Source organism: Neltuma alba, unplaced genomic scaffold, assembly GCF_004799145.2.
Source record: "Neltuma alba isolate B1F8T4 unplaced genomic scaffold, ASM479914v2 tig00011506_pilon, whole genome shotgun sequence".
NCBI lineage: Eukaryota > Viridiplantae > Streptophyta > Magnoliopsida > Fabales > Fabaceae > Neltuma > Neltuma alba.
In genome coordinates this window covers 68,516-191,643 of record NW_021636174.1, presented here as the reverse complement: position 1 = coordinate 191,643, position 123,128 = coordinate 68,516, and the positions used below count along the sequence as shown (strand labels likewise).

General features: G+C 32.6%; 7 protein-coding genes and 3 long non-coding RNA genes across 11 annotated transcripts; 5 read left to right on the top strand and 5 right to left on the bottom strand.

Moving 5' to 3' along the window:
* Positions 1-1,673: 1,673 nt before the first annotated feature.
* LOC114714462 (uncharacterized) lies at positions 1,674-54,935 on the top strand. Its single transcript, XM_028899204.1, has 12 exons — positions 1,674-4,697; positions 4,961-5,599; positions 49,902-50,519; positions 50,635-51,316; positions 51,398-51,510; positions 52,169-52,258; positions 52,659-52,748; positions 53,566-53,637; positions 53,710-53,812; positions 53,894-53,980; positions 54,058-54,132; positions 54,319-54,935. The coding sequence occupies exons 1-12, from the start codon at positions 1,674-1,676 to the stop codon at positions 54,933-54,935; spliced, it is 6,210 nt and encodes a 2,069-aa protein (XP_028755037.1).
* LOC114714459 (uncharacterized) lies at positions 24,718-46,911 on the bottom strand. The gene is made up of 3 exons (XR_003737453.1): positions 46,835-46,911; positions 34,686-34,690; positions 24,718-24,728 (listed from the first exon to the last, which is right to left on the bottom strand). It is a non-coding gene; the product is annotated as an uncharacterized LOC114714459 (long non-coding RNA).
* On the top strand, positions 41,439-48,842 carry LOC114714458 (uncharacterized). Its single transcript, XR_003737452.1, has 3 exons — positions 41,439-41,507; positions 41,716-41,809; positions 48,778-48,842. It is a non-coding gene; the product is annotated as an uncharacterized LOC114714458 (long non-coding RNA).
* Positions 54,936-57,959: 3,024 nt separating the features above from the next.
* Positions 57,960-61,681, top strand: LOC114714455 (nudix hydrolase 16, mitochondrial-like). Its single transcript, XM_028899198.1, has 4 exons — positions 57,960-58,063; positions 59,821-59,932; positions 60,983-61,066; positions 61,320-61,681. The coding sequence occupies exons 1-4, from the start codon at positions 57,993-57,995 to the stop codon at positions 61,596-61,598; spliced, it is 546 nt and encodes a 181-aa protein (XP_028755031.1). The 5' UTR covers positions 57,960-57,992; the 3' UTR covers positions 61,599-61,681.
* Positions 61,682-62,857: 1,176 nt separating this feature from the next.
* LOC114714457 (E3 ubiquitin-protein ligase KEG) lies at positions 62,858-75,673 on the bottom strand. Its single transcript, XM_028899200.1, has 16 exons — positions 74,629-75,673; positions 73,674-74,039; positions 73,334-73,564; positions 73,021-73,146; positions 72,580-72,916; positions 72,337-72,494; positions 71,033-71,190; positions 68,608-68,729; positions 68,385-68,519; positions 67,529-67,653; positions 67,220-67,324; positions 66,873-67,106; positions 65,676-66,009; positions 65,399-65,587; positions 64,988-65,293; positions 62,858-64,507 (listed from the first exon to the last, which is right to left on the bottom strand). Exons 1-16 carry the CDS (start codon positions 75,372-75,374, stop codon positions 63,293-63,295), a joined length of 4,887 nt encoding a protein of 1,628 aa, XP_028755033.1. The 5' UTR covers positions 75,375-75,673; the 3' UTR covers positions 62,858-63,292.
* Positions 75,674-82,339: 6,666 nt separating this feature from the next.
* LOC114714463 (uncharacterized) lies at positions 82,340-90,934 on the top strand. 2 transcript variants are annotated; one of them, XM_028899206.1, is made up of 8 exons: positions 82,340-82,351; positions 85,966-86,427; positions 87,076-88,755; positions 88,874-89,024; positions 89,136-89,283; positions 89,369-89,614; positions 89,911-90,509; positions 90,790-90,934. In XM_028899206.1, exons 3-7 carry the CDS (start codon positions 87,093-87,095, stop codon positions 90,187-90,189), a joined length of 2,487 nt encoding a protein of 828 aa, XP_028755039.1. In that variant the 5' UTR covers positions 82,340-82,351; positions 85,966-86,427; positions 87,076-87,092; the 3' UTR covers positions 90,190-90,509; positions 90,790-90,934. The 2 variants fall into 2 exon arrangements, with proteins under 2 accessions (XP_028755039.1, XP_028755038.1); XM_028899205.1 differs by lacking the exon at positions 82,340-82,351 and having other exon boundaries at positions 85,840-86,427.
* A 3,160-nt stretch (positions 90,935-94,094) lies between these two features.
* Positions 94,095-99,407, top strand: LOC114714456 (uncharacterized). Its single transcript, XM_028899199.1, has 4 exons — positions 94,095-94,327; positions 95,479-96,466; positions 98,794-98,957; positions 99,084-99,407. The coding sequence occupies exons 1-4, from the start codon at positions 94,194-94,196 to the stop codon at positions 99,190-99,192; spliced, it is 1,395 nt and encodes a 464-aa protein (XP_028755032.1). The 5' UTR covers positions 94,095-94,193; the 3' UTR covers positions 99,193-99,407.
* A 1,047-nt stretch (positions 99,408-100,454) lies between these two features.
* Positions 100,455-102,791, bottom strand: LOC114714461 (uncharacterized). Its single transcript, XM_028899203.1, has 7 exons — positions 102,706-102,791; positions 102,465-102,532; positions 101,958-102,032; positions 101,793-101,877; positions 101,468-101,602; positions 101,299-101,373; positions 100,455-101,164 (listed from the first exon to the last, which is right to left on the bottom strand). The coding sequence occupies exons 1-7, from the start codon at positions 102,782-102,784 to the stop codon at positions 100,455-100,457; spliced, it is 1,227 nt and encodes a 408-aa protein (XP_028755036.1). The 5' UTR covers positions 102,785-102,791.
* Positions 102,792-102,821: 30 nt separating this feature from the next.
* On the bottom strand, positions 102,822-103,423 carry LOC114714453 (uncharacterized). The gene is made up of 3 exons (XR_003737451.1): positions 103,341-103,423; positions 103,165-103,242; positions 102,822-102,858 (listed from the first exon to the last, which is right to left on the bottom strand). It is a non-coding gene; the product is annotated as an uncharacterized LOC114714453 (long non-coding RNA).
* An 8,920-nt stretch (positions 103,424-112,343) lies between these two features.
* LOC114714460 (disease resistance protein SUMM2) lies at positions 112,344-118,681 on the bottom strand. The gene is made up of 6 exons (XM_028899202.1): positions 116,732-118,681; positions 115,929-116,636; positions 115,742-115,807; positions 114,643-115,233; positions 112,546-113,136; positions 112,344-112,394 (listed from the first exon to the last, which is right to left on the bottom strand). Exons 1-6 carry the CDS (start codon positions 118,679-118,681, stop codon positions 112,344-112,346), a joined length of 3,957 nt encoding a protein of 1,318 aa, XP_028755035.1.
* Positions 118,682-123,128: the final 4,447 nt, after the last annotated feature.

Genomic DNA, 123,128 nt, shown 5'->3' with positions numbered 1-123,128 from the left:
ATACACTTTTGCCCTCAAACTTTCATTATTTCATCTTTTGCCCAAAGTTTTCCTCTTCATTTTGGCTTACTTGGTATCTAAAACTTCTTGCTTTCTTCTTACATTTAATTAGACATACATATCATATTATTTTTCATTTTACTTGTTTAATCAGTATTTTAAAAAAAAATTTTGCCATCAGTATTTAAATACTGAATGTTACAATATGCATGCTCTTAATTGAAAACATATTCAATCAAGTTAAACTGGTTAATTTCAGTTGTGTTGAGGAGTTAGAAAAGTTTTTATGAAACTTTTAAGGTAGATCCAATGTCAGGCTTGTTGGATTTGAAGCAAAACTTGCACGAGTGAATAACGGGGGAATTTCAAAACTATATAATGTGGACAAAACTAATTTACCTATATATAATACGCCTACACGGAATCTGTTAGAAGTTGTTTCCGCGGAGTCTTGCATAAATCAAACATAGCTTCTTTTCACTTCAGATCCTTCATTTTTCTTTTGAAAATTCTGTTACGAACATAAGTCAAAAAGAAGAATCCATCTCAAAGGACTAAGTTATTAGGTGTGAGGGGCTATGGAACTTTAAACTACATTTCAAGTTTCCAAATGTGGGATGCATTATGGCTTTTTCCAAAAGACTATCCTACCAGGCAGGAAAGACCCTTTAACTCAAACTATATTTCACTTTATGAATCTCTCAAATGTGAGACTCATGTAACAATGTACCTTGTTCGAGAGCTGATGTCCCTTGCAATTCCACACCATAATAGCTCACTTAGCTTCTTGCGAGTCAAAATCCTCCATCGATAGCCCAGCCTCTTCGCAAGCATCAGACTCTAAATTAATGAATCAGTGTTGTTAGTGCACTAAATTAAAGGAAAAGCCCATTCCAAAACACTGGTCTATTGCGTGGGAAAGACCCTTAAACTTATATACCACACTGGACTTGTGAAGCCCACAAATTAGGTGATAGCTTATGATAAGATATATACTTTCTGATTGGGTGTTGATTATATGATCTCATGACTTTCATCAACAATATTGCTCGACTACTAAGAATTTGGAGTAGGTATATCATATTGATCATCGATTCTATTCAGGACTTGTATATGAAGGATTCTTCATGATTGAGGTTGATTCTAGCTATTGCAACATCTATGAGAAATCCTTCTTTTTTCTAGGAAAGACCATTAGATCCTAGACACGAGCTTAGTTTTCTCTAGTGACTTATTCCGTTTTGTTTCATGTCTTTTCGTTTCATTTTCTTGTGGATCCTTGTCAAGTTCAGGTCAAGTTTTAGTGGTTTTAATTCATGAAGAGAGAAGTTCTCAAGTGCATTAGTGACAAGGAAAGGAATATTGCCTTGTTTACTTATTTCTATGTTATTATTATTCTCCATGCTCTCCCCATAAATTGATACTTTAGGTCCCATGACTGGTTCTCAAAGAAAGTCACATTCACGATCGAATTCTGATATATATATATATATATATATATATAAATGACTTGTAGCATCATTTAATAATTAGTCTTCTTACCTCTTATTTGTATGCTTGTTAAGATCATAGATTATTATATTATAGTCATGACTTTAAGATTTAATCATTATTCATAAATAAAACCGTAGACTAGAAGATATTGATAGTAACCTTATATATATCCTTGTTAGATGGAGGGCATCGGTGCGGAAATTGCAAAGAATGAGGTCCAAAGTTTAGTAAATTTTGTCAAAGGCGAAGTTCGATATTTATGTTGTTTTCACAATTATGCTGCAACATTTGATAAGAAAAAGGAAGAACTAAAAGCAAAGCTCCTAGATGTAAATAGAATTATAGAAAAAGCCAGAGGTGTTTCTAGGGTTACAGATGAAGCACTACAATGGACACGGGAAGCTGGAAGTCTCATTGAGTGTGACACTAGAAAAGAGAAATGCTTTAATGATAAGTGTCTTAATTGCTGGCAACAATATCGGAAAGGCAAAGACATGGAGGAGAAGACACAACAGATTGACAGACTTTTGAAAAGATGTAACTTTAACATAGTGGCAGGGGCAGCTGATTTTCCTAGCATAAAATACCAATCTTCACAGGATTTCATGCATTTTGAGAGCAGAAAGTCACAGTTTCAAGATCTAAAAAAGGCACTAGAAGATGAAAATTGCAATATGATCGGATTGCATGGCACTGGGGGAACAGGCAAAACCTCAATGGCATTACAAGTGGCTGCTGAACTCGGAGGATCCAAATTTGACAAAGTCATCTTTCTTGTTGTCTCTCAGCTTCTAGATTTCAAAAAGATTCAACATGATTTGGCAAAAGATCTTGATTTGGAATTAAAGGAAGGAAAGGAAGAAGAACATGCAAAGAAAATATGGTCCAAAATCACTAATATGAAAGAGAGGCTTCTTATAATCCTAGATGATGTATGGGAAGAGCTTGATCTTATACAAAAGTTGGGAATCCCATCTAGTCACCAACACATGGATTGCAGTGTATTAATAACCACACGTAATCCACATGTTTGTTCATTAATGAAGTGCCAAAAATTGATTCAAGTTCAGATATTGACTGACAATGATGCATTGGATCTTTTCCTAGCACAGGCTAGCATTAATGGTTCCTCTAGTGGTTTGAGGGTTGTGGCAGAAAAAATTGTGGAGAAATGTGGAGGAGTACCAGTTGCAATTGTAGCAATAGCAAGAGCATTAAAAAATCGGCCTTTATTTGCTTGGACAGATGCTTTGAAAGCTTTGGAATCCAATGATATTAAGCAAGGTTTGACAGAGGCTTATAAATGCCTGAAATTGAGCTATGATTACTTGAAAAATGAAAAAGCCAAAGAAATATTTGTCATATCTTCTTTGTTCCCAGAAGATTTTCAAATTTCTATACAAATTTTAAGCAAATTTGCTATAGGATTAGGCCTTTTTGGAGAGGTGGACAGGTACCATTCAGTAAGAAGCAAAGTGGGTGAAGCCATACTAGAAGTGATCGATTCTTCTTTATTGTTGACTGACAATGAAGAATGCATGAAGATGCATGATTTGGTTCGTGAAGTAGCTTTATGGATAAGAGAGAAAGATACTCAATGGATCATGGATCTTAAAAAGCCTATAAAACAGAACTTGCGGTATTTGGTTTGGAAGAATGATGGTTTTCCTGGTAAATTCGATGGAAAGAACCTAGAAATTTTAATGATATTTCTAGGTGGTTCAAAGAATTTGGAAGTACCTGATACATTTTTTGTAGAGATGATGAGGCTGAAAGTTTTGTATTTAGCAAGTGATGAACAAATTTCAGTTCCAACACTAATATATTCATTTCGATCATTAAAGGATGTTCGGACTCTCAACCTATTGAATTTGAAATTAGGCGACATCTCCTTGCTAGGAAACTTACATAGGCTTGAGAGTCTTTGGTTATTTGATTGTTCAATCATTGAGCTACCAAAAGAAATTTTAAACCTAAACAAGTTGAGGTTGTTGGAGGTAGATAAATGTGAAATTGAAAAGAACAATCCTTTTGAAGTGATTGGAAAATGCTCCCAACTGGAAGAATTGAGCTTTGTAGGAAATCAGGTTGACATAAAAGAAGCATGTGTTGTTTTTGAAAATTTATCTCCTTCTACGTTACATAGATATAAAATATCTTGGTGGAATCTTGAAAGGATTCGGGGAATAGAAAAGTATGGTTTCATATCAAGATGGTTTTACCCATGTGATTGGCGGAATCTAATTTCAGAGGCAACATTCAAGCAATTTGTACGAACTGCCGAGCTTCTTATATTAGGAGGGTGTAAAGAAACAAGATGGAAGAATCTTGTCCCTGATATTGTTCCAGTGGAAGAAGGAGGCATGAATGATTTAATTGTTCTTCGTTTGTATTCTTGGCCTGACATGCAGTGCCTCATTGACAGTAAGAATCATGAAACTAATGTGACTACTTTCTCCAAGTTAGTTGAACTAAATCTCAAAGAGATGGATGTTGAAGATTTATATCGAGGTTCTTTGCCGTCTGGCTTTCTAGAGCAATTAGAGACTATGAGGTTGACGAAGTGCCAAAAATTGAGAAATATATCATTTGATGGCAAGTTGAGCCTGTGTCATCTTAAGGTCATGGAATTGAATGCTTGTCCAAAATTGACATCAATTTTTCAATCATTCACCGCTCAGAGTCTCACGCAATTGGAAACACTAAGTATTGAGAATTGTGATTCCCTAGAACACATCATAGCATATAAGAGCTCGGAAGGAGAAATAGCGGGTGGTGATAATGAAGAGAAGAGTTATGAGTCATTGTTCCCAAAATTAAGAACTCTTCAAATTAAACGATGTGGAAGATTACGAATGATCTTGCTAGTTCTTTTCGGCGGAGCTCTTGCATCCTTGGAAGAGATAACGATAAGTGACTGTGAGCAGCTGAGTTATATATTTGATAAGTTCCAAAATGGAGACCATACTATGCTGCCCTCACTAAAGAAAATGGAACTTTCTCAAGTACCAAGTTTCATCAGCATTTTTCGAGAATATCACAAATCCGTGTCTTTGTCAATGCAAAAGCCATCACCTCCAATTTTGAGAACAAAGACATCTGCATTCTCTTGGGCTCCAATGTGTTGTTTTGGGCATAAATCGAGTGAAGAGACCAACGTCGCCGTGTGTAAGGACAGAGTTCCGAACGACGCAACACAACAGGTGTGTTACTCTTATTGTTCCCTATTTTCGTTTTTCTCTGATATTTAATTGATATGTTCAATTAATAGAATAGTAATAAAACAATTCATAAAAACTAAATAAAATAAGGTAGGAGTGTTAAAAATATTTGATTCAAATATCACTGCTCTGGATTCAAAATTTACAGTATTCGTCATCGATGTGGATATAGCATTCCATTAAATATTTTAAATAGCAAACTATTATATGTGGTCTGGTATTTGAACAACGGTTTCTGTTTGTAGGGATCATCATTTACATCCAAGACATGGTTTGAAACTTCTGGAATCATTCTGAGACAACTATATTTCAATGTCGGTCATATCAAGAAGTTGAAATTGGCACAAGTGTCTTTAAATTCGGTATCATTATTTACTTTATCCATGGCCTCGTTGATATTGTGGGAAGAGCTCACAGTTAAAGGATGTGATGGATTGAAGAACTTGATAACAATGGAGGAAGATGATTATAATGATAAGATGATGATGAGTTGCCACTCTGTTTTTCCGAAGTTAGAGAAACTAGAAATCTTGGAGTGCAAGGACTTGCAATTTTTATTTCCATCTTCAATATCTATAGGACTTCAAAATTTGAAGTCATTGATGGTCCAGAATGCTCTTGAGTTAAAATATGTTGTTGGAAAATACCATCATGTGGATCATCAATCAAATCAAAATCATAACGTTGAGCTTCACTTTGATCTCCCGAATTTAGTGTCACTCTGCCTTGAAGATGTACCAATGCTTATCAGCATTTTTGCAATGAATTATAACTTGGCATGGCCTTCTCTAGAGGATGCTACTTTGGAGAATCAGAACGCTGAATCTTTTACTGATGATTTGCTGGTTTGCCTAGAAGGACAACCAAACAAGAAAACCATCAAGGTACTTAATGCTCCATTTAACTTAATATTATTTATTTTATATATTTGAGAATTGCTACTAAAAATTGAAACTTTGATTTGATTAAAAAATTATTTTTGAATCTTCAAATATGTTAAGCTTTTTAGGTTAATTGTATAACTTGACAAAGTTTATTTTGCTCTAAGAAAGAATTGGAAGAAAAAAAGAGAGAAGTAAATATAAATTTTAAGTCATCACATTAAATGAATTAGCTTTCACATACGTCAAATTTAAAAAGGTTTATTTTTTGTATTTTTTTTATCGATGAAAATTGAGGTAAAGTACATTCCAATCTAGCTATAACTTTTTATTTTGTAAATGAAGTTTTAAATGCAACAGTTTGTTCTTAAAACTATTAGAAAAATTGGAACAACTATTAATAAATTAAAGTTAATATATAATGTTAATAGTTGATTCGAGTGGTTTATCAATTATTTCATAAGGTTATTTTTCCTGTACATTAATATTTTTTTTATTGTTGTATGTAGGAACTAGATACATCTGAAAATGTGATGCCTCCTATTCGAGCAACTCAATGCCTTTCAATACAATCATTGAATAATATTAAAGAGATGACTCTCTTGAATTTTTCCAAATCAAAGACATTGTTTACTCTACCAACGGCCGCCATGATTCTATGGGAAAATTTGACAATCGAAAGATGTGAGCAACTAAAGTACATTGTGGCGGATGAGGGAGAAGTTGGACCTCTCATGAATCACAGATCCATCTTTCCAAAGTTGAAAGTGTTAAGGGTTTCAAATTGTGATGCACTGGAATATCTATTTCCAGCATATGCTTTCAGATCACCCTCACATTTGAAATCTCTAGATATTTGTAATGCTTCCGAGTTGAAATATGTGTTTGGAACAAGCCATCATGAGAATCAAAATATCCAAACTTACATTGATTTCCCTGTTCTGGAAGGGTTATATTTTCAATCCCTACCAAGGCTCGTGAGCATTTGTCCAAAAAATTGTTATTTGAGAGGCTTATCTTCTCTAGAGTCATTTTATTTGGAAGTGGCTCCAGAGTTTAATATTACATCTTTAACTGATTTCACGGTTCATGCACTTGGAGGACAACAGGATTCCACCCCTGCACAGGTATGGCTTTGTTCAACGTTTTCTTTTGGTGTTTTGTAATTTTCTTTTCAATTGATAAGTTAATTTTGATATATTAACGTTAATTGCTATTTATAATTTAAATATGATATTACAGGCAGTGCAGATGCTCTTGCAATCTATAGAAACTATTCTATTTTGTGAATCTAAAATAGAGGAGATTTTCAATTTAACACATATGGAAACAGAGGAAAAAGGGGAAGGACGTGAGCCACTGACATCAACCTTATGGCGGTTGGAGTTGGAAAGTTTAAGTGAGTTGAAGAATATATGTGTGGGCCCCAAATATATGCTTAGCCTCAACAACATTTTAGATTTGAGAATCAGAGGATGCAACAAGCTTAAAGTTATCTTCTCGAACTCTATACTGAAGAGCCTACCGAAGTTGCTGCTGCTGAAGATATCATCATGCCAGGAATTAACTCACATCATTGAGGAAAATGCTGATGATGATCATTTGTGTCATCAACCATGCTTTCCAACCCTACGTTATCTGATTGTTGAAGGTTGTGACAAGTTGAGATACTTGTTCTCTATCACAATTTCTGGTATCCTTCCAGATTTACAATATTTGGATATAAAAGAATCTTCCAAACTTGAGCACGTATTGATCAGACAAGATGAGACAAAAGAGATGGGGATGATGGAAGTGCTTCCCGAAATTACAAATCTAACCCTTGAAAAGCTTTCAAGCCTCATCAGTATCTGTAATGAAGTTGATTTTCGAAAATTGGAAAAATCTTCTAGAGTGAATGATTGTCCTCGATTTTCTTTCTACGGTATGCATTTAGAGAAGTCATTCTTCAAAATTAAATATTATTATGTTAATTTTAATATAACATTGGAAATCCGTTGTGCAGAAATCACAACTCCTCCTCAGGTTCAAGAAAAGCTTTCCTCGCATATAAATATGGGAGAAGGCAAAGAGAAACGAGGCTTGGAAGCAGAACAATCCTCAACTATGTCACCAGAGGTGAGATTATTGTTGCTTTCGAATATAGATAGATTGTTTATTACAAATTAAGCCCTCTGCATATTAATCTTTATATATATAAGTAGGATGTGTTGGTTCGGAAAAGAGTGTTGATCTGGTTTTTTTTTAAAAAAAAAAGTGTTGAAAAATAAAGAAATCAGAGCAAAATACTCCAAACCGTTAATGTGGTTAAGAATATTTTTTTTGAAAAAATACTTTTTTTATTAAAATTTATGTGGAACTACTTTTTGTTTACTGATTTACCCTTCATCCCTAAATTTTGGCCAAAACTATTTCAAAAAATTTAAGAATTTTTTCTTTAGCTTAATTTTATTTTTTTAAACAGTTATTTGTTTAATGCTTTTATCATACTGGGACACAAAATTAAGTAATTTAGTTAATATGACCATAAAAAATTGAATGGAAATTTGATTAATTATTTAAATAAATATATAATCAATCAAATGAGTTATAAATATTTGCTACAAAATTTTTGTTTAAAAAATTTAAATATTGTTGCTCTTTCTAATATAGATAGATTGTTTATTACAAATTAAACCCTTTGCTTATTAATCTTTACATATGTACGTAGGATGAGTTGGTTGAAAGAAAAATAACGAAAAATAAAGAAATAATTAAGGACCCACAACAATCAGTAGTTGCTGCACCAGACATGACAAAGGTATGTCCTAATAATTTTTTGCGTGGGTCGATCAGACACACACAAACACGAGATGAATTCAACATATATATTGCCCATAATTTTTTATTTCTACTGCTATATCACATGCATCATTATATGTAAGCGTTCTAAAGAAGCAAGGAAAAATTTTTGAGGACTAATATACCTTTTTTTTTTAATATGGGATAATTAAAATATTAGGATACCTATTAAATATTTTCCAAAAGTGAAAATATTATCATTTCAATTATGGACATACAGAAATATACAAGACATATGTCTAGGACTTAAGCATGTTTCTTATTCATATCTTTATATAGGATGAAGAATCGGTTGGCAAAGGAATGAAAAATGGAAAAACTATGATGGATCCACAACAACCCACGAATGGCACCTCAAAATCGACAAAGGTATATTTGATAGTATTTGATTGTCTGAGAATATCAGGTATTTGGCATGTTTATAAGGAAACAGCCATCTTTTGATCCAAATGTTTTTCAACAAAGATGAGTTTAAAATTCATTTGTATATGTATTCATCTGTTTACAAATTCAACATTAACTAGCTAGAATTTTTTTTTTCTTTCGGGCTTGTCTGTCAAGGTAATCAAGAAATAAGAAAGTAAGTTGTTAAAGCGCATCCTATTCGAAATACATAAAAAATGGCAACTTTATCGTCGAATTTAAAATTCCTTAGAATGCTAGTAGCAAAAATATTTCTTGAATAAAGCAATATAATTACTGATTTATCATATTGTTTTATGTAGAATCATAAAGAAGTAGGGTATCCATATATTACTGAAGATCTCAATTCAAATGCAATTGAAACAACAAATCAAATAACAGGTTTAGAACCAATAAACACCGTGCCAACAACTTATGCTTCTTTTTCACAAGATAAATCTTCAAAGATGAAACTTTAGTTCTTTCTCATACAATATATATATATATATAAATATATTGTTATGCTAGATGAGCTGACTTGCACGTCTTTCTTGTTCATCTTTGTATAGGATGAGTTGGTAGGCAAAGATGAGGAAAAGGAAACGCTCAAGATGGATCCCCAGTCACTTCCAAAAACCAGAGTTGGCATACAATCTTATAATTCAACAAATATTAAGAATTCACTGAAGATTGATTTCCTAATACTTTTGTATTATACAAAAATCCAACTTAAATATCTTTGATGGTCTGCAGATTGTAGAAGCAAGAGCTGAAGAACGTAGTTCAACAGAGACCATGGATCTAAGCTCCTTAACTTTTGAAAAGGTGGGCTTCTTGCAATCATTTAAACATGTAATGACGTTGTCATTGGTATTATAATTTATCCATCATTTCGAATAGAAGGTACCTGCTCCTATGAGTCCAAACCTCGATGTCCTTTCGGCTGGAGGCATCACCAGCAAAACTACTGAAATTTTTGAAGAGGAAGAGGAAGGTAAGATTTTTGTGTCTTGATTTCAAAATTTCCAGCCTTGATTACTTACATAAATTAGGTTTTATAGGTGGCTTGAAAGCTGCCAGAAGACAGAGAAATCGCACGATGGCAATGGGTTCTTCATTGAGAAAAGAGGACGACAATTCTCTTCATGGTATTATTCCTTTCTTTAAATGAAATATTTCAACCTTTGGTTTGCACTATATTTTTATATATTTTATTTATTATAGGTGAACCTTCTGTGCCACCCTTACCAGCAAGTCCCAAGCAAATTCATTCACCTACTCCTTCCAAGACTACTTATGGTGAGTTCCTCTGCTATCTTCTTTTGTTAACTCTTCCTCCGTGTATTTTAAAATTTTGAAGACATTTCATATTCCAACGTTGACTCATTTAGGAGCAAACATCCAAGACAATGTTGAAACCACTAAGCAACCTTCTCATGCTATGGATGCTATTCAATATTCCAGTAAGTCTTGTGCCCTTACCATATAGCATGTTTGCTTTCATAATGCTTGACTTAGTTCCTCGTTGAATCTGAGTTTGCGTTTATTATATCTCATTATTTTCCAATCTGATGGCTTTGTTAGGGATGGCTCCTTCTATTTATGACACCAACAATGTTTTGAGTGTTCCTGGGGTGAAAGAGATAGTTGATATGATGAAACTAGAGGGTGCTGAGCCTTCCATGCTAGCAGAGGCATTCAAGACTCACCCACAACTACGCCTTTCTTCAAAGCACCGAAGCATTGAGTTGTTATGCTTCTCTTATAGAGTTCTCCTAAATATATTGAACATTTTGGCCAGTAAGACCCCCTTCACTATCACTGAAGCAGACAAGAGATTGTTGGAAAAACATTTAGATGATGCTTCTGTTCTAGGCTTTGACAAAGATTGGGTTGAGTCTGTTAGAATGAAGGTTTTTAATTATGATGGATCTGAAGCTCAACGCATGCAACAAGTTCTAAAGGATTTGGGCAATAAGCTCCACACAAAAAAAAGAGAACTTGCAAATGTTCATGATCAAGAGGCAAAAGCTGCACAATCAGCAGAAATGGCTCAGAAAGAGTTAGAGACAGCTCAATCCCATTTTAACATTGCACAGCAAAAGCATGCAAATACCAGGGAACTCCATTCTCATCTTCTACAGGAATGCCAAGACATTCTAGAACAACGAGACCAATGCTGGGAAACAATTGCTGCCAAATTTAGGCCTTTTGGCTTTTGAAGATGGATGCCATGTCTGTACTCATTATTTTCAATTGTGCTCATTCTTGTACTTTTATTTGCCAAGGAAAAAAAATACCTTCACGGACTTTGTAATAATATTGTCGTACTTTATCGGTCAAATAAACATGTGACCCTTGCATTAAAAAAAAATATATTGTTGTACATCTGTTTGCTTAAGGGCCATCTTGCATGAGATTATAAACTCGTCGCCCGTTGCTAGATAAGGGTTATTTTTCTCGTTGAGATCTCATATCTGTGTGTTTGTTTTTCCAGATATGTTTATATTTACCCATCTGCCACTAATTAAATTGAATATAGTGCATCAACTGTGTCTGTGTGTGTGTCTGTGTGTGTGATTAGGCGTTAGTACCTTGCTTTGAGATATAATATTAGTGTTTTTGTCAAAGTGATGGTGCATTCCGTTTTTCCAATGCATTTAGACAACCGTAGTTGCTTTAAATTTATTAACGATTTTGACTCTTGAAATTTTTTTACATTTTACCATAAATACATCTCATTGTAGGTGTAGGAGATTAAAATTGTGTGCATCTTTAAACTTCTCTTTTAATTATATCATATCAATTATACACTAGGAATAATGAGGGGACACATTGACCGTTGACTACTAAAAAAAAGATTTTAGGCGATGACTTTCAGCGGCGACACTAAAAGTCGCCGCTCAAAGTATGACTTTTGGTGGTGACTTTTTTTATCACCACAGAAGGTCATCGTTGAAGGTTTTTTTTTTGTCATCTTCAGCGGTGACTTTTTAATGTCGTCGCTGAAGATATAATATAATAAACAAATTCAATCCAGCTCAACGGTAAGAAGATTGGATATGAAAGGAAGTGATCACGAGTTCAAATCTTGAAGACGACACATTTAAGGTAAAAATATTTGGGCGGTAACATGGCGGCAAGGAGTGACGTGGCATGGGGTTGGTGATGTGGCATTGACGTGGAGGTGGCCAGTGATAACGTGAAGGTGGCTAGTAATGACGTGCTGACTACTAGCAAGGACGTGCTTGCTAGGGGTGAGTATTCGGTTTTTAGGTTCGGTTATCGGTGATAACCGAATTAACTGAATAACCTAATAGAGTAAATTTTAAACACCGAACCGAAACCGAATAACCGAACTAATCGAAACTGAATTAACCGAAAATTTCGGTTCGGTTAACCGATTAACCGAAATATATAAATATGAAAAATAATTTTAAATTAAAAATAATAATCAAACACAATTATAACTATTAATTAATAAATATTTCATCATTCAATGTCATTTATTATAATAATATTTATTATAATCATATTTGTTGAATATAAATATATTTAAAAAGTTCACATATACCCACATATATATTTGTTATAACAATATTTATTAAATATAAATATATAATATATTTATTTCAGTTATTCGGTTATAACCGAATTTTTTTTTCTACTAACCGAACCGAACACCGAAACCGAATTGTTTAAAAAATAAAAACCGAATATATAACCGAAAACCGAATAACCGAACCGAAAAACCGAAATTAAATTTGGTTCGGTTTGGTTTTCGGTTACGGTTCAGTTTTGCTCACCCCTAGTGCTTGCCGACAGCGATGACATGGTATCAGTAAAGCCAGTTTTTTGGGACCTCGCTTTCAGCTTTGGCAGTGACCTTTTTGTCGCCGCTAAAAGTATTTCAGCCATGATAGTTACAACAACAACTTTTCAATGGCAACTAAGTATTGGGCAGAATTGGGCAAACGTACCAAATACGCGATCATGAGAAACCCATTCTATTTTAGTCTTGTGAGTTGAGAAACAAATTTTTAATTAGATATTTGAATACTCATTTAATATTATGATTAAAAACAAATTCAGGTCTTAGAGAAAATTTTACTAAATAATTTTTCATTTGATATTTTGAATCTGGGATAAAATTAGAACAAGAAAATATTAGAAATTTTCAGTTGGAAAAATTAATACAATTTAATAAGAGTTCAATTAGGTGAACTTCACTTTCATAAAAAAGAATGACGTGAACTTCACATTTTTCCAATTAATAAATTACCTACTTAATCCCAGAATTAGGTTGAGATAAACTCTGAATCAATAATTTCAAATTAAATTTTGAAAAATACAATAATATGTCTAAATCATTTAAAAATGGCTAGGGTATACTTTTAGTCCTTGAAGTTTGCACTAGGATTTATTTTAGTCCTTTGAGTTTATAAAGTGTATTTTTAATTCTTAGAACTTAATACCTTGAATATTACTAACAGAAAATGCTGACTGGGTGGATACTGTGTAATGCTAATGAAGCAATCTCAGATTTTAATTTTTTTTTACTATAATATTTTTGTATATTAGAAGACTAAAATAGGCTCTTTTATTATTATACTATAAACGGAATTACCAAGATGCTACACCGTGAAAAATAATTATCAAAATGCCATGCTAGAAATCGTTGTTAACAAGAACGATCTCAAATAATTATCAAAGCGTTTGCCTTCCGTCTGTAGTTTTTCGTATTTCTTTGTGCCAAAAAAAAACAGAGTTTTTCGTGTTTCTTTGTTTCCTTTCTGGATAGATGCAAGAGAACACCGTTTGGCATCTAACAACTTGATGCCGTTCACCCCATGATCCAACCTAAGGGTGTTCACAGGACTTTATCTCGTGTGTCCCGTCCCGTCCTGTCCTCCCGTTCCGGTTTTGTTTATGTCCCTTTGAGACTGGAATAGGATCGGGACGTCCCGTTTTTATTTTTTTTCCTTACAAAAATATTATAATTTTTTATATAAACTTTTTTATAGTATAATACTTATTTTTTATTGGACTTCTAAAGATAAAAACATTATAAAAAAATATTATTTATAAAGCTTAATTATATAGTATAAAAAATGTGTAAAAATAATACTGTGAAAAAAACCGTAAAAAAAACTATATAATGACTTTATGAATTATTTTATTAAGGAAAAAAATCACCATGAAAATTATTATTATTAATAAGTAAATTTAATAATCTAATAATAATTATTTTATAAATAATCTTTCTTGAAAAAATATCTGGGGACGGGACGGGACGGCTCGAGACGATCCCGTTCTAGTTACTGTCCTATTTCGTCCCAAAATTTTTTTGTTCAGTCTCGTCCCATCCTGAATTTACTGGGACAGGATGATTGGGATAGGACAGATTGAACACCCCTAATCCAACCTAATCAAACTTTGTTAGAGGAAGGTTTTTGGTAAAAGTATAATCTCCGGTTTGAATTTTATCTGAAAGGTTAAAAATGAGTTTTAGCTTTAACAGAAACCATAACAAGAACGGCATACACATAATAAGAATTATCAAGATATTTAGTTGTTCCCTTCAAACCACTGGTGTTACCAGATCTACGTTTGGCCTCTTGCTTTTCATTTTCAATTTTCTTCTGCAATGGCAGTTCCTGCTTGATTCTGTTTTCTCCTACCATTTCCCTTTGTTACCTCATATTAGTGTGTTAGTCGATTCACCACAAATCTCCCTTAGCCCTCCCCACTCTTCGTCCCCCTCATTCCATCCTCGTCTCCGTCTCGTCTTCCACAATTTCTGCCGACCATCAAGAATCAATCATCGTCTGGTCTATCAATTTCTGAAAAACCTCCTCTTAGATTTCTGCTTTTCACATAGGGCCTTTGCAATTTGCAGTTTTGATAAAATCAATGATTTTTTTGCTGTAACTTGCAGTTAGTTTCAGGTTTCGATTGTTGATTTGAATTTTTGCCACAATTTTCATAAAACCCTTCTAACTGTTCAAAGTCGATGGTGATGACCGACTGGGTGTTGATATGATTTTTGACAAAATACCTTTCATAGCCACATAATCTTCGCCCTCCAACTTTACCTCCAGCTATTTCCTCAACCCATTGAGTTTGGCTTGTTTGTTTGGAGTAACCAGCGTCACGGCGTTGGTGATGACGGCCGGGTGAACCATGTAGGGGGTGTGGGGAAAAAGCTGTGGACAGGGGCAAAAGGGTCATTTCACTTAATATAATTAAAAGATTAAAAATGTAAGCATGCCTTGTCAGCCATTAATTATGTAATCCTCACTTAAATTTGCTCACTCAGCGATTTTTTCCTTAGTAACATTAACAGTGTTAATAGATTTAAGGGATTCATGTAAATTTAAAAGACCAAAAACATACTTTAACCTTTAAAAATATAGACTTTTTTTTTTGTTTACTGAGTCACTACATAAGTATCAACAAATATTGAAATACCCTTTCTGCCAAAAAAATATTGAAATATCCAAAACTACATAAATGACTATCTTAACAATCGAAATATCAGGAGAGACACCTATTCGACCCATCAAATGTTCAGTGTTGTCAGGCTTTTATAACAATTTTTTTTAAACAGAAAAAACCATTTTAGAGGTACCTCTACTTTTTTTTTTAATTTTTAATTTGGTATCTATTTATTTTTTCTTCTCTTAATTAAATTTTTAACTTTGCTCTATTAATGTCGTTAACCTTTGCATGAAGACGAAAAATGCTAATAGAAAAAAGTTATAAGAACTAATGTTATTAAACAGGTAAAATTAAATGACTTAATTAAGATAAAAAAACACATAAGTACCAAATTAAAAATTGAGAGAAAGTATAAGTACCTCTAATATGATTTTCCCAGCTAATGTTGCTCTATTAATATCATTAAGCCTTGCATCGTTATCATTTTTTGTAATTACATGTTTAAATTTTAAACTCCAAACCTCTTTCCGTATCTCATCCAATTTATTCTTCAAACTATCTTCAAGTGACCAGAAATTACCCAACTTATTCATGAATTGTGTTTGAAAGTTCGACTTTAATAATATTTTAAATTGAATAATTTTATAATTATGAACCAAATTTTTTATAGATTTAAAATTTATTTTGAAAATATTATCATTTAAATCTTGTTCTTAACGTATCAATTTTTTCCCAGCATAACCTATCAATTAATTAGACAACTAGTGATTTGTATTCATATTAATAAGTTTATATATATAATAATCTATTTGCAAATGATTTCCCTTCAATTTATATTACTGTCGAAACATATTGTGATAGGTATTAAACAATATAATAAACTTTAAATTTTAATTGAATAAATAGTTTTAAATTACTTCCAGTTGATTTGTATTCATTAATTAATAATATACTATTTTTTTCCTTGGCAAGTCAATGGTTTAAAATTTTCTCTTCCTTATGGGTTGAGACTGCTTCTCACCTCAACTAACAGTTTGTTTATGACTTTTAATATTAATTTTAGAAGTGACATATAAGCTGATGATTTTGTGTTGTCCACCTTGTACATTAGATACATAAACGATGTAAAAAACTCGTACTGATAATATATTATAAAAATATTGAAAAAAAAAAATGGGAACATAAGAAGAGCGAGAGAAAAATGTAGAGATGAGGAGTAGGGAAGAATTCTTATTCATCTAGATTTTTCATGTGCATACAATCCTTTGTATTAAGCCTCTATTTATAGGTATCCTACTATTCCAAGAGTTACAATATCATAAATAGAAGAATTAACCTACATTATAGTACATACAAGGCAAATGCCATTAACCATGAGATGAAATCCTAAAAGACTATAGAGTTATGAATATCCACACAACGTAATATTTATAACAGTTTGGATTATTAAATGCCTTTTTCATAAATATTCCTCGTTAATCTCAAAAAGAAGAAGAAGAAGCAATTTTTATGGAGGGATCTCAGCCATTCAATTAGGGGCAAATCTGAAACATAATTGCTAAATTACCTTTAATTAATTTTCTCTGTATATGTTAGAAAGCTATTGTTAATTTATGTTATATTTTCCTTATTTTATAAGGAAAATTTCAATGACCAAAAATATTGTAGAATATTTGATTATGAAAATTGAGAGAAACTAGAAACGAGACTAAGGACAAGTTATATCTGCGTTGGAATATAAACAGGTTAAATAATAATTTTCTCCCTTTGATTCTAATTATAGTGAAAAAATTTTAAATAATACTAAATTAACTCATTAGATCAAGGGTCAGTAATATTGGGCTTGTTTGTCAGGGCGTTTTGGTGGGAAATTGTGCGGTGCAAATAACAAACCGTGCAATTCATGAAATTTGATTGTTTGTGTTAGCACTTACCAGTAAGGACATTAAAGCAAAAATTTCCTACTTGTGACTTTTTAATCGTGGAGAGAGAAAACAATCAGAGTTGGTGGGAGTGTTAAGAAGATGGAGAGAGAAGTTTAAAAAAAAAGGGGATTCCACCTTTAAAGAATTTATTACTCTCTAGTTTTTATTATAAACGTTAAATAATTAATTTGTGGATACTAAAAATTAGTTAAAATTAATTAAAAGTAATAAATAGGTTACAAATATGTTTTTAATTATAAATACTCTTCTGGTCTTATTTATAAGTAAAAAATATTTTTATCTTATTTATAAGTCACCTCATTAAATTTTTAGTATAAATGTATTATTTTGTCCTTTATTTATTATAATATAAATGATTATTTTTTTGAAGTGTATATATTAAATATAGATAAAGTTAAAAATTATTATATTTTAGATAAGAGTTAATGTAATTTAAGTTTTGTTTTAATTTGTGTGAAATATGTTAAAAATGCTTTATAAATAAGACGAGATGAGTATGCTTTTATAATAAATTTAAAAAGGGATAAAAGAAAATGTAGGGGGGAATGTATCTAAAGAGTATAGTAGATGTTAAGTATTTAATAAATTTTTTTATCTTTTTTGTCATTTTATAACTAAGTTTACTTTTTCAATAATAATCCAAACAATTTTCTTTTTACAAACTGACTTTTTTTACAAAAGTTAATTCAAACGTAAATCATATTACTCAATCTAACTTTTATCTAATCTAACTTTCTTAAGAGTTAAATTAAAGATAAATTACTTTTTCTATCATCAATCCAAACAGGCCCATTATATTTAATCCATGAAATTCCTTTCACTGAAATTCTAAACCAATGATTTTAATCCATAAAATTTCAAATAAATAGTTTTGGTCTCTCAAGTCTAAATGCATTTCGGTCTATCAAGAGATTTTTGGTCCTTGGAGTGGTGATTTTTGTCCTTGAAATAAAGACAAAAACCACTGGTTTAATCAAAACCCAAAAAAATTAAATTTCAATAACTAAAAATAATGGTCTTAACCTTAAATTTAATCATAACTACTCATAATATTATTTAATACTACCTTCGGTCCTAATTATAAAAGCTAGTTGACTAATTTGAGAAAATTAAGAAAATAAATTAAATTAGTTATTTGTAATAAATAGGTGTTATCTTTCCTAAAATATCCTTGCTAATAAAGTGTATTAGTTACAACTACCATTATTAGAAGGACTATCTTAGAAAAAAAATGCATAAATATGAGAGATAAAGTGGATCGGGGTCTTATATTTATGATCAAAATAAAAGTCAAATGAGGTCTTATATTAAAAGCCGGAGGTAATATAGTACAATATAAGTTACATTTTTTTGCAATAAGAATGACTATATATGTACATTACACTTTTTTTTTTTCAAGAATTTTAATTAATTCTTTTTTATTTTTCCTCCCAGTAAATATATGAATGTCCATTAATTACCACATATTTTGTGTCATTTTTATTCTCTTTCGGTTACTTTTTTCATAAATTTATTACGGCCATGATAATTATTACTACCTCCGGTCCTAATTATAAGAGCCAGTTGACTAATTTGAGGAGATTAAGGAAGTAAGTTAAGTTAGTTATTTGTCCTAAATATGTGTTGTCTTTTCTAAAATATCCCTGGTAATCAAGTGTATTAACTAGAACTATCATTGTTAGAAGGGCTACTTTGAAAATATATATATAAATATGAGAGACAAAGTAGATTGATATTTTATATTAGGACCAAAATAAAAGTCAAACAGAGTCTTATATTAAAGATTGGAGGTAGTATTTTGCACGGGGATACATAAAATTCAAGTTGAACACCTTCTTGGGGGTTCATTGTATATTGGCGGAGCAAAAAGGAAAAAAGGTGTTCTATTATGTCGCTGGTTTCCAGCCAGAACATCAATTAGAAATAGGGGGAAAAAAAGATAACTTACAATATCAATGTTTTAAAAAAAAATTAAAACAGAATGCTTTTACTTCAAACTGTAATGTTATAACGAATCTCTTTATAATAATTTAATATTTAAGATATTTCAGTATAAATATATTTAACTTGCAGTTTCAATTTATAATTCTTTTACACAGTCATATATATAATCGCGACATTATATTTTTTAAAAAATTATATTCTTTTATATATTTATTATCTGGATGTAGATAAATAAGATATTTTATCTCGTGGACACTCGTTCATATTAGATGGTTTGGAAAGTTACGTTTTTTTTAGGGAAACTGGGGAAAGTTCCCAATTGAAAAGTTTATTGATGAGAAGGACTTAATAAATATTTATACAAAAAAGTATGGGTCTATTTTGCAAATTTTGCGCCCACATGGTGCCACTGCTCTAATTTAGGTCATTTTCAAAAATAAAATTTTCAAATGGAATTTCCCCCCAATTTTTCCTTATTGAATAATTTGATGAAATGCATATGCTTTTCAGTGATGGACAAAATTAGAATCATAATCATGAATTATTTCGGTCTATAGTTTTGGCTATTCTCGAGCTTAGAATTAACAATTTTTAGATAACATATGGTTCTTCCAAATATATATGTACAACAATAATTTAAAGGAAATTAAATAGGAAGGTTCATAAATATGTACGTCGAGTAATATATGAAAGTTCAAAAAGAGAGAGTAGCTTAATTAGCTTGTTCAAAAGCACATGTTTGTTATACGTGGGGCAGGTTCGTCTCCAATGTATTCTTCCAGACGTAAAGTGCATTTGAAAATTCTAACTTAGCCTTAGAAATAAGTTCGTGACCATTACCATCATAACGCTTATTGTTACGATGAGATATGTATTACTCTTCCGGCTTTTAATCATATAATTCTGACTAATTAAATAATTCTAAATATAAGATATATTTCTCATATTCATTAATTTTTTTAAGTTACTCTTATTGATATTTTTTCAAATATAATCAAGTAGAAAGAGAACGAAGAATATTAAGAAAGATGATTATGGTAGTTCAGAAAAAATATATCATATTTTTTATAATTAACTAACTTATCTAATTTTTTTAATTTAATCAAATTAGTTAAATAGTCTTATATTAAGGACAGGAAGAGCATCTAACTACAACTTCAACTGTTCATATTTAAGACTTTAGCTAATGATCTTTAAATAATAAAATTATATTTTTGAAAAATTGATGTCTGATAGATTATCATTATTTTAAATTTTAAACTATAAAAATATTTGTTTCATAAAGAAAAACATAAATCCAGACCATTCAGATATACAAGAGAAACTCAATTCTAAATATAATAGTTAATTTCCCTTCATCTCTTACGTTGATTATTTTTAATCATAATACCCCCATTTATTGGAATATTTTTATCTCTGCACATTAAGTTCTTATAGTAAAATGGCAATGGTAATTTAGAAAAAAAGTATCACAAGTTCTATACATATTAATTATAAACAATAATTTTAACTACTTTTTCTTTTTAATATCGATATGATTTTATCACGTTTCTTCTAAGAGACCCAAGCATATCCTGCCAGGAGGACACTCTGGGATAACAATCACTAATCAAGTCATTTTCCCAGAATTATTTAAAAAATATATAAATAATAGACCAAAATATTTCTACTTAATTGAAAGGGTGAATGACAGAAAAAGATCATGAAAATTAATAAATCTCAAAGCAACAATTTTTACAGAAATATGTTATTTTTTATAAGTTAAGTGCTGTTAAAATTTTTTGTTCAAAAAAATGCTGTTAAAATATGTTAAAGTATAATGACGAATCCAAATTTAAGATTTAATAATTTTCAAGGTTTTTAAGTGTCATTTTCCCTAGTTGTGAAAGCATAAAGTTTAAAAATTGAAAGCTCAATAGTAACTACTCAAAATTCAGTGATAAATTATCTAAAATCTTGTTTCAATGTACTCGGAAAAGATAAAAGTTGGATAGCAAAATTAAATGGAACTAAAAAAACATAGTAAATAACTAAATTTTATTGGGTAAAGGTGTAAATTTATTCATAATTTTATTTTTTAGGTGCATCCAATACCTCAATATTTTTTAGTGGTGCAATTTATTCATGATTTTTTTTATGTAACTTTGTTCCTCATGGGTAAAATTACACTACAAGATTAGAAATAAAATTGCGGAAAAAGAGATTATAAGTAAAATTGCATCATAACAAATTTTATTAAAAAGATCGGGATGTTAGGTACAGAAATAAAATTAGGGGTAAATTTATTTGCTGTCCAAACTCCAAACATAGCAATGATAGGGACATTTTAATGCATTATATATATATATATATATTTTTTTTTTTAAGAGAAAAAGATCAGTAAAGGAACTGACTCCTTAAATCTTAATTGTTATTTTCCAAAATTTAAATCCGTTCTTATTTCATTTTCCCTCACGCTTTTAAGTTGGCATATTTTGTTTTCAGTTCACCCCAAATCTTTCAATTTCAACTCTTGGCATTTGCACAACTTTGTCTTTTTCTATAAACATATTCCCCGATTTCAGTCTCTTTTTATAAAATTTTTTTAACTCCTAATAATATTTCTAAATATATAAAATAAATTTTCTTTCTCTGAAATTTTCGACTTGTCTTTTTACTTTTATAAATATATGTCATTTGTTGTTTCTCTATAATAAATTTTCATTCCATATCTCATCTACTCTCTTTATAAACAAAGGTAAAATTGAACATGCATGTATCTCGCATTTTTATTATTTTTAACTAAATTTATCTAATATTTTGAACTTTATAATTTTAGTAGTTATTTCTTAAATTATAATAAGAGAAGGACTTAGTAATTTAAAAATCTCTCTTAACATGTATGATTAATAGATATAATATAAAAAATTATAAATTTAGAATACAATGAAGTTTTATATTTAATATCAAAACAAATCATATACTAGTTATTATATTTGAAATCGAAAGTAATAATTAATTATAACCAAGGTTGTTAAACTCGCGAGTTTAAACAAACTTATGATAATGATATAAACTCGGATCATAAATTCAGATCGTAAACTCGTAAGAATTTAATTTTATTAATAAACTAGTATTAAAAGTATATAATCAAATAATTAATATTTATTAAATTTAAATAATTGAAATTATATCTATCAGTGTTCATAATTTATCACATTCAACAAGGAAAATTTCTATAAAATTCATATATAAAGTCACTAAACATAATCAAATCTAAAAATTTAGCATGAGTTTAAAAGCGAGTTGATACGATTTTGTAAGGTAAAAACGTAAAAACGGTAAACTTGGTAAATAAACTCGTAAGTTTAACTGAATTTACAGTTATCACAAGTTTAAAAGTGAATTGACACGATTTTATTAGCTGAAAATGTAAAAACGTTAAATTCAGAGAGTTAACTCACGAGTTTGACAATAGTAATTATAACTAAAATTTGCAATTTTTGTAGGAGACTATGTACTAAACAACTCACATAAATCACGAACTTTCGAAGGAAATTCCAAGCAAGCATATAAAATAATGAATAGAATAGAAAAAGAATTAAATACTAAATTAACTCATTAAATTCAAGGGTTAATAATATTATATTTGATCCATGAAATTTAACGTCATTTTAGATTTAATCACTGAAATTCTAAACTAGTGATTTTGATCCTTAAAATTGATCTCATTTTGATTTTGATCCATAAAATTTCAAACCAGTAATTTTGGTCCCTAAAGTTTAAATTCATTTCGGCTTGCTGGGAGATTTGTGGTCCTTAAAGTTGGGATTTTGGTCCTTGAAATAAAGATAAAAACTAAAATGAGATAAAATTTCAGAGATCAAAATAAAAATAAAGTCCAATTTTACTATTTTAAGGATCAAAACTTTTGGTTTCAACTTTCAAGGATCAAAATCAAAATAAAATCAAATTTCAACAACTAAAAATAATTATGTTAGCCTTCAATTTAATCATAAGTACTCACAATATTATTTTAATACATAACCGTATAAATTACTTTTTTTTTTTTTTGCAATAAGAGTGACTCTATATGTAAATTACAACCTTTTTTCTAGAATTTTAATCAATTTTTTTATTTTTATTCCCATTAAATATATGAATGTACATTAATTACCACATGTTTTGTCTCATTTTTACTCTCATTCTCTTTCACTTACTTTTTTCCCCATAAATTTATTGCGGCCATGATAATTATTATTTTACACGTGGATACATGAAATTCAAATTGAACACCTTGGAGGTTCATTGTATGTTGGTAGAGCAAAAAGGTGTTCTATTATGCTGCTGGTTTCCAACCATATGGTTCTTCCAAATATATATGTATAACAATAATTTAAAGGAAATTATATAGGAAGGTTTATACGTATGTGGCGTAATATATGAAAGGTCAAAAAGAGAGAGTAGGTTAATTAGATTGTTCAAGAGCACATGTTTATTATGAGTAGGACGGATTCGTCCCCAATGTTTCACCTCATCACGTTGTAATTTATAAAGTGCATTTGAAAATTCTAACTTAGCCTTAAATATAAGTTAGTGACCATCACCATCATAGCAGCCATTGTTATAGTAAGATATGACCTATTCCTCCGGTTTTTAATATATGGCTTAATTATTGAGTTAATCTTAGTTCTAAATATAAGACATATTTTTCATATTTATTAATTTTTTTTAAATTATTTCTATTGATACTCCTTCAACCACATTAAGCAAAAAATAAGAAAGAATATTAAGAAAGATAATTATGGTGGTTCAGAAAAAACATACCATATTTCTTATAATTAACTAACTTATCTAACTTTTTAATTTAATCAAATTAGTTAAATAGATCTTATATTAAAAATCAGATAAGTATCTAACTACAATTTCAACAGTTCATATTTAAAAATTTCAACTAATGATCTTTAAATAAAAAAAATTATATTTTTGAAAAATTGACAGTCGATAGATTATCTTTATTTTAAATTTTATACTATTAAAATAATTGTTTCATAAACAAAAACATAAATCTAGACTATTCAAATTATATCTGAATAGTAAAGAGAAACTCAGTTTTAAATATAAGAGTTAATTTCTCTTCATTTCTTATGTTAATTATTTTTTTTCTCATAATACCTCTATTTATTGGAATATTTTTGTCCCTGCACATTAAGTTCTTATAATAAAATGGTAATGGTAATTAGGAAAAAAGTATCACAAGTTCCATACATATTAATTATAAACAATAATTTTAACTACTTTTTCTTTTTGATATCGATATGATTTTATCACGTGTCCTCTAAGAGACCCAAGCATGCTCAGGCAAGAGGACACTTTGGTATAACAATCAGGAATCAAGTTATTGTGCTAGAATTATTTAAAATATACATAAATAATAGACCAAAAATTATCTCAGCCATTTAACCTTATGAGGTCTCAATCCTATCAAGAAAAAGTAACAATTACAAGCTAAGAACGAAAAATCACCCAAGTAATCAAACGTCACAGGAAGGATGAAACCCATAGGAAATTATCAATCTCTTTTTCTAACTGTTATACATTCGATCTTGTGGGGGACATTTCCCTCACTACCAGTACCGGCGTAATGATGGACTCAAAAGTCTTCGGAGCATACAAAATCATCCATTAGAAGATGAATCCGCACAGGATCTTGATCTCATAAACGATTTCAGCAACAATGCATTATATAGCCAACAAATTTAATTAATCCAGCTAATTAATTGAATCGAGATTTTGCCCCAGTTAAGCAAGCATGGAAATCACAAGCCTCAAGCAAAAACCCAGTGCCAAACCCGTTACTCTAAAATCTAGGAAACAGTAGAAGAGGCAGTATAAAAAATTAAACAATAAAACCGAAAGTAATAACTGTGATAGGTTAACTTACGAATCCGAGCTATTGGATTAGCAGAAAAGAGCGGAATACAGATAAGAGGTGGAGGCAGAAGAGACAAGAAGATGAGAACTTGGCATCTAGAATCCTAGAAGAAGGTTGTAACGGATGGTCCGGGCTACACTGCAGCTTGGCAACGACGCACACTGAACAATGAACAAGAGCCACAGGGGCTGAAATCAAACCTACAACATCGACAATCGGAAAAAAGGAAAATTATATTTAAAAAAAAAGTTAAGGTGCGCTCAGTATCCTGAAGTATTTTCTCAAATATACCCAGTGTTTTAAAGTTATTTATGATGCATTTTTGCCCATGAAGTATTTAAAGTGGGGCGCCCATATCCAATACTAATAGATCCATTTTCTTTGACTGTCAACTGATGACTCGGCTTTAATTTGACCAAAATAATCCTAGCTGACATGGCCATTAAGAGGTGATGTGTATTTCTTGACAAGAATTCTTTCATTTTGTTAGAATGGTTTTAATTTTGTTTAACAAAATTTTTTAATTACTCTGAATATGCCCAAAGAGAATTTATCGAAGAGGGAAAAGAAAGTAATGGCGAAGGCGACCTTTGGGTTTCTTCTTCAGCCGTTCAAGTTCATGTACTGGTGAAGCTAGTATGGTGCAATAGATTGAGGTAAGAGTCGGTTTCTCCATTTTTTTTGTTTGTTTGCAAGTGGGTATCAGTATTGAGGGGTTTTTTAAAGTAGAACATAGGGGAAGATGCGAATCTCAGGGACGATGTGGATTGGGGGGCAACATCTGATTCAAAATTAAAACACTGGAAACACAAATAACTTTTCATATCAAAGATACCAGAAGCAGATAAATCAAAGAAATTGAAATAAATTAATGTTTCGATCCAAACCAAAAAATCGAAGATCTAGGACTCAATCGAACCAAAGATCCAAATCAAACATATATATCGAAATCAAAATGACTGTGAAGCACTTGACTAAGTTGCCTCTCAGCTTGTCTCCGTCGCAGAGAAGTAAACACTGCTTGTCTCTGTCGTTAGTAGAGATGAGTCGCCGCTGACACTGGTGGAGATGAGTCGCCACCGCCACGTTGCAAATCAAAGGACGATGAGAAGACAAAGAGCTAACGTCCATCGTCATCCTCACCAAAGTCGCTGCTGTCTTTCGTCGTCTCACCGAAGTCACCGTCATCCTCTCTGGTCCTCATCAGCGTCCTTATTGTTGAGGTATGACTCAAGAGGTAACATGGTTAGACCCTCTATTCTCAGCTGAATTTAGCAGTGCAGATGCTTAGGGCTTTAAAAAATGATCTTTGCCTGAGACCAACAAGTTTCATTAGCCACCATGGGGAAGACGACTGAACAAGCCCTTGGGATTGTGATTTTTAGATACAAAATAAAACAAATAAAAGATTTCTATTTCTATTAAAAACAAAGCCACGTCATTAGCTTATGTGTACAGCAAGGAAGGATTATTTTAGTAAAACGACAGTTGAGTCATCAGTTGATGGTAAAAAAAAACGGATCTGTTAGCAATAAATATGGCCGTATCACTTTAAATATTTAGGGGCAAAAATGTACCACAAATAACTTTAGGACACTGAATGTGCTTGAAAAAATATTTCGTGGTGCTGGACGCACCTTAACCCTACAAAAAAAGGAAAATAAAAAAAAATGGGCGTATTATGCATTGTTAGTTTATTTGGTTATTAATGATGTTGATATATATATATATATATACACATGTATATATGTATATAAATAAATGGAGTTAATTATATATCATTTTTCTTATTAAAAAAACTTGGAAAAAAGTTGGGTCCAGATTCTCGTTCTCTCTTAGAATCCTATCTGTACCTATTAAGCTTGAGCCATATATTCTTTGATTCAACAGTAAAAATGAAATTCCAAGAAGAAAAGAAAAGGGGAGATTTTGAGAGGATCTCCTACTGAAAAGGATTATATAGATTTTGGACATAAACTCTATTTAAGAGTTTAATGCGGACGGAGAGACTCTTACCCTGATTTGCATTGAAAAAAAAATTAGAAAGAAAGAAAATAGAAATAGAAAAAAAAAAGACAAGAAAAAATCAAAGAAAAAAACATTATTTCTCATTTTCTTTCCATGGATGAGATAAAACATGATAAAGAGAAAGTATTTTCGCGTTATATTAAAATATATTGTTTAAAATCAAATTATATAATATAAATATTTATAGCATAATTAAGTAATAAAATTGAATAACAAATATTTAATATTAAAGGTATTAAATATTTTAATACTGTAATACTACCTCCAATCCTTAATATAAAAGTTAGTTTGATTTTTAATTTGATCCTAAATATAATATCCCAATCTACTTTGTCTCTTATCTTATTCATTTTTTTCAAAATATAAAAATGATATTTTAGAAAAGACAATATCTACTTATTAAATAACTAAATTAAAATTTTTTTTAATCTATTCAAATTAGTTAACTAATTTTTATATTAATAACTATTGATAATATTTCACGGATATTTTTTTTGCACTGTTGTCGTACAAAGCAAGATCCGCTCCATAAGTTTCAAAGTGGACCACTACGAGATCCAATGACTAAACAAGAATGTTTATGTGTGATTGACGAATTGGTTTATTTTTAGTTTATTTTGTGTTTTATTTATTTAATTAGGTATTTTCATATCTGAAGGATTTTCAATTAAATCATTTGGAATTTTGGATTATCATTAAGTGTCATTATCCTGTAAACTCCATTGAATATATAATTTTAGATATGAGTTGCTAAATTAAGATCTCAATTATATTATATAACTGTAATGACCCAAAAATTTGAGAATTATTAAGAATAGCAATAATAATTAATTGATCAAGTAAATTTGAAACAAAAAGAGAAAACAGAAAATGAAGAAAAAACAATAATGGGCATAATTTTGATTTTAAAGTAGTAACCTCCTCTTGAAAATTAAAAAAAAAGCTCATTAAAAAAGAGAGAGGAAAAAAAGAGAGTAATTGTAATAACTTTGATAATTCAATAGTTATAATTTAATTAGCATTTTTTATTGCGAATTAAATTGTGAAATTGCCCTTTGAAAAATCTGAAGATTTAAGTTTGAATCAGATTTTTTATTTTCTGGCAAAAAAAATCAGATTTTATTTTCCTTCTCTTCCCTATCAGTTCAACCCCCTCGGGGGTTCCTCCCCTGTCCGTGCGTTCGTCGACGATGTGTGAGCTGTGGATTCGCCGGTAATGCTAATCTCTGCATTTCTTCCTTCAAGCGTTGCCATTCTGTCTCCTTCTTTGCTCTGATCGGTGCCTTAGTGGCTTGGAAAGGATTGAGCTTCATTCCCTTTTCTTCTTCCTTCTTAAACGCGGCTACTAAGGATTTAGGTAAGCATGAATCCCATTATTTTTTAAGCTTGGGTGGCGGTGCATTTGAGAGGAGTTTTCATTGTTCTTCTCCCCTGTTTTCGTTGCTGCTGTTGTCGGGAGTGAATTGGAGATAATTTGCTTCATTTCTATTTAATCAGGGTGTGTAAGGTTGTATTGGACTTATTAATTCTTTCTTTTATTGTTCAGGTTTGGCGTTGCCATGTTGGGGGGGGGGGGTTTGCATTGAACTTTGATAAGTTTTGATTTGATGGGTTTGACGAGGTCATTTGAATGTGGAGGCTGATATGTGTGCGTATATTAACAATATTTAATTATTTATGGCTGCTAACTTGTGGATTACGATGTTTGGTTGTTGAACTAAGTTGAATGCCTATAAGGTGTTTGACGAATTGTGTGAAAGAAGAAAGAGACTTGGAGATCTTGTTTAGCTTACACTTGAGAGAAAGTGTATTTGGATATGTGTTGTATTAAAAGTTTTGATAATTGCGGAAGGGGAACTATGGAATCTATTATGTGTTGTGTGAACAATGTTGAGAAATTAACTAAGGAATTTGAAGTTGCTTGGCTAATAATATAACGCCACAATGAAGGTGTTGTAACTAATCTTGGGAGCTATTTGGGTGCTTAAGAGTTATATAGTTGTTGATTGGTGAAGTGTGGTGTTTATTGTATGAGTTAAGCTAAGATATGCTTGGAATGTTTGTGCAATCTTGTAGAAGAATTTAATTTAATTAAGATTGTTGGATATTTATAAATTGGTTTGTGGAATTCAATTCCTCCGTTCCCTGGAAATCAGCACGTTTAAGTTGACTCCAACTTAATTTTTGGGGGGGAAAAATCTTACTGTTTAGGATATACAAGTTCTACTTTGGCTAAAGAAGATTTGGTTTTGATTTTTTTTCCCCTTAATGAGTTGTTGTCCCTTTTGCATTGTTGTGGTGTTAGCATATAAATGAGAACTCTTAAATTTAGAATTATTAGAACAAATTCTCTTGTTGAATGCATAGGCTTTATTCCAAACTGGAGATAACGAGTAAATTTCTCATGCTCCCAGGAAGTGGAAGTTGGTCAGTTTGATCCGTGGCTATTGGGGGGCTTAAAATCAGGTGTTTGGCCAGCTACATTGATAAATCCATATTTTATTATGCTAACATATGAGCTTACGGGGGTTTTTTTTTTGGGTGATTTTTTATGGGTTATTTTATGTGATTTTTTCTGCAGGTTTAAAGAGAAAAATCCCTAAATTCCAGTAATAACCTGAAGGGCCTGGTTCAAATAACAGCCAAGGACCAAGAGATTAATAGAATGGCAAAGAAAGACCTAGCGTTACGATGCGTTTTGAGAGAGATTCAGATTTGGTGATCATCTTCGACATCTTCAATTCATTTCACCCCTGAATACTGTCGTAGTTGTTGAACGAGGTTGATGCCATTGCGGGGGGGTTGCGGAATGCCGATACTGCTGTAACATGCAAGTCCATTTCTTTTAATAGGCCTGGGCTTCTTCCCGCCAATCCTGTCTTTTCCTATTTAACAGCAAAGGCAGGTCCTCTCGCACGGTGATTGTATTGACACGGAATGAGCAGAAACTGCCGGGGGATTGAGCGAAAAGTTCTTCGTCTTCTTCACGGTCGCAATACTCGCACCCAAATCACCCAAATTCATGCCTATTTTCTTCGCCATGCTCTTCATCATTCCAATCAGATCCTTGCTCACTTCGTCTCTGTTTGCGCTGCTCTTCATCGAATGTCTTACGCCACTCGTATCTTTTACCAAACCCGTAATCCCAATATTCTCCTCTTCAATTCCATGATCAAGGCTTTTCTTTATGTGGCCCCTTCCAGCAATCTTTCCACTTTTTCTCCATTATGAAAACCCGTGGTATTTTGCCTGATGAGTATACTTTTGCGCCTCTGCTTAAGTCCACTTCAAACCTCGGGGACTACATACTTGGCCAGTGCGTTCATGCCCAAGTTATTCGAGCTGGATTTGAAAGCCATGGTTCCCTTCGCATTGGGTTGGTGGAGTTGTATACAACTTGCGAGAGAATTGGTGATGCTGAGAAGGTGTTTGATCCAATGTTTGATACAGATGTGATTGTTTGTAATTTGATGATTCGTGGGTTTTGTAGGACTGGCTCTTTGGAAACAGGTTTTAAGCTTTTCAGACATATGAAGGAACGCAGTATTGTTACTTGGAATATCATGATTTCTTGACTAGCACAAAATAAGAAGGACCGAGAAGCCCTTGAACTTTTTCATGAAATGTTGGAACAGGGCTTTGAACCAGATGATGCAACCGTGGTCACTGTTCTGCCTGTTTGCGCTCGCCTAGGAGCTTTAGATGCTGGGAAATGGATCCTTCTTATGCCTCTTCCACAGGGTTTCAACGAGATGTCATTGCTGTGGGAAATTCACTTGTGGATTTCTATTGCAAGTCTGGAAATCTTGAAGTTGCTTGGAGCATTTTTAATGAAATGCCTCACAAAAATGTTATTTCTTGGAACGCCATGTTATCTGGGTTGGCTTATAATGGGAAGGGTGAACTGGGGGTTGACTTGTTCCAGGAGATGATAGAGAAGGGCGGTAGCCCCTCTGACTCGACTTTTACCAGCGTTTTAGCTTGTTGTGCTCATGCAGGCTTAGCAGATAGAGGGCTTGAACTCTTTGCTTCGGTGACTGCAAAATTTGAACTTCAGCCAAAACTGGAACATTATGGCTGCGTTGTAGATCTTCTTGGACGTTGTGGACGGGTATGGGAAGCTCATGATTTGATCAGAAGCATGCCCATGAAGCCTACAGCTGCCTTGTGGGGTGCATTGCTTAGTGCTTGCCGCACTTATGGTGAAAGGAAACTCACAAAAATTGCAGTAAAAGAGCTTATCAATCTCGAACCATCAAATTCCGGGAATGATGTGCTATTGTCAAATATTTATGCAGAAGAAGGAAAATGGGATGAGGTTGAAAAGGTTAGATTACTGATGCGGCAAAACAGCATCATGAAAACTCCTGGACAGAGTGCAACTGGTTAGTTGCAAGTTTGAGTTAGTTGAGGAACGGCTTTGTTTCTTGGTCTTCACGAACTGCATGAATTATCGATTTTCATGCTCAAAGATCGTGCCAAGGAAATGGAAGAGGTTGCATGAACACTGTCTCTCATTGTCTTTACCATTAGCCTCATGTGCAATAAACCAGAAAAGTGCATTCAACTTCACAATTTCCCAAGAACAATGTTTGATGAGCCAATGATGGAGACATGCTGCTTTGAAAGAGGTTGAATGAACCCTATCTCCCATCGCTTGCTAGGAAACTTTGAGGATGTTAAGGACACTTTCATGTTCGTATGGGACTAATCTCTAAGGCAGACAAGAAGGGTGTGGCAGTTAAGAAAGAAACTACCAATGTCAGGTTGAAAATGGATGTAATTATTGTGGTCGATGAGGATTATATATTTTAAGGGTTCTGAGACGGCTCTGCATGCTTATCATTCTTGGATATAATTATAGTTTAATCTGCATCATTAATTTATTCCTATTACATCTCCTTGAACAGAAGATCGGCATGTAATTTCTTCTGTAGTGGGCTGATTATTTGTTGTTAATATTACATCACACATGTAATACATTTACCAAATTTCTATATTTCCTTGCGGTTGATTCGTTATAGAATTTGCTGAGCAGTTCAGAAATGCACTTGCATAATGTAGATTTGTGTATAGAAGGTTTTTCTTCAGATTTTATCATATGAAGTACATTAGTACGAAAGCAATTAAGGCTACAAAGAACCTATCAATCAAGCCGCAAAGAGGTCAAGCAATTATCTGTTTCTTAATGCTAGTCATTGTGTCACATTGAATTAAATTAACTGCTACCTCCGCCAGGACGAAGGCGTAGATTTAATTCAAATTGGTAACTTGCAGGCAGTGCTTATTTCTCCGCCAACGTGATCTCCCTAATTGAAGTTCCCTACACAAACACATTAATATTCCCCGAGGGGTTTAATCTCTATGGTTGATCACATCCCACATACATCTGCAAATTATTCATGGCTAACCCAAGAAGAAAGCAGGATAAGAATATACTCATCTTACTCTAAATATAAGACTCATTTTATAGTGTAAATTGTACTATAAAATGGGTTTTATATTTAAGGCTAGAGAAACATTAGAGAAGAAACATTATTGATGGACAAAAATTAAAAAGACCAAACAAATCTTCAAGAGAACAGTGAAGTACACAAATATCATATGAAAACTTAGACAAAAAATGAATGGCATATATAGAATGGCAAAAGTGATAGTTAGAATATAATGATAACTTGAGTAGAAACATAAAATTACTATGGAGATTAAGGAAGCTATAAATAAACTCTTCCTTGCCAAGAACAAGTCTCCCATGATTGTGAAGGGTGGGTACAGGGAAGGTGCATGGGTACAATATGAAAGAACAACTCTAACCCATTGAGCAAGTTTCCAAGTGAAAAACTACGAGGTCTAATGACTAAACAAGAACGCTTAAAGTTTATATGTCATTGACCAATTGATTTATTTTTAGTTTATTTTGTGTTTTATTTATTTAATTAGGTATTCTGGTATTTGAAGGATTTTCAGTTAAATCATTTGGAATTTTGGATTATCCATTGTCATTCTCCCGTAAACTCCATGAATATACTATTTTAGATATATGAGTTGCAAAAATAAGATATCAATTATATTATATAGTATCTTGTTATTACATGGTAGTAACCGAAGCTGTACTTTCATTGACATGTATTATTTTTCCTTACTTTAAAACTTATCTTTCCTTACTTGTAAATTTATTTTTATTTTCAAATAATTATATAATTTTAAAAAGTTTATTCATAAGTTTTTTACAATATGTTTGTTAATGATAATTTCATGAAAAAATATAGATTAAATTATGTGATTTATATTTATACTTCAGGATCGTGTTGAAAACTCATGTAACATCGTATCTCTATATATTTATTCCCACCCCAATTTCTTTTACTTTAACACACATATATTAATTTATATATTAAAAATAAGATCAAATATTAATTTATATATTAATATAATATTTAGAATATTCTTTTTGAAAAAAATAAATATCAATATAATTAATATGATATCATTAATCTCGTATATTTTATTTCTAATTTATATTGTTTTTACAATATTCATTTGATCTTTTAATGAGTAATTTAAAATATAAAAATAGAAATTTAATATATATATAAATTATTAAAAATAAAGTAAATCATAAATTAGATTATATGTATCAAACAAGTAACATATATATGTTACTTAACAGTTTGCAACTTGTGTTTTAATTAGAGTGACTTAGATTGTCTTTTTGCCAAGCTATAGAATAATACATCAGGAAGTATATCCTTTAGGGATAACAATTGAAAGGTGATCTCATATTGAATTTGAAGTAATTTAGAGTTAAAATTTTTGTTTATTTGAAAATTAAGTTGTGTAGAATTTTTTTTTTAAGTTATGATTGAGAAACTTCTTTTAACAAGTATTTTCTCGTCACTTTGTGTAAATACTTCTAGATTACAAGAGTTTTAACTTTTAACTCACTGTGAAGTCTTTTCTCAGCTAAGATTTAGAAACAAGTTTTTTTTGGTTTTTTTTGAGTTTTAGTGGATTACATTCTGTATTTCTAGTCTCTAGATAGGTTCCCATATATCAAGAACGGTATGCAAGACTATAATGAGAGGGCTTGGAGACAATACACACATATTCACTAGCTTCTTGTGCTTCAAATTAACAAGTGTCTCTCACTAGACGAAATGCATATTCTACAAATACTTCAAGATTTCTATAAATTAAATAATTGTCAAAAATAGCAAATAATAAATAGTAGTCTTTTTTTCCCCTTTCTCTGCTGTGTATCCCTCAGATTTGGATCCTCACAGAATCCCCCCCTCCCCAGTTTCCCTCTTAGAGTCCTATCTCCCTCTTTGGATCAAAAAATAGATGATTCATATATAGTAAAGATTTTATAAAATCACTGTTATAATGTTACATAAAAAGGAAAGAGATAGTGCACATCCATTTCTTAAAATATTAAATATGAACCATCTATCTTTTGATCCAAAGGTAAAAAATGTAATTCTGGAGGAAAAAGGGGGAGAGGAATTTTGAAAGGATCTAGAACTGTGTCCCTCACCCCTTCTTATATTTTCTCCCATGGAGGTAGGCCCACAAAATCTAATTGCTTGCAAGAACATTTGTTTTGTCAAAAAATTGAAAATTATAGTTTATTTGCCGGTCACCATGGTGTTAGATCCTTTTATGACCAAGGAAAGAAGTTTCATGATTGCTTTATGCTTTCCTTGCCTTCTTCTCTCATTAGGGAAATGATAACGAAAATAAAATAATTTCAAAAAGAAACAAACAGACATACATATCACCAAAAAGCAAAGAATATATATGTGTGTGTGTGTAAGCAAAGAAGCAAGGAATACGGACGATGCTCTCGTTTTGGTTTTCTTTTTGAGCAAACAAAGACTAAAAAGAAGGAGGATAATACTTTGAGTGGGATACACTCTTAGTTATGAGATTCTTGCTCTCCTTATAATTAAGCCAAGCAAACAATCATTATTCATCGATCACTCTGAGTTCAAGAAGTTTCAAATCTTGCTGCTTTCCCCCTTCATCAACAACTCAATTGTTCCTGCTTCAATCTTTGCAAGGTCTGTGTATGGATATTAATTGTTGTTTGTTTTATGTGCGTGAGAATTATTTTCAAGGATATCAATACCATTTAATTAGCATTTTGTTGGCTCTTTCTATATCCAATATTAAGCTTGATCAAAATCTTTATGCTTTTATGATTTACTTATATGTTAGCACTTAATTGTATGTTAAAAATTAGTTATTGGCTAGTTTAATTTTAATTTGATTATAAATATAAAATTCCAATTCCCTTTATCTTTCATATTTATCCATTTTTTTCCCTAAAGTAGTCCTTGCAGTTATGATGGCTCTAGCTAATATATTTGATTAGTAAGGATATTTTAGGAAAGATAACATTTATTTATTGTAAATAATTAACTTAACTACTTAACTAATTTTTTTAATTTACTCAAATTAGTTAATCCGTTTTTATACAAAGGACCCAAGGTAGTAGCTTATATGCATATTATTAGCACTTTAGATAATAGGCTTGCATTCAGATCATTAATTTGTCTCTTGCCTTATAATTTTGCAGCGATCGATTCTTCCACCAATAAAATTTAAAACTGAAACCCTTTTTTTTTCCTCTGTCATTTGCTCGGCAGATTCTGCGTTCTTATCATCCTGTGGAAAGATTGTTCATTTTCTCTCCATTATTTTGTTCCTCGTCAAATTTTAAAAAAAAAAACAAGGAGGTTTCTTTGTTAAACAACATTGAGATCTCTACAAAAAGGTGAGGATTTATTTTTATTGCAAGTTTTTTTTTACAGTGTTATAATTTTATAGTTTTGTCTTTTATTAGATGATAGGTTTGCACTTTTAATTTAGCTAGTTCTAATCAATATCTTGCAATAATCATAATATTGACCTTTATATACAGAAACATTTTTTTGGTCAAAACTAAATAGGACGCTCTAAATTTTGGGCATTAAGAAGAGCTTTTATATGCAAATATCTAATTATATCCAAATATTTTCACAAAATTTAACATGAGAAATGTTAAAAGCTCATGATTATTGTTAAGATCCACAAATTCTTAACCTTTAAATTAATGTAGTGATGATGCCAAATGTTGTGTATAACATATATACAATATATATATATAAAATAGTTGTCATTTAATTTTTTATTAATTTTCCTTTTGCTTATGCTAATTTTGTGTGCTTACATTTGGCAGAGTTTGTGTGCTTTACTTCTGCTGTGAAGAATCTTTTCATTTTTTCTGTTTATCACTTTGGATTGCTCCACATTTAAAAAACCAAAAAAAAAAAGAAAAAGAAAAAGAAAAGGAGGTCTCTTTGTCCAACAACATTGAAATCTCACCCGAAAAAAAGGGGTAAGAATATATTAGATCATGCGTGTTCCATTTCATTTTAATGCTTATCTCATCGCCCTTTGCTATATAACTGGTTTGGACTGCTAGAAAACTATTTAAAATTTTATAATTTTATATTTTGAAGGTTATTATTTTGCATAAGATGAGATGTAAGATTTAATTTGGAGGTTGAACTTGATGCTTGGAAAAAGAACTTTGTGATTTTGCTCCAAAGTCAAAGTCAAGCATTAAATATTTTCATTATATTATATCTTTAATTCACAATTATTAACTTTTGATGACTTGTATCTTATTTAAATATGTTGGCAAAAAAACTTATTTAAATATGTGCAATCTGGCATAATAAATAATTGAACATTTTGTGAGAAATATGACAAATGTAATTAATTCATACATTGGAATCCATAAAACTATTATGGAGTGTACTCGGGTTACATTAATTTTAGACTGGCCAATTAATTCATATGATTATATATAATTTAGGGAAAAAGGCACTAAAATACCCTCAAAATTACTAAATGACAAAAGAGGGTAGGTAAATTTCAAAATCCCAATTCAGACTCCAGGTACTATTTTAGAATTTTCAAATCTTGTAAAATTACACAAATACCCTTTACTTTTTTTAAAATTTTTTTAAATACTGCCACATCAGCAATTCCAGCCGCCAAAGCTCCGACGCCAGCGACCCTGCTGGTGACCAACCACTGGAGCTCCAGCGACCGGTTACCGGAGTTCAAGTGACTGGTTGTCGGAGTTCCAATGACTACTCTTTCTTATATATTGACTACTCTTTTTTAGTTATTGAGTACATTTATTTTTAAACTCTAATGACATGTTACTAGAATTCCGGTGACTGGTCAGGGGAGCTCTAGTGACTACTCTTTCTTATGTATTGACTACTCTTTATTAGCTATTGATTACATTTATTTTTAAATTCTAATGACTACTCTTGCTAAGCTATTGACTACTCTAATAATGCAATTTACTACTCTTGTGTAGTCAATAGCTATATAAAAATATTCATTGGAACTTTGAAAATAAAAGTTGTCAATAGTTAAAATAGAGTAGTCAATAGCTATATGGAAGTAGCCACCGACAGTAAGGACAATGTTGTCATTTTACAAGATTTGAAAATTCCAAAATGGTACCTAGGGTCTGAATTGAGATTTTCAAATTTACCTACCCTAATTTGTTATTTAGTAATTTTGAGGGTATTTTACTGTCTTTTTTCCTATAATTTATCATTATTAACATTAAAATTTTCGTGTGTTTCTTTTTCTTGGCAGATTCTGTACTGTTCTGGATTTCTGGTGAGATTCACCTTTCACTTCATCATTTTGTTATTCAAATTTGTGTTATTGTCTTCTTGTTTCATTGTTTATTCTTTATCAATTTTTTAAATAAAAATAATAATAAGAATATATCTTTATCTTGTTTCATTTCATATTATGTACTTGCATATATTCGTGACGCGTCTAGGTTGGATATTTTTTATATTTTAATCCATAAAAAAGTTTTTGTGATTCTTAATATTATCAAAAATTAAAATTGAAGAAGTGCGTCGGCCAAAAAAAAAGTGGAAATGAGAAATGCAAAGTATATATATTGTGATCCCAAAAATAGAATAAATAGAAAAATTTTCTATTACAAATGCATATTGTCATCATTTTAAATAATGAACTTGAATTTAAATCATTAATTTGTCTCTTGCCCTATATGTAGTTATGTACATTTGCAATGATTCTGATATCTCGCCAAAACTAAAACTTTTTGGTCTTTTACTTAGCAGATTTTGTAATCTTGTCTTTCTGCGTGAAAATATTTCAATTTCCCTTCGTTAAATTTGTTCTTCAAAAAAAGGAGGTTTCTTTGTTGAAAAACATTGAAATCCCTGAAAAAAAAAAAGGTGAGAATTTATTATGATTGTGTTTTCTGCATCATGTTACGTTTATATGGTTGTCTTCTGTATATTAGGGTTGCACTTTTGGGTGTAAGCTTTTTAATTTTAATTAATATTTGCAATATTTTTATGATTAAAAGTAAATATGATGTTCTAATTAAATGTTATATATGATGTTCTACTCATCAAATTTTCTCAAATATTTTTTATTCCTCTCTGTGTATTAGTTCTGCAATCATTATTTTATATTATAGAAATTAAAGGATTATATAGTTTTATGAGGATGAAAAATGATCAACATATAAATTATACAATGAGAATAATATTAAATACGAGTGTGTGTGGGGTACTTATAGAATATTTTATAGAAAATATTTAGCTATTTATTAAACTTGTAAGTTTAAGCATTTCCCCCACTGTTTAAGAGCCGATTTTTTTTTTTATTAGCCGACTAGGATTCAATGCTGTACTTTGTGTGATTCTGTACACCTTCTTTCGTTATTATGTTAGAATTATTTATACTTTTAAATATACAAGAAAAATGAAGAATCGTGACCAAATAGAGAAGGGGAAAAAAATTTCTACAGAAACCTAATTGAAAAAATTAAAATAAAAGAAGATTGATCACATCTAAATATATTTACTAAATTAATTAATTTTGTGATTCCAGATGAATATTATATATTTGGCAAAAAAAAATGAATATTATATGTAATTTGTGTCAATTGTTCTTGTCACTAAATTTTGTGTTTGTATTTGACAGATTTCGTGTTCATCTGCTCTGACGGATCTTCTACTTTTCTCTTCATCACTTTGTTTTGCTCCAAATTTCAAAAAGTTTTTTTTCAAAAAAAAAAGCAAAAAGTGAAAAAAAAGGAGGTCTCTTTGTCCAGCAACATTGGAATCTCTTTAAAAAAAAAGAAGGTAAATTGATCATGTTTCTTTTCACGTTATTCTTATATACGTATCAGTGTGTATATTTGTCTTTTGCTACATAATTGGTCTGGAGTATTAGAAGATTATTTTAAATTTTAATATATAATATTTTTTAAGGGAAATTAATCTCACCTATTGATGGAAATAAGTTAGGAAAGGTTAGGCTTTAGATAAATCAGTTTAGGCCTGCAATAAATATCTAAGCGTGGGCGTGGGCCTGAGCTTGTATGTAAGCTTTTTAAGACCTGAGCCTTAGCTTTTAAAGGTTTGACAATACTTGAAACTTATTTAAAGGCCTATTTAAAATGTAAGCTTTTAAATAAGCTTAAAAATCTATGCCTCTAAGATCATATGCAATCTTTTCAAATCTATTTAAAAATATATATTATGTCTTAAAAGTCTAGAGTTTAACAAGAAAAAGAAAAGAATGCATAGTTACAGTATTTTCAGATCAAGTAGGAATAAGAAAAACCAATTATCTATCGACTAAATAGATATATTTTCTAAAATTAACTAAGCACATCAAATGACATGTAAGACCAATTTTACCTCCTTTGGTTTTACTATATAAATTGTGACTCTCTCTCTTGAGATTATAATATTTTATTTAGACATCACTAAAATAAACTTACAACAATTATTATTTTTTAGTAAACAACATAGATCAGGGAAGAGGAAGTGAGCTAATATTGTCATCTTGAGCAATTGAAAAGAAGATAGAGGCGAATGACTGATAAATGAAAGAAAGCTGATCATATGTAGCAATATTATGATGTGAAACTTAGAATCAAATCAAAGTTTATAATTTCATAAATAATTTATAAAATTAATTTATATTATATTGTATATAACACAAATAAAAAAAAAAACTAAATAAGTTAGGCCTTATGGAAATAGGCATGGAGTTTTTGCCTAGATAGACCATAAAATAGGCTAGAATATGAGCCTAGCCTATTTTGTAAATAGGCTAGCTAGACTTTATGTAAGTTAGGTTATAAGCTCTTGATAGGGGCCTAACCTATTTCCACCTCTAATCTTACCTACTTGAAATTAGGTTCTTATAGTTTTTTTGTTAAGTCTTTATAGTTTCACATGTTTTTAATCAAGTTCTTGTGGTTTCTTTTTATCAAGTATGTATAATTTTACTTGATTTTTTATCAGACCATTTAGTTTCAAATGACTGATAAAAAGTAAAAAAAAATTACAATGATCTGATTATAAATTACGCAAGACTATAATGATCTAATATATATATATATATATATGGACTTGATTAAAAATCAGGTCAAGAGAACCTATGATAGCAAATAAATTTGAGAGAAAATTATTTTTTTTTAAAGAAAATCACACATTGATCTAGAAAACATAAGATGTAAGTTCTTCATATGAGAGAGTTTTTAATCGGGCCATTTTAGTTTCAAATGATTGATAAAAAGTAAAAAAAGTACAAGGATCTGATTAAAAATCAGGTAAGACTATAATGATCTGGTAAATATATATAGACACACACGGACTTGATTAAAAATCAGGTCAAGAGAATCTATGATAGCAAATAAAGTCGAGAGAAAATTATATTATTTTATTTGAAGAAAATCACACATTGATCTAGAAAACAAAGGATGTAAGTTCTTCATATGAGAGAGTTTCTTTTGTCTGTTAGTTAGGATTTTCTTGTAGTGATTGCACAGAAGTTATGTTGCGTTGGTTTTATATAAATACTACATCCAATCCTTAATACAAGACCTCATTTAACTTTTATTTTGATCTTAAATATATGATTCCAATCAACTCTGGCTCTAATATTTATACATTTTTTCCTAAGATAGTCTTTCTAATAATGATAGTTCTAGCCAACACACTTGATTAGCAAGGATATTTTAGAAAAGACAACACCTATTTATTACAAATAACTAACTTAACTTGTTTTCTTAATCTCCTCAAATTAATCAACTAGCTTTTATAATTAGGACCGGAGGTAGTATGTGTGTGTATTTTTGATGAACAATATAATCACTTTAGTTAGATATCAATTTTCTTATATATTTTGTACTGATGCTTCGTTTGTTATAATACTAAAAATTTCAAGTGTCTTTTTGTTTGACAGGTTTGTGTTGTTGTCTATCGTTTCATTGTTTGTTCTTCTACAAATCAAAAGGGGAAGGGGGGAAAAAATTAAGGTGAGAATATATCTGGATCTTGTTTCTTTCATGTCATATAAATGTATTGTTTTTGGCCATAAGGAAATGTTCTATGCGCATATATTTGTCTTTTATTGGAAAACATATTAATTAGACGTATTTCAAAATCTCATATAATATATATTATTTATGTTTAGTACTAACCTTTTTTCAGATACTAAAATTTTTTTGCACTTATAATTAACAGGTCTCGTGATTTTGTTTTTCGAAGTGACGATTGCTCTTAGTTCTTTCAACATTGCTTGATTCTTCTTCAAGTTTATAAAAGCAAAGGAGAAAAGGTATGTAACAATATATTTGCTTATCCTTATCGTACATCATTCAGATATTATTATGTGAAATGATAAAAAGTTAAAAGCATTTTCACTCGATGCAATGTTAAGAATAATAATAGTGGTAAATTTTAACTATTAGTGACATTAAAAAAGTTGCACTAGGACTTGTTTTAAAGCCTAACATATGTACTATTTTTTTTTTGACCAAGTTTTAAAGCCTAACTTACTCCAAGATTATCAATTCTGTGGCTCATGCATAAAAGGTTCCTCCCGTCCTAAAAGTAAGACTCATTTTCTAATGTAAATTATACTACAAAATGACTTTTATATTTAGGACCAGATGAGTAATAAATAAATCTAACTAGCTAATTCCATGCATCTTAGTGGCCACGATTATTGCATGGCACTTAACTGAGGCTTAGACTAGCCCTCCTTCTCCTTATTATGGAGGTTAATTACATCTCTAATTAGAAATAACAAGAAGAAGAAGAAGAAGAATAATAATTTAGAGGTGCCTGCTTAAGAGCCTCCACCTTCAAAATTCCACCACTATAACTTGCCTTTGCCTTTAAAGGTGCTTACTCTTCTATTGGGACATGAAAAAAGTGATGAAATTTTTGAGAATCTCAGCAGAAGATCATATCTTAATACATTATATGTGCAAAGTCATAAATAAGCAAGTAATAAATACCACAACACAGAACAACACCTTAGAACTTTATAACTAGCTAGATAGTGCACATGGCAAAGGCAATGAACTCAAGCAAGGAATTTGCATGTTCTATTACTTAATTACAACAAATATGGCATAAACAAACACGCAAAAACCAACACAAATTAACACGGGAATAAGAGTTTTAGCTACCTCTAAACTCTTCTTCCAAGCTTACACTTCTTGCTTGCTACTTTTGCTCTTGCTTTCTTGTGGGACTTGGGCATAAATCAGAGCTTAACAATTATAAACATAGAGTCATATTAATACATATAATTTTTATGCACTTTCACTGCATAATTAAATTCAACCCTTAGCCCAAGTCTTAGCTCCTCAAATTTAAGCCTTAAACTTTGGTTGTTTAACTTAGATTCTTGAAGGGATTTCTCTGCTTTTACTTAAAAATCATACCTCATACTATTCCTACCGCAAAATCGAGAAATTCTAGCTCCTGACTATGTTGTGAAGAACTAAATCCTTTTCGCTTGACCTAACCTTTGATGGTTTTTCCTTTTGTTTTTTCTAAAAAGTTTCCTTCCGTTTTCTTTGGTCCAATTATTTGAGAAAAGAAGCTTTTGCACGTCCGTGCTAAATGAATTGGGTTGAATCTTAGCCCAAATTCATTTTTTGAGATTAAACGTAACGAACATACCATTTTATTTCTTTTCTATTGGAACTTAATCACTAAATAAATTTTAAAAATTAATCCTCAACACTTTATAAGAAGTTTTTGCCTTAATTATCTTCTTTACCACATAGAATAATTTTTTAGGCTAAATATTAACATTTAACTATTTTTTCTTATCTGTTTTGGAAAAATAGGCCCTTAATTACAACAAAATAGCTTTGAACTTATTTGCTTCCCTTTTTGAGAAATTTTTATTTTCAAAAAATATCTAAACTCCCAAAATAATTATTCATAATTTTTCTGAGTCTTTACATAATTTTAATAATTATGTACTCATTAATCTCCTTAAAATTTCACCTACTTTTGGCCCAATAAATTTTTGAGGAATTTTCAGTTTAAATAATTTTTCTAAGCTTCAAAAACACCTTAGAAATCTCTTTTTTATTTTTCAGGATTTTCTTAAATTTTTTCTCTAATTTCTGGAATTTTTTCATAATTACACTTATTTTTCTTATATGCACTTTTTGCCCTTAGACTTCTCATTATTTTATATTTTGCCCAACAAAGTTTTCCTCTTATTTTGGCTGACTTGGTATCTAAAACTTCTTGGTTACATTTAATTAGACATACATATCATATTATTTTTTGTTTTACTTGTTTAATGGGTATTTAGAGAACTTCATTTGCCATCGGTATTTAAAATACTAAATGTTACAATGCTTGCTCTTAATTGAAACCTTATTCAATCAAGTTAAACTGGTTATTTTGAGTTGTGTTGAGGAGTTAGAAAAGGTTTTTATGAAACTTTTAAGGTAGATCCAATGTCAGGGTTGTTGGATTTGAAGCGAAACTTGCATAAGTGAATAACGGGGGACTTTCAAAACTATATTATATGGACAAAACTAATTTACCTATATATAATACGCCTATACGAAATTTGTTAGAAGTTGTTTGCATGGGAGTCTGGCATAAATCAAAGATAGCTTTTTTTCACTTAAGATACTTCATTTTCTTTTTGAAAATTCTGTTATGAACATAAGACAAAAAAGAGAATCCATCTCAAAAGACTAAGTTATTAGATGTGAGGGGCTATTGAACTTATAAACTATATTTTAAGTTTCCTAATGTGTTAACAATGTACCTCATTCAAGAGCTGAAGTCCCTGGCAGTTCCACACCACAATAGTTCGCTTGGCTTCTTACCAGTCAGAATCCTCCGTGGATAGCCCCCTTCGTAAACATCAGACTCTCAATTAATGAATCAATGTTATTAGTGCACTAAATTAAAGGAAAAGCTCATCCCAAAACATTGGTCTATTAGGTGAAAGAGACCCTTAAAATTATATACCACACATTGGACTTGTGAAGCCCACAAATGGGTGATAGCTTACGTTAAGATATGTACTTTCTAATTGGTTGGTTAGTATATGATTTCATGACTTTCATCAACAATGTTGCTCGACTACTAAGAATTTGGAGTAGGTGTATCATATTGATCATCAATTCTATTCAGGACTTATATATGAAGGATTCTTCACGATTGAGGTTGATTCTAGCTATTGCAACGTCTATGAGAAATCCTTCTTTTTCTAGGAAGGACCATAAGATCCTAGACACGCGCTTAGTTTTCTCTAGTTACATTATTCTTTTTGGTTTCATGGCTATTCATTTCAGTTTCTTGTGAATTCTTTTCAAGTTCAAGTCAAGTTTTAGCGGTTTTAATTCATGAACAGAGAAGTTCTCAAATCTCATATATGCATTTGCGACGAGGAAAGAAATAAGGCCTTGTTCACTTATTTCGATGTTATTGTTATTCTCCATGTTCTCCCCATAAATTGGTACTTCCGAGTCCCATGACTGGTTCTCAAAGAAAGTCACATTCACATGAACAATTATCGAGTTCTAATATATGACTTGCAGCATCATTTAATAGTCTTCTCACCTCTTATTTGTATGTTCGTTAAGATTATAGATTACTCCTCCGGTCCTTAATATAAGACCCATTTAACTAATTTGATTAGATTAATGATGTTAGGTAAGTTAGTTAATTATAAGAAATGTTACATGTTTTTCCTAAAATGCCATAATCATCTTTCTTAATACCTCCTCTTCTTCTACTACTTAATTATGGTTGAGGGAGTCTCTATAGGGGTAATTTAGAGAAAATTGATAAATATGAGAAATGGATCTTATATTTAGGACCAAAACTAATTCAACAATTGGGTCCTATATTAAGGACCGGAGGAGTATTATATTATAGCCATGACTTTAAGATTTAATCATTATTCTTAAATAAAACCGTAGACTAGAAGATTTGATAATGACCTTATATATATCCTTGTTAGATGGGGGGCATCTGTGTGGAAATTGCAAAGAATGAGGCCCAAAATTTAGTGAATCTTGTGAAAGGTGAAGTTCAATATTTATGTTGTTTCAGCAGTTATGCTGCAACATTTGATAAGAAAAAGGAAGAACTCGAAGCAAAACTTCGAGATGTAAATAGAATTATAGAAAAAGCCAGAGGTGTTTCTAGTGTTACATATGAAGCACAACAATGGAGAGGGGAAGCTATAAGTCTCATTGACTATGACACTACAAAAGAGAAATGTTTTAATGATAAGTGTCTTAATTGCTGGCGACAATATCGGAAAGGCAAAGACTTGGAAGAGAAGACACAACAGATTGAAAAACTTCTGGAAAGATACAACTTTGACATAGTGGCAGGTGCAGCTGATCTTCCCAGCATAAAATACCACTCTTTACAGGATTTCATGGATTTTGAGAGCAGAAAGTCACAGTTTCAAGATCTCAAAAAGGTATTGGAAGATGAAAATTGCAATATGATTGGATTGCATGGCATTGGGGGAACAGGCAAAACCTCAATGGCATTACAAGTGGCTGATGATCTCGAAGGATCCAAATTTGACAAAGTCATCTTTCTTGTTGTCTCCCAGCCTCCGGATTTCAAAAGGATTCAACATGATTTGGCAAAACAACTTGATTTACCATTAAAGGAAGGGAAGGAAGAAGAACACTCAAAGAAAATATGGTTCAAAATCACTAATATGGAAAAGAAGCTTCTTATAATCCTAGATGATGTATGGGAAGAGCTTGATCTTATACAAAAGTTGGGGATCCCATCTAGTCACCGATACAAGAATTGTAGTGTATTAATAACCACACGTAACCCACATGTTTGTGCATTAATGAATTGCCAAAAAATTATTCAAATTCAGATATTGACTGATAAAGATGCATTGGATCTTTTCCTTGCACATACTGGCATTAAGGGTTCTTCTAGTGGTTTGAGGGTTGTGGCGGAAAAAATTGTGAAGAAATGTGGAGGAGTGCCAATTGCAATTGTAACAATAGCAAGAGCATTAAAAAATCGACCATTAATTGCTTGGGAGGATGCTCTGAAAACTTTGGAATACCATGATGTTAATCAAAGTTTGACAGAGGCTTATAAATGCCTGAAGTTAAGCTATGATAACTTGAAGAATGAAAAGGCCAAAGAAATATTTGTCATATCTTCTTTGTTCCCAGAAGATTTTCAAATTTCTATACAAATTTTAAGCAAATTTGCTATGGGATTGGGTCTTTTTGGAGAGGTGGACAGGTACCATTCAGTAAGAAGCAAAGGGCTTGAAGCTATACTGGAACTAATAGATTCTTCCTTATTGTTGATTGACAATGAAGAATGCGTGAAGATGCATGATTTGGTTCGTGAAGTAGCTTTATGGATAAGAGAGAAAGATATTCAATGGATCACTGATCTTAAAAAGCCTATAAAACAGAACTTGCGGTATTTGGTTTGGAAGAATGATGGTTTTCCTGGTGACTTCGATGGAAAGAACCTAGAAATTTTAATGATATTTCTAGGTGGTTCAAAGAATTTGGAAGTACCTGATACATTTTTTGTAGAGATGACGAGGCTGAAAGTTTTGTATTTAGCGAGTGATGAACAAATTTCAGTTCCAACACTAATATATTCATTTCAATCATTAAAGGATGTTCGGACTCTCAACCTATTGAATTTGAAATTAGGCGACATCTCCTTGCTAGGAAACTTACATAGGCTTGAGAGTCTTTGGTTATTTGATTGTTCAATCATTGAGCTACCAAAAGAAATTTTAAACCTAAACAAGTTGAGGTTGTTGGAGGTAGATGAATGTGAAATTGAAAAGAACAATCCATTTGAAGTGGTTGAAAGATGCTCGCAACTGGAAGAATTGAGCTTTGTAGGAAATCAGTTTGACATAGAAGAAGCATGTGTTGTTTTTGAAAATTTATCTCCCCCTACATTAGAGAGATATAAAATATCTCGGTGGGATCTTGAAACGAGTTCAGCAATAGAAAAGTATGGTTTCATGTCAAGGTGGTTTAACCCACGTAATTTGCAGAATCTAATTTCAGTGGCAACATTCAAGCAATTTGTACGAATGGCCGAGTTTCTTAAGTTAGGATGGTATACAGAAACAAGATGGAAAAATCTTGTCCCAGATATTGTTCCAGTGGAAGAAGGAGGCATGAATGATTTAATTGTTCTTCATTTGTCTTCTTGGCCTGACATACAGTGCCTCATAGAGAGTAAGAATCATGAAACTAATTTGATTGCTTTTTCCAAGTTAGCTGAACTAAATCTCGAACAGATGGATGTTGAAGATTTATATCGAGGTTCTTTGCCGTCTGGCTTTCTAGAGCAATTAGAGACTATGAGGTTGACGAAGTGCCAGAAATTGAGAAATATATTATTTGATGGCAAGTTGAGCCTATGTCATCTTAAGGTCATGGAATTGAATGCTTGTCCAAAATTGACATCAATTTTTCAATCATTCACCGCTCAAAGTCTCACGCAATTGGAAACACTAAGTATTGAGGATTGTGATTCCCTAGAACACATCATAGCATATAAGAGCTCGGAAGGAGAAATAGTGGGTGATGATAATGACGAGAAGAGTTATGAGTCACTGTTCCCAAAATTAAGAACTCTTCAAATTAAACGATGTGGAAGATTACAAATAATCTTGCCAGTTCTTTTTGGTGGAGCTCTTGCATCCTTGGAAGAGATAACGATAAGTAATTGTGAGCAGTTGAGATATATATCTGATAAGTTCCAAAAAGAAGACCATACTATGTTGCCCTCACTGAAGAAAATGGAACTTTCTCAAGTGCCAAGTTTCATCAGCATTTTTGGAGAATATCATAAATCCATGTCTTTGTCAATGCAAAGGCCATCACCTCTAATTTCGAGAACAAAGACATCTGCATTTTCTTGGGCTCAAATGTGTTGTTTTGAGCATAAATCAAGTGAAGAGACCAACATCGCCGTGTGTAAGGACAGAGTTCAAAATGACAGAACACAACAGGTGTGTTGCTCTTATTGTTCCCTATTTTTGTTTAACTTTCTCTGATATTTAATTGATATGTTCAATTAATATAATAGTGATAAAACAATTCATAAAAACTAAACAAAATAAGGTAGGAGTGTTAAAAATATTTGATTCAAATATCACTACTCTGGATTCAAAATTTACAATATTCATCATCGATGTGGATATAGCATTCCATTAAATATTTAAATAGCAAACTGTTATATGTGGTCTGGTATTTGAGCAACGGTTTCTATTTGTAGGGATCATCATTTGCATCCAAGACATGGTTTGAAACTTCTGGAATCATTCTAAGACAACTATATTTCAATCTTGATCATATCAAGAAGTTGAAATTGGCACAAGTGTCTTTAAATTCGGTATCATTATTTACTTTATCCATAGCCTCGTCGATATTATGGGAAGAACTGATAGTTGAAGGATGTGATGGGTTGAAACACTTGATAACAATGGAGGAAGATAATTATAATGATAAGATGATGATGAGTTGCCACTCTGTTTTTCCAAAGTTAGAGAAACTAGAGATCTTGGAGTGCAAGGACTTGCAATTTTTCTTTCCATCCTCAATATCTATAGGACTTCAAAATTTGAAGTCTTTGATAATTCTGAATGCTCCTGAGTTAAAATATGTTCTTGGAAAATACCATCATGTGGATCACCACTCAAATCAAAATCATCTTCACTTTGATCTGCCAAAGTTAGTGTTACTCTACCTTGAAGATGTACCAAAGCTCATCAGCATTTGTGCAATGAATTATAACTTGGCGTGGCCTTCTCTAAAGGATGCTACTTTGGAGAATCGTAACATTGAATCTTTTACTGATGATTTACTGGTTTACCTAGAAGGACAACCAAACAAGGAAACCATCAAGGTACTTAATGCTCCATTTAACTTAATATTATTTATTTTATATATTTGGGAATTGCTACTAAAAATTGAGACTTTGATTGATAAAAAAAATTATTTTTGAATCTTCAAATATGTTAAGCTTTTAGATTAATTGTATAACTCGACAAAGTTTATTTTGCTCTACGAAAGAATTGGAAGAAAAAAAGAGAGAAGTAAATATAAATTTTAAGTCATCACATTAAATGAAGTAGCTTTCACATACGTCAAATTTAAAAAAGTTTATTTTTTGTATTTTTTTTATCGATGAAAATTGAGGTAAAGTACATTCCAATCTAGCCATAACTTTTTATTTTGTAAATATCGTTTTAAACGCAACAGTTTTTTTCTTAAAACTATTACAAAAATTAGAACAACTATTAATAAATTAAAGTTAATATATAAAGTTAATAGTTGATTCGAGTATTCCATAAGTTATTTTTCCTGTACATTAATATTTGTTTTTATTGTTGTATGTAGGAATTAGATACATCTAAAAATGTGATGCCTCCTATTCGAGCAACTCGGTGCCTTTCAATACAATCATTGAATAATATTAAAAAGATGACTCTCTTGAATTTTTCCAACTCAAAGACATTGTTAACGCTACCAATGGCCGCCATGGTTCTGTGGGAAGATTTGACAATTGAAAGATGTGAGCAACTAAAGTACATTGTGGCGGATGAGGGAGAAGTTGGAGCTCTCATGAATCACAGATCCATCTTTCCAAAGTTGAAAGTGTTAAGGGTTTCAAATTGTGATGCACTGGAATATCTATTTCCAGCATATGCATTCAGATCACCCTCACATCTGAAATCTCTATCTATTTGGAATGCTTCTGAGTTGAAATATGTGTTTGGAACAAGCCATCATGAGAATCAAAATATCCAAACTTACATTGATTTCCCTGTTCTGAAATGGTTAAATTTTGAATCCCTACCAAGGCTCGTGAGCATTTATCCAAAAAATTATTACTTGAGAGGCCTATCTTCTCTAAAATCATTTTATTTGGAAGTGGCTCCAGAGTTTAATATTACATCTTTTACTGATTTCACGGTTCATGCACTTGGAGGACAACAGGATTCCACCCCTGCACAGGTATGGCTTTGTTCAACGTTTTCTTTTGGTGTTTTGTAATTTTCTTTTCAACTGATAAGTCAATTTTGATATATTAACGTTAATTGCTATTTATAATTTAAATATGATATTACAGGCAGCGCAGATGCTCTTGCAATCTGTAGAGATGATTGTATTTCGTGAATCTAAAATAGAGGAGATTTTCAATTTAATACATATGGACACAGGGGAAAAAGGGGAAGGACGTGAACCACTGACATCAACCTTAGATTGGTTGGTGTTGGAAAGTTTAAGTGAGTTGAAGAATATATGTGTGGGTCCCAAATATATGCTTAGCCTCAACAACATTTCAGAATTGGACATCAAAGGATGCAACAAGCTTAAAGTTATCTTCTCGAACTCTATACTGAAGAGCCTACCGAACTTGGAGGGGCTGACGATATCATCATGCAAGGAGTTAACTCACATCATTGAGGAAAATGCTGATGATGATCATTTGTGTCGTGAACCATGCTTTCCAACCCTATCTGATCTGACGGTTGAAGGTTGTGACAAGTTGAGATACTTGTTCTCAATCACAGTTTCTGGTATCCTTCCAGATTTACAAGTTTTGAGTATAAAAGAATCTTCCAACCTTGAGCATATATTGATCAGACAAGATGAGACAAAAGAGATGGGGATGATGGAAGTGCTTCCCAAAATTAAATATCTAACCCTTGAAAAGCTTCCAAGCCTCGTCAGTATCTGTAATGAAGTTGATTTTCGAAATCTGGAAGAATCCTCTGAAGTGAATGATTGTCCTCGATTTTCTTTCTACGGTATGCATTTAGAGAAGTTATTCTTCAAAATTAAATATTATTACGTTAATTTTAATATAACATTGGAAATCTCTTATGCAGAAACTACAACTCCTCCTCAGGTTCCAGAACAGCTTTCCTCGCATGTAAATATGGGAGACGTCAAAGAGAAACGAGGCTTGGAAGCAGAACAATCCCCAACTATTTCACCAGAGGTGAGATTATTGTTGCTCTCTAATATAGATAGATTGTTTATTACAAATTAAGCCCTTTGCATATTAATCTTTATATATGTAAGTAGGATGAGTTGGTTGGAAAAAAAAAGTGTTGATCTCGTAAAAAAAAAAAAGGTGTTGAAAAATAAAGAAGGGCAAAATACCCCAAACCCTTTACATTTTGTTCTAATTACACAGACATTCCTTCTAGTTTGAAAATATATACTTAACTCCAAACCGTTAATGTTGTTAAGAATATTTTTTTAAAAAAATTACTTTTTTAATTAAAATTTATGTGGAACTGCTTTTTATTTACTGATTTACCCTTCATCCCTAAATTTTGGCTAAAACTACTTCAAAAAATTTAAGAATTTTTTCTTTAGCTTAATTTTTTTTTATTTTTTAAGCAGTTATTTGTTTAATGTTTTTATCATACCGTGACACAAAATTAGGTAATTTAGTTAATATAACCGTAAAAAAAATTGAATGGAAATTTGATTAATTCTTTAAATAAATATATAATCAATCAAATAAGTTATAAATATTTGCTACAAAATTTTTGTTTAAAAAATTTAAATATTGTTGCTCTTTCTAATATAGATAGGTTGTCTACTACAAATTAAACCCTTTGCTAATTAATCTTTATATATGTACGTAGGATGAGTTGGTTGGAAGAAAATTGATGAAAAATAAAGAAATAATTAAGAATCCACAACAATCAATAGTTGGTGCACCAGACATCACAAAGGTATGTCCTAATGTTATTTTCTTGAGAATATTAGGAATTTTGTGGAAAGATAAGTGAAGGAGGAATGCATAATTTTTTGTGTGGATCTATCAGACACACAAACACGATGAATTCAACATATATAGTGCTCATCATTTTTTATTTCTACTGCCACATCACATGCATCATTATATGTAAGCGTTCTAAAGAAGCAAGGAAAAATTTTTGAAGACTAATTTACCTTTTTTTTTAATATGGGATAATAAAAAAAATTAGGTTAACTATTAAGTGTTTTCTACGGATAACATATTTGTGTAAAGCATCACCAAAAGTGAAAATATTATCATTTCCATTATGGACGTATAGAAATATACAGGACATGTCTAGAACTTAAGCATGTTTCTTATTCATCTTTATGCAGAATGAAGAATTCGTTGGCAAAGGAATGAAAAATGGAAAAACTATGATGGATCCACAACAACCCACAAATGGCACATCAAAATCGACAAAGGTATATTTGATAGTATTTGATTATATGAGAATATCAGGTATTTGGCATGTTTATAAAGAGACAGCCATCTTTTGATCCTAATGTTTTTCAGTAAAGACGAATTAAAATTCATTTGTATATGTATTCATTTATCTACAAATTCAACATTAACTAGCCAGAAATTTTTTTTTTTTTGGCGCTTTTGTCTGTCAGGGTATTCAAGAAATAAGAAAATAAGTTGGTAAAGAGCATCCTGTTCGAAATACATAAAAAATGGCAAATTCATCATCTAATTTAAAATTCCTTGGAATGCTCGTAGCAAAAATATTTCTTGAATAAAGAAATATAATTACTGATTTATCATTTTGTTTTATGTAGACTAATAAAAAAGTAGGGTATTCATATGTTACTGAAGATCTCAATCCAAATACAATTGAAACAACAAATCAAATAACAGATTTAGAACCAATAAACACGATGCCAACAACTTATGTTTCTTTTTCACGAGATGCATATTCAAAGATGAAACTTTAGTTCTTTCTCATACAAGATGTATGCACACACACACACACACACATATATATGCACACAAACACACACACACACACAGAGAGTTATGCTAGATGAGCTGATTTATATGTCTCTCTTTTTCATTTTTAGGTGGTAGGCAGGGATGAGGAAAAAGAAACGATGAAGATGGATCCCCAGTCACTTCCAAAAACCAGAGTTGGCATACGATCTTATAATTCAACAAATATTAACATTTCACTGAAGACTGATTTCCTAATACTTTCATATTATACAAAAATCCAACATAAATATATTTGATGGTGTGCAGATTGTTGAATCAAAACCTGAAGAATGTATTTCAACAGAGACCATACGTCCAAGCTCCCTAACTTCTAAAACGGTGGGGTTCTTGCAATCATTTAAACATTTAATGAATTTGTCGTTGGTATTATAATGTGTCCATCATTTTCAGCAGAAGGTACCTGTTCCTATGAGTCCAAGATTCGATGTCCTTTCGGTTGGAGGCATCACCAGCAAAAATATTGAAATTTTTGAAGAGGAAGAGGAAGAGGAAGGTAAGATCTTAGTGCCTTAATTTCAAAATTTGTAGCTCCTTTAATTTGAATATTACTTTTGTATCTTGGGTTTTTTTATAGGTGGCTTAATAGCTACCAGGAGACAGAGAAGTAGAATGAAGGCAGAGGATTCTTCGTCAAGAAAAGAGCACGAGACTTCTCTTCATGGTACCTATTCCTTTCTTTAAATGAAATATCTCAACCTTTGGTTAGCACTACATTTTAATATATTTGATTTATTTTAGGTGAACCTTCTGTGCCACCCTTACCAGCAAGTCCCAGGCAAATTCCTTCATCTACTCCTTCCATGTCCACTTATGGTGAGTTCCTATGCTATGTTCCTTTATTAACTTTCCCTTCTTGCATTTTCAAATTTTGGATAGATTTCATACTTCAAGGTATTGGCAAATATTGAAAACTGGATGTACCTGAGAAAATACTTCAAATACCGGATGCACCTTAACCCCTGCTTTTATTATATCTCATTATTTTCTAATGCTTATTAGGGATTGAACCTTCTTTTTATGACGCCAACAATGCTTTGAGTGTTCCTGGGGTGAAAGAGATAGTTGATATGATGAAACTAGAGGGTGCTGAGAGTTCCATGCTGGCAGAGGCATTCAAAAGTCACCCACACCTACACCTTTCTTCAGAGTACCGAAGCACTGAGTTGTTGTGCTTCTCTTACAGGGTTCTGCTAAATATCTTGAACATTTTGGCAACCAGGAACCCCTTCACTATCACTGAGGCAGACAACAGATTGTTGGCAAAATATCTAAATGATGCTTCTGTTCTAGGCTTTGACAAAGATTGGCTTCAGTCTGTCAGAATCAAGGTTTTCAGTTACGATGGATCTGAAGTTCAGCCCATGCAACAAGTTCTAAAGGATCTGGGCAATAAGCTCCAGAGAAAAAAGGCAGAACTTGCAAAAGTTGCACAATTAGCAGAAATGGCTCAGAAAGAGTTAGAGGCAGCTCAATCCCATTTTGACATTGCACAGCAAGAGCATGCAAATACTAGGGAACTTCATTCTCAACTTCTCCAGGAATGCCAAGAAATTCTGGAACAACGAGATCAATGTTGGGAAACAATTGCTGCAAAATATAGGCCTTTTGGATTTTAGCGTGCGCGCCCGCGCCATGTCTACTTTTGCAATTTTCTTTTTTTCAGTTGTGCTTATTCACATGCTTTTATTTCCCAAAAATTAACACTGTCATTGACTTTGTAATATCGTCATACTTTTATTTCCCAGTTCAGAAGTTTGTGTGTGTAATATTGAGAAACGTGTTTATCCATTTACTATTAAATTGAATCCAATGGAAAGAATGATGCATTGTTTAGCTGTTTGGCATATGTATGATTTTTGAAGTAATAACTGATAATTGATGATGCGTACGTTTCTCTGTTTTGTTTTGTTTTGTTTTGCTTTTTTTTCCCGGTTTGCAATGCAATAACTTCTTATGCTTTAAAATGATTTTGACTCTCCCAACATATCCTTGCATTTCATCGCCACAAATAAATGTGTGTTTCATTGTAGTGTGGGAGATTAAAACTTTCATTTTTGTGCCTTTTTTATCAACAAATTAATAAAAAGAAAACTTGTTATAATTTTTTTTTGGAAATATTTGGTGTGTTTTTGAGTTGGTTTAATTTAATGCATTATTTTCCGTGGGGGTGGATTCAAGAGCACAATTTGGACAGTTCAAATTTAACATAATTCCTTTGCTAAAAAAAATTTAATATAATTCCTTTTTTTTAATTTAGTTAAGTAAACTGCATCCAGCTTAGAAGGGGAAATGTAAACATACCCAAACCGTATGGGCTGGATCGATTCAGTGTAAAATTGTGTTAGTTGAGTTAATCCTTTCTCCAATGAATTAGTATTTTTCCAATCCAACCCAAATTATGGGTTATTTGGGCTATTTCCCAAAAAATTGTCAGCCTTAAATATAATCCATGGGTCATATGACCCATTTTTAACACATATATTGAATATTTCATTTGCTTTTATTCAGCAAATATATAAGTTTATAGTATACAAGATAAATATATAAGTTTATCTTGAGTTTATAATTGTGAGTCCTATAAAAATTTAATTTTCTCCTACAATATGATAAAGAAGTAGCATTTTTAAGCTGATTCTTCATGTCTAGACAAATAAGATTGATTTTTAAAAATACGGGTCAAATCAGTCGACTGATAATCTATATGGGTTGTTTTATTCAAGTTGTGGGTTAAGATACTGGCTAAAGAAAAAGGTTTTTTTTTTTTAGTTGCTTTTTTGGCAGTCCAACCTCACCAGAAAAGACTCGAATGAACCTAAATAAATCCATTTTAACTTATATTCTCATTTATTAAAAAAATTATATTCTCAGCTCTCGGACTTGTAAAGACAGATGAAGATAGGTTTTTTTTTTCCTGTTTTGTTTTGTCATTTGACCTTGAATAGCACATATTGAAAAAATATGATTAAAACAAAACTTTTGGTCTTCAAATTTTTATATATTATTTTTGAATTCTTTGTCAATATTATTTGCAAAACTAATTACTATGTACTCCTTTGATCTTTAATATAAGACCCCAATTATTAAGTTGGTTTTAGTCCTAAATATAAGATACATTTCTCATGTTTATCAATTTTTTCTAAATTACCCTCATGGATACTCCATCAACCATAATCAAGTAGAAGAGGGAGATGGGGTATTAAGAAAGATGATTATGATGTTTTAGGAAAAATGTGTCATATTTTTTATAATTAACTAACTTACCTAACTTCTTTAATCTAATTAAATTAGTTAAATGGGCCTTATATTAAGAACCGGAGAAGTAGTAAACTAAAATAACATTGTTTGAATTGAGTACCACATTCAAAGGCTATGATGAGTAAAAACATAATGTCTCACATTATAAACGAATTTTTTTAGACAACCATCTTATTTAGGTTCGATGATAATTGAATTTGATATGATAATTTTTTGTAAAAATACTAAGGAACAGTGTCTAATAAAATTTCCTCCAATGAAACCTGTGAACAAAAAAAAATAGAGAAATTATATATTTTGTTTTTAAATCATATTTTTGCTATATTTTTTTACTATTAAAAAAACTCATTTCCGAAAATCTCACAAAAAGAACATAAAAATACTGAATCTCAAATTAGTTGTATTTCTTACATTTTTATTTTAACTATAATAAGAAGATAACAATATACTCCTCTGGTCTTTAATATAAGACATATTTAATTAATTTGATTTGATTAGAGAAGTTAGGTAAGTTAGTTAATTGTAAGAAATATGATATATTTTTTCTAAAACACCATAATCATCTTTCTTAATATCTTCCCTCCTTCTTTTATTTGATTATGGTTAAGGGAGTATCAATAAGAATAATTTAGAAAAAAATAATAAATATGATAAATAAGTCTTATATTTAAGATTAAAATTAACTTAATAATTAGATCATATATTAAGAAACAGAAAAGTATTTTTGTGGAAATTTTTAATTTGAGATGTAATATTTTTAGGTTGTTTTGCTGTTGGATCCAAAGAAAATGAGGGCCCACAAGATCTTCTCCCATATTGCATCCCCACCCTTCCCGTACATGATAACTGAAAACCAAATACATCCACGTCAGACTCAAACCTCCTTTCTATGTCCTCTTCCTCATCAACATCACCAGCGACGACTATCAAACATCGCCGCAAACCCAACCAATCACGTTCCTTTTAAATTCAAATATGCCACGCGTCTCCACCCCATTTGTTCGTTTCTGCACATTTAGCCTCGCTTCTAACACTTTAGTACCGAACTTATGACGGCCCCACATTTCCACGTCAGCTTTGACGGACCCCACCGTCCGTTCCGTTCTGAGCGCCTCTCTCCTCCCCTTCCCTCGCTCCGTACTTCCTTTCTCGCATTCGTTTCAGTTCGCTCCTTGTCTCTCTTCTTTTTGGTCCTGTAAACTGAACGAAAACCCTAATCAACCATTCTCGAGGAGCCATTGGCTGATGCTTCGTTGCGTTCGGTTACTATCGCTGAAAAGATATGCGGCATTGTGGAATGGTTTTCTAGTGCGAACTTGAGCACTGTCGGATTCGTTTGATCGGATTGCCAATGGTGAAGAGCCCTTCGGATTCGTGAATACCAAAGACTGGGATTGGTATTGGTTTTGGTCTTTATTATGTCTGATTTGGTGGCCCGTACGGGTCGGCTTAAGCAGCGGTATGAGAACGGATATCGCCTTGTCGCCGGGTATGTTTTTTCCCACCCAATTTCTTGATATGCCATTCGTGAGCATTTAGTGGGTATTATGATGATTTTTTTTTTGTGTATATTTTCTTTTTGAAATGTTGCTTTGTTGGATGATGTACGGGAGAAATGTCATTATCAGGCCGAGGTGCTATATGTATAAACGTACCTTTCATGTTAAGAAATTAGAATCTGGCTCATCACATTGTGGTTGAGTTTTTATTTTATTAATAGTTGATTTCTACATCTTGTTTTTTGGTTTCTATTCTTCTCTTTTTTCTGAGTCTTGTGGTGTTGTTGGGTTGCAACTTGCACGGTTTATAGTAGTATATTGACTAAATTTTCTATTTTCCGGATGATTACTCTTACCTAGTATTTCAAAATTCAAATCATCCTTCCCATACAGAAGGAATAGGATTATCAAGGACCTTGGGGTTGACCGGACGCATTGAGTTATTGAATTTTCTATTTGCTCCTATGATTGTGGGTCGAGGACTGTTTTAGCCAATTAATTTCTTCATTTTTTATGAGCAGGCCTACTTAGCAGTCATGCCTTGTCGTTTCTTTGTTCTCTTTTCGTTACGTCAAAATTAATTAATGCAATTAACGTAGTTGGGATCCTCACATAATTCCAAACTGAGGCAAAAAGTGAAATTTTTCCAATGTAAATTCTCAAAACAGAGGCTTTTTTGGATTTCGGAGTTAAATTTACCTTGCTTAATCATGGTAAAATGGATGCTTTGTCTCACCATTACAGATGCAGAACTAATTAATCAGTCAACGTAAAAGTATATTTTTGGGTCTTTGAATTTTGGGGCTTGGAAGAATGTTATACGGTTTTGTCAATCTGATGTGATATTTTCCTGTTTTGAGGTTTTTGAGAACACACTTGGGCTGAACCGGTTACGTTGAATTTTGTGCTTTATTTTGTGTGTGGGTTCTTTTATTAAACAAATTAGTTTATACAGAGGTCAGGATTTGACGTAACTCTCTGCAGTTTAGTAAGTTTTTGCATGTCGGTGATACACAGAACAGAATTCTGGAAATTGTTAGCATGCACTTCGCCCTGTGTAGTGCATGGTAGTTTAATTTATCAACAATTCTGCAAAAGCACTCTAGTGTTCAATTGTAATTTTTGAATTTTGCTTCTCTTGAATTTCTATTAGTCTTGTTGGCTTTCAGACATGAATTTTGCTGTCATCAGGCAAATTTTGAGTGGAATTTCTTTGTTCTCTTCCTCCTTTTCCTTATAGTGATATAATCCAAGCAAACTTGCATGCATGGCGTTTGATGGGGATGGAGTCGTTAGATCATCACATTGACTTGTCATGTCATTTGATATATTATTTATTTTGTTATTTTGTTATTTTTTTCCCTTTTTTTTTTTGGGAAAAATTGAGAGAAACCTTTAATTTCTCTTTCTCCAAAATTATTAATCAAGTAACTCAGTTTATATGCATTAATAGATCATTTGTTGCAACCAATTTATAGTCTTTCTCAATTTTGAGCTGGCAAAATTGTGAATATTTTGGGGGCAAAAAGTGGAAGGCAACAACAGAGGGAAAGGATGGACATAGCTGGTGGTGACATTCCTTGCATGTCTTAGTTGAAGCAAGGAGCAACTAAAACCATGTCAACCATATTCTTTGGCTGTTAATTGCATGACGATTAAGAGAACTTTGATATGATTGTGTTAGCTATATCCATGTGTGGTCTTGATCTTCCGATGATAATGTTACAGCCATTTCCAATTGTTGCAGGTGTGTTCCATTTAGGTATAGAAGTTCTGATGTTTGTGATTCTAATTCCGAGAAGACTGTCGAAGTCCTTATGATTAGCTCACCTAGTGGACCAGGCCTTTTGTTTCCAAAGGTATGAATGTTAAAATGTTCATTTTTATATTTATCTTAGTGCCATTTTGAATTAGTTGTGGATAATTGATTTTGTGCTATACAAGGTTTTTATGTAAGAAAAGTTTTATCTCGTAAAGTGCTTCAGTGCTTTTTTTAAGCTGATCCACAGTGTCTAGCCTTCCTTTTTTTTTTTTTTTTGCCCACAAGTTAACTACAACTAGTGTTTGATATATGATGAACTTTTTGCTGATGGATGTATTTGTTTTGAGGAGCAGGCATAAAGAGTTCTAATGTGTCAGACTTCCAGTAATTAATTTTTTTTTTAATTGAAGGTCTCATATTTATTGATATCGAGATGTTTATTTTATAGATAGTTTAAAACCGTAACTTATTGTGCGTGAGGCAGTGGTGACATAACTGTGTCAACTTCCTTCTGTACACTATTGCATAGCTACAATACTTATGCCAAAATTGTAAAGCTTAAAAAATACTTACAGTCTATTGTGTTTCGAATTTTTCTGTTTTCAGTGTATACATGGAAATGAAAACTGTATTTTTCAATTCTTGTGCCATTTAATATTAATCTTAGGAACTTGTTGAGAAAAGGAAATCATACACTGAACATTAATTCAAGGCGTTCATATAAATGTGAGGGTAACAGCAACACAGCTGTGACTAACGATGTATACTTTTGTAGCTCATTCCTATAGGTTTTTGGCTTATCTTGAATGAAGTAGTGTGTAGAGCTTAAGGTTCTCCATTGGCTGCTGGTTTTAAAAAGCTAGAAAATTGATAGACAATCTTTGATATAAAATCTAAAACAGAAGTCAGCTATCTCCGAGAAATTTTTTATGATAAAAAAGGTGCATCAAATAAATAAGATTGCTGTCTTTTGCTTTTAATCCTTTGCCGAAATTGACCTATGCAAGTTGGTATACCAAAAATCTACGAGGTGCCTAAAAATATACCAAGTCATAATTATTTTGGTTATTTTGGTTGTGATCAACTTTGTTGAACTTCGGCAGTCTCCTCATATGTTTTGCTTTTTCTGATGTTATTTCCATCAAAGGGAGGTTGGGAGAACGATGAAACTGTTGAGGAGGCAGCTATAAGAGAATCAATTGAAGAAGCAGGAGTTCGAGGAGACGTAATGGTGAATTTTCCTAATCTTCCACCTACTTCAATTCTATTTTTGTGATTTTAATTATTCAAGAATTTAATGCTTTTTTTTTCAAATCTAAAATTAATGTACTTTAAAAATGGAATAAGAATGAAATTTTTCCCATCAGGGAGGGGATTGTCTCTTCTAAAAATGAAAAGAATTTACATGTTAAATACAGAAAATTGTTGAAGTATTCATTCATTTGTTTCTTAATTTTCTTTAATCGGGTATTATACGGTTTCAGGATTTTCTTGGGTACTTTGAGTTTAGGAGTAAGACTCACCAAGATGAGTTTAATCCAGAAGGATTGTGCAAAGCAGCAATGTTTGCATTGTTTGTCAAGGAAGAGCTTCATTCATGGCCTGAGCAGAAGTTTAGAAATAGGAGTTGGCTGTCTCTATCAGAAGCATTTGGGAGCTGTCGACATGCATGGATGAGGGATGCTTTGGATTGTTTCTGCAAATGTCATGAGTGTGGGTTGACGCGCAAGGGACAATTTTCCTTGAGTTCAAAACTAGAATAAAATATTTTAGATGGTTGCTATCAGATTATTCAATAAGAAAATATAATATGTGAAAGAATATTTTTGGAATGATGAATCATAAATTTGATTAGTTGTCATGGCCTGAGCAGAAGTTTAGAAACATGTTTTTTATTGAAAAACTTGATGGCAAATCATAAATTTGATTAGTTTTTCATCATTTATGAGATACGTAGGGTTTTCTTATAATACTTGTAGAATAATTATAATTACATGATTATTGTTTTAAGTCTTTGGATTAATCTAAGTATTAAATTGCATTCCATACTTCTTGAGTTTATATATATTGACATACTAGTTCAAGTAATTCTTAGTCCTACCTGATTTTCACCATTACATGGGTTTATCTCGTGCTGCTGCTCTGGAAAAGAATTCATGTAATTCTTACCTATGGTTACCCTATTTTAATTTATTCCAAAACTATAGTATTAATTTATAAGAGGATTTTACCTATATTTTGGCTAAATTATGCACGATCTTTGTGAACCGTGAATCATATGAAAACATCTCTCTTAGTAACAAGCCCTCTAAACCTTTATATTTATACCTGACCCAAAAAAACTTTATACAAATAAAACATTTAGTTTATTAAAATTGTCATTCATTAAAATAAACTTGTCATTTTTTATAGTCAACTTGTCATTTAACTAAAAAAACATTTTAGACATTTCATCCACATTTCATATTTACAAAAATAAAACTGGGTCCTTCTTTGTTATTTTCTAAATTTAGGGTTCTAAATTACAATTTACACATTTGGGAGTCTTTATTTATAATTTTTCCAAAACTTTATACAAATAACAATTCAGATGATGTTTATTTGCTGGAAATAAAATCCGACATTATCAGTAACATAATTGAGTATTAAATGCCAAGAAAATTATCTCAGGAACTCGATAACTTGGTAAAATAAAATTTCAAGAGTTTTTTTTTTTTGGGGGGGGGGGGTCAAAACTGAGGGGGCCATTTGCACATGGTTGTGGGGGTACGAGATTAAACTTTGATGTTCTAACAGCATAACAAAATATTCTAAAACAGTTGGGGCAAATTATTCCTTTTTCTAAAACACTTTTTGACTCAACACACGAGTGTCCCAAGGATCAGGGTCACGAACAGCAGGTCACTTCACATTAAGCCAACTCCAAGTAAAAACAAAACGGTTGCAGATGGGACCATTCCATTGGAAAATAATAAAATAAAATAAAATAAAGCGACTGCATTGCGTGAAAAAGAAAAATGGAGAGAAAGAGAAGAAAAATGAATTAAGTCGATCAGAAGAGAATTTGTACAATAATATATGTAACGTATATATACCTCAAAATCTGGGAATACATGCTTTATGAGTTATGAATGAATGACATATTGCAAATTTCCACCGTGTCTGCCTTGGAATCTCCAATAATCTCTGGCATGGCAAGCCAAATTTCCTTCCTTTCTCCCCCCCCCCCCCCAACTCCACCCATTTTTCTAACCGTTTATCACAAGAGTAAATCCAGTTAAAACTGCTTTTCAACAGCCAGAGCTTAAGTTATTATAGTTCAGAGCACATGTGGGAGCAAGGAGTAGTTCTCCACTTCTTTGCACAAGTCTGGGCCCCAAAAACAATAGGCTGAAGAGCTGAATGAGAAAAGCAAGCTATGGTACAAATCTCAAATGTTGTAAATATGGATCCTAGATCAATTCTCATCGAGAACAATATCGGCAGGGTCTCCTATCCAAGGCCTCCCTTCCCGCCATCGGAACTTAATTCTTAGCTTACCATTTGAATCTACTCCAATCACCTGTCCCTTGCTGGCATGTGTCTCCATTCCCCATCCCCACCGGGGGGACACCAATCCATCTCGGATCCGTACTTTATCCCCAACTTTAAATGGTCTAACTCTTTCCATTTCCCATGCCTTGCAAAGCCATAGCCTCTCAGTGAAACAGAATGCCACCCACAGATCATCATCTTCCATACGATGCACAACCCCTAGGCTTGAATGGTTCACTTCTCCCCACTGGTGGGTTGGGGTCGAAACAGTTGATCTAACCTTGACCCAGTCTCCAATCCGGAGCTCTTCCTCTTCCACCAAATCTACTTCTGATGGATCCAGCATCCATGCTTTTGATCCTGCCGGGGTGTATATTCGAAGTTTTCCATCAGCATCAATAGCTGATATGGTTCCGATACTAGCATGGGTGTGTCCAGACCATCCAAATCTTGGCTGCTTTACAGTTTGTTTAACTCTAACCTTTTGTCCAACAATGAGTTTCTCAACTCTTTCGAGATATGAAGTTGGTCCTACCCACCTTTCTTGTTCCCCACAAAAGCCAACATGAATGTTTCCATCCCATAGATCACCTTCATAACCTATTCCTTGTACAACACCAACACTACCTGGTCCAACAGATTTCCAGTTATCAGCATCATCTTTCAACTTTACCCATTCTCCAACTTCAAACATGTGTTCAATCTCAAGGTCCACAGGATCTCCTCTCCACAAACCTGGCAAACCAGAGAATGCCACCCTCACTTCTCCGTCAGCATGAATACTGGTTATAACACCTCGTGATTCAGGTTGAGCTCCTCTCCAGCCCCATCTTGGTTCGACCAAACCAGTTCTGAACCTAACATATTGCCCAACTTTAAAGCTAGGAACCTTTTCAACATCTGTATAGTGAGTGATCCACTTCCCTTTACGAAAACAGCAAGCCAACTCCAAGTATCCAGAATCCTGTACACTATGCACAACAGCTATGCTTTCTTTTCCAACACTATTCCAGTCATAACTTGGTCGGGTTCCCAGGCTTGGTTTTGAGCGTACCCAATCACCAACTTCAAATCCAGGAAGTCGTTCAGCATCTCCAGGAGAAACTTTCCACAAGCTCTGCCTACCAGTGACTCTCACCTGTGAAGAATAGCAGAATCACAGTCTAGTAATTTAGAGGTAAATTCAGTTAACCTAGCCATTGCAAATCTTCCTTTTTCTTATCTCAAAAGTGACCAACATTTCAACACCCCCCCCCCCCCGGGGTTGGTCAGTGTCTACAAGGATATAAGCAAAGCAGTTGTGTCATAATGCCAAATGCCTCAACTTATGGGCGATCACAGCTATATGGCAACTTGTTAACAGCAGTAATAACTGTTATGAATGGCTATTTACAAGTGATGTTATATGGCTCCATTTAGTGGCTTTTGCAAGACAAAATGAATGCTTATCTCTACTTGAACAGCACTATGCGACTTGTATGATTTAAGCAAATGCCTCTACTTAAACTAAGGTCCTATTTAGCAATCGTTTTGGACGACAGATCAAAAATTTTTGTTCAGTTAGAGAACTAGAAAATATCTGGTCTAGATTTATGAAAAACTAAATTAGAAGGCTTACATTTAGAGCACCATCCATGTCAATTCTCACTATTTTCCCAACAGAAGCTGGTGATTCATTTGACCATCCAAGCCGAGGCTGAGTAACAGATGGCATCACATGAATCTCTTGTCCCACCTCAAAAGGGGGAACCTTCTCCACATCAGTGACAGAACAACAGAAAGGCTTACTCCTGAAGCAAAAGGCAATACCCATATCCCCGTCCTCCTCCAGGTTATGAATTACCCCGATACTACTCCTTGTAATATCATCCCATCCATACTTTGGAGAAGACACTGAAGCTTTCACTCTGACCCAATCTCCAACCTGCAGCAAATTGATAAATTAAAATAGAAAAAATATGTGTTAGGCATCCAGCAATAGATAGTTGAAGGCATAAACTTCAAGGCAGCAAACAGCAAGAATAACCACCTTGAAATCTTCCACCTTCTCCATGTCAGATGGATCAGCCTGCCACGGTATGGGTCGGTTTGGTATATCGATTATTAATAAACCATCATTCTCTATCTCACTTATTCTTCCAACACTATGATGCGTCTCACCACCCCAAGCATATCTAGGTTCCGCAACAGATCGCTTCACACAAACTTGATCACCAATCTGTAATAATATCAACAATTTGTTAGACACTACTATATAACAACAACTACTAAAAATGAAAGGAAATGGCAATCTACATTTTTCTTACCCTAAAAGGAGCAACATGCTCAACCTCTTCTGGCTCACAGTGCCATGGATTTGGCAGATAGCTCAATTCAATTAAGAGACTACTGTCTGGTCTGATACAATATACTATACCAATGCTTCCTGGAGTCACAGACCCTAATCCGTGCTTTGCAGATGTAAGAGTGGGGCGAATGCGAACCCAGTCTCCAACCTTGAACTCCTCAACCCGTTCCATTTCGGATGGATCAGCTTTCCATCCTCTGGATGCTCCAGGAAACCCTACTCGGAGGATCCCATCATCATCAACGCATAAAACTGTCCCAATGCTGTCCCGTGACTGTCCACGCCAACCAAACCTAACACAGACAATCAATTATTAATAGTGTAGGAAAATTAAAAGGCAGCAAGAACTAAGAACTTATGAAATGCATGAAGCACTAAATAACAAGAAGTCAAGTCACATATGCATCTTTTCTATTTTACTTTTCGTTTGTCATGAAATTAGAGCTTGCCGCATTTAGAAAATGACTCAAATTTTCCCACTATTATTATATAATTTACAAAAAGAGAAGGTACAGTGCAATGTCGAGGACACTAACCTCCACATGGGGATGTGGAAAATTATCAACCTCCAAATTTCCAACAGAACAAACAGTTGTTTTCACTCTCCTAAAGTAGACGAGTCTTGTAAGCATTTAAGTGATTAACTAAATAGAAAATTCCAATTAATCTTTTGAAAACCTCATACATCGTTTTAAACGGACTCTCTCTTGCCTCAATTCTCCCTTCTCCTCTTCCTTTAGACTTACATGCTCAGACAGAATTTTCTTAGTTTCTCCGTCTTTTTTTGTATCTTTACAGAGGGGATGAAGTATGCAAGTAGATGATATCCTCTCAATTGTAGTAGTTTGTAGGCTTGCGGCTTGCAAATTTTTTCAGAACAAATTTGGTCATCAGAGATGCCACGGGTGGGAGCTAATCACCAAAGAGCTCAGAAAAGAGCCCAGGATTGGCAGAAGAACTTTGTTTATCTAATGACTTAATAACCCACAAGCCTATTTATTCATAGCAGACATGTGGACTTTCTTGCATAATTGAAAGAGCTGAAGTTATCACCTCGATATATTGAGGACTAGTAACACATTGAGCATTAGTAATACTAGTGTGTGCACAGAGCGTGCGCACATATATCATAATGTAGCATCTATGCAAGTCAAACCTGGGCTCTTTCACATCTGCTTTGAGCTGTACATGTTGGCCCCTGTCTAATGGAATGACTTTTACAACCTCACTTGCCAAAACACGAGCCTCTCCAGAACAAAAGGACACAATGAGATTCTCCCGATCAGGAACACTCTGCACAAAGCCAACACTCTTTTGTCTAGCACCCTGCCACCCACACGTTGGAGTTGTGACAGTTCTTTTAAACTTCACCCAATCTCCCACTTCAAATCTAAATACAATGAAAAACAAACATTATAATATATATTATACAAATCTGAGTTGACAATTCATATGGTATCCCAAAAATAAAAAATAATAGCAGAAATAGATTACTTCCCATACATTGTAGAAGATAGATGAACACCTCTATTAGCTAGTGCCTCCATCAGATCTTCAGATATCCATTCTCGAGGAAGGGCCTCCAAGATATCACGTAATGTCTTGCCACTGTCATAAAAATAACCAACAGTTACAGTCATGCGTTGGTACTCATTGTGATTAAGATGTAAATTGATCCAACCATCAATTGTTCAGGAGTTTCGTTTTCACACTATTTGACAAGTTCTTCGCGCATATGTATAAGAGTGTCTGTCTGTATCAAATATATGCACATAAACTGACAAAAAGGAAGAATGTTTCACGACTATTTGCCTGTGGTTTCTCACTTCCACATCAGCATCAGGATTTCTCAGCATCACAATGAGCCAATCAAGATTTTCACGAATCATTTTTGCTGTGTCTGCTGCTATATGGAAAGCATTGTCACCATCATCATCCTGATACAAAATAATCAGTATTAGAATCTGCAATCACAAAGATATTAACAAGGGTTTCCTTCCAAAAGACAGAAGGCCGTCAACCCTCAAATATTTCTAGCACATGTAACAAATTTAAAGCTTAAGGAAAGCTTCATTCAAACCACTTATAATAGTAAGATTTATAGAATTGTAGATCAGGCAATGATCGAAATAAATAATAAAAAGCTTCTTCCTCAAAGTAGAAGTTTTCTAATTTGTGCTAAGTAACAAGCACTAAACTCCAGATATATCCACATATCATATGATTCACAACCCACTCCTACATAGAAGTATGCTGTATTAACAAAGGTAAATGGATTCGATATTCCGTTACATGCCTTTTTGAGCACATTCTGCCCATTTGAATTTTTGTAAGTATCCATGTGACTTAAATTTATCATACATTCAACCAGCTTGAAGGCTGTAAAAACATCAATACGGTGCTTGTAAAATATCACTACACTTGAATCACCTGTGGAGATTCAACTCAGTGATGAGTAAGTTGTATATAACAAAGACCAGTTTCAGATCCAACACAGACAAACAGAAACAATTATAATAAATCAGAAAGGTGGAAAAAAACTGAGGGGGAAAAAAATGAAATCCCTCACCAAAAGCACCATCTCCATTGATCAAACAATACACCAACGACAGATGTCAATTTTATGTCATTATATGAAATGGCAGAAATGGAGGCTTGAATGAAAAACCTGCAAATTATAATCAGCCCCAGCAGATAGAAGCAACCCAACACATGACTTTGCCCCCCTAGCCAGAGCTAAGTGAAGGGGTATAATGTTGTGCACATTGCGGATGTTCACATTGACACCAGCAGCAAGAATAACCTACTCAAAACACCCACAAACACAATTATGTTATAAAATGCGTACACTTTGCCAAAAAGACATGACTAATTACTAATTATTCACTCACCTTGACCAACTCAACATCATTAGTCATAGCAGCTGTATGCAAAGCCGTCCGCCCATTCTGTGCATCTTGAGCAGACGGATCTGCTCCTGCAGCAAGCAATATCTGCACCAATTCTCTGCCCTCTACATTTGGCATGAACAAAAAAGATCAGATTATTCAACTAGCATAATGAACAGAAGAGACAACACAACTGGTTTTTCATACAAGCTCATACTTCGTTGAATTATTTAACAGATGAACAGAAGAAGGGGATCCAAGAGGACAGCACTCAATCATAAACTCAGGACATACTTCAAACTCAACCAGCAACAGGCTAATAGTTACCCCATCCAATATATCACAAACCAAAGCTTCCTTTCTCATGCTTGTCAACAGCATTAATATGCATGATAAAAATGGCAAGTACATTAACTTTAAGCTTTAAAAATGAAAAGGCACTTTAGCGTCCAAAGTTTTGATTTAGTACCAACATAATAAAAATGTTTACAACAGCAGAAATTACAAGATATTTCAAACAGGAACAAACATCTCGTGTAAATATGAAGGAATTGACCCAAGAAAACTGTTCAGGAATCAGACATACAAGAACACTGGAAAGAGATATAGAGAGAAGAAGAACTGGCGAAGTAAGGCAACAGTTTTCATTTTGTAAGGCATAATAGAACTCAAATAGGATTAAAACTTAAAAAAAAAATTGAAAACAGAAAAAGAAATTAGAGATCCAACTAAACTGGGAATATGGAGTCTACCGCTTTCTTTCTCATACCAAAGGAAATCTTCATCTTCACGCTAATCAGAAATCTAGATTTCAATTAACTTCACAATGATTAAGATCGCCAACACTTGAAACCATTGGGGGAATGATATTTAAGCTCCAAAAGATGAACTTAATAACGGTAAGTCCCAAAAACTTTTGCTGAAAGATAAGTTGCAAATATCAATTTAGACAATTACAAATATAAGAATCTCACTTGTATTCAATGGAAATGGCCATAAAATTTAAATGATTAATTAAAAACTGAGACACTTATATCTGTAATTGTTTGATTTGACATTTAAAACTTGTCTACCACCAAAACTTTTTGGGACTTACCACAACAGCAGCACAGCAACAGAGCCTTGTCCCCCGAGGTGGGATTGGCTATAAATATATATCGCACGACACCATTGAGCTCTACCAATAACTAAATCTTCAGATAGATTGTTAATCAAAATATCTCACTCAATAACTCCATTAAGTGTTCTCTTTGACCAAATTTAACTATCATTAAATTCAACCTAAGTGTTATTCTCCCAAATCCACTTTATATATACTTCATGGTGATTTAAATAAAGGAATTTCACAAACAAACCTACTTATGTTATTAGTTTTCATATTTATTCTTATAGACAAAGAAGTTATATGAACAGAGAAGATAATTATACAAATGGAGAGATAAGCACGAAACATAAAACAGTCTAAAGAAAAGCAGCAGAACAGCCGATCTTGCTGTAAATCTGAAGTAGCAAACTCCTTAAAAAATTTGAGAAGAACACCAAACTAAGGACATGGATACCATATTTTCTCACATCTCTAAAGACAGAGATACACTGCAAATACTGGAAATTGCTATGGTACTTTAGCCACTTTCTCCTTCAAAATCTTTTTAGACACATAAGAAAGGAAACCCTCCAATGTTCAAGACATGCCCAATTTTCTACAAAAGCTGCAAGACATTTATTCTGGAAACATCATGCAGCTATTCGATCTGTAAGAGAGGCTCAGAAACTGATGGGGTCGTTATTCTCTAGCTTTCTAAAACAAAGATGTGATTGCTGAACTTCTGTCCAAGTGCAAGCATTGAGTGTAGCAAGAACCATGAAACAAGTCCATAATGCTCATTAAATTCACCTAAGCGGAGGTTTCACTTTTGTTAGGATCCAAAAGTGGATAAATATGGGAACGCTGAATTAAAAATTTTCAATATCGGGAAATATATACTAATACAGAGTTTTCAAACGTATATAGGTCACTTGTCACAAGCAAATAAATGATAAAAATTATACATGCTCGATTTGTTTCCTTGATATGACAGAAGTTATTGAAAAATAGCTTTCCTGATTGTGCAAAGCCTTGAAATAGTATATGATATTGCGCAAATTTTTTGAATTAAATTGAAGCTCTTTGACTTTTTATTGCAGCTTGGTGGTAAAACATGAATGGCTTTAGCCCCTTCAAACAGACGCAGTTATAACGTGATAATCCCCTTTACTTGTTGCAAGACTTTCCTGAGCATCAAGGAACATCACTAATCTATTCAAAGGAAACGCGCAATTTTCAGCAAAATATAAGAGGTAATCTTTAAATAGGAAACAGTTACAGGTCTATCAAATAAACAAACAAATTTTAAATCACTATCAAGCAATAATCCCAGTTTCCAGATACCAGTTTCATGGTCTTTTTTAGAAGCAGCTGCCATGCACAGTGCAGTGCCAATAGGGTTTGGAATGTCAATTGCCTCAGCAATCTCATCAGAGGTTGCAACTTCCACCCATCTTTTCACAACAGCCACATTCCATGTTGCCACAGACAAGTGCAGTGGTCTGTAACATCAAAATCCACAACAGTAAGAGCAGATGTTTGTGTTTTCTCATGAGACTTGAACAAAGACATATCTAAATTCAACATCAATGTCACAGTAACTAGAAAGCATTTAATATTCCAAAGGATAAAAGGACTTCAAAAAAAAAACAAAAGGAATCTCGTCCCCAACATTCATCTATACTACCTCAAAAAATTTGAAACCCAACCATGTAGCAAAAGCTCATAGCTAGCTCTCTTAAAAGCTTTAGGAGTGAAGGAACATAGTTCCACTCTTGATCAGTGCTAAACTAGCCAGTACAGTGTACTTGAGCCAAAGGCTACGCTCAACATTGAGAAACTAAATTAGGTATACGTCACCTTGGGGATCCAAAAGCCCAAAAATCCCTCAGAGTTTGGTGAATGTTGAATCAACTTAAAGAAAAAAGATGCTTGAAGCGATTCTCCTTTCTACATTTGTATCAATGAAGCTAAACAATCCAAGTTATAGTGCATGATTTACCAGGAAATTGACTAGCATCAAGCATTAACTGTGATTGAGGAGATCATTTGAAGCAGCACTTAGAATCGCATAAGTGCAGATTAAAATAATAGGTATGTCATAAATTAATGGGCTGGGCTTGTATTGGTTATTCTACTCTTGTACTTGAAATACTCGTATTAGTATAAGTAGACGCATGAGGGAACCCAACATTGTAAGTCGGTGATCCTATTCAAAATTCTCTCTTCTTCATAACTAATGAAAATTGAGATGGTCATGGCCATCTCATATGAGATGCACGCGCTTCATAAATCCAAAAAGAGCTTTCAATTAATCAATTCCCAAATTTGTACCCTTGAGAGCTTTAAACCACTTAGCAAAACCCTAATTCTAATTTAAATACAAAAACCTACCCGCTCTTGTCCAGTACAAATTACCCTTTAAAATTTCACAAAATAAATCATTATGACATTATTCCACGCACATTATAATATAAAGGCTGTTATTGTATTTCTCAGCAGTTAATTAAAATTAATTATTGAATGTTTTAACTACTCAACATGCATATCCTACACTCAAAGGATAATCGGTGGATTTGATCCCCAAAAAAAAAAAGGAACAAAAACAAAAGAAGAAGAAGAAGGGGTGGGAGGATAAAAACTCCTACGTCAGATTCTTCGAATTTAAGATGCCCATTGATCTGCTGCCTCCATTTTCCAATATCACAAGAGCACAGTCTGTGTACTTTTTGGCAACTGCTCTATGCAGTACAGTTTCTCCTTCATCATCCACTGCATTAGGATCCGCTCCAGCCAACAGTAATTCCTGTTATTTTTTCACGACAAAATTATATGAAAACAGCTCTAATAAAGACAAATAAGAATCAGAGTACAATTCATGTAAAACATACTCGCATGCAATCTGGCTGTCCATGATAAGCACAAACATGGGCAACAGAAGGGCCAAAGCCATCTCTCAACCGAGACCTTACATTAGCATTTCTTTTTATAAGACTATGGACACATTCTGGAGATCCAGCTGCCAACGCAAAAACAAGAGGAGGATCTCCCTCTTTGTCCAAGACATCTACATTTGCCTCTCTGTACTCCAAAATAGCTTCAACAAGTTCAGCACTACCGCGTCTACAAGCCAGATGAAGAGCAGTTTGTCCATCAGCATTTTGTGCTTCCAATAAAGACGACAGGTAGTTGCTACCATTTTCTGATGCAGCCCTTGCAAGGAGATCCCTGTATCAAAAAGGAGAGATCATAAACAGAAAGAGCAAGATCAAAATGAGCCTAAATAAAAGCAAATTGAAGCAGATCAGATGTAATTTGCCATGCTGACTAACCTAACACCTCTAACATCCCCTTCAGATACAAGTCGATGAAGATGGTTTGGGTTTTCTCGTGGAACTTCTGGCTCATGTAGAGGGGAAGGCTCTACCGCATTTGACACAGATGATTGAACAATGTCACTATGAACAGAAATAACACAATGACAGTTAATGAATATTGATGTAAATTGTGTATGTCGCTCTCATTCACAAGAAAGCTCATAAATAAATATAACAGGCCATACAATCTACTCTTTGGCTTCCCAATCAGATGCCATAAAACCAACTTAGAAGGTGTAAATCATTGTTTACAGTAATTCCAACTCACTTATCAGGGCTTGCAGGAGGACTGCGCGGTATCTCTTGCAAATGACGAAGAAATATTGCTAACATTGCATTAAAACTGGGCCTTTTGGCTGGTTTGAACTGCAAGCACTCTCCAATCATCTTCCACAATTCTCTTGGTATTCCACCACCAACCACACTAGCATACTGCGGTGGCAGTTTCTTTCCCTTGACAACTGCTCGATAGATTTCTTCTGCACTTAAGCCAGACCATCTGCACAAGCAAAGGTCTTCCACTGAGACTTTCTAAAATATGAACAGTATAAATATTTGGGTATGAAAAAACAAAAATTCATAAATAAAGAATGAGTTGCTCCACGTACGGAACAGAACCCGTGCACATTTCCACCAATGTACAACCAAAACTCCAGGCATCTGACTCTGCAGATATACCTATTGCATCATCCCAGAACAAATTTAATGATTTCTTCACAGGTTCCCAAGCCTCTGGAGCTGTGTAATGTGGGCTGAGCATTATACACTCCATGCATGAATGGATCTTTGAGGAGTTATCACATTCCAGTCGGGCCTTCCGACAGGAAGGCTTCTTCAAAATTGTGGCAAGTCCATAATCCGAAATCACTGCTCGGCCATTTGCATCAAGAAGAAGATTGGATGGTTTGAGATTCATGCAAACAATACCAGCAGCATGAAGCTCAGCTACCCCTCTAGCAATGTCTGCCCCATATCTATATTTGGCAAAAACTAAGTGTCACCACCTCAACTCTAATAATTATCATGTAAAATTAGCATGCAACAGGGAGAATTCAAATTCCATTTATTTAACTTCAAAGCTAGCTAAATCATATGAATAAGATGACATGAAATCAGGACATGGGTGCCCTTGTTCTCATAAAATTGTTTCCCAAAGAATTACTCAACTCTTCCATTGTGTTCACGCAGAGGCTACACGAAAGCACCAAGGCAGCGGACAATGATAGTTTTAAATGTTAAATAAAACATTCTATGCTAGCCTTAGTCTAGATGATAGCGAAGATACAGTTCGTCAGTTTTCCTCCAAATTAACATTAAAATTTCATCATTTTGCAGTGCATTCATCTTTTACTTGCGGATTTGCAGCATTATTCATCAAACTCCGATCGAGAAATTAATTCAAACTATTGAAGGAGAAAGACAATTTACTTTCTTTTTAATTACTTGTTACCAAGTTTAACAATAACATCCTCCCTACGGGTCAACAAAAAATCCCATCAGATAGAAGCATGCTTAAGCCAAAATTTATAACAGAACAGCAAAAAAGAAAGCGCAATTCAAAACCTTAGGACTTGATCCAAAGTAAGTCTGCCCTCGTTGCGCTGCATCTCCGACTGAACTGATCCATAACACCGGTCCATCACGAGACACAAACTCTCCTCCATCCTCATTGCCCCATGAAATGTACATACATTCCTGCACCACATTGAAGCACGACGCAGATTCTCAAGCTGCCCTTGCATCCAATCCAAATCCATCTCCTCCACTATCGTAGCCTTCTTCACAGCCACCTGATGTCGGCACCGTCCATTTGCACCACCACCACCAATCACCGCTGTCCACATTTCCATACCGGCCCTCCTCCCCTCTCCTAGCCGGCGCAGAAATTTCAACTCTTGGTGCACTCCGACCTCTATAACAGGTCCACAGCCGCCGGAGCTCGATGTTTGGGACCTGCGGCTACACCGGCGGCGCATGACCGAGTCCTCATCATTGTCCCCATCTTCTTCACCACCATCACCCACTTCCTCATCATCATCTGTGAAGTCACAATCGAAATTCGAACCCGACGCATTCGAAGCCGAATGAATAAGAGCCAGCACGGCGTAGTTCTTGCGCAGAGCCTGCACAGAGTTTCCAACGATGGACACATGGCGACACCTCGGACACGCTAGCGTCGTATCTGAAGACGCCGAGAACATTCTTGAGAGACACTCCCTGCAAAACCCATGCCCACATTGGAGCAGAAGTGGGACTCGCTCTTCCTCGTTGTACCTCGTTTGGCAAACCGAACAGCAGGGGACTTTCATATTCTCCTGCTCCCTGAACTTCCAATCTCAGACTGACCCGGAAAACAAAACCTTCACTTGCCTCAAACCCAAAGCAGATATTGTTCGATCGAAATTCGAGCTCCCAAAGATCTTATTCACGCAGAATTGAAGTTGATAGGAGGTAGAAATGGTAGATCCGCAACCGAATAAAAGAGGAAGATTGGAGAGAGAGATTAAGCTGGGACCAAAGTAATCAAATAAGCTAACGAAGGAAGAAATCTAGAGGGAGAGAGAGGCTCGGTGATAGAAGAAGTGGGAAGAGAAGAAAGAAAGGAGCGATATGCGAGGGATTTTGGTATTATAATCAGCTCTATCTAATTTCTTTTCCTTTTCTTTCGGCTTCTATGGAAGGGGGCTTAGGTGGGTAATGCAGTGGGCTGGCTGCTCCTGCTTGGACTTTCAAGTCCCCAACCCGTCCCTCTCGTCTGCTTGTACAGTACATATTCATATAATAATAATCCTTTTCTTTTTAATTATAAAATCTCATTTATATAGAATAAATAAGATTTTATAATTTTATTTTGGTTACTTAATTTTAAAAAGTATACTTTTAGTTCTTTAACTAAACAATTATTAGTCTTAAATAATAATTTTTTATAACAATCATGATTATTTTGAATATTAAACTTAATATATTAGTATTTAGTAATACTTCATCAACATTTATGAGCTAAATATCATCATTTCTTGTTAACAGTTTTAAGACTAAAAGATTAAAGGTTTATATTCTAAAGATAAGGGACTAAAATAAAATATTGTATAAAGCTAGAGGGCCAACGAATAATATATCTATGTGCAATTTATGTATGATCACACAAGTGCAAGTTTTTCAACGGGACGAGACGCAACATCACCAACTAGGAGTGCTTATATCTAACTTTAATATCTGATAATAACTCGAATGGCATTACTATTTTTAATTAAAAAATAATGTGCCTAAGAGAAAAAATTTACAATTTTTATTTATATTTATTAATTATTTAATGTTAGTATAATATAAGTAATCATTAATGGATAATTTTAAAAATAAATAATATATATAAGTTTTGTAATTTTGCATAATTTTATTAGAAACTTTTGCTACAATATTATTTGGCTATGAGAGATATTAAATTTTAAGTAAATAATTATTTTATAATTGACTCATATTAAATTCTGGATTTATGATTATGTTAGTAACTTAGAAAATTGATCATGATTAGATCATATATATTAATGGAATAATTGTAAATATGATTCAAGAAATTGTAAGATTGAAGCAACAGCTAAGTGATTGGAATTAGAAAAGGAAAAAAAAAATATAGAGGGTATGACTTCTCTGCACAAAATGTATGATCTATTATGGTGGGCTATTGGATTATATATTTATATTTCATAATTGAGATTTGATGATTTTTAATATTTAAATTAATCTATATCACTGAACTTGGATTGGAATTAAAAAAATGTTTGTTTTTTTTTCCCAAAAAAAAAAAAAAGGAACCTTGATAATCATGATTGAATTTGAAAGGCCTTGTTTTAGGATATAAAGAGAGGGGATGGTGAGAGTTTTATCTAAGCATTCTCTAATTATTACACTATCTTTTTTTTAAGTTGTGCCTTAGTTGAGACGTATATGAAGCCTTGTAAGAGATTTGTTATGGATATTTAGTCATGTTCTCTAAACATAAATCATGGGTAATATTACTTTATGTGTAAGATTATGGTCTCTTTGAATGATGAACATTAACTAAATTATCCACATGTTGTCTCCACAAAGCCTTGAAATGCTATGAGAAGGTCTATGTAATGCATTGGGAATGAAAATTATGATTACTATCCCATCCAGTTTATAATATAAGTCATTTTAACATATTTGTTAATATAAAAAAATGGTAGTTGGTTTATTAAATGTGCTTAGTTTATTAAATGTGTTTCAAATTCAATTTTTTTTTTCAATTTTACCCATACTAAATTAGGTTGTGAAGGAGAGAGAAAAATACAATGACAACTAAGCATGAATTGCAAGAACATAATTGACAAATAAACATTAAATATTTTTCAAATGATTTACACTTTGGATCAAATTTGACTTATATTATGGAATGAAGGGAGTATATGGGTTTGTAAGTGATTTGCCCTTGATTAGAATTTTAGTTTGGTAGGGTTTGAGATTGACGAGGTTAAACAAAACATTCCTTAAAAGATACCTAGTTCATATTTCCAATTTTTTTTATGATATTCTCTAATCCCACTTATATAAGTTTGTTCAATTCTAGGTAATAACAATCAATCTCTCACATTAAACACTATTTTAATAAGTTTTCTCAATCTCAGTCTCAATCTTAATCATTGTCTCTCATTTTAAATGCTCTATACCAAACGCGACCAAACTAAATGCTCTATACCAAACGCGACCAAACTATATATCTGGTTTCTATATATAGGACTAGAGGGAGTACAATTTATTACTTTTTTTTGGGTCATTATTTCTCGTTATTTTTTCCTAAACATATATGTCATAAAATTGGCATGATTATTGTAGTTGATTTCTTGGGTGGCCGGAGGACTCACAGAGACTCATTTAATATGATCGATTCCAACAAGCTTTGCAAACCTTTGAAATTTGGAGGCTTGGACTTTTAAGATATATAATAAAGGAATTTAACAACCAACACTTATGGACCGGGCATTTAATAGAAAAAGATATAAGGAATGAAATCTTTCTCAAAAGGAAGGAACCCCAAATCCCAAGGAAGTTTTAGACAATGCCTCAAGAATGTATGCACTCAAATTAGATTGTATTTGGCTTTTGGTTTAGTCCAGAAGAAGAGCAGTAGAAGGCTGGTTGCAACTAGGAGGTGAAATAACTAGCAGATGATCTTTAGAATTAGTCTTTTAAATTTGTCTCAATTATTGATTTAATTTCTAAAGCTTAATTTTTATCAATCAAATCCCTGAAGTTTTATTACTGTCTGCGGTTAGTCATTTATGATTTGAAGATGTATAATCCTAAACACATGTATTTGGCGTAATCTTTAACTCCAGAATGACAAGCTTTTTATGGATCGTAGAAAAAAATTGTAGAAGCGATGATGATTAAATATAAATATGAAATTGTGTGTGAAACTTTAGAGACTTGGTTATAAAAATCAAACTTTAGAAACCAATCGATAACTGAGGCGATTTGAGTTAAACTTCAAAAACCAGTTGTTAATTAAGACAAATTTGAGGGACCAAATTTCTATATTTGATCATAGTGAAGTGGGCAAATAAGTGATTTCAAATTGTTTCATGCCAAAAAAATCCTATTTTGCTGGAAGATCGTTTGCTTGGATTTGCTATTTGAGTAGGATGAGAATTTGGGCAAAAAAAATTAATGTTCTTGGAAGAAATTAGGAAAGAACGTAATCCCTCCAATTTTAAATTTACGAGTTCTGTTTTTATAAATATAAGATCTTATATATACTATTTTTCTTTCAAATTTAAATTTTTTTTTTTTAACTATCGAAGTTCTTCTAATGATGCCAAGTTTCTTATATAAATTATGGGGGGAAAAAAACTGTACCTTTTTTTCCTCTGGAGAACCTTCGTAATTGTTTGTAAACTTTGCTTATATTATAATCATGTTCAATAGTAATATCCCTTTTTACCCAAAAAGGAGAAAAGTATGGTGGTTTTTATTTTTTAAAAACAAATATCTTAAAATAATTAATGATTGTTATTAAATTAATAAAAACGTAATATATAATTTTATTAATTATAAAAATAAATTGCTAATATTTTGTCTTGAAAAATTATTTTCTAATTAATAAATATTTGGATGGTTAATAATATAAAATATAAATGAAAATATATGCTTATTATATTGAAAAATATGAATAAGAAAATTATTGATCAAGTGATTTTGAACTTAGAAGGGGATAGTATTATCATTTTATATTTATTATTGATAACACCGTCATTTTATATTTGTTATCAGTAGCGTAGATAGGCTAAGTTCACTTCCATTTTGCGTTAATTATATATGCATCCCTTACATTTTTAAAGTTTTATTTACCTCCGCTGAAATTAAGGATGACATGACATAATTCTTTCTCCATTCATTAATTGACCATTAAGTCATATATTTTAGACTAAGACACCTTTCGTTCAAAATAGATACTTCTTTGATTCTTAATATAAGATATAATTAATTGATTTGAGTAAATTAATGATGTTAATTAAATTAGTTAATATTATATATATTTTTTAAAACACTCTAATCATCTTTCTTGATTCCCTCTTTTTTTTCTCCTACTTGATTATTGTAAAGAAAATATTTATAGGTTTAATTTGAGAAAAAATTGATGAACATATAAAATAGGTATCACATATAGGGCCAACATTAACTCTCAAATAAAATCATATATTAAGGACTTGAGGAGTATTATTTAAAAAGCAGTTCGGTCACATAAAAAGTTATAATTATTTTAAATGGTTTTGAAAAGAGTAGAGGGTTTATTGTTACTTAAATTTTATAAATTTTAATACAATTTTTATAAGATATCTATTTAAATATTATAATATTTAATTATTTAAATTTGTTTTTAATTGGGAAAAGAATTTAAATTTTTCACATCATTAAAAATAATAAAATCAAATATTTTGAAATTTTTAACAGAATATTCCGTGTTACTAGGGCCGTTAAGAGTGGGTTTTGAAAAGAGCAGGGGTTTTTAATTTAAAGGGAAAATATTTTACCGAAGCAAGCAAACATATATCTTGGTGTTGGAGTAGTATCTTGGAGGGTCGAAATTTTCTGATGAAAAATTTGCGTTGGAAGGTTGGGAATGAGATCTCAGTGAAAGTGTGGAAGGACAAATGGATTCCTGGTCTACAACATGCTAATATGTGGAATCTAGATGCAATTGAAGGGTGCATTTCTGATATAGGCAAAGAGGAGATTTTGAAAATCCATTTATGCAATGGCATGGTTGAAGATCTCATCTGGCTACCTTGCAGGGATGGTGAATATTCTGTGAAATCTGGTTATAAAATAGCAAGGAAGAGTTTAAGAAGAAAGCAGAAAAGGGGCCATGAATGCTCTTTTCAGATGCAAGTCTTCTGTGTATGGGGTTTTGTATGTCCCCCTAAAAATGAAACATTTCTTATGGAGAGTTCTCATTGGCGGACTTTCTACTAAGGAAGTCTTGTTAAAAATGAAGGGTAGTGACTCTCCACTCTGTCCCAAATGTCTAGAAGAAGTAGGAAGCTATCAGCATTATTATTCTTCTGTTAATGAGCACAAGCTGGCTGGTTTAGCAATTTTTTTTTATTCTATACAATTTAAATACATTCACACGTATAAATATGACAATGTTAAGTTCAAACTTAGATCTCATCCAAACATAATAGGTGGTGTTACCACTGAAACAACTTATCGTTGTCAAGACAGTTCTTTGAGTATAAGAACTCATAAAAAAGGCTTTAAGAGTAATATGCATTGGTTTTGGAGGTATTTGGAAGCAGTAATAATTTGGATGAAAGGGGGAAAGCTACGTATGCTTTGATTTGGTGGGGTGTTTGGAAGAGGAGATGTGAATGAATGTTTAATGGGGAAAATGTGGATGGAGGAGGGTAATTAGAGAAAATCAGGAGTTGGTTTATGAATGTTTTGAGGCCAAACAGAGGGGTGAGAAATCAGATTCAGCTGAGGCAAGGAACAATGGAAGATTGTTACAGTGGCCAGGGCCTTTGGTAGGGAAGATAAAGATAAATGTTGATGGTGCTTTAATTTTATCAGCGCTTCAAGCTTTGGCCGTACAGGAATGATTTCCAGAAATAATAATGTAGATATGGTGGGTGAATTAGGAAGGAAAGTCTGCTTTGCTTTAAAGGAAGGATTATTAGCTGTTAGCAGGCTCTTTGGAAACTGATTGGGAAGAGTTATACAATTTGATGAGTGGGAAAAAGAAAAAGACCTGTGACTACGAATGTGGCCTGAGGGATGGCTGGAACCAAAAAACATCTCCTTTAACCGATATCATGCTTGCTGATGTTTCTGGAGTGGGTGGCTCCTGGGGTGATTTTATATACTACCTCCGATTCTAATTATAAGAGTTAATTGACTAATTTGAAGAAATTAAGGAAAGAAGTTAAGTTAATTATTTGTAATAAATAAGTGTTGTCTTTCTTAAAATATCCTTACTAATCAAGTTTATTGATTAGAACTATTATTATTAGAAAGACTATCTTGGGGAAAAAATGTATAAATATGACAAACAAAATGGATTAGAGTCTTATATTTAGGACCAAAATAAAAGTCAAACAAGGTTTTATATCAAGGACCGGAGGTAGTATAAGACATTCTTCGGGTCTTTAATATACAAGTTAATTAAGAAGTTGACGTTGATCCTATATATAAGACTTATTTTACATGTTTATCAATTTTTTTCCCAAATTAACACAATTGGTAGTTCCTTAACAATAATCAAGTAGGAGAAGAAGGGAAGAAATTAAGAAAGATACTTAGGGTGTTTTACAAAAAAAAAATCATATTAACTAATTTAATTAATATTTTTAATTTACTTAAATTAATAAATAGGATAAAAACATAATATATTCAGAGAGAAGTTGCATTAATTAATTCATTAGTCACTGGACCTTCCCAGATGCTTTTTCTGCGCATGTTTTTTTTTTGAAAAGATTAATTTTTTTATCCTTTAAATTTTTACTCATTTGTAGCTCAATTTTTCAACTATAACTTGATGTAAGTCAATTCATGAATTTTTGATTTACCTATAATTCAGTGCTTAATCTTTTCACATATAATAATTTAATCGTTATAATATATAATTTATTTTTATCTCTCAAATAATTATCCAAAATGGCAAAAAAAATATTACTTAATAACACCATTAAAAATTGTAAACATGTCACCCAGCTCAGCTAATGCGTATTTAATAAAATCCTTTAAAGGGGGGGAAAAAAATCAGGTGCTGAGTTCTGCGACTTGACCGTCTCCGTCCATCCAGCAGAAATGAAACAAGCACTCAGCCACTATAAAACTGGACTCCTCCTCCCCTTGCTCTGGCTCCACTGCTAACTCCGGCAGCTTCTCCCTCCCTTCCACTTTCTGGATGCTCTCTCAACCCAATAAGAAAACCGTGAAAGTTTATTCCAGCCCGTGGAGACCCATGTGATGACACGCCCCGTTGCTCAGTTTTTCGAGAATTGGCGAAGTCATCTAGGCATTTAAGATAAAGGGTGTGTTTGGATGAAACCAAATCATAGTCTGGAGAATAGATTCTGAAAAAAATAGATTTTGGGAAGAATAGATTTTGTGAAAAAGTAATTTTGAGAAGTGTGAGTGTTTGGATAGTTGTTATTAGAAGTATTTTTTATATATACAAATTGGCATAAATTAATATGATAATTATAGAAAAATATATTTTATGATATATTTTAATTTGAAGGAATAAAATTGTTAATAATATATTTTTTATTAACATATATTAATAATATATAAGATAATATAATTAATAAATAATTAATATGTATATATATTTAAAGATATAAGATTAAATATGTTTATAAAAAATATGTTTATAAAAAAAACAACAAGATACATATCCTATAGGCTCTCACACTCTCCCTTTTTTCTCCAAAAGTAAAAAATTTCTGCTTTTCCCAAAACCATGGTTTTGGAATCAAAACCATGGTTTTGATTTTTTTTAAGGGTGTTTGGCTAACATTTTTTCCAAACCATGATACCATTGGGTTGGAGGGAAAAAAGAGAATTTTATGAGAATTACAATCAAATTGTAAAGAAAAAAAAAGTAATTATTAAAAAATCTTAATAATAACCTAAGCAGTTTAATAGATACTACTTCCAGTTCTAATTATAAGAGCCAATTGACTAATTTGACGAGATTAAGAAAAGAAGTTAAATTAGTTATTTGTAATAAATATGTGTTATTTTTCTTAAGATATCTTTGTTAATCAAGTATGTTGGTTAAAACTATTATTGTTAGAAAGATTACTTTAAAAAAATACATAAATATGAGAGATAAAATAAATTAATATTTTATATTTAAAATTAAAATAAAAATTAAATAAGATCTTATATTAAAGAATGGAGATAATAAGTTTTAAAATAAAAAAACCACAACTTCTTGAATTTATTTTATAATTTTTTTCCTTTCTTAGATTCTTCCGATATTTTAATCCATTAGCATCGGCAACTGCGCGTCTGCGCCTTGTGGCTGTGTTTGGAGTGCCTCCCCAATCGCGTCCTTGCGCGTGGGCCATGCTCATCAGAGCATCGCACCATCACAAAGCATCGAACAAAATAGACAAGTTTATACGGTTTTTACAGGAGCAGGGTGCTTGTTTCACTTCCGCCGGATGGACCGAGACGGTCGAGTCGCAGAACGCAACGCCAAAAATTTTTTCCCCTTTAAAATTTTTTATTAAACACGCATTAGCTTAGCTGGATGACAGGTTTACAATTTTTAATGGGGTTAATTCTTTAAATGAGACAATTAAATAACCCAAATCCATATTTGAGTTGTTAAATTTATCAAAACTCTAATCAGATTCATAACTAAAGAGAGATTTAATGATTTTATGAAATGATTCTAATACCCATTTCATTATAAACCTGAAAAAGATGATATTTTTTATCATTCCTCTAAATAAGGAAAACTTGACGTCTACCATCACAAAATTGGAAAATCGATTAAGGAGGTAATGATAAGTTAATTTTTATATTAAATTTTTCTTCCTTAATCTTGATAGTTTCATCCCAATAGAAAAATTGTTAATTTAGAATTGAAACGTATTAATTACAAAATAAAAAATGTTAATTTTCAAAGTTAGATTATGATATTATTCAAAGGCATATTATAAATGTGTTATAGAGACAGAAAATTGTTAGTAATTTAGAATTAAAATGTGTTTAACTATGAAACGGAATATGTTGATTTTCAAGATTGTATTGTGATCAAGTTTTATTCAAATGCTTATTACATGTGTGTTATGCAGACAAAAGTTGTGAATTTAGAATTTAAATGTGTTAACTGTAAAATTGAATATGTTAATTTTTAATATTGTATTGTGATCAAGTTTTATTTAAAAACTGTGTTTTAAAAATATAAAACTGCTAATTTAAAACTAAAACTTGTTAACTATATAATTGAACTTATTAATTTCTAATGTTATGTTGTGATCAAGTTTTATTCAAATTGAGACATGTTAAGTGTGAAATGAAACATGTTAATTTAAAATTTTTCTCTCTTAGTTTCTAATGAAAGAGGTATTAGAGCTGTTTCATAAAATTTTAAAATCTTTCTTTAGGTCATGTAACCTGATTAAGAGTTTGACAAATTTAATAATCTAAATAAAAATTTGAGTTATTTAAGTATCTTTTTAAAAGATTTTTTTCCCCATGTCCTTGATTATCTGAGAGCTAAAAATACATTATCTATAATATAGATTAAATTATTAAATGCGAAAAGATTAAGGATAGAGTTATAAACGAGTCAAAAGTTTAAGGATTAAGTTGTATCGAATCATAGTTGAAAGATAGAGTTACAAATGAGTTAAAATTTAAAGGATAAAAAATTATTTTTTTAATTTTTTTTATAAAGTTATTTCTGTGTGTTACTGTTGGGTTGTCCTGTTAACAGGGGTTTTTTTTTTTAGCGTTTTTGTTGGCTTCCCGTGTGTGTAATACCTACTATTTTGTTTTTTACACCAGTAAAATTGATTTTTTTGGGAAAAAAAGAAAAGAAACGAGTTTTGGGTACGTTATTGCTTCTACAAAAGTAACTTAATTCAAAATTGATTTATTAATTTTGTCTCTACAGTTAACATCTAATATTCCTTCACAATCTTATTTAGTATAGAAAAACTAAAAAAAAAATTTCAATTTGAAACATGTTTAATGATTTAACTACCATTTTTTAATATTGATGAATTGATTACGGAGAGAATTTTATATAAAGAAATTTAAAATTATTGAATTTTAAATCACGTTTAGTTATTACTACCTCCGATCTTAATTATAAAAGCTATTTGACTAATTTAAGGAGATAAAAAAAATAAGTTAAGTTAGTTATTTGTAATAAATATGTGTTGTTTTTCCTAAAATATCCTTGCTAATCAAATTTATATGCTAGAACTACTATTATTAGAGGGAGTACTTTAGGAAAAAATACATAAATATGAGAGATAAAGTGGACTTGAAATTTCATGATTAGGATCAAAATAAAAATCAAATAAGGTTTCATATTAAGCACCGGAGGTAATATATTGTAATAGATTTTGATAATCCTTACCCTACAAATAATAACATACTTCTATAAAAAAATTTTATTTAAAATTTAATAGTTTCAAGTTCTTTTATTATTTATTTATTTATTTATTTCCGCCTTAATCAAATTCATGGCTTTTGGGTACCCATGTTTCTCCAAGTCCAACGTTGGTGTTCTTACAGCAGCTTCTCTCATCCTCCCTTAAACACTGCCATCCACTTTTTCTTTGCCTCCTCAAATCTTTTCGCCGAATTTTTTATTTACGTTGATAGCACCACTGATTTTTTTCACAGTAGTGATATTTGGGGCTAACAGCGATGATATTTGGAGGCAGAGATTGATTCTGAGAAACAAATTTTTCAGTTCAAATAAACATTGCCAGAGTAAGGAGACGAATTGAAGAAGAAGAGCGTTGAGCATTGTTCAGTGGTTCCCTCCGTTGCTGGTGTTGGCGCAATCAAGTCGTCGGATTCTTCAAATAGTCGCGCCAGGCCACAAAATGGTCGATGCATCATACCAGAATTTCCTGCACTTTCTGGTGATAACAAAGGTTGTTTTTATCATTTCAACAAACTCTCCCTGGGGAGCAGGTCTCCAGCCAAATTTGGGACGAAACCAGTTTCCGTCAATTGCAGGAAACTAGTCTCCGTCCTTGCAATTGTTCTTTCCTTTCCATTGTCGACCAAACGTTGCTGCCGCCGGAAGCTACCAGCTTTTCTTTCTCCCTCATCGTGTTCCAGGCTTCTATCCTTGTGGTAGCTCTCTTTCCTTGTCTCGTTTTTCTAGTTCCACTGTCTATCATCCTTACAATGAATTTCCATTTCATTTGCTACCCTCTTTATTGCTTGCTTTACAGAAAAGCATGTTGATTCTCCATTATTAGTTCTCCAGAAAAGTTTGGATCTATGATCTTTAGGAATTTCCTTGTGTGGGATTGAAGCTAAGAGCGAGGACGATAGTTGAAGCGCTGATCGTGATATTTTAAAAGCAATGGAACTTCGTCTAAAACACGTTATCTTCGATCTCTGAGTTATGTTTAGGAATGCAAAGACGTATTGCGAATATGATGGCACTAGTGCACGTGGGAATGTAGAGTTAACTATGGAGGTCTCATATTTGCCGTTTGTTAATTAATAATTGTTAATTATTAATGAATATCGAGTTAAATTGATTTTTCAAGAATTGTTGTTTGCTCTAAAAATTTGTTTATTATTTTTCCCCCGAACTGTGATGGCTGAAAATTTGTTTGTTGATGGGTTGGTCAGTGTTGGTTGACCATTGTTGCATAGTTTTCAATTAGCTTGCTTACTTTATAAAAATGAAATTTATAAAGCTGAATTTGTAGCTATGTGACGACAGTAATTGATAGCTGTTTCATCTTAATTTTAATACTCCTCTTGCAGTATTAGCATTTGACAACATGTCAAAACAACTTGACATCCTCTTTTTGGAGGAATGGCTAAGGAGCAAATGCGGTGCTGCTAGCAAAGTAAATCCTAGAAACTCTCATTCCCCATCTGCTAGAGCCATTATTCAGGCATGGGCTGACCTCAGGGACTCCCTTCAATATGAGACTTTTAGTTCCCATCATCTACAATCTCTTAAAATCCTTGTCAATTCTCAAACATCTCTCCATGTTGCAGACCCCCAGGCGAAGCTGCTTATTGCCATTCTTTCGTCTCCAAATCGTTCTCTTCCGTATGAGTCCTATCCTTTAATGTTTAGGCTTCTATACATATGGGTGAGGAAAACTTTGAAGCCTACTTCATCTATCATTGATTCAGTAGTGGAGGTCCTCTCTCGCCTCATCTCTGTTCAATTTGATTCTAGAAAAGGTCCTTTCTTCTTTTCTGAAGTTATTCTTCTACTAGGTGGCATTTCCTTTGTGCTCTCTTCATCTGAAAGATCCAAGACAACGTGCTTGGACTTACTGGCTAGACTGCTGATAAAAGAGTATCAATTGCTTGGCTTATTTACAGAACTTGTGCCTGATGTTCTGGCGGGAATTGGGTATGCTTTGTCTTCATCTGTGACAGTTCATAATGTTTCCATACTGGACTCATTATTTGAAATTTGGGGCAAAGAAAATGGGCCTCAAGGCAGTATTTCTCACGGATTGATGATTTTTTATTTGATTGATTGGGTCATGTCAAACTTGGTTAATTTCCGGTTTTTGGATAAAATACACATGTTTTGCCAAGAAGCTTTTCAGAAATTTAAGGTAAAGTATGCTTCATTTGCTGTTTTCATGGCTGGGGCTGGAGTTGTGAGGGCTTCAAATAGTTCTATGTCAGGCAATATGAAATTTGATACCATATCTGAAGTGAGGACTTCTGCAATTGTTTCAATGGAAGCTTTAGCTAGCAATTTATCATCAAGGATGTTGAGACCTGATATGTCAAACTTGAGCGATGATCGTAGAGACAGACTTTTTCTCCAGTGTGTCTCATTAGCATTGCCTCGAACTGGCTCATTTTCTGGACATTCCTCTTTTTTTGTTTGCCTTGCTTTGGCATTGTTAAAGGAAATACTTCCATTGCCTTATATGTGCAAGTCTGCACTTGAATTGTCAGGAGTTTCTGGTGGACTGAAGCTAACTGAGATCAAAGAACATCTAGATAGTATCCTCTTCAAGGAAGCTGGAGCTGTAACAGGGATCTTCTGCAATCAGTATGTCTCAGCAGATGAAGAAAATAAGGATGTAGTGGAAAATCTTATATGGAAATACTGTCAAGATTTGTACTGTGGATACAGGAAAGTAGCTTTCTTTTTTAAAGGCAAGGAGGATAAACAACTTGAGGGTTTGGGGAAAATTGCTGAATCTGCTTTCTTAATGATTGTGGTTTTTGCATTCGCTGTCACAAAGCATAAGTTGAGCTCCAAGTTCACCCAAGAAATGCAAATGGATGTCTCGTTGAAGATATTAGTATCACTTTCCTGTGTGGAATATTTTCGTCATGTCCGTTTGCCAGAGTATGTAGAAATAATTCGCAAGATAGTTGCAAATGTCAAGGAGAATGAGCATGTTTGCACATCTTTTGTTAAGTCCATGCCTTCTTATGTTGAATTGACAAATAGTCCAGGTGTGATTTATCATTTTAAGAAACCTAATTTATTTTCTCTCTTCAATTGGATCTATGATATGTTTTCCTCATTCATTTTGATTATCTTGTTTTTACTGATGCTTAACATGTCTTCTAGACTTTACTCTGGACCAGAAAACCAAATACATATGGTCTAAGGATGAGGTGCAAACAGCTCGCATTTTGTTTTATCTACGAGTCATTCCAACTTGTATTGAGCATTTGCCCAGCCATGTATTCAGGAACATGGTAGCCCCAACAATGTTCTTGTATCCTACATCAAAATATTGTTACTGTATGTTTTCGTTCTGTACTCATGTTGGTACTGTGGTCTCATGATCATCTGCTGCAAATTTGCTTCCTTATTCAAGTGAAACTAGATATATGGAACACCCAAATGGAAAAGTATCTCGGGCGTCACATTCTTTGTTTATGGCATTTATTTCTCTGGGAGAAGAATCTGAAATGAATGAGGGATTATCATTGAAGGAGCAGCTTGTTTTCTATTATATAGAAAGATCCTTATTGGTATCTTAATCAACTGTAATTAGGTCTTAAATTCGAGACTGATAACTTGGAAACAGTTCTAATCGTTTATGGAACATGAATACAGGAATATCCAGGCATAACTCCTTTTGAGGGAATGGCTTCCGGAGTTGTAGGCATTGTTCGACATCTTCCTGCTGGAAGTCCTTCTATATTTTATTGCATCTACAATCTTGTTGAGAAGGCAGATAGGCTCTGTGCTGAAGTCCTTGCTAATGATGCTGATGCTTGGAAAAAGTTGCAGGGGGAGACAGAGCCTTGCAAGAAATTATTGGACTTGCTTTTGCACATAGTTTTTTTGGTTGACATACAAGTATGTTATTAGCTAATTTCTGTTCCCTTTTTTGTTTTCTTTTTGGGGAGGGGGTGGGGAGCATTCGTTTGGGAGCTAAAACCGTCATCTTGTTTACATCAATTAAAATTTACATCTGTTTTTGCCCATTTAATATGAAATGAAGTAGTGTGGATCTGCAATCAAGATGGACCTGTTAAGATTAATTATTGCATAATTCAGTGATTTGGATTGGCCATGCTGGAAATTTTCATGATCTCATCTTCATCGAGTGATGTCATTGAGTTAATTTAATCCAGCCTTTTACTGCTTCCTAGGTCTTGGTGGATTTAATGAAGTTGTTAGCACTGCTGATTACCAAGTTACCACGAGAGGCCCAAAACACGGTTCTCAATGAGTTATATTCACAGGTGGCTGAATCTGACGATGTAATACGAAAACCGATATTGGTTTCATGGTTGCAGTCATTATCTTACCTTTGCACAAAGGCTTCGCAGGAAAATGGAGCCACCAAAAAGAGCCCTAGTGAAGATAACTTTACTTTGGCCCATATTGCCGACCCCAGAAGCTGGGTGAAATTAACTTCACGACTCTGAGGCATTCAGATCCAGTGTTTTGTGCTGGACCTTCTCTTCTAGCCTGCAAATTCTCTTGTCACATATCACGTCAATACATTTTTCACTGCATATGATAGATTTGAGCTGATTCTTATTTTGCTGCTTTAGTCTTTTGTTCTTACTCTATTAATCTTGTCGCTGCTACCTAAGGAGCCTAATAGATTTTATTAGCTATTTCCCCCGTGACATCGATTATTGCCAACCAAAAATTGCAGCTGGAGGGATGAGCAAGTTTAACGCTTGGCTTCTCCATCCTTTTCTCTTCTTGCGTGGTACTGAAATTGAAGCCAAAATGATAGGTGAACTTCATAGAACTTGCTTTGCTCGTTATTTTTCCATTCTCTAGCTATTTATCTTTTCTGGTGTTAAAACTTGTGGACGTAAGTGGTTTGGTGAGGTGTTTAGGTGTAATTAAGTACATTTTTAAAGGTAATTCCATCATGTGATTCCTTAGTTGTTGGGTTTGATTGGGAAAAAATTTAGTTTATTAATTTACATGCATTTCTGATTTTTGTGTATATATACTGGATCATACACTCGTTGAAGTTTTATCTCACTTCGTTTCCAATAAATGTCCAGGGGAAGCTTTAGGATTTGGCGAGGAGAAATCAATTTAAATAGATGCTAACATGGAGCATATATTTGAATGGACATGTATATATATTTTGTAGCTAGTCCTTTTGAAACTGTAATGTATATATGTACCTGTATGTATGCATGTCAAGTGTTTGAGTTTGAGATGTATGTAACTAACGTGTCTGGTTTAGCATCGACATGGAATTATGACGAGAAGCTATGAATATGCTTAGCTTTGTCCTCCGATATTTTATATAAATTATGTTGTGTAATAGAACTAGTAATACAGGCCGGCGATATGAGTCAGCTCGTAGCAGTGCGAGCCAAAAGGTTCCTAAACCCGCACCCGCCAAGGGCTTGCCTAGGTATACTTTTTTTTTTTAATAAAAATTATTATTATTTGTATAGGTTGAGTTTGGTTTGAAATGTTGAAATTGGATTTGAAGTTTTGAACTTGAGTAGTGGTTGCAATAAAATAATGTGAGAAATAATTTATAATTTGAGAAGATATTTTAAAAAAATTAGCACATATTTTTTTTCTAAATAATTGATTTGACTATTTTTTTATCCAAATTAATTAGGTAGATCTTTTATATGTGTAGTATATATTCAATTACATGAATGAGGTGATGTCAATATGGAATTTGAAGATCAAAATCCTTCAGCTACATTGTATAATCTACTACTCAAGTTACAAAAAAAAAAAAAAAAAACCTAGGTGGAGTGGGCTCAAAGTAGTGTGAGTTGGAGTAGCCCGTGTCTTGGCATGCCAATCCGAGCCTGTCAATTTTGGCGAGCTGGTAGATTGGGCTCGTGTATTACCGGCTTTATTGTGTAATGGCTTGCTATATTACTTAAGAAAGATATTATTAACCATAGACATTTTAGTTGTATATGAGATTGTTTAAGGAAAATTTAATTACTTCTCTTGACCTAATTTAAAGGTCTTGTATATAAAACTTATCTAATTTGTTTATCAATTTTTTTTAAATTAACCCCGATTGATATTTCCACTAATCAAGTAGGAAAAAGGAGAGGAAATCAAGGAAGATAATTAAAGTATTTTAAGGAAAAAAACATGTCATAATGACTGATTTAATTAAAATTTTTAATTCACTAAATTAATTAGTTATATCTTATATTAAGGATTAAAAGAGTATAATTTATCTTAGGTTGCATGGAAGTCTAACGGGTGGTAAGTTATTCTTAATACAGAGAACATTTTTTCCCCGTTGTTATTCTCAGCTGTCCTCACTCGAGCCGGAGGAGGATGAGGAATGTGCTAGAGGAGGCAGTATCAGCACGGGAAAAGAGGGAAGGTGGTGAGGATAGGGTGTTGGGTGATTTGGTGTTTCCGAGAAAATTGTTGAAAAATCCTTTATTTTAAGTTATTGCTCAAAGCTACCTAAAATTTGTACAAAAATTTAAGTGCAACTTTTATTCGGCTGTGTAATTTATATTCAATTACACCTGGGTTCTTATATTTTGCAATGGAGAATATTTTTAGCAAATTCTCATTTCTTTAATACCAATCTCAACAAGATGACGGCACCATAGGTAAAATAAGGTGCTGGGTGTTATGGCAATGATGAAGAAACAAGTTGATGAGGCAAAAGAAGCAATGGAAGAATGGCATAAATATAATCCTCTAGTCCTTAATATAGGACCCAATTGTTGAGTTGATTTTGGTCTTAAATATAAGACCCATTTTTCATATTTATCAATTTTCTCTAAATTACTCCTATAGATACTCCCTCAACCATAATCAAGTAGAAGAGGAAAAAGGGATATTAAGAAAGATGATTATGGTATATTAGAAAAAACGTGTCATATTTCTTATAATTAACTAACTTACCTAACTTTCTTAATCTAATCAAATTAGTTAAATGGGTCTTATGTTAAAGACTGGAAGAGTAGTTTAAGGAAGGAGAGAGTTTGGTCTGATATGTATAAAACGGATTAAGCTTGTGGGGGATATGTGAAGATTTTTGGGAATGATCCAAGAAGATTGGCAGATTATCTCGCACGCATGATAAGACAAAGGTAAATTATTGGGACTAAACAATTGATTTCTGTTTTCCTTTTGACGAGATGACAAAATTACAATAACGAATTCAACTTTTTTTCCTATTCAGCAACCAAAAAAAAAAAATCCGTAATATTAAGGCAGCTCAAGAGTATGAAATCTTGTCTAAGCACAGGCTAACAACTACATGGTCACAACCGCAAAGGATGTTGTCTGCCATTCTCCCTTTCAACTATGCTCTTCAGGAATGCAATGCCTAGACACCGGAATGGTATGGTTTTAGGTTGTTGGTTTGAGTACTCGTTCGTAGTTGTTTTTGTCATGTTGACAAGGTCTGTCTAGGTTTTAATATACTTGAAATTGAAATTCCTTCATTTTTTTTAAAATTCGTTTTGGGCTAAGGATCGAAAATTTATTAGGTTATCAAATAATACATAGTGCCATATAGTCAAAATAGGGTGTTTGTGAGGGGAAATGAGAGATATTTTGTTGCACCACATGAAAATATTTGATTTTTTTTTTTCTCGTTTCGTTCTTATGTGATATGCTGAGAATTTAATGCTTCTCAAGAGTGGATTTATTTCTCTTTTATTTCAATATACTACCTCCGATCTTTAATATAAGACCTCATTTGATTTTTATTTTGGTCTTAAATATAAGACCCCAATTCACTTTGTCTCGTATATTTATGCAATTTTTTCCCAAAGTAGTTCTTCTAATAATGATAGTTCTAGCCAATACACTTGATTAACAAGGATATTTTGAGAAAGACAACGCCTATTTATTACAAATAATTAACTTAACTTATTTTCTTAATCTCCTCAAATTAGTTAATTGGCTCTTATAATTAGGATCGGAAGTAGTAATACAAACTAGATCTTATATCAAAAAATAAATGTAGTATTAATTGTTTTTTTTAAAAGCAAAATGTGATAAGCTTAAACTTCATAAAAAAGAAATACTCCTCTAATTATTTTTTTGTGCCAAAACTCCTTTAATCATATTTATGAGTAACTTTTATTGATATATATTTTTTATTTCTGTCTTATAAATATAATCAAGGGAGTATAATTTAATTTTATTTAAGAATTTAAATATTTAAATGACTTCTTAAGACATTTAAAAGAGATGTTGAGAAGAAAATGCTATTGGCCACAAGATCACCAACCTCGTTCTCCATTGGATATTTCACATTGACAATATTATGCATTCCCTTCCTTTTCATTTCCTACCCATAAAATACAATCTTTGCCGCCAAAGGGCCCTTGCACTGGTAGTCTCGTCGTCTCCGTTCTCTCTCCGTATTGTCAGGGTTTAGGGTTTAGGCCGTCTATCTTAGTTAATCCATATAGTATGTGCTCTTTCGCATTCTGCTAGCACAATGCATGCTGTAAAGGGTGCCTGGGTGGGGCAAACTTTTGCCCTTGCCAAGCGCAATGAGTCTGAAGTCAGAAAATCAAGGATTCGCCGTTCGAAAGAGGAAAGGAAGGCTATGGTTGAAACCTTTATAAAGAAGTAATTATACTCTGCTCTCTCCTCATTCGATTGAGTTGTTCGGTTTCGAAATGTTCATCTTCTGTACTTTTTTTTAAAAAAAAAATTATAAAAGAACTTGTGCATTTCTTCTTTTCTCAAAAGGAATCTGTCTCTATGTCCGAATCTACGTTCGGTTTTTGCTAAAGAATCTTATTGACGGGGACACTAAAGCTAATTTTACATATGTTGCCCATCATACTCTGGTATTGGTTGGTAATGGGGGGTCATTCCGTTTAGATTTCTGGGATAATGTGTAGATGCCGGGAGTGAATCATGTCTGCAATGCATGGAATTGAGGGCATGTAACATACTCCCAGTTATGGTGAGTTGGTGGGCACGATTTACCTGTATAAATAAAGTTGAAGAGTTGTACACTTACAGTAGCATTTTAAAAATGTTCTTTGCAGTTTATTTAACGTTCCTGTCTAATGTTTTATTTGTGTAGTTTTCCTATATAGCCATGCCTAGCTTTTGCTTAAGTTAGGCAGTTTCCTGTTTAGCGTGTCATATACTTCTTTGTACTGGTCATTAACGATATCACTTGCTTGAACTACCCATTTGATACTGTAAATTCTGATGTATAATTGTAATAAAAGGGGAGAGTTAGTTAATGAGTTCTTAGGTCTATAAGTAAGGGGAGTTGGATAGTTTGTAATTAGGCTATGAGATCTCCCTGTTCAATCTTTCCCTTTCTAATTCTCCCTCTGTCTCTCCCGTTTCCAATCTTTCTCTTACATCAAATACATTGGTATGATGTTTGAAATCTGACTGTTATTTGCCATCCTCATCTAACTAACTGTATCTGGATGGGGTAGATGGGACTCAATAGATTGAAATCTTAGTATCAATCTATTGTTAATATGATTGGTTTGTTTTTCATCTTTAATAAATACCTTTTTTTATACAGATGAATTGTATTTAGTTTATTTTCTGTTATTTGATATTATGCAACTTTTTGTTCTCTCTCTCTCTCTCTCTCTCTCTGGATTCTTATGCTGGGAGGTTGAGTTCTTAGAAGATTCCCAAATTATTCTTGTCATTTAATTTACTCTCAATCAAAGCCCTTTTGCCAGTGTCATATTGAATATAGTGCCTCTCTTTAGTTTCACTGACTGAAAACATTGCTTCAGGTACCAAGAGTCTAACAATGGAAGCTTCCCATCGCTTAATCTTACCCATAAGGAAGTTGGTGGTTCTTTCTACACAGTACGGGAGATTGTACGAGATGTAATCCAAGAGAATAGAGTGTTGGGGCCTGCAAGGTCCACTTTAGAGGAGCATCCCTCTCACCAGGTTTTGGAACAAGATCTATTAGGTTCAATTGCTGTAGATCCTAAAGCTTACCTTGCTGCATCTCCAAATGAAAATCATCATGATCCTAGCAATCTTCTCGATACGAGTGACAAAATGCTTTTTGAGCAGCATACTATAGTTGAGGGTCAGTTGTCTGACAATGGGAATACACTCAATGGTAGCCATGTGGATGTAAGTAACAAGGAATTCAACGAAGCATATGGAAACGGAAATGTAATTAGTGTTAACCAAGTTGATGAGACAAGCCAGGAATTGGTTGAAGCATTTAGCAATGGAAATCTTGTCCATGGTAGCCAGGTAGATGGAACAAACACGGAATCTGTTGAAGCAAGTAGTCCTGACTTTCAACTCAGTCAGTCTTTGGCAACCCCAGAGGATGTGTCCCAAAATTTGGCAATGCCTGAAACTAATTTAAGCCCGGTCATAGCCGACGTGGCTGTAGAGACATTTCCATTAAGGTCTGTTACAAACATGATTAATTCTCCAGAAAATGAAACACAAATTTTGGGCTTGCATATGGGACAGGAAAGGTCAGAACTCGAGAGTGTTGAGTTAATGAAGAATTCTAATTTACTTGATGAGAAGCCTGTGGATGGCGTTGGAAATACAAATGCCTCTGGCAATGACGAGGAAGAAAAACATCTTGGACATACGTTGGTCAAAAGCACAATGCAGGAAGCCCTTGAGGAACGAATTGCCCATGACAATGAAATATGTGCTGACCCTCAAGTTAAAGCACCTCATCAAAGCAATATTTTGACTGCTGAAGTCATTGAGCAAAGTCAAACCATATCTGGTGCTAAGGTTAGTTTATCTATAATTTTAGAATGTTAAACTATGATCAATGAGATGCACTTAAATATTCTCTGGGTTCTATTTTTCATTTTAATATCGTATTATGGGGAGTGAGGTGGAGTTTATGTTCTTTCTTAAATGCTTTATTTACTAGAGAGAATTATTTAATTCACTTTTGACTTTTGATTTAGGGATGTTAGTGCTGTTGTCTGCATGATTCAGTACCTTAAGCTAGTAAATTATGTTGACTGTTAAAATTAAGCTTTCTGGTGCATCAGCATATTTGTGTAGCATATGCCTATGTTTTCATTGTATATTCTGCATATCTGATCTTCCCAAAGATTTTCCTCCTTTCAGTATTCTTTGTACTCATTGAAATTGACATGCAGCGCTGACCACCCCTATAGAGACATTGTGCAGGATACTAGATTCATTCTTAATCTAGATTGGGAGGTCCTAGTCAAGCATAGTTCTAGGGAGAACCTTACTTTAGCGGATCAATTAGCGAAAGCTTCTCATAGGTTAGATGAAAATTTTTGTATCTTTGATCAATCTCCACCTATGCTCCATGGGGTGGATCTTGATCAAGAAGAGTAACTTTGTACTTGTTGTTTGTTACTAGTAATGAGATTCAGTTTCTATTCAAAAAAAAAAAATGACATGCAGCATTTGTTGTGTAACTGTAAAAGATATGAAAATATGAATAGTTATAGATAGTTATGGCTGTTAGGAAGTTTAGGCAGTTAGAGAAGTATGAGTTAGGTATGGGAAGTCATTAGTAAGTGCCTATATAAACAGGGCAGTCTGTAAGTAATGTCCTATGCTGGATCTGAAAGTTTTATTCTGTTGATGCACCTCTCTTTCGTCTCCCTCTCTTCTCTCTCTTCTCTTCTCTTGTTCTCTTTCCTCTTCCCCTTCTTCTCTTCTCTTCTTCCTTATTTTTCTATATTTATGCAGCAGCATGCTTCTAAAATATGTCAAAAATTGTAACCACGTTCTGTTGTAAAAATAAATAATGTATAACTGTGTTAAAGACCAATGTACCCCACCTAGTGGGGCAAGACTTTTGTTGTGTTAAAGATCCATTTATTCACTTGTTATTTTTTTTTCCCTATTGAGTTGAGGTTTGTGAATAGTTCTGTTATGAAATCTAACGGGCCCCTCACTTAAAAGTCTCTTGTGCTCTAAGCATGTGCATAGAAAAAAGGCCTACCACATGTAGTGCCAAAATTTAATTTAATTAAAAGGAATGGCAAGGACTGAACTTCTGTTCATTTGGTCATAAAGGCTCTAATACCATGTCAACCGGCAAATCAATTAAAAGCATTCCACCCTCCCTTTCTGCATGAGGTTGCAAAACAAATGTTCTAATAGCCGACAAAATTCAATATGCAGCTAAGTTCCTGCTCCATGTTGGGGGTGGGGGGTTGCATTAGATGGGGGTCTAACCCTATGGGAGAAAATTGGAAGGGGGGGGGGTTTGAGAATCAGAACAGAGATACAAAAGACCCAGTACTCTTCAGCATATAGACATTCGACTGAGAAGAAAGTACAGAGAGGAGGGAGCTAAGGAGATGGTGGTAGAGGAAAGGAGAGTCTAAATAAAGCCTCGGCCACTTAGTGTAGTTTTCAAGGAGGAAAATGTTAGATGCATTTCTTCCTCATTGAAGTGATTTTCCGCATTAAGATATGAGTGATGTTCGGCTGCTAGGTCGTGAGAAAATCAATGTTCTGAAATTGGTGTTAATGATGAACTCTTGCACTGGTAGCAAGTCTTCTTAAACTTTGGATCGCCTGTGATGAGGATTGAAATTTTTAGCTCAACATGGAGAGACGAGTCTTTGTTAGTTTCAGAAGTTTGGATATGGGTTATGCCAAGATTATTGTCTCCATGATGATAAGCTGATTCATGTTGGGATAACATTTTATTTTCACCCGAGACCAATTAGACCTTCTGCTTACTATTTTGGACTTCTTGAAGTATCTGTAGAATGTAACTTTTCAGTTTGCGGCACAAGAAGCTAGTGTTCATAGCGTAGTGGGGAAATTACGCGAACCTAGGATTTCCAATTTTAATTGGAATTATCCATGTGTATTACCTCTTTGAGTTTTCATCCTCTTTTTAGATTTCAAATCTTTATGCTTTGAATTTTTTCATGCTTCTATTTGGACATAAATCCCCTTCTTCTAGTAAACATGTGGTGGTTAAGCTGGCATACTTGCAATCAAAACAATGCTATTTTCACCAGCTGTTCTGGGAGCCACGCACATGCTTTTTTTTTTTTTTTTTGAAGTTCATGTGGTGGAAATTCTCTGATAGATAAATTCATTGTCAGACAAAAATTCAAGATGGCTCTCATGCCAAGACCCTCACTCGCACCTCTGCTAAGGAGTCAAATACTAAAGAAGAAACCCATGAGAACATGAATGAGCTTAGAGTTAATGGTCAGCTTGGTGGCAACTCCCAGGAAAGCAACCCAACTTTAGAAAGAATCAATCTGTAAGTATATATCATGTATGCATCTCAAATGTACCGTGTTGATCTCAAATGCCATGTCACTTAGATGTGAGCTATTGCTGCATAGGTTCTCTTGCCTTAGTTAACTTCCATATGCTTTCTCTGCAGAGAGTCATGGGATGGGACGCCTAAACATTCGATGAGACAAGAAACAAATCCAATTTTTGCCATTTTCAGAGCTTTTGTAGATGCATTCGTGAAGTTTTGGTCAGAATAGAGTTTTTTTTTTTTTTTGGGTATGTTCAAGAGATTGTACAATCTCACCCGAGAGTAGTCTTTGATTAAGTGATCTATTGTTCTTATCATTTTCTTCCTTCCTTCCTTCTCTTGTTAATCATTCCCCTATGGAGTTGTCATCTTCTTGTCATGATTGGTCTGGTCTTGTATTATATTATGTATGTCGTTTCTATGCTTAACATCTTGCTTTCTTAATCCTTGCGCTTGAATATTTCATACATCAGAAAGTAATAATTTTGTGCAAGTAGGAAATCAATTAGGAGCTAATTTTACCCAAAAACAGAATTATTATATAGTTTTGATAGATATTAAGGTAAAACTAAATATGCTTTCAATTAAATGCAAAACTCATTACCCATTAAATTGAAATTTCAAGCTATTGGCTTGCCAATGAAAAGTTGTAAATTATTTAGTTAATATGGTGATTTCTTGATTAAGGGAAAGTGATTAAAAACTATTTATTTACTTAAATTTTGTTTTAAAAATTTTAAACTTTATTATGTTGCTTAATATCTGTCAAAATATTTTGGGACAGTAAAATCGGAGACAAGTCATGTGCAAACTGATTAACATATAGCTAGAAATATTGACAAAAAATACTAGTTATCTAATTGTTAGGTTAAGAATAAAATTTAAATGATAATATTTGCGGACTAAATTTTAAATCTATAATAAATGTCCTTGATAATTCTAAAATAAATCAGTTTAAAATGTTATTGAAGTCAAAATTGCAAACAAAATTCATGAACAAGTTGGGTAATTTTTTGTCACTTGCGGATAGCTTGAATGATAAGTTGGATGAGATTCAGTTAGAGGTCTGGAGTTAAAAATTCAAACATGTAATTAGAAAATGTGTAGAGCCAAAATTTAAACAATGAGATGCAGCATCCCTTTGACAATTATACATGACACTGATGTTAACATATTGTGTGTCAGTGTCGAGCAAAGTACCTAATTATGCCTTATCATATATGTAGTTGATGCACTATATTCAATTTAACTAGTAGCAAACGGGCGAAGATAAACACATCTAGAAACCAAACACATATATAAGATCTTAACAAGGAAAATAACCCTTAGGTACAACAAGTCTGTAATGTCATGTGCGATCCTTGTGCAAAATAAAGGTACGGCAATATTACAATGTCCATGAGAGTATTACTTTTATTTTTTGTTTGAAATAAAGGTACGACAATGACCTTAATTGAAATGGCAATAACAAAGTTTCACATGGCATCCATGTTAGAAGCCGAAAGGCCTGAATTTGGCAGCAATAATTTCTGAACATTGATACTGTTGTTCTGAAATTCCCTGGCATTCTTCTAAGAGTTGAGAATAACGTGCTCTAATGTTTGCATGTTCTTGTTGTGCGACATTAAAATGGGATTGAGCTGCTTCCAACCCTTTATATGCTGCCTCTAATTCTTTATGTGTGGCCTCCAACTCTTTCTGAGTCATTTCTACCAATTTTGCAGCTTTCGCCTCCTGGTCTCGAATATTTGCAAGCTCTATTTTATTGGCTCGGAGCTTATTGCCTAAACCCTTCAAAGCTTGTTGCATGTGATGGAGTTCTGATGCATCACTGTTGGAAACCCTGTTCCTAACTGACTCAAGCCAATCCTTGTCAAATCCCAGAACAGAAGCATCCTTTAAATGCTTTGCCAACAATATCTTGTCCACCTCAGTGATTGTGGAGGGGCTCCTAGTGGCCAGAATGTTCAAAATATTTAGTAGCACCCTATAGGAATAGCATAACAACTCAGTGCTTCGATCCTCTGAAGAAAGATGAAGTCGTGGATGAGTCTGGAATGCTTCTGCTAGCATGAAAGGCTCAGCACCCTCTAATTTCATCATATCAGCTATCTCTTTTACCCCATGAACACTTAATAAATTATTATTGGTTTCATAAACAGAAGGGGCCATGTGTGATGAACCACATTCAATAGGTTGACCTACCAAAACCAGCAAATCAGCAGGTGAGTTAAAATAAAAGCAAGCTTAGAGAATCAAACTACTCATATTCAATGAAGGAATCAAGTCAAGTATAACAAATGCAAACATGTAATGGTAAGGACACAAGACTTACTAGAAATTTGAATAGCACCCAAAGTTTCACGCAAACGGTGGTCAATGGTTCCCACATTCTCTTGGATCTTTCTTCCTGGATGAAGCAATCAGAATATGACATCTGTCTAAAATTACAAAATGATAAAGTGAAAGGTAAGTTAGTAAAATAAGACAGCCAAAAAACTCACCATAAGAAGTCTTAGAGGGAGTGCACATCGGAGTTTGCTTAGGACTCATTAGAGCTTTTGATGGTATAGGACTTATAGTCTCAGAAGCTTGCTGCTCACTTGAAATAATTGGCACTGGTAGCACAAAGGGGTCACCTATACCAAGTCAATGAAGTATATAAATATATAGTTAGTAAATCACAGCGAGAAATATTTCGTTTTAAGAAAGCCACAAATACCATGATCAAAAGTCTTGTGCTCTTTTCCTACTGGCAAAGAATTCACTGCCCAAGATAAATAACTAAAGGAGCTATAAATCTTGAAATTGTGGAGACTATCATCTTACCTTTCTCTTCTTCTTCAAAAATTTTGGCAGTTGTACCTGGGCTTCTGGGGAGAATAGTGGGATTGGGACTCACGAGAACAGGTTCCTTGCATAATAAACCATTCATAATTGTTAATATAGGAATAACAAATATATTAAATTGTAAAATTGTTGGAAGAAGCAAACCTGTTTGGAAGTTAAGGAACTTGGATGTGGGGTCTCTAATATTGAAGCACCATCTTTAGCTCTTCCTTCAACAATCTGTATATCACCAAAGATATTTAAGTTGCTTTCTTCTGAGATGATAAACCATCATAAATATAATCCTCAATAAACTTTTAAGTTGTTTTTGTTTCTTATTGTATGTCAAATTTAGTTTCTTGTGGATAGAATGAGAATTCATTTTAGCTGTGAATAAGAAAGTGGGATAACTCCATTTTATCTAGAATAAATTTGTATATCATATGCCAACAGATGTTGATCTTAGTCGAAGAAACTAAGGTCTCTTAAATACAAAATCTTGAGTTTCAATCTATGTAAATGCGAAAAATGCCTTTATGACAGTTACTCAGTACTTATCATAATAGGGCATGACAATACATGAATCTTATCTAATAGAAGTAGAACTAGCTAGATAGAAATATAAAGAAAAACCTATAATCTTTATGTATGAAGAAATAGCAATAGTATTACCTTTGAGGATTCTTCTTCGGAAATATTAACAAAAAGTGTTGCTGGCATTGCTCTTCTTGGTTGTGAATCTGTTAGTTGATTTATTGTTTGAATTTGGCCCAGAAAAAGACCATCGCATTAGAAAATGAAGATAACGAAATCAACAATGCTGAATGAGAAGTATTCACAGGGATAACAGGAAAGAGGATTCAAGTTCACTTATGTTTTATATTTTCAACAATAGAGGAAAGAGGTTAATAACCTTTAGAATGTGACGACTCTTGTTCCCTTTGTGCTGGGTTACTTATTTCAACATTCGAGATAGATTCATTTTGAACCATACCTGCTTCCTTGTTTTCCCCGCCGTCGACACCTTCAAATGAAGAGCTTGAATGCGGATGAGACTTATCACAAACTTCAACATAATCTACATTATTGGGGCTCACTAGTTAGTAGTTTCAACATTTTAGATATATCCCTTAAATTAATAAAGTGATGTTAGAATGGAAATTAAAAATAATAATTGAATAAAATAAAGATCAGATGTGCAATGAGTAGAATTACTAGAGCATAGACTAGAATCCTCTATAAGGTCAATGGTACTTCTTATAGCAACATCTGTCTTTGCTTGATAAGGTAGTCTTGATATATAGTTTTGGCAAGTTTGACACTACAATGATTAAATGAAGTGTCAATATAAGAAGACAGCAAGGAAACCTACCATCAGAATGCTTGGGGATAATAGATGAAGGAGTTTGGTTAAGGCTTGTTGAAGTTTGTTCGCTCGAAACATTTGTTTCTGGGGGCACACATGGGTCACCCATGAAAAAATGATTATTATATCAAATCAAAGGAAGAAATTAATTAAAGATTTCATTTAAAGAAAACAGCAAGTACCATCAGTAGAGTTTTCAAGCTTTTTCTCTGGTAAAGAACTGCTAACTTTCTTGCCATTTCGGGGACGTCGGGATGTTATCAAGCTGTCTGTAAACCCATAAAATAAATAACTAGTATTTTTCTAATACAAAACTAACAAATCAATACTTTACCTTCCTCTTCTTCTTCCTCTTCCTCTTCAAATATTTTAGCACTTGCGTGAGTGTTATCTCTTATAGGAAGAACAGTGAGGTTGGGAGTTGCATGAGCTGGCACCTTCTGTTGGAAACCAGTGGTCATATAAAACAAAGATGATAAATTAGTGTAGCTGTTTTCTTTGTAACCAGACCAACACCACAATATATAAAACTAATCTTTAAAGAGATTGTCTAACAAATAAGTCTTAAAATTTTTTGATTTTTGCAACTTTGGTCTTAGACCTTCTTCAATAGTATTCTTTGTTGCTTCATGTATAGCAGAAGATAAAAAAAAGTTTCAAACGTTGAATTCATTAACACTAGGATTCCTTTCTTCTTCATTATTCAACATAACAAAACTAATGATTCAGATGATGATGATGATTGTTCTTTTGACACAGTTTAGATATCATGCTCATCAACATCAATATTGTTTCTGCATAGCCAGCACTATAGATGAAACTTTGCTTATTAGTTCATGTCAAATTCATTAAAAAATTTGGAATACACACCATATTTATGTATCTTAAGAGTTTCTTGTTGGCATTTTAAAGGATAATACTCATATCAAGTTCTTTATATTCATTGTGTTAAGTTCTCCAATCACAAATGACTATGTGTCCTATTTTTGAAATATTAACATTTAGTTATAAATCCACATGAAACAAAAAAGAACACATGGTAATACATGATTGGAGAACTTGACATAATGGATATAAGCAACTTGATCTGAATTTTTTTCCCATTTTATTCCCTTCAAATTATATGTTAAAGTTCATATGACAACTTTGAAGCAAATAAAGAAAATTATTGTGTGATAGAGACATAAATAAAGAATAAAAATTTATAAATAAAAAAATTAATGTCAGTTTTGGTGAAACCTTTGCATGAAAAAGAATTAATGAATTAGCTAAAATATTTCGTAGTAATTGTAATATTTGAATTTTGAATATGGGTTAAATAAGATAGTTGACCTAAAAGTTGAAAAATATAATGAGCTTAGGGCAAAAGATTAAATAAGAGAAAATATAGAACAAAATTATAATTATAAAAAAAGCCCAAAAATTTGAGAGAACTCTCGAAAAGTAGAGAAGAGATTTTCAAAGCATATTTGAGGTTTAAGGACATTATTTAAAATTTAAATGTCTCAAAAATGAATTATTGGTCAAAAAGTCTATTTTGTATGAGAATTCAAGGAAATAAAAAATTAATTATTAAAATTGTTTTATTTTGAGAATTTAGAAATATTATGAGGAGGTTTATATTTTCCAGAAATGACTTATAATTTTAAAACTAATTTATGGGATATAAGGGCCTATTTTTCTGAAAATTGAATTAAAAATAGTTGGAGGCTAATGTTCAGCCTGAAAATTTTACAAAACTTATTTTAGGAGTTAGAGAAGCTAATTAAAAAAATCTTCATAATGTGTCCCGGACTAATTTTTTGGAATTCATTGGGAAAGTTTAGTGCCAATAGTGACGGCACAATGGCAGTTTCACTATCCAAGTCTAAAAAGGAAATTGGGCCAATGCATAGCCCAATTTGAAGGGTATTGGATATGGTGCACTAAGTCCAAAAAAGAAGAGCATCACAGAGAGAGAGAGAGAGAGAGAGAGCACTTGGGGGAGGTGAAGAAGTGATCGAAGAAGAAGGAAAGTTCTTCTCTCAGATGTAACCGAACATTTAGACCAAGGTAAGGACCTTAAACCTTGTTCCATCAATGTTTTTTGCAGTGGCTGTTTGTTTTGCAAGTAGACGAGAGGTTTCAATCTGGTTTATAGACAGTAAAGTGAGGGACAGGGAGGTTTGTTTTGCAATGCAGGCCTAGACTTTTCATTAAGCTGTAGAAATCATATTTAAATGATGGATTAAAGCTTGTGGGGTTACTATTATTATGTGACTTCTCTTATGGGAGCTGAAATCTGGAATTCAAAAGCTGAATTTTTCCCACAAATTTAATGTTGCATTATGTATTAAATTTATATTTAATTGAGAACTAAAATACGGTAAATACATAGAGGCTTCGAGGTGAAATATGGATGAAGTGAAGTGGTTAAACCAAGTTTTATCCTCTTCCCTTGCTCTGTCAAAGTAATTGGCATAGAGAGAATTAGGTTTGGTTGAATATAAAGTCTAAACCCCTCAATGTATTTAAAAGAGGAGTTTATGAATCTGGAAAATTTTAAAATGTAAAGGGAAGGCTGTCCAAACTTTTAAAGCGGATGATCATGAACTGCACAGGCAAAGGGTCTGGTGGCTCCCACATAGTGGTTAGATGGGCAATAGGAATATCAAAGCATTAGCCTTCTGAACTACAGTTCTTATCCCCTGTTTGGACTCAAAGTTATGACTCAGAGAGGTTTAAATGTAGTTTTGATATGTTATAACATGTAACAAGTGTTTTAAGTTCCCAAACTATACCAAAGGCATGTCTAAAAGCCCTGTTTTGGATAGCATACTTTTTGTAAGCGGAAGTCAAGTTTTGGTTAAATTCGAATATGATAATGAGCTTAGCAAAGACCTTGGTGTAGTAGCAAGTCTCTAGCCTAAGTTTGGGAATATTAGACACAAAATTAAATTTGTAAAGCCGCCCTGTTCAGCCTACATGCTTGAGGCAGATAAAAATGAACATTGATTAATTTAAAGGCTCCAATAGTTTTAAATGTAGTACAGTACTTTTTGGGGGTGGGGAGGGGGAGCTAAGAATTAGTTGGAGCATAAAGCTTTTTCAAGAGCTAAAGTAAAAGCTGCGAACCACTATTTTTGGAGCTATATTGCATTAGTTATGAATTTTTTAAATATTTTAGAATCTTATCCCAATAATAGCAAAGCATTAGTGATAGAACCTAGAGTGTTTTGGGGAAAAAATTTTTAATTGTTGGCCTTTCTGGGATTCTAAGGGATCATAAGTGGTTCTTAAATGGCTAAACATCTTTAATTAGTGAACCTAAATAAGGTTTAACCGTAACTTTATTTATTTCCTTTGTAAAAAAAAATTGTTATTTACTATTTTTTTTATTTCAGATTTCCAACCCACTCCTTAATAAAATTAAAATCAATTCTTAAAGGTCTGCCACCTCGTAAAATTAGAATCAAATGATGTAACAAAAAATCAATCAAATGATGATGATGTCTCTTTGGTGTTTTTAAACTACCATGCTTATGGAAAAATATATTGTTTCTTCAATACCCTGTCCAAAACTATAAGTTTTTTTTCTTTTTTTCCAGTTCATGTCAAATTCATTAAGCAGTTGGAATACACCACACTAGTGTGTACCCACGCGTGGGTGTATTTTCAGCATTTTAAATATGATAGTCAAACTCTGTTTTTCTCACAAAAAAGGATAGAACTTTCCGACCATTGCGACAAAATTAAAATAATCAAGCATACATATAATGATGAGGGGAACCATTGGAGAAGCAGTAAAATGATGCCATTAGCAATCAAAATCATACCTCCGTGAGGGATTGTTGTGTTGTTTCTCCCATGTTTAAATATTGTTCGGTATTGAGATGAGAAGAAAGCTTCTCTTCTGTTTTTTCTTCAACTTGAGAACATGTGGTTTCAGGACCTGCTTGAAGCTGAGTAGTTGGAATTTCTGAAAGTAGGATTTTTAATGTTATAATAAAACTCATAATAATTTTCAATTTTATAGAGAATTAAATACTTCTCTGAATGCATACCATAAAAGGAAAACTTGGGACAATCATCCACTTCCGTGTTATTGTCTCCTTTCAAAGTTTGAAAATCAATCCCATAGCAGAGACTAGCAAGGTTGGGAAGATCTATGAGCCTCAATTGACTTAGTTGTGGAAGCACATCCTTCATGGTCATCTCTTTCATCTCTCCTTGTCTTACCAGTACATGCTCAAGCTCATTGGCTGTAACTATCTCCAAAGATCTTAGTTCTGGAAGGATACCAAAAATAGTGATAGAGAACAGGTAGCTCAATTTGTCACAACGAATGACAGAGACTTGTTCTAAGTTGGGAAAGCATGGTTCACGGCACAAATGATAATCATCATCATTTGTTCCATAATCTTCTTCAACAATGTTAACTAATTCTTCACATTTTGATCTACTGAGCTTCTGCGACATTGGCAGGCTTCTCACCAAATATGCAGGGCATCTGAAAGCATGTGATGGGAATAAATATTCCAATGCGTTGCAGTCTGAAACTTCTAACCGTTTCAACTTTGGAAAGATGGAATAATTGTAGTTCATGCGAGTTCCAGTATCTGCCTCATCTTCCACAATGCACTTCAGTTGATCACATCTTATAATTGTCAAATCTTCCCACAAAATTGTAGAGGCAAGGGATAGAGTTGACAATGATATTAAGTTCCAACATAGGAATAGGTACACTTTTCTAACGTTCTTCAATGATTGCGCCAACAAGATTTGAGATGCATGGAAAGGAGGAACTCTGCCTGTAGATGAATTTAATTCCTACAAACACAAATCTTTAAAAAGTTATATCTATCACCAACAGAATAAATCACTCTTGCTTTAAAATAAACAATATGCAAGATTGGAATATATAATAATACATAATAAATCAAAGATATTGTTAACATAACAACAGTTAGTAAAATAAATCATTCTTATTCCAAAACAAACAATCAGTGAAGATTCATTGAAAAAAAACAATCAGGAAAATTTGAGCGTGTAAATTTTTTATGTAGTCATATCATATGCAACAAATAATATCAGAGCAAATAAAAACCTAATTAAACTCTTTGTGAGCTCCCTTACGCCCCATTCCATTTGATAATTTGGTAATGAAAAATTACGTAAAATGTTTATAATGGAAAAAAAATCTTTTCTATTTCAAATGATTATCGCCTTTGTGTGTGTTATTCTGTCCGACATATGGATAAAGATATCTGTAAAAGATTTGCAATTTGACCCAAATGTTTTATTTAATATTAACTTGGTCCATACAATTTCATTAAATAAATAATTAAATTATCCACATACCTAAGTATACGAGTGGTTAAAAAAAGAACACAGCACATTAACTGAAACTGTATTGATGTCACTAAGGCACTCAAAGCTTGAGATATATTTTATCCGACATTTTGAAATCATTAAGACCAAATTAATGCTAATTAAAACACCAAACGGGTTGAAACTTTGAGTAATAAAAGTTTCATTTTCCCAAATATATATATATGGAGCTAAATGACGTAATTTTACGTGTTAATTTGCATAATCCATTCATAACCTTTTTTTTTTAAATTCAAAGTCGTTACTGGTAACCATATATTAATATCACTCTTGTTAGGCAACAATTAATTCAATATTTGTTAATAAACAATTAATATAAAAGCTCAATTGAGCGGAAAAAACGCTCAACATATAAAGACAGTCATAAATAATATGCTTTTGATCAAATAATACCCCATTTGTCAAAACAGAACAAATCATATGTACAAAAGTTAAAGAGAGTATACCTCTGTATTTGTCAAATTCACCATGTCAGAATCATCGAAAGCTTCAATGCCGCAAATCGACATCAAAACATTCTGAAGAGATGACAGATCCATCTTATAATTCTCAACGCAAATGCTGTTGATCTCTGGTGCATCTATGATGGTGAGGGTCTCCAAAGCAGGAAGCTCAAAATGCAGCTCTTCATTTTGCTGATCTTGCTGGTAGTTCCCAACAACATATTTTAGTTCAGGAACTTCCCTAATATACAAAGAATTCAATTTTTGAAGACCACCAGATATTGATGATTGAAATACAAATTCCAACTCCTCGCAATCCTGAATATATAGATACTCTAGTGTTGGGAAAATGGAACAATAATTCTTATTATCAACTTGAGCATCTCCCTCATGTGTTGTGATGCACTTCAGTTTATGACATTTCCGTATTCTCAAATTTTCCAATGAAATTGTTGAGGCAACGGATAGATTTGACAGTGATATTATTTTCTCACATTCTTCAAGTTCAATTGCCCTTACATTCTTCAATGACTGTACCAAAAGGCTTTGAGCTGCGTGGGAAGGAAAAACTCCACATGTGGATGGATCTAATTCCTATAAACACAAATCTTTAAAAAGTTATATTTATCGCCAAGAAAATAAATCAATCTTATTGTAAAACAGACAATATATAAAATTTAAATATACATTAATACATAATAAGATTTGAGATGCATGGAAAGGAGGAACTCTATCTGTAGATGAATTTAATTCCTATATACGCAAATCTTTAAAAAGTTATATCTATCACCAACGGAATAAATCACTCTTATTTTAAACTAAACAATATGCAAGATTGGAATATATAATAATACATAATAAATCAAAGATATTTTTAACATAACAACAATTAGTAAAATAAATTATTCTTATTCCAAAACAAACAATCAGTGAAGATTTATTGAAAAAAACAATCAGTAAAATTTGAGTATGTAAATTTTTTATGTAGTCATATCATGTCCAACAAATAATATTAGAGCAAATAAAAACTTAATTCAACTCTATATGAGCTTCCTTACACCCCATTCCATTTGATAATTTGTCAATGAAAAATTACGTAAAGTGTTTATAATGGGAAAAAAAATCTCTTCAATTTAAAATGATTATCGCCTTTGTGTGTGCTATTCTGTCCGACATATGAATAAATTCCATCGCTAAATTCCATAACTAATATCCTGTTTTTTTGTAATGTTTTATTTGAAATCATTAAGACCAAATTAATGCTAATTAAAACACCAAACAGATTGAAACTGAGTAATAAAGTTTCATTTTCCTAAATATATATATATATAGAGCTAAATGACGTAATTTTACGTGTTAATTAGCATAATCCATTCATAACCTTTTTTTTATTCGAAGTCTTTACTGGTAACCACATATTAATATCACCTTAGGCAACAATTAATTCAATATTTGTTAATAAACAACTAATCTAAAAGCTGAATTGAGCCAAAGAAACGCTCAACATATAAAGACGGTCATAAATAATTTCATTTTGATAAAATAATACTCCATTTGTAATAAACATTATCAAAACAGAACAAATCATATGTACAGAAGTTAAAGAGAGTGTACCTCTGAAGTCGTCGAATTCACCATGTCATAATCATCGAAAGATTTAATGCTACAATTCGACATCTCAACATCCTGAAGAGATGACAGCACCATCTTATAATTTTTGGCACAAATGCTTTTGATCTTTGGCGCATGTCTGATCAAGAGGGTCGCCAAAGCAGGGAGATCGAAATGCAGCTCTTCATTTTGCTGATCTTGCTGGTAGTTCCCAACAACATATTTTAGTTCAGGAACAAACCAAATACGCAAAGACTTCAATTTTTGAAGACCACCAGATATTGATGATTGAAATACAAATTCCAACTCCTTGCAATCCTGAATATATAGATCCTCTAGTGTTGGGAAAATGGAACAATAATTCTTATTATCAACTTGAGCATCTCCCTCATGTGTTGTGATGCACTTCAGTTTATGACATTCCCTGATTGTCAAACTTTCCAACGAAGTTGTTGAGGCCGCAATGGAGAGAGTTGACAGTGATATTATGTTTCCACAATCTGCAAGTTCTATTGTCGTAACATTCTTCAATGATTGCACCAAAAGGCTTTGAGCTGCGTGGCAAAGAAAAACTCCACATGTGGATGGATCTAATTCCTATAAACACAAATCTTTAGAAAGCTATATTTATCGCCAAGAAAATAAATCAATCTTATTCCAAAATAAACAACATATAAAATTTAAATATACGTTAATACATAATAAATCAAAATGTTTTAAGCAAAACATCAATCGCTAAAATAAATTTATTATATCTCTTTTTGTCATATGTTCACCGTCTTTCTTGAGTCTAACCCTTTGAATTATTGTGCTCCATTCTAATATTCTAATTTATAAAGGCTCGACTATCAACTGATCTAAAAGCTTACTGTATTAGAATATTCATAAATGATTGTGTCAAATTAATATATGTTTCAATTCACAATGACAATATGATCAACGTATTTATAAATTAATATAATTTGCTGTGTAATATGCTCATTCTTAAATGTTTGTCCTCGTCGCCCCTTTTGAGTTATAACGCCACATTTGGTTAATATTAATAAACAAGCAATTAATATGTAAAAGGATTAGCATATTAGAAAATCCATAAATAATTGTATTTTTTGTATCAAAATAATTAATGTTTGCATATAAAAAATGACATTTAAGCATCTTCTATAAACATTTTTAAACCAAAGAATATCCTATAAATATTAATTATATAAAGGACTGTGAATTTTAAAAACGTCAAATATGGACCAAACTCCTTGTTTGAAATCAAAAGTTTTGTTGAGATGATTTTCTCACTAGTCGACAATAATTTTTTTAATGCTGCTATTTTCAATGTTTTCAATACTTTTATCTATTTACTACTCTTTTTAATGCTTTCAATACAAAAGAAACTAAATGAATGTTGAAAACATCGAAGTTGAGTAATTGGGGGGAACAAAAAAGAAAAGAAATTTAGGTATTAAAAAATTGGAAATATGAATATTGAAAATATTAAAAACAAGAATTGAAGTGGTTAAATTTATCTACTTAAAAAATGAAGAATATAGAAAAGAATCAATATAAAACATTTAATTCTATCCAATAATCTTAATCCTTTTTTGAAACTTTTAAAATTCATAGTCATTAACAAAAAAAATTTATAAAGTGTTTCACTGTATCCGTGATATATTTCTTTTTGACACCTAAGATCTACATACGCACACAGTTAAATTTTCAAGTGATATTTGTAGACACGCATGAAATCTAGAAAACTAGCACATCATGTAGTCAATCTTCATCTGACTTCTTTTTTTTTTTTTTTACACTCTCTTCATCCAACTATAATTTCAAGAAATTTAGCAAATTAAGTCTCAAACACGTACGTAAAAAATTTTTATAAAGTGTTCCAAACCTCATTTTTTTACATTTCAATTTCGAGTAAGTGTACCAATAGAAAACAAAAAACATCAGGACAAAAAGAGAGCATTACCTTTGTGGTATTCGAATTCAGTTGTGCTTTGTCTGAACAAACGTGTTGTAGAGATGGTGACACCATTGTATAATTCATTGGACCGATGCTGATGAACTTCGGTGCTTTCTCTAAACAGAGGACCTCCAAAGCAGGGAGACCAAAGTGCCACTCGTCATTCTGATTTTGATAAGATAAACGATGCTGATGTTGGTATTTCTCAATGACATATGTCAGCTGAGGAGCACCTTCAATGATCAAGGACTTTAAATTCTTAATTTCTATAGATATTGCAGACAGAAATAAAAATTCCAAGTCCTTGCACTCTGAGATATGAAGTTCCTGTAACTTTGGGAAAATGGATCTACAATTGATTTCATCTTTATAATCATCCTCCTCGCTCGTTACCAAGTGCTTTAGCCCATCATAACCCCTGATTGTCATCTCTTCCCATGATATCACTGATGCCATAGATAAAGTGAACAAAGTTGATCCTGAATTTGAAGAGACATATGCAAGTTTCATCTTCCTGATATGACCAACAACATAGAGTGCTAGTTGCCTCCCAAGTGTAGGAGCAGTATCAATCCATTTCTTTGATGCAAATAATCCCTTCAAAATACATTGTTTTTTACGCAATTGTTATGCTCAGATATCTAAACTAGGAAAATAACTTAAGAGGTAATAAAGATTCTGAAAAAAACTATAAGTAAATTTTATATGCAGTAATGTACAGCAAATTAAAATAATATCAAAGCATAACAATAAATCAAAACATGATACCTATGCGTCTTCATAAAGTATCAATATACATCAATTTAACCAAAAAGTAGAGTATTTTGATACCTTATCTTAGTTATTCCCAAAAATAAATTTATTAGATCTCTCACTGTCATATGTTCATCGTCTTTCTTGAATTTAGCCCTTTGAATTATTGTGCCCCATTCTGATATTCTAATATATAATGGGTCGACAATCAACTAATCTAAAAGCTTACTATATTAGAATATACATAGATGATTGCGTCAAATTAATATATGTTTCACTTCACAGTGACAATATGATCAACGCATTTATAAATTAATATAATTTGTTGTGTAATATATTCATTCTCAAATGTTTGTCTTTGTCACCCACTTTGAGTTATAATGCCACCTTTCGTTAATATTAATAAACAAACAATTAATGTAAAAGGAGTAGAATATTAGAAAATCCATAAATAATTGTATTTTTTTGCATCAAAATAATTAATGTTTGTAAAAATGACATTTAAGTATCTTCTATAAACATTTTTTTACCAAAGAATCTCCAATAAACATTAATTATATAAAGGACTGTGAAGTTTAAGAATATCAAAGATGGACCAAACTCTTTGGTTGAAATCGAAAGTTTTGTTAAATTTATTTTCTCACTAGTCAACTTTAATTTTTTAATACTACTATTTTCAATTTTTTCAATATTTTTATCTATTTCCTACTCTTTTTTATGCTTTCAATAAAAAAGAAACTAAATGAGTGTTGAAAACATCGAAGTTGAGTAATTGGTTAAAAAAAAAAAGAAATTTAGGTATGAAAAAATTGAAAATATGAATGTTGGAAATATTAAAAACAATGATTGAAGTGGTCAAATTTATGTAATTAAAAAATGAAGAATATAGCAAGAATCAATATAAAAAATTTAATTCTAACCAGTGATCTTAATTATTTTTTGAAATTTTAGAATTCATAGTCGTTAACAAAAAAATTTTATAAAGTGTTTTCAAATCTCATTTTCTTTTTCTTTATATTTCACTTTGTCTGTGATATATTTCTTTTGACACCTAAGATATACAGTTATACACACACCCACGCATATAGCTAAATTTTTAAGTGATACTTGTAGACATGCATGAAATCTAGAAAACTAGCACATCATATAGTCAATCTTCATCTGACCTTTTTTTTTTTTTTAATACTCTTTTCATCCAACTATAATTTCAAGAAATTTAGCAAATTAAGTATCAATCACGTACGTAAAAAAATTTATAAAGCGCTTTCAAACCTCATTTTTTTAGATTTCAATTTTGAGCAAGTGTATCAATAAAGAACGAACAACATCACGACAGCAAGAGAGCATTACCTTTGTGGTATTCGAATTCAGTTGTGCTTTGTCTGAACAAATGTGTTGCAGAGATGGTGACACCATTTTATAATTCATTGGACCAATGCTAATGAACTTAGTTACTCTATCTAAACAGAGGACCTCCAAAGCAGGGAGACCAAAGTGCCACTCGTCATTCTGATTTTGATTGGATAAACGATGGTGATGCTGGTATTTCTCAATGACATATGTTAGCTGAGGAGCACCTTCAATGATCAAGGACTTTAAATTCTTGATTTCTATAGATATTGCAGACAGAAATAAAAATTCCAAGTCATTACACTTTGAGATATGAAGTTCCTGTAACTTTGGGAAAATGGAACTGCAACTGATTTCATCTTTATAATCATCCTCCTCGCTCGTTACCAAGTGCTTCAGCCCATCATAACCGATGATTGTCAATTCTTTCCATGATATCGCTGATGCCATGGATAAAGTGAACAAAGTTGACAGCGAATTTGAAGAGAGATATGCAAGTTCCATCTTCCTGATATGACCAACAACATGGAGTGCTAGTTGCCTCCCAAGTGTAGGAGCATTATCAATCCATTTCTTAGATGCAAGTAATCCCTTCAAAAAGACATTGTTGTTTACGCAATCATAATGCTCATAGATATCTAAACTAGGAAAATAACTTAGAGGTAATGAAGATTTTTGTTGTAGTAGATTATGTGTAATTTGGTTGAAATCTAGGAAACCATCATTATCCGATTATAATTTCAAGAAATTCAACAAAGATATATCATAAATTTTTTATGTGTTAAGCATTGTTAACTATATTTCTTGCGATAAAAGGCATGTGTGCATGCGCATGAATATGTGTATTTTTACTCAGGAACGATTGTTATAACAAGACGTATTTACAAAATCTTGTTACAGATTCAGTCAATCATGCAAAAACAGGTACTTTATAGTATCGTACCAAGGATCACAATAAATATTTTTAATACTCATACCTTATTTTATTTAATTGTAAATCATTTTTCTTTTTGAAATAATTAACAACATATAATTCACAAGAGAGAGACTTGAATGTTAAAGAAATCTGAACATAAGTAGGGAAGCGAGCTGATCATACCTGTGAGATTCCTTTGTCAAGCAATCTCCCCGTAGAAACAGCAACATCAGCCTCTTCACTTGTCGCCTTTGATTTAAAACAACATACTTGACCCCAAGAAAAAGAACGTATCTTGGTGCTTGGAGGCGTGGGTGCTGGTCGTTGTGGTGACAAAGGTGGATTTTTCATACTCCCTGAAAACACCAACCAGACTTGACAGACTAACAAGTTGCATTCTTTCCAGAGAGGGGAGCATAACATTGACCTCTTGGAACTTATCAAATATATATTTCAACTTCTTGCACTGCTGTATGATTATTCTTTCCAGATGCCATCCACCGTGAAGGATTGGCAATATTATTTCTAAATTGTCACAACTATCAATTTTAAGAATTTTAAACTTTGGAAACAGAGTGCCGTAGCTCTTTTGATCATTGTCACCATCACCACCAGCTATTTCCCCTCTTGAACTCTGATCTTCTACAATGCATTCCAATGCATCACATCTCTTAATGTTCAACTCTTCTAACTGCAAAAGGCTTTGAGCAGTGGATGGGAGGAAAATTGACGTCAGCTTTGGACACTCCTTCAGTTTCAAGGTCTTCAGATGACACAGGTTATAGTGGCCATTAAATAATATATTGCTTAGTCCCATTTTAGAAAGATATAGTCCAACTAAATTGGAAAAGGCATTCTTCACGTCAAAGCGATTGTTCACAGCATCAATGAGACATTGCATGTCAGGCCAAGAATCCAATTGAAGAATGATCAAGTCAGTCATACCTGTGTCATCTACTGGAACAATGTCAGGGATAAGATTTTTCTGTTTTCCATACCCACTTAAGCTAAGAAGCTCAGCTGTTCTTGCAAGTTGCCTAAATGTTGCCTCAGAGATTAAATGCGTTAAACTACCTGGCTGAAAGCATCTTGACAGGGACCACATTGCTTAAAATAATCCAAAAAGTTGCCCTTAGAAGATATTTGATATATTTGTAAGGAAGGAAGAGATACTTTTTGAGAAATTGTATCTTCTTCCTGCTTGACATAATCATTACTCAAAAAAGCCAACTCCTCTAGCTTTGGGCATGCTTCAATCAATTCAAAAGGATTATTCATATTACTGTCACAATTTTCTATCCTTAAGAATCTCAACTTCTGTAGCTCAAATTTTTTTCCAGGTTTAATGATTGAGCAATCATCCAACCAAAGTGTCTCAAGATTTGATAACCCTCCCAACATAGAGATGTTGCTATGTAAATTAAAATTCTTTATCCAGAGAGTTCGAATATCTTGTAATAACTGAATTAATGGAAACAGTGATGGAGCTGAAATTCGATGCCAAGCTTTATTTTGTAAAAACAAAACTTTGAGCTTTGTCATCTCTATAAAGAATGTATCAGGGACTTCCAAAGCCTCTTGATCTTCTCGAACTAGAAATAATACCTCAAGGTTTTGACTATCAAAAGGTCTCAAAAAATCATCATTTTTCCAATATAAACATTGCAACCCTTTTTTTACAGATAGTTCAGATTTAATGATGGATTGAATGTCTTCTTGTCCTATCAATAAGGCTACTTCATGAACTAAATCATGCATCTTTACACATTCCCTCTCAGCATTCAACAATAAAGAAGAACCTAGGAGTTCCACTACAGCATCAAGTGATTTTCTTCTTCTTTTGTTGTAGTCATCAACTTCCTTACCAAAAGGGCCCATTCCTACACCAATTATAATTAAAAACTCCATGGGAATATTAAAATCTTCGGGGAATAGAGAAGATATCAATAGGAGCTTTTTGGCTTTTTCATTTCTCAAATTATCATAGCTTAACTTTAAACCTTCATAGACCTTCTTCAAATCTTCATCACGAACATTGAATATTGACTCACCACTTTGCAAGTTCCTCAAGGCTTCCGTCCAAACTTTAAAAGGTCGATCTTTCAATGATCTTGCTACAGCTACAATTACAACTGGTACTCCATGGCAATGCTTCACAATTTTTTGCGCCAAATTCTCCAAAGTAGAGGAGCTATTAGCATGCTCGAGGAAAAGTTGCAATGCTTCCTTATCAGTCAGTGCCTGTAGATGAATGATCCTTTGACAATCCATTTTTGTACAAATCTCTTTGCTCCGGGTGGTTATCAATATAGTGCAACCCTTGTGCAGGTGAGGAGGAGGAATCCCCAACTCTTTCCTGAGATCAAACTCCACCCACACATCATCTAGTACTATAAGAAGTTTCTCTTTTAACGCTTTGATTTTGGTCAATATTTTTTCGTGGTACTCTCCATCCTCTGATTTCAAATCCAAACGTCCAGCAATCTCACCTCGAAGATGTTTGAAATCTGGAAGCTTAGAGACAACAAGAAAGATGACTTTGCCGAATGTGGATCCTTCCAATTCAGCACCCACTTCTGTTGCCATTGAAGTTTTGCCTGTTCCCCCTAAGCCTTCGAGTCCAATCATATTGTTTCCTTCATCTTCTAGTGCCTTTTGAAGTTCTTTAAATATTGACTTTCTGCTCTCAAAATGCGTGAAATTTGGTAAGCAATGGTATTTTATACCTGGAAGATCAGTTAGACCTACCACTATATCAAAGTTACATATCTTTAGAAGTCTGTCAATATCCAGAGTCCTCTTCGCCAAGTCTCTACCTTTCTGATATTGAGGCCAGCAATTAAGACACAAATCATTAAAGCATTTCTCTTTCTTAGTGTCAACATTAATGAGTTCTTCAGCGTCACGTGTCCATTGTAGTGCTACAGATGTGACAAGAGAAACACCTCTAGCTTGATTAATTTTTATGCTTACATCTTCGAGTTTTGCTTTCAATCTTCCTTTTGCCTGCTCATACTCTTGAACATAACTATTGAAGCAACATATATATTGAGCTTCATTTTTCACCAAGTTCACTAAACTTTGGGTTTCATTCTTTACAAGTTCAACAGGGATGCTCTCCATCTGACAGGAAAATAAAGTTAATGTTATTCTATCTTTCTATCTTGATTTAAGTTGTGAAATATCCACATAATGATTATAATAAGATGAAAAATGAAGGAGACTAACTAAAAAGAGGAGCAAAATGTATACTAATTTGGTTGGTACTTAGTGTAATCATCTCAGAAAGTAAAATACATGAAGTTGAACCCTGAAAGAAATTCACTATAATTCATACATTATTATGACTCAAATAATGCATTTTGAAGCTGGATTTGGATAGTGGTTTCAAATCGGAGGCCACCTAGACTACATTAAAATTTGCTATTTGAAGGAATGGCTTAATGGACAGTGAGACTGGGGAACCATGTGATATAGAAGAAATGAGAGACAAAAGTTTTCATTAGAACAGGCAAACAGCCCCCCAATCTTTGACATCTTGTGTTGTACCTAAATCATGCCAATTCTATTACTAACCACCAATATTTTTGACTTAATAATTGTGTATCATACCTAGCAAAACCCTTTCATAACCATCATCTGAGAAAGTTCTTCAAAATGGCATGAATAAATCATCCTTTGATCTTTCTCCACCAATCTTCTAAGGCTTCAACTTTAGGAAGAGAAGGAAAAAGATGGAAGTATTCATCAAGGGACAAAATTCAAAATTTGGGAAATAATCCTCTATGGTTATACACCTCTGATCTACTTATGAAACTAGCCAATAGTGCCTTCGTGGATAAGCCAAAAGAATTCTGGGACAATAATATACATTGTTTTCATTGCTCATTCACTTTAGATCACTCCCCTGTTACTCCAGGTTTTAGCTCTAGTCTCTCTTCATTTCTTATTTGCTTTTGTAGATTGGTCCCTACCTCTTACTAATTGCTTTGATTGGGTTTTTTTGGCTACCTCTGGGAGAGACAATTCCAACAACATCCGAATTGTACGTGAGATACCTCATACATGTAGCATAACGAATCAATTTTGACACTAATGAGAATGCATGCCTAATAAAAGTAGCCCCCATCCTCGCCTTTTTTAAAGGCCTGTTTGGTTGGAAGGAGCTATCTCTAAGGGCCTGTTTGGTTGGAGGGGAGGGTGAGGGAGAAGAGGAAAAATGAGCGCCTCCCCTCATTTGGTTAGAAATGTTAGAGGGGAGGGGAGCAAAAATTCCCCCTCTCCTCCCTCACTTTCTCCTATTTTAGTTCCTCTCCAAATTAGGGTTTTTTGGAGGGAAACTAAATTCTTAGACCATTTTACTCTTTTACTTTTTTTATATTTTATTAATACACATAAAAAATATATTATTATAATTTCAAATAAAAATACATTACTCTAAATAAATATATATTATTATAATTAAAAATATATTATAATCAAAATTAATTTAAAATAAAAAATATTATTACAGTGAAAAATTATCTTATTATAAATTAATTAGTTTTTACAAAAATATTATTTTCTTAACTAAAATATGTTTTAAAGCACGAAGAAAAAGCATAGTCAAAGGAGAACAAAAATTTCATTTTTTAAAAAACAAAGTAAATTTGCTAATTTGATTATTTGAAATATATTATTAGGCTAATTAGAATAAAAATTTACTGTACCAATTGTTTAACACAGATATTAATACAACAATATTGCATTTTTATTAAATTACATAATTTGAATTAAGATAAATTAATTTATGTAATATATAAATAAAAATAAAAATTAATATGTGAGGGTAAAATGATAAATTGATTATTACTATCCATCTCCTCCCTCCCTTGAATTAAACAAAGGATCATTAAATATTCCTCCTCTCCTCCTATTTAATCAAACCAGACAAGGTAAGGTTGATGATATAAAACGAGAAGAGGGAAGAGAAAAGGAAGAGATTAGAAAGAGCAAAGAAGGGAAAATAGAGAATAGAGAAGAGGAAACAAGCCGAGAGAAAACGATAACTGCAACATCATTTAATAGTCAAGTCTGCCATAGAATGAAAACCTTAAATCTAATTATACTAAAGCAACAACAACAACAACAACTAATCCTAATAATAAAAATACTAAACTACTAATAAATATAAATAAATCCTAAAATGATAATAAATCCAAATAAATCAAATATCTTAAAAATATAATAAAATTATAATTATTTTTTCATATTCCATTGGTTAAAACCTCTTCCACCCTGTCTTCAATCCAAACAGGCCCCAAAGGTTGCCCTTCCCCATATTTCGACAAGAAGAGAAGTAATGCAGGTTGAAAGAAAAAAGTCCAAGTAAGACTAGGACAAGAGCCCCCCACTAACAGTCTAACAAGTTTTAGAATATCACATTACTTTTGTTCTTTTGGTGTGTTGGATATATGACACACTTCATACTTAGTAATAGAAGTCATCACCAAAATGCTAAAAATATGATTAATTTTAAAAATAGAATTGATATATATATATATATATCTCTCTCTCTCTCTCGAAAGGGTAAGGAAAATAACAATAGAAACATTAAGATGATATAAAAATAATAAAGAGAAACACTAGCAAATTAGATTATATCCTTGCCTTTTCTTTTTGAGAAATTTTAGTCCCCTGGATTAATACAAGAACTCAAATCCTGCCAACCAAAAATATGCAAAAGAATTCATTATATGAGAAATATTATTGATAGAAAATATATAACAAGTCTGAGATGAAAGTGATTAAAAATTAATTCCTTCACATAATATCATTTGGGATCAAAAGGAAATACGCATATCTTATAATTAAAACTATGCAAAAAAAAAATCATAATGTATATTTATCAAATTTTCAAATAAAAAGGTCATACCAAAGGAAAGGTAGCAAAGTTATTGACTTGGATATTAATATTGTGTTGGTTCAGTTGTTTGTGTGATTGATTATGATGATTGTCTGAGCTAAATTTTATGATTGAACATGTAATATATAGAATAAGATCTAGCTATGCAGTGCAAAGAAAACGGCCTTTATATATATATATATATATATATATATATATATAAATAATACGTTAGCAAAATATATATAAAATAAAATATATATTATTCATTCTATACAATAACATCTGGAAAGGATAAAAGAGCTTGTCTAAGAAATATTTAAGGCTTAGACATATTATTCAAAATTAAATTGCCTAAAAAATTAATTATTGGCCAAAAAACCTATTTTCGGATGAAATTTTTAAAAAATAAAGAAGAAATAGTTTATAAAATTATTCAGAGTCTTGAAAATTGGGGCAACATTAACATTATTTGAGGATTTGGATATATTATGAAGAGGTCTATTTTCCAAAAATAGCTTACATAATTTTAAAACTAATTTATATGAGAATTAATGTTCTATTTTCTTGAATAATTCAAGAAAAAATAGTTAGAAAATAATCAAAATATTGATTTGGCCCAACAATTTTATAGAAATTATTTTATAAGGCAAAGAATTAAATGGAGTATGGAGGACAAAACATTTTATAAAATGTCCCAGAATATTTAGCGCTTAAATTCTAATAAAGTAAGGTTTCAATGGAAAATTTAATACACAAAACATGAAAATCTTTCAGGGCCACGCTTAGGCCCAGTTTAGAAGATAAAAGTCATGTCTCATCCTAATATGAAGAAGAGGGCCTTTTTTGGGGAAAAATTAAAGATAAAACTCTCGTTGAAAATTTAATTGACAAACGAGACCTGAGAATTTTGTGTAACTTAACTTCTATTATGTATGACTTAACTTTTTTTTGTGTGTAATTTATTTTACCTTATGTGCAATAATCTTCTTTCGTGCCATGTGCAACACAATTTTTCTTTGTCCAAATAAAATTTTTTTATATGCAAGTTATTTTCCTTATATGCAAACGAATGCAAACTATTTTTCCTTTGTGCAACTAACCTTCCTTTGTGTCCTCTATATATTTTATTTTTCGGATCACAAGTTTTATGCTACACACTTCTCCTTTGTTTCCCAATATTATTCATTTTTAGTTTTGATAAAACTACACGAATGTTGTTGTACGAAAATAACAAAAAGTATTTTATGGTCATTAGCAAAAGTTATAACCTAAAAGTCTCACAAATATATCAACATTACATGAAAAGAAACAAGATAAAGATATATTACCTTAAAAAAATCGATGAAGAATAACCAATGAAGAGAACAATAAGAAACTATTACACAAATCTGTCAATCAGAAACACACACAATTTAGTATTTACAATTTTTTATGATGAAAATGTTTAATACTGGTTTGGACATAATTTAAAGCACAAATTTCTTTCTCCAGGCATCAAATTTCAACCATTAAGTCTAATCTTACATAATGCAAATTGCAAAATAAAACTAATCTTATAAATATAAAATTCTCAAAATGATTGTATATATTAAAATTGTAAACCATGTCGTAATTGATAGCCCAGACCAGTTATACAGCGAAAGACAATATAAGCATTAACATGAAATGAAACATGATATAATA

Coding starts and splice junctions, on each gene's coding strand:
- LOC114714462 (XM_028899204.1), top strand. CDS start 1,674: ATGGAGGGCATCGGTGCGGAAATTGCAAAGAATGAGGTCCAAAGTTTA. Junction 50,520..50,634: donor AGGATTCCACCCCTGCACAG/GTATGGCTTTGT, acceptor ATGATATTACAG/GCAGCGCAGATGCTCTTGCA. Junction 53,981..54,057: donor GCACGAGACTTCTCTTCATG/GTACCTATTCCT, acceptor GATTTATTTTAG/GTGAACCTTCTGTGCCACCC.
- LOC114714455 (XM_028899198.1), top strand. CDS start 57,993: ATGTCTGATTTGGTGGCCCGTACGGGTCGGCTTAAGCAGCGGTATGAG. Junction 58,064..59,820: donor GGATATCGCCTTGTCGCCGG/GTATGTTTTTTC, acceptor CAATTGTTGCAG/GTGTGTTCCATTTAGGTATA. Junction 59,933..60,982: donor CAGGCCTTTTGTTTCCAAAG/GTATGAATGTTA, acceptor TTTCCATCAAAG/GGAGGTTGGGAGAACGATGA.
- LOC114714457 (XM_028899200.1), bottom strand. CDS start 75,374: ATGAAAGTCCCCTGCTGTTCGGTTTGCCAAACGAGGTACAACGAGGAA. Junction 74,040..74,628: donor ACTTTGGATCAAGTCCTAAG/GTTTTGAATTGC, acceptor TGCCAAATATAG/ATATGGGGCAGACATTGCTA. Junction 65,588..65,675: donor AGCATGTTGCTCCTTTTAGG/GTAAGAAAAATG, acceptor ATATTATTACAG/ATTGGTGATCAAGTTTGTGT.
- LOC114714463 (XM_028899206.1), top strand. CDS start 87,093: ATGTCAAAACAACTTGACATCCTCTTTTTGGAGGAATGGCTAAGGAGC. Junction 88,756..88,873: donor TGAATTGACAAATAGTCCAG/GTGTGATTTATC, acceptor CATGTCTTCTAG/ACTTTACTCTGGACCAGAAA. Junction 89,284..89,368: donor ATATAGAAAGATCCTTATTG/GTATCTTAATCA, acceptor ACATGAATACAG/GAATATCCAGGCATAACTCC.
- LOC114714456 (XM_028899199.1), top strand. CDS start 94,194: ATGCATGCTGTAAAGGGTGCCTGGGTGGGGCAAACTTTTGCCCTTGCC. Junction 94,328..95,478: donor GTTGAAACCTTTATAAAGAA/GTAATTATACTC, acceptor ACATTGCTTCAG/GTACCAAGAGTCTAACAATG. Junction 98,958..99,083: donor ACTTTAGAAAGAATCAATCT/GTAAGTATATAT, acceptor CTTTCTCTGCAG/AGAGTCATGGGATGGGACGC.
- LOC114714461 (XM_028899203.1), bottom strand. CDS start 102,784: ATGGTTCAAAATGAATCTATCTCGAATGTTGAAATAAGTAACCCAGCA. Junction 101,878..101,957: donor GTTCCTTAACTTCCAAACAG/GTTTGCTTCTTC, acceptor TTATTATGCAAG/GAACCTGTTCTCGTGAGTCC. Junction 101,165..101,298: donor GGGTGCTATTCAAATTTCTA/GTAAGTCTTGTG, acceptor TGGTTTTGGTAG/GTCAACCTATTGAATGTGGT.
- LOC114714460 (XM_028899202.1), bottom strand. CDS start 118,681: ATGGAGAGCATCCCTGTTGAACTTGTAAAGAATGAAACCCAAAGTTTA. Junction 115,234..115,741: donor TTGACAAAGGAATCTCACAG/GTATGATCAGCT, acceptor GTCTTTTTGAAG/GGATTACTTGCATCTAAGAA. Junction 113,137..114,642: donor TGAATTCGAATACCACAAAG/GTAATGCTCTCT, acceptor TGTATTTTGAAG/GGATTATTTGCATCAAAGAA.